The 118,222-nt window shown below is 44.5% G+C and overlaps 2 protein-coding genes across 7 annotated transcripts; one reads left to right on the top strand and one right to left on the bottom strand.

The window, feature by feature from the left end:
* Positions 1 to 26,560: 26,560 nt before the first annotated feature.
* On the bottom strand, positions 26,561 to 45,245 carry DDIAS (DNA damage induced apoptosis suppressor). Of its 4 annotated transcripts, none has more exons than XM_074943116.1 (5): positions 45,219 to 45,245; positions 36,942 to 37,070; positions 35,409 to 35,570; positions 31,967 to 32,084; positions 26,561 to 29,373 (listed from the first exon to the last, which is right to left on the bottom strand). In XM_074943116.1, exons 2-5 carry the CDS (start codon positions 37,052 to 37,054, stop codon positions 26,806 to 26,808), a joined length of 2,961 nt encoding a protein of 986 aa, XP_074799217.1. In that variant the 5' UTR covers positions 37,055 to 37,070; positions 45,219 to 45,245; the 3' UTR covers positions 26,561 to 26,805. The 4 variants fall into 4 exon arrangements, with proteins under 4 accessions (XP_074799217.1, XP_074799201.1, XP_074799206.1 ...); XM_074943100.1 differs by having other exon boundaries at positions 45,092 to 45,226; XM_074943105.1 differs by lacking the exon at positions 45,219 to 45,245 and adding an exon at positions 44,695 to 44,753.
* A 500-nt stretch (positions 45,246 to 45,745) lies between these two features.
* PRCP (prolylcarboxypeptidase) lies at positions 45,746 to 105,245 on the top strand. Of its 3 annotated transcripts, XM_074955694.1 has the most exons (9): positions 45,746 to 45,984; positions 82,975 to 83,115; positions 85,882 to 85,983; positions 86,410 to 86,591; positions 89,038 to 89,195; positions 90,726 to 90,898; positions 94,584 to 94,748; positions 95,779 to 95,966; positions 101,559 to 105,245. In XM_074955694.1, the coding sequence occupies exons 1-9, from the start codon at positions 45,823 to 45,825 to the stop codon at positions 101,761 to 101,763; spliced, it is 1,476 nt and encodes a 491-aa protein (XP_074811795.1). In that variant the 5' UTR covers positions 45,746 to 45,822; the 3' UTR covers positions 101,764 to 105,245. The 3 variants fall into 3 exon arrangements, with proteins under 3 accessions (XP_074811795.1, XP_074811812.1, XP_074811804.1); XM_074955711.1 differs by lacking the exon at positions 45,746 to 45,984 and having other exon boundaries at positions 82,978 to 83,117; XM_074955703.1 differs by lacking the exons at positions 45,746 to 45,984; positions 82,975 to 83,115 and adding an exon at positions 83,142 to 83,420.
* The last annotated feature ends 12,977 nt before the right edge of the window (positions 105,246 to 118,222 follow it).

Here is a 118,222-nt window from a genome sequence, read left to right as displayed (position 1 = left end):
GATTACCTGTTCTGTTCATTCCCTCTGGGGCACCTGGCATTGACCACAGTCAGAAGACAGGATACTGGGCTAGATGGACCTTTGGTGTGACCCAGTATCGCCGTTCTTATAAGTTTCTACTATTTAGGAAACACATGTTTTAAAAGTGAGTTAAGAACTTCTGTTTTCTAAGCCATCTGCATGTTCTGGAGGCTTCAGGCTCTAGAGAATAGCCAGCTTATGGTACAGTCCTGGCTTATAGATCCAGCAGGTTTTGAAATCCTTAGTGGGGAAGATGTTCATCTTCCTGGCTACAAAATAGTGTTGCATAATAGGAAATGCTGCAATTAATAGAAACAGGTCACCAAAAATGAGGTAATATTCAAAGAATGTTGTTTCTTCTTAGCCCATCAGTCCTGGAAACGATTGCATGTCTTTGGCACTGTAGCTCTCCAGAGAAAGAGATGTGCCATCCTTGGGGGAAAAGGAGGAACTCTCTTTTCCTCCTCTATGCCACACAGTGTAACTGTCCAAAGTAGGAGCTGGTTAGAAAACCAGTTACTTTTTTTCCAGTATTGAGAAATGCTGCCCAGCTGTAAGTCATTTTAGAGACATTAGGCCTCTATTCAATCTTTACAACCACTTACTTTTATCCTCCAATGTGTGAGCCACATTTGTCAATTTATGGACTAAAGGCCAAACCTCAGTGCTTTCTCAACTGTGACCCTTGCATTGATGTTGGTCCTGGATACACTGGTGCTGGAAGGCCATTTAATTGGCTCTCCTTGAATCATCCAGCTGGGTGCTTGTAAGTACAGCCTGAACAATTGTGTGAGCTACACCAAAATAAGACTGGACAATAATCACATCACTAAAAATAATACAAGAGAGACTCTCTCAAAATAAGACTGGACAATAATCACATCACTAAAAATAATACAAGAGAGACTCTCTTAAAAACAAGACAGAATTAAATGGAAAAAAAGAACCACAGCAGGTAATGATGAGACTTCTTTTGAATCCTGGTGCAAATGGCTGCTGCCCTTTACTGAGAGAAGGGGAGCTGATGGATACAGGAAGGTACATAATAGAAATCTTCTAGCACTGTCCACAAAACCACACATCAAGTACCTAATGACTTAGCTTGGAAGGTGCTTCACTGAGCTATAAATCACTTGCAATGTGGCACAGGATCAGGGATCCCTATAGAATACTTTACACGCTGCTTAATTCATAGAGAGCTGCTGGGTCTCAAGTAGACGATGCTGCATGGAGGACGCCATTTTGCAGTGTGCGCTGCTCTGCCCCGGCAGCATGGCCGCATGTGCTCAATGCGTGGAGGACACTGTGACGTTGCACCCCATAAGGCTTTATGGAAATATACTTATGAATGTATATATAACATAACTGGAATATGTTTATGCTACATATGCCATGTAACATATCTCTGTTAAGGTTATGATCTACTGAATCTATTCCTCCTATTTGTATGCATGTATCATGTTTGTATTCAAAGTTATGAATATTGGCTGTGTACTGGTTTGATTTTAAGTAGCCTTAGTAAGGCAATTGGGCAGCCTTTAGAAAGGAATTTGCAAGTTAAGTGCCCAGTCAAGAAACACGTAATGGACAATGGATCTTGGAAGGCTCCAATCCACATAAGAAGTATACATGAGGACGTTCAAGGTAGCATGTGAACCATGGCTGCTACCTGTAAGTTCTGAGTCATGCATGGACATGTGACTTGCCCATGTGACTCCAAAACTCCATCTTGTATCTGGGATTCTACACGGGGAGGGAGGGGTGTCTACCCACAAGAGACAGTCTACTTAAACCTCTGGGGACCCCTCCATTTGGTCTTCAGCTGTCTCAAGCCTCTCCACCCCCAAAGGATACCTGAAAGAAACTGGAACAAAGGACAGTAACCACAGGGGGTGTGAGTGATTGCTGGACCCAGACTAGAAGGAGACTAGTCTGTAAAAGGAAGCTTACTGGAACTCCTCTGAGGGTGAGGTTTTATCTGTATTCAGTTTTCTTACTGTATTAGGCATAGACTTGTGTGTTCTGTTTTTATTTTGTTTGGTAATTCACTTTGTTCTGTCTGGTTACTACTTGGAACCACTTAAGTCCTACTTTCTGTATTTAATAAAATCACTTTTTACTTATTTAACCCGGAGTATGTATTAATACCCGGGGGGGGGGGCAAACAGCTGTGCATATCTCTCTCTGTGTTACAGAGGGCAAACAATTTATGAGTTTACCCTTTATAAGCTTTATACAGGGTAAAACAGATTTATTTGGGGTTTGGGCCCCCTTGGGAGTTGGGCATCTGAGTGTTAGGAACATTTCTTAAGCTGTTTTCAGGTAAGCCTGCAGTTTGTGGGACATGGTTCAGACCGGGTCTGTGTTTGTAGCCGGGGAGCATATCTGGCACAACCAGGCAGGGTTCTGGAGTCCCAAGCTGTAAGGGAAGGCAGGGGCAGGAACAGACTTGGCACATCAGTTGGCAGCGCCAAAGGAGTTTCTGTGGTCCAACCAGTCAGACACCATCGCAGAAGAGGTGCTAGTGCTATGCCCCAGCATGAAAAGAGGTTCTGGGACCGAGCCCTGGCAAGCTCTGGCACAAATTCTGACTTTACAGAAAGAAATGTGCCACCCTGAGCAGTAGGAGTGAAGAGATGAGCACTATTCACCACTGCTGAGTGGCATGCCACAGGAATTTTAAAATGCTTCTAATGTCACTCCGAGAGGTTGAACAAGTATAGGTCCTCTTTCTTCATCATGCTGACTCAGTCAAATAGCAGGTGATGTTAATTCTGTTTTCTTGAATATTCAATGTGAAGTTTCTCAAGACTGAACCTCTTCTTTTCCAGTGATTTATTTTTCTTGATTTACAATTTTGCCTTCCAGTTGCATCTCTCCTGTCAAGTATCAGGGTTGTTTTTTTTTAACATTAGGAAAGCTCTATATAAGTGCTCAATATTTAGACCTTGATGATGTCTGTTTCAGTGTAACAGAATGTACTAATGGAGCTAATGTTGCAATAAGGTATCTTCAGCAGTTTGGGGTATCAAACCCCACATACTTCCTCCCATAATCCATTCTGGCCCTGAACCCTTTTGAAGTCTAGCTTGAGTGAAGGATATATTTGCAGTCTGTTAGAAGTTGAACATAAACAACGTTGCTTTGTTAAACATTTATGCAAAGTGATAAACCAAGAAGGTGGCTTGCTAGCAAAGTGCTAGATAAGTGTCTGATCCCTTATAGTTTACTAAACAGCTATTTTATTGTAATAGCTTATTGCAGATTTATTCCCTTTTAATACTCTGTGGCTGTGAAGGCGGATGAGGGCTGCAGGGCCCTGGTTGTCTTGGATCCCCTTGCCACTGGGTCAGGGTTTTCCTCCTGCCGAGTCTTGTGTGGTCACTGCCTGCGCACTGGTTTCCCCACGTTAAAAGATTTCACGTGCAGGCCTCTGCCAAAGGGTTCACACCCACACAAAGCCCTGCGGCGATGGACAAGTGGCGTGGAAGACAGGAGCACAGTGATCTCTGGGAGTCTTTAGTCACAAATCTGCATGCAGGCGGAGCTGTGTGATGGTCGTCTTGGGCTGGGATGAGAGAAGTGCATTTTGACAGCAGCAGCTATGACTGAGCAGGCCTTTTTGGGATCCCCTCTGCTCACCCCAAATGGGGAGGGGGCTAGAAAAAGTGCCCCAAACATAGGCTCTCTCTCACTCTTCCTACTGGATGGCTGTATCCTGTGGGTTCACTCAACTCTGCAGCCAAAGTAAGAGCTATAAGACAATGAATTTCACCACCTGGAGTGTCCGCACCCTTATGGACTCTCAACACAGTGAATGCCCAGAAAGAAGAACTGCCATAATTGCCAGAGAACTGGCAAGACTCAATATTGACATTGCAGCTCTTAGTGAGACCCACTGGGCCGATGAGGGCCAATTAAAAGAGGATGGAGGTGGCTACACCTTTCGGAAAGGAAAGCCAGCTGGAGAGAGACGCATTCACAGGATTGGCTTTGCCATCAAAAAGAAGATCACCAGTCAGCTTTTGGAGGGTCCCGTGGGGATCAACGAGCATCTCCTGACTCTTCGGCTCAAGCTCAGCAACAACCAATATGCCACGATCATCAGCGCATCCGCCCCAACACTTGATGATGAGGAAGGCAATAAGGAGCAGTTTTATAGTGGTCTCGATGCAGTCTTCACCTAAGGCAGACAAAGTCGTCATCCTGGAAGATTTCAATTCCAGAGTCGGATGGGACTCCCAACTCTGGAGTGGCACAATAGGCAAAGAAGGGGTGGGAAATTATGTTCTCCTCCTCAGCCAATGCGTGGAGCATGACCTGCTCATCACAAATACCATCGTTAGGCAGAGTAACAAATTTAAAACCAACTGGAAATATCCTCGGTCCAAACACTGGCACCTCCTTGACTGTTATAGTCAGAGCTGGAGATTATGCAAATGTCCGTATAACACAAGCCATGAGAGGTACAGATCACTGTTGGACAGACCATCGATTAGTAAGGTCAGTCATGTACCTGCAGCTTGCTCCACCACACTGCAAACACCCAGAGACTAAGCAAAAGCAGTACAATGTCAAAGCACTTCAGGACCAAGCCAGCTGCGAGATGTTCCAGCAACCCCTGTCTGAGAAACTCTCTAACTTAGCTGATAACATCATGGATGTTCAAGAGCACTGGGATCAACTTAAAAATACCATTCATAATGCATGTGCTGAAACTATAGGATACTCCACTCATCGGCACCAAGACTGGTTTGATGAAAATAAGGAGGAAATCCTAGCGTTAATTCAACAGAAAAGAACTGCATTCTGGAACTGGCAAAATGATTCCTCTAACCAATGAAAACATGAGGCTTATCACCTGCTCAAAGCCAAAGTCCAAAGAAGGCTACGTGACATCAAAAATAAATGGTGGCAAGAGCAGGCCTCTGAGATCCAGGGTTTCATAGACCAGGATGACATGAAAAGCTTCTTTCAAGCAACAAAAGCTATATATGGGCCATGCTCCGAAGGCCCCACCCCTTTACGTTTCCAGGATGGCTCCGCTCTCAAGGGCAATGTGGCCATTAAAAAACTCTGGAAGGAGTCCTTTGAGAGCTTACTAAACTGTGAATCCATGGTCTCTGAAGACACCATTGAGACTATGCTATAGAATACCTGACTCTCTAAATCCCTTGGGCTGCCTGTGCTATTCATTGCTGTGAAAACAGCTCTTGCTGTACCCATTGCAATTGGCTCCTGCAAGTCTGGGTTTAGTGGCTAATGGCTATTGAATTTCTTAAGCATTGGTAAAAATGGTTGCAGGCTGAAGTCCTGGCTGCAGACAGCGCTTTGCAAAGATAGAAAGCGGTGATTAGGGACCGAATGGCTAGGCAGCAGTTCTGCAGAAAAGGACCTAGGGGTCACAGTGGACGAGAAGCTGGATATGAGTCAACAGTGTGCCCTTGTTGCCAAGAAGGCAAATGGCATTTTGGGATGTATAAGTAGGGGCATTGCCAGCAGATGGAGGGACGTGATCGTTCCTCTCTAGTCGACATTGGTGAGGCCTCATCTGGAGTACTGTGTCCAGTTTTGGGCCCCACACCACAAAAAGGATGTGGAAAAATTGGAAAGCGTCCAGCGGAGGGCAACAAAAATGATTAGGGGACTGGAACACATGACTTATGAGGAGAGGCTGAGGGAACTGAGATTGTTTAGTCTGCGGAAGAGAAGAATGAGGGGGGATTTGATAGCTGCTTTCAACTACCTGAAAGGGGATTCCAAAGAGGATGGCTCTAAACTGTTCTCAGTGGTAGTAGATGACAGAACAAGGACTAATGGTCTGAAGTTGCAGTGGCGGAGGTTTAGGTTGGATATTAGGAAAAACTTTTTCACTAGGAGGGTGGTGAAACACTGGAATGCGATACCTAGGGAGGTGGTGGATTCTCCTTCCTTAGAAGTTTTTAAGGTCAGGCTTGACAAAGCCCTGGCTGGGATGATTTAGTTGGGGATTGGTCCTGCTTTGAGCAGGAGGTTGGACTAGATGACCTCCTGAGGTCCCTTCCAACCCTGCTATTCTATGATTCTATGATTAGTAATGTAGAAATGGGGGTTGGGTGTGGGGGGTGTCTGTGTCCCCAAGTGGGACAATGGGCCTTCCAGACGTTCTGTTGATGAGACTCACAATTATAGTCAAAATTATTGACTTATGTATTGTTCACAGAAGTCACTTTATCCCTAAGGACTGGTGCTTGTTCGGCTTCTTCTCATGCTGAATGAAGAGGGCAAGTGGAAATGCTGGGCATGGCATGGCACGTTGAGTATTCTGGATCTTTTTTGTGACTGGGAAAGAAGACTGCAATAGAGTGGAGCTGAAAATGCAAAGTGTCAGCTTGGCTCTCTTCCTTTAGAACAGTGGTTCTCAATTTATTACATGTGCGGCCCACAATGTGTTACCTGGGCCGCCGCGGCAGCCCCCACCCTTGCCGCTGTGGACCGGCCTGGTGACCCCAGGCCCCTGACCCCGCTTTGCTGGGCAGCAGGACAGCCCAGACCCCTCACACCGGGCTGCTGGGAACCTGGTGGACCCCAGCACGCGGGCCGGCCTTTAGCACGCAGCTGAGCTGGGCCGCAGCTGTGTGCTAACTGGGCCGCGGGCTGAGAACCGCTGCTTTAGAAGGACCCTATTCCTCCGTGCACAGTCCAGTTTTCTTAAAAAATGTATCCTGTCTCTGACTTCTGATTTGCTCTGGGCTTCTAACACTGTGATGGCTTGAATTTGATTCTTTAATCTTTTGTGTGTGTTGGCTTTACTGGCTTGTTCACCCACTATCCATCACAGATGGATGTATGACCTAGTAGACCAGGGGTCGGCAACCTGCAGCTCTGGAGCTGCATGCGGCTCTTTGGCTGCCCCCTTGCAGGCAGCCGTTTTTTGAGGTGGTGCGAGGTGCAGGCTTGGGCCGGGAGGCGCTTACCACAGGTGGGTCCCGGCCGGCGGCGCAGGAGGGCTCTGGCCCCACACCACTCCTGGAAGCGGCTGGCTGCTGGCATGTGCTCCTTGCAGGGACGGGGGCAGCAGGTCTCTGTGCGCTGCCCGCGCCCACAGGCACTGCCCCCGCAGCTCCCATTGGCCGGCTCACAGCCAATGGGAGCTGTGAGGATGGTGGTGGGGGCGGAGGCAGTGCGTAGAGCTACCTCCCCCCACCAGGGGTGTGCAGAGACATGCCAGCAGCCAGCCACTTCCAGGAGCGGTGTGGGGCCAGGGCGGGCAGGCAGCCTGCCTGAGCCCTGCTGTGCTGCCAGCCCGGAGCCGGCTGTGGCAAGCACCTCCTGGCCAGAGCCTGCACCTCACACCCCCTCCCGCACCCCAAACCCCTGTCCCAGGTCAGAACCTGCTCCTGCACCCAAACTCACTCTCAGACCCCGCACCCTCTCCTGCACCCAGTCCCTAGCCCGGAGCCTCTTCCTGTTTATATTCAAATTCAAACTGCAGAAGTCCAATTAAAAGTATTGGTGAGCAGTAATAACTTTTAATATGTTCAAATATTATGAGTTGATAAATTCTAACTCTACGAGTAGCTTTGTGTGTGATGCAGCTCTCGAAATATTTTGGTCAAAGACAAAAACAAAAAAATGGCTGCCCTCCTTGGAAAGGTTGCCGACCCCTGTAGGAGACCATCTCGTGCAGGGGTCGGCAACCTTTCAGAAGTGGTGCGCCGAGTGTTCATTTATTTACTCTAATTTAAGGTTTTGCGTGCCAGTCATACATTTTAACATTTTTAGAAGGTCTCTTTCTATAAGTCTATAATATATAACTAAACTGTTGTATGTAAAGTAAATAAGGTTTTAAAAATGTTTAAGAAGCTTCATTTAAAATTAAATTAAAATGCAGATCTTATCAGTTTAGTGTGATCCATGCCCTTGCTTTTCCTTGCTGAGTTTTCCAATGTCTGGCATGTATTTGGATACTTTAAGCTGCACACAGGCTTCTGAGTGATCAGTTGTTAACCAGCTCTGAGAGGGACAGAGGACAGATTTCATGTGTGAAAATACCTGTTCACACAGGTATGTGGATCCAAATGCTGAAAGCATTGCAAACGCAATTTCCTTCAAACAGTTAAATTTCACTGGCAGGGACATCCAGAAGGTCAGAATAGAGGCCCCATGATCTCTCTCGATAGCTTCAAGTGCACTCCGCAGATCTCCAAACTTTGATGCCCGCTATTCTGAGCTTTTTAACTGAATGAGCTGCATTTCGAAATCTTCAACACCCATCCACTGAAATTCAGACAAATCCAAGTCGCTTTCGTTGAACTTTTCCGGTTTAATTAGAAAAGAAAGCATTGGGCCAAATCGCTGGAAATCTTGAAATCTGTCAAAATTCTGATTCCAGTCCTTGCATGTACATTCTAATCTCAACGTCAAACACAGTGTGCTGTTCCACGTGGTACGATGTTGATGTAAGCAGCAAATTAGGACTTAAAAATATCCCAGTATAGTGGTGCTGGAACAATTTTTAAGGTGGGGGTTCTGAGCTGTGCCCCCTCTTGCTGCTGTCGGCACCCCTCACTGCCCCAGGTGGGGGCCAGTGGGCCACAGCTGGGGCTGGCTGCAGAGCCCCGGGCTGGCGGCCGGGACCCCAGGCCGGCAGCAGAGCCCCCCGGACTCGTGGCCGGGGCTGGCAGTGGGCTGAGCGAGGCTGGTGGACGGAACCCCAGCTGGCAGGGGGCCGGCGGCCAGTACCCCAGGCCAGCAGCGGAGCCCCCGGAACCAGGGGCCAGGACCCGGGCAGTGTGAGTGCCACTGAAAGTCAGCTCGCCTGCTGCCTTTGGCATGCGTGCCCTAGGTTGCCTACCCCTGGTCTAGTGTCTCCACATAGCAGCACAGGGTTGTTCCCTAAAATATAAAAGAGAATCCACAGTTGTGGCGCCCTCTGGTGGCAGGTGGGCCAACTACAGGAGGGTCACACCTCCGTTCCCTGAGTCTCTGTGCTACTTCAGAGACAACTCTGTGACCTGTTTAGTCGAACAATTCCCCTTCTTGAGGTGATTCCTTATGTAACATCAACAAATCCACCCCTCTTCCAAATTCTAATCCAGCCTATGAACCTTGGCTCTTCTAGGGATTAGTCTTTACAAATTCCTCATCAACTCTCTCCTGGCCTGGCTAAAACACCCTTGTGTCTGGCTCTCTCACCACTTTATTTAAGCTCCTCTGGTCTTAGACTTCCAAGGCTTCTCTTGCTTTTTAGGCTTAGCCTGCACCTCTGCCAAAGGCTGCAATGTCCACCCAGATATTTGAGCCCACTAGTGCAAGTCTGTCTACCCTGGTTAGGAGGCTGGCTCACCCGGAATATTTTTCACTTTTAGGTTAGTTAAATGTCCCAAGGGATGGGAGCTGCAGACCAAAAACCCACCCCTCTCGTGGCATTTGGAAGTACAAACTTCCTTTTGCAAACACTGCCTTTTCTTAGTTTTTCTCTGCACTTGCTTTAATGACAAGCTATTGAAATAAAAAAATCTGTCTGTACCACAGGTGTGACTGAAAATTAATCAATTAGTTCCAAAGAGTCCCTTTTCTAGCGAGGTTAGGAAATAAACTTGTGCTCTGTTTGCAGTAGTTAATGAAATGAGGCTCTGAATCTCGGGCTTCACATTATTTGATGCCTTCTTTATGTCCGATGAAGTAAATGCAATAACATTGATCAACAATGGGTTCTTTCCCCTCCACTTCTGCATGTCTTGTGACAAAAATAACATGGATTTGACAGAGTCTTTGCAGTAAGGTCATGTCTACACTGAGCATCTTCCAAAATTCTAGCACTGGTGTAGGGTTACACGATATGGTACCAAAAACTCCTGCATCTCGTCTGCATCAACAATTGCTGGCCTTGTTACCAGTGCGAGGCCAATGGTGGGAGAACTTCTGAAAGTATCTGCACTGCTCAAGGTCTGATGTTAGAGGCACCAATCAAGGACTTAGGCCAGCATTGTGCTAGGTGTTGCATGGACACACAGTAAAGAACTCCTAATCTTATATAGCACCTTTCACTAGGGAATTTGAGCTTCTCAGAACACTAATTATTCCTTGCAACACCAGCTGCTCCTCCCTGCAGTGGCCTAAGCAATGTGAAGTAGGCTTTATTCGATCTTCTACAGATGGAGAAATTGAAGCCCCGTGGACAGCAAAAAAGCAAACTGGTGTTTGAGATGGGAATAAGCAGAACCTCCTGAGTAGGTGTGTTCCAGCAGATGTAGACAGTAAGGAATGATGCCTTTTATTTGTATTGGGCAAACATAATCTACTCAAACTTTCGAGGGTTTATTTTGCACAGTGAGATGAATCATTAATATGCAGATGTAATAGTTTCCATAAATCTCTCAATTCAGATTGGCATCCGATGAAGTGAGCTGTAGCTCACGAAAGCTCATGCTCAAATAAACTGGTTAGTCTCTAAGGTGCCACAAGTACTCCTTTTCTTTTTTCTTTTTACCTGTAGAGTTGGCATTTGTGCCATAACTTCTGCAGTGTTAAGAATATGTTTAAAGTCCAATGAGATACTGTTGGCAATAGATTTAATAAATAAATAAATAAAATTTAGCTTCCACACCAGGAGAGCCTTTGAGGGGGAAATGTATTTTTTTTTTTTGCATTTCAATAGAGTGACAGCTAAACTTATTGTTTATTAAAGTGTGTGTGTGTGGGGGGCCCTTAGTGAACTCATGCATCACCCATTGCTCTACACTTGCAGAATATTTCAGAGATTCCTTATAACTGACCTTCTTAGCAAACAGTCAGAGTTTACTAAGATTTCATTTTTCTTCAACATTTTGGGGCAGAAAGCTGTCAGCTGATAAGGTCAGCCAGAAGGCATGGATCTTGTTAATATTCATTTTGAACCACAGGCATCCCTCTGATCATGAAACCAGAAATATTTTAATACCTGCCATGGATTTTTAGCACAGTAAGTTGCATTACAGATGTTGCGTTTCCATTTCATTTTTCACAGCTATTGACAAAGAAAAGCTTCAACTGGAGCAGCTCCAGTCATTCCTGTCAATTTGCAGAAACATCCTTTCTGCTCCTCTTATTTATGCTCCCGTCTTATTTTGCTTCACAGATCACCTGTGAAATTGTAGCTTGAGGTTTTCCTACTTAATTTAATTTGTGAGGAAACCCTTTTGCTGCTAATATTTGAATTCATTAATATTTTGTGTCTGAGTGTTTCCCTTTGTAATATTACCTAACCAGCATGTTGTTGTTTGTACTTCACATGTTGCAAGTTCAGATTTGAGGGGTCTAGTTTTTGCATAAGCTTGTTTTCTTCTAAAGCGTCTATAGTCTACTATCGAGTTTTCTTTAAAGATTATAGTTTTTTTTTAAATAAAAGAACCAAACTATCATCAGTTCTGATCAGTATTAAATCAAAACTAAAGTAGATAATTTTTAAGCATGAACCAAGTACCATCAGCTACACTTCAACTTGTGCTTAAAAAGCCTCTTAAAAGCAAATAGCAACATTTTGCTGAAGGCGTCCCTGCCAATAATGTTGAAGGAATTTCCCAAGTGGAAATTTTTTTTTTTTCTAATCTAAATGGCTCTGTAAATACCTGCTGCGTGGCATCTTGGTTTTTCCACTGATTGTGGACTTAGCACAACATACAGAATTTTAGGCGAGACCCTCTTGTTTAAATGTTTGAATCTCACAGCCACAAGGATGACAGGATGATGCATTGCTTGGTGATCAGGTACAAATAGTGAAATACTTATTTAGCCATTTCGTCATAGAAAATGCATCGTTTTCTAAGACTCTCTTCCTTTGAGTTTTATGGGGTAATGTCCTATTTTGAAAGGAAAGATATTATCAAATTGCCAAACTGCAAATCATAAATGACCACAAGTATTTGGCTTTTCTATGGTGTTCAAGTTTCTGTTGCCAAGACGGCTAAAATGTGTTAAGAACAGTGTAAGGAATGTCTTTTGTGTGACGATGATGAACGAATGTATAAGGCTCCACAGTGTGTTTATAACTTAATGTTTGTACTCCGTGGAAAAACTGCTTACACACGTATCTGTATGTAAATAAATGGTTTTTAATGGTTGCTTAGTTTGTTTAATCAAAATGGATAAAATGAAGCTGCACAGATGCCAAAGGTGGGCTGTCCTTAAGAGTGAGATTTACAGCCCCAAAGAGTGAGATTTTCCATGTGGTGTGTTAGGTTATTGCTTAAGTCATGGATACCCATCTTTGGTCCTAGTCCAGGTTTTTAATCCAACAAGCACTTAACAGTTTGTTTTAAAATGTACACTGCGTAATATTGCATATGAAATGCTATGTCCTAATTCAAACCAGTGGATTTTAATTTTAAAACAATCAATTGCTGGTTGGAACAACCACCTGGATGGTTGGAGAGCCCTTGAAGACCAGAGTTGTTAACCCTTGGTTTAGTGGACAGAACAAGAGAAATATTCAAAAATGAACTGTTTTTACATAACCTAACAGAACTTTTTATCAATACAATGTTTGTTTTCCATATCACCTTGTCATAATGATCATCCATTTGAAAACCACTTTACAGTATAAATTTTTGTTTTGTATATTATTGCTCATATTACAAAATTACAGCAAAGTAAAATAATCAGATTTCAAAATAAAGAAATGCAAAATAAGGTAATTAAAATAAATAATTAAAATAAACCACAACCAAACAATACATTAAATGAAAGATTCAAATTAAATTAAATTAAATTAGCTTATTTTTACAAACCATATGTAAAGGATTAGATTCCACATTGCTTTTTAATATCTAATTTGGTTTCACATTTTATTCATGTGCTTTGTTATATTGCCAGGTGGCCCCCTTTGCTATTTTTTTAACTTGAAACATGGCTAAGGATTTGCAAGGTCACTTGGATGATAGGATGACTGTGTCCTATCTAGTTCAAGGTTTGGTCTAAATGGTGTCTTAGTCTTGTTCGAAAAAATAAGCACTCTCTCTGAGGGTTGGCTACACTGTGAAATTAGGTTGAATTTATTATAGTTGACCTGTAGCCTCCGATTTTACAAAATCGATGGTGTATGTCTCCACTACCCTGGGTAGCATTGACTCACGGATCAATTTACTGTGGGCAGCTATCCCACAGTTCCTGCTGCCAACTGGAATTCTGGGTTAGGCTCCCAATCCCTGATGGGACAAAAACATTTTCGTGAGGTGTTTGGGGTACATAGTCAGCCTCCCATGATACACTTGGCTCCTCCCTCCCTCCTTCCCACCCAGAAAGCAACGGCAAACAGTCATTTTCATGCCTAAGTCTGGATTACGTGTGCAGACGCCATAGCATAGCAAGCATGGACCCAGCTCAGATGTATGCTGTTGTGAGTGTCAAACACCTCGCGCATCGTCCTGTGGTATTTGCAGAGCCTAGCCAGGAGCAGCCGCACGGAAGAATGTGATGCCATGCAAATAGCTGTGTGAGAAGCCATGGAAGGGAGCAATTTGCACATACCTGCAGTAGCAGCCGGGCTTGTTGACACAGTGGAACGCCGCTTCTTGGCCAGGGAAACAAGCACAGACTGGTGGGACCACATCGTGATGCAGCTATGGGATGACGAGCAGTGGCTGCATAACTTTCGAATGCATAAGGTCACTTTCATGGAACTTTGCAAATTGCTTTCTCCAGCCCTGAAGCGCAGAAATACCAAAATGAGACCACCTCTCACGGTTGAGAAGTGAGTGGCGACAGCCCTGTGGAAGTTTGCAACGCCAGATTGCTACCGGTCAGTTGGGAATCAGTTTGGAGTGGGTAAATCTACCATGGGGACTGCTGTGATCCAAGTAGCCAGGGCAATCTATTCACTTCTGCTAAGAAGGGTAGTGACTCTGGGAAACATGCAGGACATAGTGGATGGCTTTGCCGCAACGGGATTCCCTAACAGTGGTGGGACGATAGCCAGAACGCATATCCCTATTTTGGCACCAGACCACCTTGCCAAAGAGTACATAAATCAGAAGGGCTACTTCTCAATGGTGTTGCAAGCACTAGTGGATCACAGGGGCCGTTTCACCGACATCAACGTGGGATGGTCAGGAAAGGTACATGACGCGCGCATCTTTAGGAACTCCGGTCTCTTCAGAAAGCTGCAGGAAGGAACTTTCTTCCCAGACCAGAAAATTACAGTTGGTGATATTGAAATGCCAGTTGTTATCCTTGGAGACCCAGCCTACCCCTTGCTCCCGTGGCTCATGAAGCCATACACAGGCAGCCTGGACAGCAGTAAGGAGCAGTTCAACCATAGGCTGAGCAAGTGCTGAATGGTGGTAGAATGTGCCTTTGGATGTCTAAAGGGGCCGTGGCGCAGTTTACTCACGAGGTCAGACCTCAGCAAAACCAATATTCCTATTGTTGCTGCTGCTTGTTGTGTTCTACATAATATCTGTGAAAGTAAGGGGGAAAAGTTTCTGGCGGGGTGGGGGATTGAGGCAGATCGCCTGGCTGCCAATTATGAGCAGCCAGACATCAGGGCAATAAGAAGAGCACATCGAGGCGCACTGCGTCTCCGAGAGGCTTTGAAAACCAGTTTCATGAATGATCCAACACTGATGTGACATTTCTCTGTGTTGTTCCTCACCAACCTGCCCCCTTTTTTGCATGTACTGCCCTGTAACCTTAACCCCCACCAACTAGAGCGTGCACAGTGAATAAAGAGCTCTTTTACTCAATCTGTGCATTTTTATTATGCTAACAAACACTGAACAGAGACAGCAATGAATAGCAATGATAACCAGGTAAGGGCCTGATAACACAGGGAGGGAGGGGCAAGGACACATAGCTTATTACAATTGCACTGTCTAGCAATCAAAGCTGTTGGAATGAGGGCTTTCTGCTCCATGAGCCATCCCCTGGAGCTGAGTTCAAGGGATAATGGAGCTTCCCTGCCCTTGCATTCTAGGACGTCTGGGAGAGGAGGACAGGGAACTTGGTGAGGCGGGCAGCTGGCTCATCATTTGGGTGCAGCGGGACTCTAACGGGGCTAGCTGCCTTTCCTGCATCTCAACCAGATGCCTTAACATGTCTGTTTGCTCCCCCATAAGCTACATCATCTCCTCTTGCTGTTACACTCTTGTTCCCTGCTTGCTTTCCTGTCCTCTTGGTCGATGTGCATGCTCTCTGAGAGTGTGAGCCTCCATGCATGCAGCTGGGCCCTGTCAGCCTTGGAGGAACGCATCAAATCACAGAACATGTTTTCCCTTTTTTTTGCCTTCTAATCTGGGACAGCCTTTATGCTGGAGTGGAGGAAGCACCCACAGAAAATGTTACAGCTGCAAGGAAAAGCACAGATTGTTGAAAACAAAATGTTAATTGTTGCAATGAATGAAACAATTCACAGCAGTAAGTACATTCCCTGAGGTACGCGGCCAAATTTTGTGTTTTCAAAGAAAAGTCTGCCAGTGAGGTACAACACGTGGCAGAGCGCTGGGCATCAGATTTCGGTTTGCAGGCAGGCATGGTAAGCACCCACAAAATGGTATACGGTGTGAGGGCACACCCAGGGACGTTTTTTAGTGTGGAAACTCTTGGCACATAAACAGGATTTTCTGGGAAGCACCCTTTGCAAGGCTGCACTGGCCGCCACTGTATCCTGATTGTTTACCTCAGATTAAACATTAACCACAATTGCATTTAACCCCTGTAGTGTTATTACAAGTGTGCACTGACTAGAGGTGCCTTCCCGCCATCACAGTCCCGCACCAGTGGGTCCTGGGAGGCGATTGGCTCCGGAGTTAGGAAAAGGTCCTGGCTGTCGGGGAAAATGGATCCTCCATTTGCCTGCATTCTTCTCCTCCTCATCAACAATGTCCTCCTTGTCGTTGCCCTTGGTCGCTGGGTCCCCTGGGAGGTATCCATGGAAAGTGTTGGGGTCCTGGTGGGGTCCCCACCTAGAACTGCATGCAGCTGCTCATAAAAGCGGAATGTCTGTGGCTTAGCACCAGAGTGACTCTTTGCCTCCCTTGACTTCTGGTACACTTGCCTGAGTGCCTTTATTTTCATGCGGCACTGCTGTGTGTCCCTGGTGTAACCTTTTTCTCCCATGCCCTGTGAGATTTTGGCATAGATGTCAGCATTTCTTCTGCTGGTTTGGAGCTCTGCCAGCACAGCTTCTTCTTCCCACACAGCAATCTGATCCAGTGTCTCCTGTATGCTCCACGCTGGAGCACATTTGCATACCTGGGCAGCCATGGTCAGCTGTGGTGGTGAGCTCTCCACGCTGATCAAACAGGAACTGAAATTCAGAAGTGCCTGGGGCTTTTCCTGTTTACGTGGCTGAAATGCAGTGGAGTTGAAAGCGCTATCCAGAGCGGACACATTGGAGCACTGTGGTACACCTTCCGGAGGCCAAACAAGTCGAAATACACTGTGCTGTGTCTATGCTACCCCTAATTTGACCCGGGAAGGTTGAATGTAACGCTACTCCTCTCGTTGAGGTGGAGTACAGGCATCGATTTTAAAAGCCCTTTAGGTCAGCGGGAAGGACTCCGTAGTGTAGACAATCACATTATAAATTTGACCTAATGCAGGGAATGTCGATCTAACAACGTAGTGTAGACCAGCCCTTAGAATCATAGTAAATTAGGATTGGAAGAGACCTCAGGAGGTCATCTAGTCCAACCCCCGTCCCCAGCCAGGACCAACCCCAACTAAATAATCCCAGCCATGGCTTTGTCAAGCCGGTTCTTAAAAACCTCTAAGGATGGAGATTCCACCACCTCTGTAGGGAACCCATTCCAGTGCTTTACCACCCTCCGAGTGAAATAGTGTTTCCTAATATCCAACCTAGACCTCCCCCACTGCAACTTGAAACCATTGCTCCTAGTTTTGTCATCTGCCACCTCTGAGAACAGCCTAGCTCCATCCTCTTTGGAACCCCCCTTCAGGTAGTTGAAGGCTGCTATCAAATCCCCCCCTCACTTTTCTCTTCTGCAGACTAAATAAGCCCAGTTCCCTCAGCCTCTCCTCATAAGTCATGTGCCTCAGCCCCCTAATAATTTTCGTTGCCCTCCGCTGGACTCTCTCTAATTTGTCCATATCCTTTCTGTAATGGGGGCCCCAAAACTGGATGCAATACTCCAGATGCAGCCTCCGCAATGCCGAATAGAAGGGAATAATCACTTCCCTTGATCTGCTGGCAATGCTCCTACTAATGCAGCCCAATAGGCCGTTAGCCTTCTTGGCAACAAGGGCACACTGTTGACTCATATCCAGCTTCTCGTCTACTGTAATCCCCAGGTCCTCTTCTGCATTTGAGTGGGGTAAAACTAAGACAAACCTGGCACCCCTGGCCGGTAATGGGAACTTGAGAAGACCACTAGGGCTTTTGACAGTGCTAAAACGTGCCTACACAGTGTCCATCCTGTTCTGCACAGTGGTGTTATCCGTGTCAGTTTGTAGCGCTGCCTCATCCCATACACCCTGAGGGGGAGCTGATTTCTGCATCAACTGGCAATCAACAACCTCCTCTTGCAGCTTCTCTGTCTCAGGTGGAGAAAGATTGAACATGCTTAACCTGTTCAAAAGTGCAATTTTCCTTAATATCAAAGTTCATAAATGCTGCCATCTTTAACCTTTCATCATTCAAAGGTAGCTTCTCACATGCAGACTTGGCTACGCTCGTATAGAATGCTCTGGCTGCACAAAAGAGCTTCTGTTTTGCAAGAGGACTAATGTCCCCTTGCTCTGCCAACTACTGTACAACCTGTTTTGTGACCAAACCTACACACGCTGTTTGTCTCTTTCAGATTCAAACTTCTTTTCAAATAGAGCATGACTAAGGCTAAGCTTTTGTCATGGTTATTTTTAGTAAAATATTACTTATTGCCCAGGACCTGTCCCTGACTTTTACTAAAAATAACTGAGAAAAATGGGAAGGGAGGAGGCTCCAGCACTCCCAGCTGCTGGGGTTCCAGGGTTCCCCCTGTGCCCACAGTGGCTGACAGCATAGGGTCCCCACTATTGCCACCACCAGCTGGGAGCTGCAGGGTCCCCCCGGCTGCTTGCAGCAGCTCAGAGCTGCGGAGGAGCCCCCGTCCCGCCACCACCCATGGCGGCTTGGAGCTCTGGGGGCACCCCCACCGCTGATGGTGGCTGGGAGCTGCGGGGAGCTGTGACAAAATCTTAGCCTTAAGGATGACGACACAAATCACAAATAATTAATCATCTTATAAATAGAAAAATGTGAATGATTCGTTTCTTAACATAAAAATTGAGATCTGAATAAATAAGGTAAGCTATATAATTGCTCAAATGTGTATAGCTATAGTATATCCTCCTGGCTAGCAAAAAGAAGCATGAAATTTAGTGTAAAGGCTATATTTAGTTGCAAATCTACGTGTTTTAATAGTTACCAACCAACGAGAATCAACCTTTCTTTAGGAAAATAAGTACAATTGCAAAACATGTTTAAAATTGAATATTTAAATCAGGGGTTCCTGCCTGCTGCTTTAAATCATGATTAAAATTGGTGATTTAATCACTTTGATTTAAATAATTCCACCCTGGTGAAGATAGGCCCAAGTTTGGATCAGAGCTGAAATCGGTATGGGGGTTTGATTTTTTTTCATCCAGTGCTTTTGGCTTGGGACCAGCTCTAGGATCTTGGTATTTTCATGTTATAACTAGGAGGACTGTAGGTCTCTAAAACATAACTTTTCTAATACTTGTGTGCACTTTAAAAAGAGACTTCTACTTGTCTAGCTGATTTAAGGCTTCAAATTCAGGCTCTAGATTACATAAAATTTAAGCCTTTGAATAACTTCCAACCTTAATGTGTAGAGCCCTGCCCGGATACAAATGTATAGCTGCAGATATAAATCGGTATCCATGGAGCCGCAGGGCTCTCCCAGGAACCGCAGCGGTGAAAAGAGCAGAACGTGATGCCGCTGCTCCCAGGAGCCCATGCTGGCAGCTCCTCCGGCGTGGCTATACCGCCCCTAGCCCCATCCACTGGGGTGGGCACCAGGCTCATCAGCAGCTGTCCGTGGTCATGTTAGTGTGCACACCAGCACTCATGCCCCCAGACAGGAGATGCAGACAGCTGTGTGGAAGGGCCTCCATGTGCCTTAACAAGCTGCTGTTTGAATCAGTGGCATTATTAAAGGATGAGTGTTGGAGAAGGAAGCAGCTGGCTCCAACTCTGGGATAGGGAGAGTGTGATGTTCTCTTCTGGTGTTATCTGGACCGGTGATCTACTAGGTCACTCCAATCCTTGACTCTGGGAGCCAGCATTACCCTGCTCTGCTGTGAGAACCCCCAATCCTGGCCTGTTCACGCACAGCCTCTGGCATGTAAGCTGCTCCTTGGATTGTGCAACCGAATGACACTAGCCAATATCTCCGGTCCCAGACACAACCCTAGGAACCTCCGTCTTGCAGGGCCCAGTTATGCCCGCTGGATCTGCAAGCTTATATGAGTTCATCAGTTTAACAAAGAAATTGATGCTTGTTATCCCAAGGGGAATCTGACGCTTCAAACCAAACACACTGCTTCAGGTAGAATAAACAAACAGATTTGTTAACTACAAAGATATATTTCAAGTGATTATAAATCAAAGCATAACAAGTCGGATTTGCTAATTCTAAGCTGATCTTAACACTTTGTGCCCTTACAAACTTAGGTGCTTCTCACCACAGGCTGGTGGGTTGTTTTTCAGCCAGGCTCTTCCCCTTTGATCAGCACTTCAGTCGCTTGGTGTGGTGTCTGTAGATGTAGGTGGAAGAGAGAGGAAGGGCGTGGCAAACATCACTTTCTTTTATCATGTCCTTTCCTCCCTCTTGGCTTTGCCCCTCCTCCCCTTCAGAATCAAGTGAGCATTACCTCATCGCAGTTCCAAACTGACCAAAGGAAGGGGGGTTGACTCCCTCGAGATTCTTTTGAATCTCAACAGATTCTTTTGTTGCTGCCTAGGCCAGCGCCCTTTGTTCCTGTGAGGCTGGGCTGGGTTTGTCCCATCGACGCCCTGATGAGGTGTGAATTGCTCCTCTGCTTCTGGAGAGATTTTGTCTGGGCTTGCTTTAAGCCATGAGGATATATTTTCAGCCTCATAACTATGTACATGAAATTATACCCTATACCATTACTGTAACAAGATCTCTATCAAGTGTTCTTACAACTACAGTACCCACCTGCTGAAGTGAAGAAACAGATTGACAGAGCCAGAAGAGTACCCAGAAGTCACCTACTACAGGGCAGGCCCAACAAAGAAAATAACAGAACGCCACTAGCCATCACCTTCAGCACCCAACTAAAACCTCTCCAGCGCATCATCAAGGATTTACAACCTATCCTGAAGGACGATCCTTCACTCTCAGATTTTGGGAGACAGGCCAGTCCTTGCTTACAGACAGCCCCCCAACCTGAAGCAAATACTCACCAGCAACCACACACCACACAACAAAAACACTAACCTAGGAACCTATCCTTGCAACAAAGCCCATTGCCAACTCTGCCCACATATCTATTCAGGGGACACCATCATAGGACCTAATCACATCAGCCACACTATCAGAGGCTCGTTCACCTGCACATCTACCAATGTGATATATGCCATCATGTGCCAGTAATGCCTCTCTGCCATGTACATTGGCCAAACCAGACAGTCTCTACATAAAAGAATAAATGGACACAAATCAGACGTTAAGAATTATAACATTCAAAAACCAGTCGGAGAACACTTCAGTCACCCTGGTCACTCGATTACATGTCAATTACATGTAAATGTCGCAACACATTAAATGTCGCAATACTACAACAAAAAACTATCAAAACCAGACTCCAACGAGAAACTGCTGAATTGGAATTTATTTGCAAACTGGACACCATTAAATTAGGCTTGAATAAAGACTGGGAGTCATTACACAAAGTAAAACTATTTCCCCATGCTTATTTCCCCCCCTACTGTTACTCACACCTTCTTGTCAACTGTTGGAAATGGGCCATCCTGATTATCACTACAAAAGGTTTTTTTTCGCTCCTGCTGATAATAGCTCACCTTAACTGATCACTCTTGTTATAGTGGGTATGGCAACACCCATTTTTTCATGTTCTCTGTGTGTGTGTGTTTGTATATATATCTTCCTACTGTATTTTCCACTGAATGCATCCGATGAAGTGGGTTTTAGCCCACAAAAGCTTCTGCTCAAATAACTTTGTCTCTAAGGTGCCACAAGTACTCCTCATTCTTTTTGCTGTAACAATTACTATAATATCTCTAGAACAACCATGCTCAGTGCATCATGAGCCTTCCGAAGACACCCGACATGACAAACTTTGCATTGGATACCGCACAATCATTTTACAAGGATGAACATGGGGGTTCTGGGTGCTCCCCCAAGGTACAGAGCATCACAGAAAGGAGTGGGAGGGAAACATCCTACTCCCAAGGAAAACATCTGGCACTGGAGTGAGGCACACAGAAAATGCCCCCTGCAAGAGCACTGGCATTAGTGACTCCTGCTTGGTATGGGGGGAGGAGGAAGAGGAAGGAGGTTAGAACCAGTCTTGGTCCCCCTCTCTGTATTTGCATGGATGATAAAAGGGCTGTGTGAAGGGCACCAGACCTGGACTGTGTAACAGCAGGGGGTGCTGAGCACTCCAGGTTGGTTCAGCAGCATGCAGAATGGGGGTTCTTTATCCCCATCATAAAATTGCCTTTCAGCAGGGCTGTTCCTGCTGCACGAGGTAGCAAATGCTTTGAGTGGGATGTGTCTCCCTGCTGCCTGGGGGGTGACAAATTCTTGTGCAACCTTCTGCCAGCAGCTAGGTTTCGGTTGCTGCATGGGGCATAAGCATTGTGTTTTCAGGCAGTCTCTTCTGCTACAGGCCTCACATCCCAGCTGAGACAGCCAGCAACTCAGCAGTGTGCAGAGCACCCCAGGAAGAAAAGGGACCAAGTGAGGCAGGGACTAGAAACCATCATGATGGGGTCATAAGAGTAAAACCAATGAATCTCTCCCCGCCCCCTTCTCTCCCTTAAGGGCTCTCAGTTTAATTCATTAACATGAGACACTCAGATCTCTACATAAGAGGTGCCAGGGAGTTTCTTTATAAATGAATGGCTTGTCTGCAAGTGCAAAGGGGGTTTAGGGCAAGTATTTGCTTTAATTGTGCTTTGCACTGGTGTGTAATTTATTTATTTAAGCTTTTTGCTGTTGGGCTCTGCATTGTCACCCTCACCTGTTTACATTTAGCTAAACACCATGGAAGATTAGGTCTTACCTTGCATGTTCTGCCATCCAGCAGATGTGTTGCAGTTGGACATTCCTAAGACTTGGTGCCAATATGTGGCAAAATCTCACACTCCCGTGGCTTTAGATTCCACAGCTCAGATGCTGCAGAGCAAGACACCTTTCAGGACCTAAGGGCTAATTTTTCCTCTGTTAGAGAGGCAAAACCCTGCTGACATCAAGTGTACTGCAGCTGTGAAATGGGATGGCTACTGTTCTGACCTAGCACGGACACTGTATCCTTATGTAGATGTTTTCCCATAATGAACATCATGTAAGAACACTACATCAACTGGAATGGAGAGGTCTCTGAAGCTGAACTGTTTATTTCTGTGCCAGCTGGATACTTCCCTTACAGTAAGTGTGGGTCCATCTTCTACATACAAGAACCATGCTAATATGTATTTCCAGGCACCCATGCCTGATGGTCACACCCAACTGCACTGAGTGGCTGATGATGGGTAGATGCCAGCTGGCAAATAGGACTTAGTCAAATATGCCAAACAACTTGTGAGGCGGCTCAGTGTGAATAGACCACATGGGCATAAATTCAGGGAGCCAAAACTTAGTATCGCACCCTCTCATCTGCAGTTGAGAATTGCACTAGCATGACTGAACCAGTGCAAAGCATCCACACTAGCCTGCCGGCTTCTGGTACTCCAACTGCAGCATGTCCCTTCCCCCTCCATCCCCACCCCGACTGCTGCAAGGCCTCTGGGCTGGTGCATCGGTCCCACAGGGAAAGACACTGCTCGCTGCTGCAGGGGCACACCATCTATGGCTTTTACATCTATGTACCTGCTCACATTATTGGTGTGTTCCACTCACCAGCTGTTTTGAATAGTTCTGTCCTGTGCATCTCAGCATGAGGGGCAGAGATTACACTTATGCAGTGTGGAGGATCACTAGATGCTTACTCATGAAGCAGCTGGTTGGACTCTTGGGCCGGCTGCCCAGAGCCTGTGATGAGGATCACCAGTTTTTAGGTGGCACTGTTCAAGTAGGTAAAGACCTTGATTTTTTTTTCTGTTCATTTAAGTTTTTTTTTTTTTTAAATTCTATTTTGTGCTTTATGGTGTAGCTGAGCCTATGTGTTTTGTTCCTCTAATATGTCTGTCTAGGATCCACAGATGGGACAGGGCTGGCAGAACATTCCTGCAGGCGCCTCACTATGGCCCAGCCGTTTCCCTTCACCACCTAGTGGTGTAGGATCCCCAGAAGTGGGAAGAACTCTTGATGTCAGAGTGTCACAGTGAGTCGTAGAAGGTCGAGAGGAAAGATGGTCTGTCTGTGGTTAAGATTCTGCTCTGGGACTGAGGCAACCTGGGTTCTATGTCTGTCTGTCTACCACAGACTTCCGGCAAGTCTCTGAACCTCTCTGTGCCTCACTACCCATACTGTACAGATGGAGAATGACTCTGCTCTGCCTCATGGGCTGCCGAAGATCAGACTGTGAATGGGTGTGAGGTCCTGACATTGTATATCACTGAGCAAAACTGAAAAGCTTCTTTTAAAATGGATTTGTTTGGGGATATTAGGGAGCCTTGGTATGTGTCCACTAATGACTTTTCTTTTTTTGGCTTTCGGAAACACTGCAGTGCTAATATGCTCAGCTGCTAAGAGGGAGGAAGCACCTCATGTTAACTGAGTGACCCTTCTCGCCAATTACAGAGAAACAGCGAGGGGCTTCAAAGTCTTTGGTTAGCAGATGAGTGGCTACAATGTGGGGGGCCATGAGGTAGGGTAGAGAAATGGGAGAGATATTTTCAGAGCTCCATAGGGCAGATGGAAAGTCCATGCTGAAAATAAAGGAAAGCTGCTGTTCAGGCAGATTTGGAACAGGAATAGATCTGCATTTACACACTGCTTTCAAGCAGCTCTCAGTGGCTGAGTTTTCTTTTGCGGATTGAAAAACCCATTAAGGCCCAGAGACAGTGGATGCCTTGGAGCCGATTCCACTAGCCCATGAAATAATGAAAAGTCTCCTACTGACTCCTCTGACTAGGGACTGAATATGCCAAGAAGGCCAATGGCATTTTAGGATGTATATGTAGGGGCATTGCCAGCAGATCGAGGGACGTGATTGTTCCCCTCTAGTCGACATTGGTGAGGCCTCATCTGGAGTACTGTGTCCAGTTTTGGGCCCCACACTACAAGAAAGATGTGGAAAAATTGGAAAGAGTCTAGCAGAGGGCAACAAAAATGATTAGGGGACTGGAACACATGACTTATGAGGAGAGGCTGAGGGAACTGGGATTGTTTAATCTGCGGAAGAGAAGAATGAGGGTGGATTTGATAGCTGCTTTCAACTACCTGAAAGGGGGTTCCAAAGAGGATGGATCTAGACTGTTCTCAGTGGTAGCTGCTCACAGAACAAGGAGTAATGGTCTCAAGTTGCAGTGGGGAGGTTTAGGTTGGATATTAGGAAAAACTTTTTCACTAGGAGGGTGGTAAAACACTGGAATGCGTTACCTAGGGAGGTGGTGGAATCCCCTTCCTTTAGAAGTTTTTAAGGTCAGGCTTGACAAAGCCCTTGCTGGGATGAATCATAGAATATCAGGGTTGGAAGGGACCTCAGGAGGTCATCTAGTCCAACCCACTGCTCAAAGCAGGACCAATCCCCAACTAAATCATCCCAGCCAAGGCTTTGTCAAGCCTGACCTTAAAAACTTCCAAGGAAGGAGATTCTACCACCTCCCTAGGTAACGCATTCCAGTGTTTCACCACCCTCCTAGTGAAAAAGTTTTTCCTAATATCCAACCTAAACCTCCCCCACTGCAACTTGAGACCATGACTCCTTGTCCTGTCCTCTTCTACCACTGAGAATAGTCTAGAACCATCCTCTTTGGAACCACCTCTCAGGTAGTTGAAAGCAGCTATCAAATCCCCCCTCATTCTTCTCTTCCGCAGACTAAACAATCCCAGTTCCCTCAGCCTCTCCTCATAAGTCATGTGTTCCAGACCCCTAATCATTTTTGTTGCCCTTCGCTGGACTCTCTCCAATTTATCCACATCCTTCTTGTAGTGTGGGGCCCAAAACTGGACACAGTACTCCAGATGAGGCCTCACCAATGTCGAATAGAGGGGAACGATCACGTCCCTCGATCTGCTCGCTATGCCCCTACTTATACATCCCAAAATGCCATTGGCCTTCTTGGCAACAAGGGCACACTGCTGACTCATATCCAGCTTCTCGTCCACTGTAACCCCTAGGTCCTTTTCCGCAGAACTGCTGCCTAGCCATTCGGTCCCTAGTCTGTAGCTGTGCATTGGGTTCTTCCGTCCTAAGTGCAGGACCCTGCACTTATCCTTATTGAACCTCATCAGGTTTCTTTTGGCCCAATCCTCCAATTTGTCTAGGTCCCTCTGTATCCTATCTCTGCCCTCCAGCATATCTACCACTCCTCCCAGTTTAGTATCATCCGCAAATTTGCTGAGAGTGCAATCCACACCATCCTCCAGATCATTTATGAAGATATTGAACAAAACCGGCCCCAGGACCGACCCCTGGGGCACTCCACTTGACACCGGCTGCCAACTAGACATGGAGCCATTGATCACTACCCGTTGAGCCCGACAATCTAGCCAACTTTCTACCCACCTTATAGTACATTCATCCAGCCCATACTTCTTTAACTTGCTGACAAGAATACTGTGGGAGACAGTGTCAAAAGCTTTGCTAAAGTCAAGAAACAATACATTCACTGCTTTCCCTTCATCCACAGAATCAGTAATCTCATCATAGAAGGCGATTAGATTTAGTTGGGATATGATATGATATTAGATATGATTTAGTTGGGGATTGGTCCTGCTTTGAGCAGGGCGTTGGATTAGATGACCTCCTGAGGTCCCTTCCAACCCTGATATTCTGTGGTTCCTGGTGCCAAGACAGGTGCATTAGAAATATCATAATGACCTCCCTCAAAGACAAAGCTAAATGGGTAGCAGAGATGGAACTGAATGCAGCTCATCTGATGCCTAGTTCCAGTCACAGTACCCAATGTTTTAGAATAGAATTTATTCCCTCCTGTGACATATTTCCTAACAGGTCCTAAAACAGTGAAGTCAGCCTTCCACAAAAGGATTTCACTGAAAGCAGAATCCAGGGCCTGTGTTTTGAACAAAGCAGGAGAGAGAGCCCTAGGAATGCACCACTCTCTGGGGAAGATACAATTATTGGCTAAACAAGCCTCTGCTTGAATAGGCTTCAAAAGTAAGGTTGCATAGCTGGTCTATTAATGTTAAACTTTTATTTCACATTTTTTTAGCTTAGTCATTTCATCCACAAGAAAATAAAGTGACAGCAGGGTTCTGTGTTCCCCAACCTCCGTGCAGGACAAAATGCTTTGCAGGTAGGCATAATTCATCTTAAACAAGACAGATGCCAAGAGACACATGAATAATTAAATTTTTTTTAAAACAGCCCTTTTCCTTCTCTGGTAAGGCTGGCACCCTTCCAAAAATTAAACAAAATGAGGTGGAGTCATGTTTCAAGATGAGGCTTTTTTCCCCAAAAGCCACATACTTAGAAATAGTATTTTTCTGTAAACAGTTCAGGAGACCAGCTAACTGCCTCATCCAGTCCACCCACTAAATAAGTTGCACGTGAATGGCTCTTCTGGGTTTCTGAGCAGGTACAAGTTCCAGAGACCGCATCTTCTAGAAGCGAGGCCTTAGCAGCATTTGCAGGTTTAGGAGTTGCTGGAATTCCACCTCTATTCATAGGATTTAATTTTCTGCTTCTTAAACATGTATCAGTTCTTGACTTTCCACTGTTGGCTTTGTCTTCAGAAATAGTTTTTTTGTCAATGGGTTTGCAGATAGCTGGGCTCCTAGCTTGCAATCCAACTGTTTTTAAATTAGAAAATGCAACTGGCTGTAACAATTTTGTTGGTGATGGAGGGATCCATTCTTTAGAGTCATTCTCTGCCACCTCGCTGTTGATAAACGACTGCTGTGAAACAGACTTATTGATGGCTGTGTTACTTGAACTTTTGTGTTTCAGGAAGTTGCTGGTAAATTGTCTTAATAAAGTATTTTTAAAAGAAGGCCTAGACAGTTTACATTTGCAGTGGATTTTAGTAGGACTTTTAGATGTCAATTTAGGGAGAACTGATTCTCTCCCCCTCTGGGATCTGAATTTTTGAAGAGGTCTTGCAACAGGAGTTGACTGTGAATAAGGAACAAAGTTCTGGGTATCTACCAGATCAAGTTCTGAATCATAAAGTGAGTAAGTTATGGGTGTACTATGTATACCAAAAGGAGGTGGTAAACTAAGTGAGGATCTGCCCTTCGAATAGCTACAGTCAACATCTAATGGACTACACACTAATTCAGATGCTGTGTACTTTTCAGTCAAAACATCTTCCTGTGCTGAAGAGTTGTGAGACTTATCTGAAAATTCTACCATGGTTTCTATCTCTCTGGCACTAGCATCGAAGAGGTCAGCAGAAGCATTGTAGCTGCTTTTGGGGTGATTGGAGTTGTTCTGTAGCAAGTCACTCTGGTTTATAGCTCTAACGGTATTTTCTTGCAATTCAGTTAATGGTTCTAATTCGCTCTTACGCATATTTTTAGCTTTGTAGGGAGCCGCTGGATCACAGCCCAGTTCTTGAGAACTTGTAAAATCTGTTCTTGGGTCTGGTGGATAACTACAATTTTCTTTATTTTCCCAATCAGCTACACAGCCATCATATAGAGAATGTAAGTGGGCAGGTTTCTCTCTCCTTTGTAAATACGGGCTTTCTGCATCTTTCATAGTACACTGAAGGTTGGTGAAAGAATGGGCATTGTTTGAAATATTAACATTTGCTTCCTCAGATTGTAGAAAACTGCCTGCTGAAAGAGCAAAAGTTGCTCTAACTGCTGAGGACTGTGACAGCACTAGCAGAGGTGGGTTAGGTATAAAGTCAGACTCTCTGCCTCCCTTAGTACTTGTAGATAAAACGCTGGTCAAAGGCTCACTCTGTGACACTTGGCCATTTACAGGAGTGAGGTTTGATTGATGGCAGGAGGTAATATGCTCTTTGCAAGTATTCACATCCTCTGCTAGTTGTGGGAACCTCCCTGTTGTGGTGGTTGATTTGCAGGCAGTATGTACAATGCCTTGCCTACATGATGTTTTGCTATGATTTTCATCCAACTCACTTCTTTCACGCATGGAACATTTATGAGCATTGAGACCTACTGGGGATATGGTGCTCTTGTTGTTTTCAATTCTGGCTATGAATTCATTTAGACTTTCAGAGAACGGCAACTCGTCCCAAATCAGAGAGTCATCCTGAGAAGTTCCAGCTGCAATTCCATGATTAGGAGACACTGCTGAGGTGCAAAATGAATAATCTTTTCTCTGGTAAAGCAAGGAGTTAAAAGAGTTTTCTTGAAAGTAATCATGTCTGCTGATAATCTCTGGGCAAGAGTATTTTAAATCCAATGGGCTTTGTAACAACCTGGACCTGTTCCTGTCAGGTGACCATTCTCTCTTTAAAGAAGAGAAGCTCTCTAGTTTTTCAGTTGCAGTGATCGTGTTTGAGTGACTAGATAGTGAACTGAATTCATTATCTTCCTGTTCATTTCTCTCATTCATAGGGTTACAGAGCTGTAAATCTTGAATGGCTTGGTTGCTGGGGCTTAGGCTGCATAGTTCTGCAGAGAAACGCCTCTCCTGTAGTTTACACTGTTCACCAGCAGCCTTGCCCAGTTCTAAAGATGAAAAGTCTTCTGTTGTTACCCAATCAACAGATGAAGAAGTCAGGCCAAAGGACTGCTGCCAGGGTCCTGAAAAACTCTCTCGGCCACTTGACTGAACAAAACATGAGTTGCTGCCAGAGCTACACAAGCTGCTGAGCTCACTGCTAGGCTGATCTATTGCAATGAAAGGACAACCAGGTCGCTGTGAGCTACTGTGACTGCTCCTGAAATTAGCTGATTGCAGGAGCTGACGGAAGTAGCTGATAACAGTAAAGCCGGCAACAGCCGTGTTTGGCAGGAAAATCTGGCAGGCTGTAAGATCTCTTGTAAGTCTGTTATTTCTGTAGCAGTTTTGCAAAATGTTGTCAGAAACAGAGTGCCCTCCATCATGGTTTTCAGAGCTCTGCAAAAGAATTAATTATGTTTATTAGTGTAATGATTTGTCTGTATACAGAGCAAAATTTTATGGGGACTGAGAGCAAGAAAGGTCTAAACAAGTCAAGTCCACAGTTCATTTTAAAGACCTTCTCTTTTCATCAGGGTCTTTGGGGAAAGAGAGGAAAACCTGCTGTTTCACAGCAGCACACCCTAGCAAATGAGTGCTACTGAAAGCTATAAAGGACATCCCAGTCAGAAGGCCTTTGTGGCAATGATACAAAGAATTTTCAGAGCGCTTGGTGAAAACTCAGTAGGAATTCTGAGGAGAAAAGACAAAACCTGGGCAGAAGAAAAACTACATCACTAGAGAAGGCCACCTTGTGAAGAGGGACGTACTGCATAATTAACTAGGTGGCCACTAGACAGCAGATACCTTCCTTTGAACAATGACGTACTGAGCAATGTTCGAAGCAGGGCACCCTGATACCGGGGAGCAGGGATTGGAGAGGAATATTATCTGGACCCCCTTGGTTAGGTCTAGATAGGCTGGAGCTGTATGGCCAGATTTTCAGAGGGGCCTCATCTGGAACTCTATTTGCACTCCCGTTTATCACTCACTGAATTGAAACTGCAAGTGCAAATTTAGAGGCATTCTTGGAAAAAGAAAGGCCTAAAGCATGTAGCTCATGGAGTGATTAAAACACCTGTAGTGTCTGGAGGAAATGCAATGCCAGAGCTGAGCAATTGGTGGAAGGTACAGACTGCAGAACGATTCACAGATTCCAAGGCCAGAAGGGACCACTGTGATCATCTAGTCTGACCTCCTGAATAGCACAGGCCTGAGGACTTCTGCAAAATAATTCCTAGAGCAGGTGTTTTAGAAAAACATCTAATCTTGGATGGTCAGTAATGGAGAATCAACCATGACCCTTGGTAAGTTGTTCCAATGGTTAATTACTCTCATTGTTAAAAATACATGCCTATTTCCTGTCCAAATTTGTGCTGCTTGGTAGATTGAAGAGTCCATTATTAAATATTTGTTCCCCATGTAGATACTTATAGGCTAGGGTAATCCCTTTGTGTTTGAGTCTTAGTTGTAACACTGCAGAGTTTAATGCTGGTGTTTTGAGCTGGGAGCGTGTACAGATGGTGAACACAACTATACCCAGTCAGACCCTCCTTAAACATCTGAGTAATTCTTATAATGTGAGTAGCCTCATTCTCATCAAAAGGATGATTGTTCAGGTGCATAAAGAGTACTCACATTGGAGAATTGGAACCTTAGTGAATAGCTGCTCTCACATAAAGCTGATCTCCCAACTTCCAGTATTCAGATACTGTGTATTTCTAGTGCACCTGTCACATAGAATTCCCATCATATCTGTGGGAGTGGGAGCTAGCCAGTATCTCTCAGGATTTAGTCCAGACCTTTCAGTCTAGATTAACAATACCTGAGATTACATAGATATAAAATGTTTAAAATGAATGTTTAAAATGAAAATATAACCAACACCTTGGAGTCTTCTATTGAGCTATCAGTTTCTAGTAGTGTCTTCAGATCTGTGGAGACCTCTATTAACAATCAAATGCAGAAAGGTCTGTGAATGCAGGTGCTAAACTGTAGCAATTGTAGTAATATATGTTTAGCACTTTTTATCTTGCAGTGTCCAAATGTTAAAAAAAACTAAACAAAAAACCCGCAAAGCAAACAAACTAGACATTTGGAGAGAGAGAAAGTCCAGGGGTTAGGGCACCCACTTGGGAGGTTGGAGACCTCAAGTCCAGTCTCCTGGCTCCAATGACTAAAATATTTATACAAAGTGGACTAGCTTCATCAGGAGAGAAGGAGAGGTAACAGAATATCCCATGGCCAAGTGGTTAGAGCACTCTCCTGAGAGGTGTGGGAGACCTCTGTTCAAATCCTCTCTCCCCATTAGGCGGGGGGGAATTGAACCTGGGTCTCCTACATCCTGGGCGAATTCTCTAGCCACTAGACTAAAAGTTACAAAGGTGGGCACCTCCTGGCAAGTTTTGAATGGGGCCCGATTCAGTAGGCTTGCTCCGAGCATGCCTATTGGATCAGATCCCACAGGTGAGATAGGTGGCCTCCCACCTAACTTCTCCCAGTTCGTGGATTGTACTGGGGCTAGGCAAGAGAGAAACGTCTGAATGCCTAGAGGGAGGCAACAATGCATGTGCCCAGAGGCAGAAATGTAGGTGTCAAGGGGAACCTTTACCCTGAAAATGTAGGTGCCAAATGGCCTTAGGTCCTACACATAACAGCTGTGTGGGGGTTTTGCGGATGGCAGTGGTGCCTAAGATTGTGACGGAGAAGCCTAAATCTGAGGTTTAGGCTGCTAAGTACCTTTGCAGATCTGGGCCTTATTCAGTTACATAGGAAGTTAACAGCAGAATTGAGAGTGGAACACAGGTCTGATTCCTCATCTTATGGCCTAGCCCCACTGCCTTCTTTGCTGGATATTTCAGTCCCCAGAAGAAATCATACACACTGCTCTGCTACTGTCAGTGTGGGAACACGGTACATTAGACTCTCAAGCCTGCCTAGTAAAATTTGCATGATTCAACTGGAAACTAATGGATCAAAGGTGGAAAGTTACCTTCACTCCAAATATAAATCTTCTCCCAATGAAACAAGTTTTGACTGCTTGAATTAACACACTTGGAGATGCATCTCTGTCCAGCTCTCCTGATACTTGGTTAAAATCTTGAATATACCTTGAATGAAGAAAGTTAAATGTTAAGTATTGACATGGGCAGAGAAATCTTTACATGGTATTTAAATTGTAATGATTACGGCACCCACACTAAAGATGGGGTATTGGGTTAGGTTGTTGAGCTACACATGGAATGAAAAGATGAAATCAGAGTAGGAAGTTAGGAGTGACAAAGCAGTGATCTGCAGAGAATCAACTTAACTATTATGTAGAAGAGAAGTAAGGACACATACAGATGGGAAAAAAAATCAAATAGAGAAATAATGGAGTAAGCAGACAACTACATAATTTGCTTTAGGACTGGTCTGTATGCAATTTTTATAGCAGTATCAGTATTTCTGTTAAGGGTGTGTTTTTATTGATAGTTAGACCGGTACCACCAACAGTGTGGACACAGTTATACTGGTATAAAGGTGACATACCAGAGTAACTTGTTCCCCTTCTGGTATGGGAATAGCTATACTGGTACTAAGCACGCTTATAACAATATAACTTTGTCCACACTAAGAGGAGGTGAGAGGTCTGCCATTTCATGTATAAAGATATAGTAAAAGCAGTACAATGTTTTATTATAGACAAGGCTAAAAATTAAAGCTAGCACCAAGCTTGAAGTATAGCAGTAAATTCACACTACACTGGGTGGGTTTTTTAAAACAAAGTATTCATGATACATTCTTCTGCTATAAAGTAAAAAAAATTTACAGAAGCATGTGTGCACACAGACTGAGCCCTGGTCTACACTACAAACTTGTCAGCATAACTATGTTGCTCAGGGTGTGGAAAATCCACACCACTAAGTGATATAGTTATACAGACTTAACCCCCGGTATAGACAGTGCGATGGTGATGGGAGGGCTTTCTCCTGTCAAAATAACCATCGCCTCTCGGGGAGGTGGAGTACCTACGCCAATGGGAGAAGTTCTCCCGTTGGTGCAGGAAGTGTCATTGCAGCACTGTGAGCATAGACAAGCCCTGAGACACTATACACTCCTTATTCCTATCATCTACAGCTGCTAAAGGAACTGGAAAACATGGAATTGAAGCATGAGAATGTCAGTTGGTAAGAAGGTGGTACTACATATTACTCTAATGATGGGGCCTACCTGATGGAAAGCTTACTCCTGGTGGAATTCTGCACCAAAAAATTAAAAATTCTGTGCACAATATTTTAAAATTCTGCATATTTTATTTGTCAAAAACAACACAATTATTTTTGGTCATTTATTTCAAAATACCTGTCAGCAAGTATGTCTGTAACAATACAGACAACAAAAAAGATTCAGGAAATGTTTTTTGACAAATAGAGTTCTGTATTAATATGCCTAGTAAGGAATCTGAGTAATAATTCACTTAAACTACACCACAGAACCATTTTCCCCACACCCCTCAGAAGCAGTGCAAAGGTTTGGGGGAGTCAGAGGTAACGGAGGAGCTGAGGGAGAGGGAAATATATTGCTGTGAAGGAGCCTGGGTGTGAATTTGGAGGGTTGTTGGGTATGAGTGGGAAAAGTATGGAACAGGTTTTTGCGGGGCGGGGAGGGATTGTTAGAGACCTTCCCCCACGCAGACCCTGGCTGACCCCTATCCTCTCCTATTCAGTCAGACACATCTGCCCCTGTCCACATGTGTCTCTGTTCCCCTACCCAGCTACTCCCCTGTCCCCGTGTGCCTGTTCCCCCACCCAGCCACTCCCCTGTCCCTACATGTCTCTGCACCTCCCTCCCCCGTGGCCCTGTGCCTCCACTCCCATTCAGCCCCTGCCCCAGTCTGTCCTCCCCCACTAGCCCTTAGGAGCCCCTGTCTGACCCCGCCAACCCCAGCACCCCATGCTGTTTGTGTCCCCATAACCCCTGTCTCCTGACCTGGCCTGACAAGCTCTGTGAAGAAGGCAGCTCTCTCTCTTCCCTCGCTGGCCATGAGCTGTAGCTTTGTTTTATTGCCATAGTGCCCTCTGGTGGGCAAAAGACAAAACTGCATAAGTTATTTTCTGCTGGGAGCTGCTGCTGTTCTTGTGCCACAGTGCCCTCTCGTGGGCAAAAGGTGGAACAGCAGCAACATTTTTTTCTGTGCAAAAAATTAGAAATCTCCGGGGCTCATTAATTATGTGCACATGCAATAGTGCACAATTCTCCCAGGAGTAGCAGGTGCTAGACTGGGATAAAAAGCAAGAATATTATGTTAACTATTCAGAATGTAAGACAAAGCAAGCTTCTTTGTCTATCCACCACAGCTTGTGTGTGAAATTTGAGAGAGGGAGAGGTCATGGTGATGGTCTTGAAGCAGAGGAACAAGCTGTAACTATGTGTTGTAGAGAGTTAGCAAAGGATAATACAAATCAGGTGGGTGAGAAAGGATTCCCTACCTAGGGAAGCTATTAAGGTGGTGTTTTCAGAAATGCTTGGCTTAGGTTCAATTCTGCTCCTACTGATCACATGCATAAAATTCTCACTGAAGTCAAATCCCACTCTAAGATTTTTATAGTCAGGATTTTTTATGGCCAAAGGGTGAAGCTTGTAGGGCTGGTGGTTGAGTTCTCAGTAGCATGCCTGGGAATTCACTCCTTGCTAACTGCAACCTGACCACTTCAGTGACGAGCTATAAGACACATTTTCTACCTCAATTTCCAAAACACAAGGTAGTGCAAGAGAGAGATGTCCCCAATGAGGCATCTAAATGACACGGAAAAGTGTGTCTAAACCTGAGGGAAGCTACGCTATTTAGCAACTTGCCATCAGACCAGGAATGATCACTGATGAAAAAGGGACATAAGGGACCAAGCTCCCAATGCAGCGTGAAACTCACAAAGGGCAGATAATATCTACCTTTGATAGAGATCCTTCAGGTCTCTCTCCTGCACTTTGGCAACACTTGTACAGCTGTCATACCAATACATTGTTAGTGAAATGAAATTGTGAGGTGCACCTCTTTGACAAGATCTTCTCAAATGTTAACCCCTGGTTTCCTAGTAGATGGATTAAGCTGCAGGCAGTAGGGCTCATAGGGTTTTGTCTCTTACGAACATCTTTAATGTCTCAACTTAAGTTTTTTAAAGTGTCCAGATAACATGGTGATAGGTGCCAAATAAATGCTTGTAACAAGTAGGTATTTTCCTGATTTCACCCTTACAAATAAATCACCATCTACTCAGATCTAATTTTTACCAGTTTATGGAGGAATACTGCTCAGATACCAAGTTGGCAAACAGTTCTAAGAAAATATTTAGAGCCATGAATGTAGCCACACACTCATTCCCCCTCCTCCCCCGATTCTGCTCAGTTGAGTGAGGGGAGGCAGCTATATAATTTTTAAAAAAGTAATCCTTTACCTCTGCAGACTTCCTGCTGTGACCCCAAAGAATGGATCTAAAGAGCTTCCAAACACGGTAATGGCAAATAAATCACTAGTGCCAGCAACTTTTAGGGACAGCTTATACCTGTAGTTTGCATCCTTAGCTTCACCCGTGCAGCCACATTTTAGACAGTTAAACCTGGTAAGACAGTAAGAAAAATGAGCACACATTTTTGTTAATTGATGGTGTAGTAAGAATTTCTATCCATCAATAAATACTACCAGCATAATGCACCTTGTACCAAATCAGAAATGTAGTTTTTTTTTTTTCTTATTCTTTGCTCTTTATGGCCCCAATCATGCAATACGCTCAACAAAGGCAGATTCCTGTGATCATGCAAAGCCACATGAACTTCAGTGAAGCTCTTTTACATAGTTAGTAAACATAAGCCTAATATAGGCTATGGGGAAGTTGGGGTTACTTTAATGTTTTTTTTTGGGGGGGGGGGGGGGTTGAAGGATGTCTGACTTCACTTTGAAACTCCTAGCACGGTAGTTTTTGTATTTCGGATTTCTTTTATTTTATTTGCCTAGAGCTTTGGATAAATCAAAAAGATAACAAAACCCCCTCAGACATTAGAAACCTCCACCATCTATCTTCTCTTCAATATCTGACACTATGGAGATACCAAGCTTTGTAAAGCTGGATGTCTTGATTTCGTATTTATGGAATTCATTGTTTTCGTGTGCTTCAGAGTCAGTGCCCAGGGTTTGACAGGGCATCAATCTGGATGTTCCACACATTTGTGGGAGTTTCTTGATTTTACAGAACAATGGCACTATGTGATTGCCAAATGCTGTGGAGTAGGAAACGGCAAAATTTGGGCACTGTCTAGATGTGAGATGGGGAGGAGAAATCACACAGGTGGACCCTATGTTATGAGAGGAAGGATGAGGTTGTCTACAGTCAAAGAATGAGGAAAGTCAAAAGGGTTCATGAAGTTCAAGAAACCAGCTCAGTTTTAGTCATGTTAAACTGAAGTTAAGACATCCAGGAGAAAGTGTCTATAGATGCAAGAATGAGCCCATAGTTCCTACTGGCATAAGAAAGCAGGAGCTAGTGAATCTAGATTTCAAGGAACCTATGGGAAAGTAAACGTATTCTGTGCTCAGTGCCCCGTATTCTGCCACCATATTGTCCTCTTTCAAATCCCCCCTTAAAACTCTCCATTGCCATAATGCCTACAAGAAACTTTACAACTTTAGTTAGGTTGCTAGTGTGCTGAGACCACTGTCATTGACGATCATGAGGATTTTCTCATTGTGCTCCCCTTCTGTCTTTTGTCTCTCCTGCTGTGTCATCTTATAATTACATCTGTAAACTCTTTGGGATAAGGACTGTTTTTGTATGGGGCCAAGATCAATCAGATCCTGGTCCATGACTAGGGTTCTCAGGCACTAACATAATAGTTCTAATACAACTTTCTACAGGCCACTTATATATATAGCACCCAAAGTGTGGTAGGTGCTTTCCAAATTAACAATTAGCAATGCCCCAACATGGACCTACCTATTAGAATCTAGTATCAGCTTAGAAAAGCAGTTTTGACAAGAAGGGTACACAAAGCTGGAGTTTTGGACAGAAATTACAGAGGCAGCTAACAGTCTTCTCCTGCCATTCATGTGTTCACAGTGTCACCTGAAAAGACAGAAACACAGAATGATCTGATGAGATTATCATGTATGAAATTTTAACACAAACTTCTTTTTTTCTTAAAAATAAAACTTTAGCTTTTTTAAAAATAGTAGTCTGTATCCCGGTTAACCTCAGCATATTATTTACTGCTCCTTGTGAAACAGAAGACAACGGCTACTTGAAGTTGTGTTAAAGAGAAACATTTAATAGTTTTTCAAATAAGTACTGCAAAATACTGTACTGTTTAAGGTGGTATTATAACTATGCTTCATCCCAGCTTTAAAGCATAATTGTTCTGGACTCTTTTTATTTAAGCTGGAGTCACAATATGGGGTTAAAAACCTGAGAGACCTACATGATGGTGTTCGCATTATTGTGTTGAACTTCAATGAGTTCATGAATGAGGGAGACAACCTAGTGACAGAGGATATGGAAAAAGCAAATGTACTCAATGCTTTTTTTGCCTCTGTCTTCACGAACAAGGTCTGCTCCCAGACTGCTTCACTGGGCAGCACAGCATGGGGAGGAGGTGACCAGCCCTCTGTGGAGAAAGAAGTGGTTCAGGACTATTTAGAAAAGCTGGACGAGCACAAGTCCATGGGGCCGGATGCGCTGCATCTGAGAGTGCTAAAAGGAGTTGGCCGATGTAATTGCAGAGCCATTGGCCATTATCTTTGAAAACTCATGGCGATCGGGGGAGGTCCCGGAAGACTGGAAAAAGGCTAATGTAGTGCCCATCTTTAAAAGAAGGGAAGGAGGAGGATCCTGGGAACTACAGGCCAGTCAGCCTCACCTCAGTCCCCGGAAAAATCATGGAGCAGGTCCTCAAGGAATCAATTCTGAAGCACTTAGAGGAGAGGAAAGTGATCAGGAACAGTCAGCATGGATTCACCAAGGGCAAGTCATGCCTGACTAATCTAATTGCCTTCTATAACAAGATAACTGGCTCTGTGGATGAGGGGAAAGCAGTGGACGTGTTGTTCCTTGACTTTAGCAAAGCTTTTGACACGGTCTCCCACAGTATTCTTGTCAGCAAGTTAAAGAAGTATGGGCTGGATGAATGGACTATAAGGTGGATAGAAAACTGGCTAGATTGTCGGGCTCAACGGGCAGTGATCAATGGCTTCATGTCTAGTTGGCAGCCGCTATCAAGTGGAGTGCCCCAAGGGTCGGTCCTCGGGCCGGTTTTGTCAATATTTTCATTAATGATCTGGAGGATGGTGTGGATTGCACCCTCAGCAAGTTTGCAGATGACACTAAACTGGGAGGAGCGGTAGATACGCTGGAGGGTAGGGATAGGATACAGAGGGCCCTAGACAAATTAGAGGATTGGGCCAAAACAAATCCGATGAGGTTCAACAAGGACAAGTGCAGAGTCCTGCACTTAGGACGGAAGAATCCCATGCACCGCTACAGACTAGGGACCGAATGGCTAGGCAGCAGTTCTGCAGAAAAGAACCTAGGGGTTACAGTGGACGGGAAGCTGGATATGAGTCAACAGTGTGCCATTGTTGCCAAGAAGGCCAATGGCATTTTGGGATGTATAAGTAGGGGCATTGCCAGCAGATCGAGGGACATGATTGTTCCCCTCTAGTCGACATTGGTGAGGCCTCATCTGGAGTACTGTGTCCAGTTTTGGGCCCCACACTACAAGAAAGATGTGGAAAAATTGGAAAACGTCCAGCAGAGGGCAACAAAAATGATTAGGGGACTGGAACACATGACTTATGAGGAGAGGCTGAGGGAGCTGGGATTGTTTAGTCTGCAGAAGAGAAGAATGAGGGGGGATTTGATAGCTGCTTTCAACTACCTGAAAGGGGGTTCCAAAGAGGATGGCTCTAGACTGTTCTCAGTGGTAGCTGACAGAACAAGGAGTAATGGTCTCAAGTTGCAGTGGGGGAGGTTTAGGTTGGATATTAGGAAAAACTTTTTCACTGGGAGGGTGGTGAAACACTGGAATGTGTTACCTAGGGAGGTGGTGGATTCTCCTTCCTTGGAAGTTTTTATGGTCAGGCTTGACAAAGCCCTGGCTGGGATGATTTAGTTGGGGATTGGTCCTGCTTTGAGCAGAGGGTTGGACTAGATGACCTCCTGAGGTCCCTTCCAACCCTGATATCCTATGATTCAATGATGAGGGGACAAGCAGATGCTGGGCACTTGAGCCACTCAGAAAATCATTCCGTTGTCCTTTCAATTGAGAATGAAGACCATAATTCTGCCTTTTGATCCAACAGCGCAGACTAGCAAAGTGCGCAACTAACTTCAATGAGGCACAGGTCTGCCCATGTGTATCGGATAGCAGTATGAGGAGCTAAATAGTTTCCAAACTAGTCTTAATTTTCTCTGCAGAATTACCAATGTACTCTATAGTTAAGGGGTGGGCAAACTTTTTGGCCCGAGGGCAACATTGGGGAATAGAAATTGTATGGCCGGCCATGAATGCTCACAAAATTGGGGTTGGGGTGCAGGCTCTGGGGTGGGGCTGAGGATGAGGAGTTTGGGGCATAGGAGGGTGCTCTGAGCTGGGACTGAGGGGTTTGGAGGGCAGGAGGGGAATAAGGGCTGGGGCAGGGGTGCAGGAAAGGGTGCAGGTTCTGGCTGGGGCCAGGGATGAGAGGTTTGGGATGCAGGAGGGTGCTCCGGGCTGGGATCAAGGGGTTTGGAGACTGGGAGGGGGATCAGGGCTGGGGCAGGGGTACGGGGAGAGGCCCAGGTGGTGCAGGCTTCCAAGCAGCGCTTACTGCATGCAGTTCCTGGAAGCAGTGGCATATCCCTTCTCCGGCTCCTACCCGGAGGCACGGCTAGGTGGCTCTGTACTCTGTCCCATCCGTGGGCACCGCCCCTGCAGCTCCCATTGGAGCGTGTAGAAGCCAGAGCGGGGCCATGCCATGGCTTCTGGGAGTTGCATGGTGCAGCCCCCGACCCAGCGCCCCAGCCCGAGCAGGGCCAAGCCGCATGGTGCGGCCCCGAACTCAGTGCCCTGGCCGGAACGGGGCCATGCCGCATGGTGCGGCTCACGGGCCGTAGTTTGCCCACTCCTGCTATAGTTAAATCATTCTTTGGAGGAGACATTTGGCTCATGTGGTTTTAGACTTATGTGTCACCAAAATTAAAAAATGCAAGTCATCTGGTTTGAATTAATACATTTTTGCTCAGGCACACTTTACTCCAGGGGTCGGCAACCTTTCAGAAGTGGTGTGCCAAATCTTCATTTATTCACTCTAATTTAAGGTTTCATGTGCCGGTAATTCATTTTAATGTTTTTAGAAGGTCTCTCTCTCTAAGTCTGTATTATATAACTAAACTATTGTTGTATGTAAAGTAAACAAGTTTTTTAAAATGTTTAAGCAGCTTCATTTAAAAGTAAATTAAAATGAAGATCTTATCAGTTTAGTGCAGTGGTTCTTAACCTGGGGTGCACGCACCCCCTGCAGGTGCGAGATGCCCTTTCTGGGGGTGTGAGACATGCGAGTTTTTTTAGAAAGTAAATCATCAAAAACACAAATTAAGCACAGGCACATAAGTACAACTACTTTGTTTCATCAAACCTATGTATTTATTAACATTATACATTTAACGATTACTGTAATATACAAAGTTTAAGTTTTCAAGTTTTTAAGCTAACTGTAGTGTAATTTTTTATAAGGGCTGTACAGCGCTGGGTCCAGGCCAAGAGTAGCACCCTGGGCTGGCTGCTGGTACCCCGGGCTGGCTGCTGGTACCCCAAGCTGGCAGGAGGGCTGAGCAGGGCCGGAGACCTGGACCCCGGCTGGCCGGGGGCCGGGCGGCTGGAACCCCAGACCAGCAGCGAGGTGAACAGGGCCAGCAGCTGCTATCCCAGGCCAGCAGCAGGCTGAGTGGGGCAGATGGCTGGGACTCCGGCTGGCAAGGGGCCAGCGGCTGGAACCCCAGACTGTCAGCAGTCTGGCTGACTCGCTGCCGGTCTGGGGATCTGCCAGTTCCTGCCAGCCGTGGTCCTGGCTGCTGGCCCTGCTCAGCCCGCTGTTGGCTGGGGGTTCCATTCACTCAGGCTTGCAGCGGGTTGAGCGAGGCTGGCGGCCGAGACCCTGGTTGGCAAGGGGCCGACGGCCGGAATTCCAGACCGTCAGCAGGCTGAGCAGGGCCGGCGGACAGAACCCCAGACCAGCAGCGGGCCGAGTGGCTCAGCCTGCCGCCGGTCTGGGGTTTCGTCCGCCGGCTCCTGCCAGCCGGGGTCCCGGCTGCCGACCCTGCTCAGCCTGCTGCCGGCCTGGAGTTCCGTTCACCCAGGCAGGCAGTGACCTGAGCGGGGCTGGTGGCTGGGACTCTGGCTGGCAGCAGCGTGCCAGTAAAAATCGGCTTGCCTGCTGCCTTTGGCACGCATGCCGCAGGTTACCGACCCCTGCTTTACTCTGAAAGCTGCTGTTTTCTCAAGGAGTCATTTAGCCATTCATATATGCTTCTTGCTCTGCAGGCTTTTTTAAAATATAAGACTAACACAAGACTTCAATTCTGAAACTGCAGAACACTCTATTTTAGTGAGACAGTCAATTTACCAAAATATTTATGTATTTGACAGCAACAACTCTGTTTCTTCATTTGTGTGGGTCTTTCAAACAGCAATGGAGGAGAGAAAAACATGTTTAAGAATAGGAAAAAGTGATTGTAAAACTAAAAGAGTTATCAGAAGGATTCATATAGATGAAGTCCCTCAAGGTACTTTTAACATGAAATCAAATCAAGTTAAAAAAAAACAAGTTGAAGCATCTCTTTAAAATGTTTCATGATAAACATTTTTAATCCAACAGGGCAACACTTGGAATTTTAATGTTGCTTTTGTAAATCAACCTCCTCACTATACTGGCACAGAGAGAAAAAGAGCCCTTTTAATCATATGGTGTCATGAACACCTGCTTTTTACCCAGACAACGTTAAAATTCCAAATTAAAACTTTGTACCCTCAACTATATTCAAATGTTATCTACCCTAAAATATATTTGAGGATTTTTTTTAAGAGCTAGCACCTTATACTGTTTACAGTTTTAATTAAAAATACCCAGCTCTTCCAGTTTTCTTCACTGAATTATCCATTTGTCTCAGCTGTGGGTTACTACACAGTAGAAATATCTTCTACTAATCAATATGAAAGATGTGGTTCCAAAGCTGTCAAATAGAAGTGGAGGACTTTGTTTAAGGGCCTTATTTAAGGTGATGTGTAGTTCTTCAGATTGTTAAAGTTCGTAGAATGGAGAACAGACTGTGGATTTCTGAAACTGACAAACTGAAGTGTTCGTATAACTGACATATGCATTTGTGCATTCAACCATTTAAGTATCCCCCATAAGCTCCAAAGGTGCCATTTTTAAGCAAACAGTTGATAATGGCAATGTTTAGGCACAATTGCTCACAATGAGCAATATCCTTCACCTTAAATAGTCTAATTAAAATCAAAAGGAATATCCAAGGGTATTCTCCTCCACAGAAGGGTAAGACAATTTGGTCTTGCGCCTTCAAATCAAGTCACAGACAAGCTACTTTTGAGCAGTGCAATATGTAGAAATCAAGCTTTTTTAGAGGACTACACAGAGCTTTACAACTGCATCAGGAGAGGCCCTAAAACTTCTTTATGGAAGATTCACTGTCATTGTACTATCCAAACCTATATATCCCTTTTCAAGATACACTAGCCACACCCCTCCCTCCAAAAAACTTACAAGTTAGAGAAAACATGTTTTAATAATTTCAGTGGAAACTGAATTCCCAGGTCCTACATTATCCACAGCATCAGCCTACAGCTCCTTCTGGTATGCATGTGTGTATGACTTCAAGGGCAGCATTTGTAGTTTGTAGATATCCTTTTGAAGTATTTTATTATAGCTATATCTAGTTTGTAAATATTTAAGGCAAAGTATCTAAATAATTGAGGACATCTCCTCTGGCCTTGGCCAGAGCAGGCAGGGCTATCTATCATTTTGGAAAAGTAAAACAAGATTTGGAACAAGCACAGTGGTCATATTCAGGTTACAAGACTTGTTGTCTGTGCATAACAAAAACAAAGTTAACATGTGCAGATATCAAGATGGACCCAGCCCTAGAAAGTTTAAAGTCTAGAAAACAGACTCAGAAAGACAAAATACATTGGGACATCAAGTAAGAGGACAGATATTATCCATAGCATTAATGAACTAGAGAAAGATTTGACTGTATACACATTGTATGCTGTAAGTGCTACCAAAACTGCATAACAATCTTGATTTCAAGAACACACACACAAGCGAGCTACAGAATCACACAACAGGACCAAGAAAATAAATTTGGACAGGGAATAAATTTGAGAGTTGATAAAGAATGAGTCTGATCTTGTAACTGCTCCAAATATGAAATTCAGATAGAAATCAATAGGAGTTTCATGCAGAGAAATTGGAAGAATTGGCACCGTGCTGTCAAAACACCCTGTTACCTATGCATTTTCAGTCAGCTAGGAAATAAACACAAATGCACGTTCTGAAACAGAGACAGGGTGAGAGATGTAATGTTTGTATTTTACAGGTTTTGTTGTTAACCCCTCAGGTGCAGTTTATATAGAAAAACATGTAATCAATAGTTCAGTTCCTGCATGGTGGAAATATTAAGGCCACTCAGTAATAAACATGTGAGAGACAGAGTCAGCTTTAGTTACCTGAATATAATTTTTGTCTCAGAGTGCTGTGTATTGAAAGGCGCAGCCCTGGAGACAGGGCTGTGTCACACAACTCTTTGATTGGTTACCACAGACAGGCTTCAATAAGCATCCCCGTTCTCCAGGTTTGTTGTCCCCCTCAAACCCTATAAATCAGTGTTTGGTGCCCTCTAGTGGATCAGTTATTTTTTTCCCCTTCAGCCATGAGCTTACACTGCTCATGAAGAGAGCAATACACCTGAATTGTAACTTGCAGTGCTCCTGCCATTCTAATCCTGAGATGCCTAAATGAAGTTCACTAGCTGTGCAGTTAGCATTTCTGACCAATCTGTTCCCCTGTTTTTAAAGTGAATGCTGATGAGGAAGGTACATCCACAAAGAAGTGGATGCTGATTAGATCACGACCGTCTCAACACTGGTCATCTCAATTAAGACTTGGGTGAGCAAGCCACACAGCTAGGATTTGGCATCTCCATAGCAACATGCAGTACGTCATTCTGACACACCATCTTACAGACTGCCCAATGTTGTGGCCATGCTGACGGTCTCTTTCTCTGCAGGAGATCTCTGGAGAGAAACCAGGTGCGCGCCAGCGCTCTTCCCAGGGCCGGAGCAGCGAAGGGGTGGAAGAAACAGCCACTTAATCCATGTCTGAGGGGACTGTCAGTGAATGGATGCGGGAGGCGGGGCGGGAGGGAATTTGGACACAAATGATCAGCGCCTGGTAGCAGGTTTAAAACAAACACAAGCAAGTATTTTTTCAAGCAACACACTGTCAACCTCTGGAACTCCTTGCCAGAGGGTGTTGCGAATGCCAATACTATAATGGGGTTCAAAAGGAAGCTAGACAGATTCATGGAGGATACTCCAATCAATGGCTATAGCCAGGGTGGGCAGGGATGGTGTCCCTAGCCTCTGTTTGTCGGAAGCTGGGAATGGGCAACAGGGGATGGATCGCTTGATGATTACCTGTTAGGTTCACTCCCGCCGGGGCACCTGGCGTTGGCCACTGTCGGCGGACAGGATACTGGGGGGGAGGGACCTTTGGTCTGACCCAGCAGGGCCGTTCCTATGCTCTGCCCGCCTGCGCTGCGGAGGGTGTGTGTGGGGGGGTGGGGTGGAGGGGGACGCGGGGTTGGGGAGAATCCGCGGCGGTGGCCGGGAGCCCCAGGCCGGAGCTAAGCACAGGCCGAGGCCGCCTGTCCAGAACGCGGTGTGGGCGGCAAGGCCATTGCTGGGCCCAGCCCGGCGGAGGCGGGGCGCTCCGGGGGGGGGGGGGGGGGACGGCGGGCAGGAGGCGCGATGCCAGCGACGGACGCGGCCGTTACTGGGACCAGGCAGACAGCTGGGGGATTACTGGACTCACCCAATCGCAGCCCGGCTCAGGGAGCGGGAAGTCCCTCCCCAGACACCGCTCCCGCCGCCCGCGCGCACCGGGCTCGCTTAGCCTGAAGGGGAAGTGGCGTGACACACACCGCCTCGTTCTCACACACCAATCATCGTGCACAAAAGCGGCCCCTTTCTCCTCGACCCCCTAGGATAACAGCACGGAAACGGATCACGTGAGTGAAGCATCCTCAAGGGGCCAATCGCCGCCTCCCAATATCAGACCAGGTAGCCAACCCCTGCTCTTCACAGAGAATAGTCAAAGAATCCGCTGAGCGCAATCAGGCAGCCAGTAACCACTTCCAAACACAACAGCCAATCAGTGTTAGCCATCCCCAGCTTTGCAGCCAATCACTGCAGTCAAGCTAAAGAGAGACTCATTGCCCATCCCCGGAAATTCAACCACATCCTGGCATGCCCGGCCCGCCGACCAATCAGAGCACCATGCTGGGTAGGCCCCGCCCCCTGGATTGGTGACGGGTCTGAAGGCCCTCGGCAGATAGCTCCGAACCTCCATACCCTCGCTCGGCCTGGGGGCGGGGCGCTGAGGCCCTCAGCAGCCCCTCCCCATCGGGCTCGCGCTTTCCACGGCTCCTGCCCCCGCCCCCGGGGTTGCCCCTCGGCCTCTCCCGCCCCCCACGCGGGGCAGGGGCCGCGCCCCGGGGCCGGTATAAAGCGGGCGGAGCGCAGGCGGTGCCGCTTATAGGCGCTATGCTGCGGCTGCCGGGGCTGCTCCTGCTGCTCAGCCTGGGCAGCGTCTGCTGCCCTCCGGGGGTCCTCTCCGGCCTGCCCCTGGGCTCCCGGCGGGGCCCCCCGGGGAGAGCTCGGGCCCCCCGCGCCGCCCTCTACCAGACCCGCTACTTCCCCCAGAAGGTAAGCGCCTCCGCTCGCCCCGCCGGAGACACCCCCGGCCTCTGCCGGGGGCTCCCCTCCGCTGGGCCTAGGGCCACCCCAGCGTGAGTGTCTGGGGGGAGGGTCCCATCTGCTGGCCCCCCCCCCAGCCCCCTCCCCAGCGTGAGTGTCTGGGGGGGAGTCCCATCTGCTGCCCCCCCCCAGCCCCCTCCCCAGCGTGAGTGTCTGGGGGGGGGTCCCATCTGCTGGGGCTCCCCCCAGGCCCCTCCCCAGCGTGAGTGTCTGGGGGGGGCGGGGGGGCTTCCTACTGAGCAACCCCATTCCCAGCATGAGGGGTGTCTGTGGGGCCAACTCGGACTCGCTTCCCCAACATCTTCTCTGGGGTGCAGCATAGCTCTGGGGGCTTACCTGCATCCCATAGATGCTTCTCTGGTGTGTCTGTGGGGCCCCCAACTGCTGCCTGGGTAGGGCCCCTCTTTCTGTTGATCAGCACCCACTCCCTGGCACGAGGGTCTGATGTTGTCTGCCCCTTCCTCATGGTGTGTCTGTTAAGGGTCTTCTCTCTTATGCTTCTGAGGCTGTCTAAAACTTGGGCCAAGGGAGACCTCAGGCAGTTGTGAAAGAGCCTTTGAGAGTATCTCTACACTACAGTTAGACACCTGTAGCTGGCCCATGCCAACTGACTCAGGCTCATAGGGCTCGGGCTCAGGGGCAGTTTGATTGCCCTGTAGCTGTGCCTGAACATCTGCACTGCAATTAAACAGCCCTTTAGCCCAAGCTCTGTGAGCTCCAGTCAGCTAGCATAGACCTGCCACAGATTTTTAATTGCAGTGTAGACATACCCTAAATGTCTTGTTGAAATACAGCCTGTCAGGGTTCCTTCCACACTCTGAACTCTAGGGTACAGATGTGGGGACCCGCATGAAAGACCCCCTAAGCTTATTTCTACCAGCTTAGGTTAAAACTTCCCCAAGGCACAAAGTCTTTGCCCTTGGATTAGGTAAACGCTACCACTACCAAGTGATTTAACAAACGATCAGGGAAAGGACCACTTGGAGTTCCTATTTCCCCAACATATCCCCCCAAGCCCTTACACCCCCTTTCCTGGGGTGGCTTGAGAATAAACAAGATGAGCACAGACCAGCCTTGGATTTTTAAGACCCCCAAGAACCCAATCAGATTCTTAAAAAACAGAACTTTATTAGAAGAACAAAAAAAATAAGAGAACAACTCTGTAAGATCAGAATGGAAGATAATCTTACAGGCAGTCAGATTCAAAACATAGAGAATCCCTCTAGGCAAAAACTTAAATTACAAAAAGACACAAACAGGAATACACATTTCCTCCAGCATAGTGAATTTCACAAGCCAAAACAAAGAAAACCTAATGCATTTTCTTGCTAGATTACTTACTAACTTTACAGGAGTTCGAGGGCTTGCATCCTTGATCTGTTCCCGGCAAAGGTATCACAAAGACAGACAAAAGCCTTTCCCCCCACTTCAGATTTGAAAGTATCTTGTCATCTTCTCATTGGTCATTTTGGGTCAGGTGCCAGCCAGGTTACTTGAGCTTCTTAACCCTTTACAGGTAAAAGGACTTTGCCTCTGGCCATGAGAGATTTTATAGCACTGTATACAGAAAGGTGGTTATCCTTCCCTTTTTATTTGACACAGCCTGAATAGCTGTACTTAAAGTGGAAGCTCCTTGAGGCAGGGACCATCTTTTTGTTCTGTATTTGTGAAGTTCCTTGTGTGGTGGGACGCTGGTCTCTGACTAGTGCTGCTAGATGCTGAGGTAATACAAACAATAAAATAATAATAGTGGTGCATAAACCAGTGTGAGATCTTACCAGAGCTTTAAAAGAAGTCCCATGTGGAGGCATCTGCTTAGAATTTAGGGGCACGACTGTATCTGGCTGTATTAGGGGTTTTTTTTCCCTTTAAACTTCAGAACAGGAAATCATCAGTCCCAAACTACTGGCCTGTGGGATCCTGCAGTCTTGTTGCAAATGGAAAGAATTGCTTATAAAATGCTGGATAATGTTATTCTCAGTGGAACTTGTTCTAATTTCCTAGCATTGCGCAAATGGACATAAAGTATCTGAATGATAATCCTATTTGAGCACAGGCTCTTTCCCTTTCCATGTATAAAGCATTATCTCTGAATGCTTAATATCTAAAACTAATAAAAATTTGGAAAAACATTTCATTTCTGATGAATAGTTTAATATTACCTTTCTGTTAAGGGTAATGTTGCCCAGCAAGTCTACTGGCTGGGCAACACAAGGTTGCTATAAATGGCCCTGTTTTTTCCTCTTGATCATTCAGAGGATGGGTGATTGGCAATGAATTAGTCATGTCCCCTGTAAAGTCTCCTGGGTTGCTGCATAATTTTATTGTCACCCTTCTATGTGACTGTGAGACTGCTGTACAAGAGTGAAACAGTGCAGTGATGCTAATATGGTGTTTAGGGATTGGAAAACTTTACACACCTATTAGCAAGAGGAGGCCAATATGCAAAATAAGGCCACTAATGAAGTCCAGGGGCAATGCTCTGTGGAGGTGTCTAGTCCACTTCCTCTCTCAGCTATTGAGATTCTTGCCAAACTCTTGTGCTTGAACTATGCCCAATCATATTGACCTCTGGGTAGTAGGTATTGTGATACAGTTGAAATCACTTGACTCACATGGACTGCTGGAAGGGAAAGGATCTCTCCCTTCCTCCCTTTCCACACCAGTGTCCTAATCCCATAGGAGGTAGGAAGTTAAATTGGGGAGGAAGTCCACAGGATGGTCAGACAGCATGCCGTCCCCACCCCATGTATAAGCACATGACCTTACTGGGATGCTAGCACTGGACTGGAGTCCTCTCTCTCGTGTTAGAGACAAAGGAGGGGAACGGGTTTAGTAAGGATTCCATGAAGTAGTACTGCTTTCCTATGGATCATAATCCAATAGTCCCTGGGGACTCTCCTTTTCCAACTATCTGCCCACATAAGGGGGCACTTCCCACCCTTCAAAAAGACTCTCCTTATAGCCTCTTCCAATCACATACGTGCAATTTTTTTTTTAATCTGGAAGTGGAATTCCAACTTTCTGCCTGGTAACTAAAAGTCCCACAGCCCTAACCCCTAACAACACAGAAGCTTTGCTAACCCTCCAATAGGCTTAATCATATGGAGGAACAGACTGATTCTTTTGCTAGTGTAGCAATGAGGGCAAACAGGGATGTGGTGCATCATTCATTACCATGATACTAGTGTTGAGTGCTGGTGCCCAACTAACTGAGATGAATACGCAGGAATCTCATGATACTGGTGCTGAGCATGAGTATCGTTGTGTTGCAATGAATATAATTACAGTTCTACTTTTTCTTCTTTGCACCTTCATGCATCAGCTACAAATTTCATTTCCTTCTAGGTCTTGATACTTAGTTATGATGAAAAACATTAGAAACTTCATTGTACCCAGTGGTGTTGTGGCTGTGTCGGTCCCAGGATATTAGAGAGACAGGTGAGGTAATATCTTTTACTGGACCAACTTCTACTGGTGAGAGAGAAAAGCTTTCATGCTTACACAGACCTCTTTTTTTTTAAGCCTCTCATACTACACCAGTGTCCTGATCCTGTAGGAAGATAAACTGGGGAGGAAATCCAGGCAGCATGCCTTTCCTAGCCAATGCTAAAGAGCAAAAGTTGGTCTGATAAAAGATATTACCTCACCCACCTTCACATTAGAAACTTCAGGCAATTAAAGCTTTAGGTGGTATATGCTCTGATGGTTGGAATAGGAAGTACTAGGAGCCAGGAATCCTGGATTCTATTCCCTGTTCTGCTACTGACCCTGGCTATGTCTACACTAGCGCTTATGTTGGAGTAACTTATGTCGCTTGGGGAGAGAAGGTGGGTTATTTGCACTCCTGAGCAACATAAGCTGTAGTATAGATAAAGCCTAAGTTTGTCTACACTATCACGTTGGTCGGTAAAACTCTTGTTGGTCAGGGGTGTGAAAAAAAGGGAAACTCTTTCCTGCCAACACAGCTACTGCCACTCATTGGGGTGGGTTAATTATGCAGGCAGGAGAGCAGCTATGTGGGAGACCTTACAGCAGTACAGATGCAGTGGTACAGCTTTGCTGCTGTAAGGTCTGTAGTGTAGACATAACCATGGTTCCGTGGGTGAACCACAGGTTTGGGGAGACTAGTCCCTGCCGCGGCCCACCCCTTCTGCTTGAGGCCCCAGCCCCCAAGCCCAAATTCCACCCCCTGCAGCCACCAGCTCCCCTGCAGCCCCAGAGCACCAGGTGGGGTGTGCCCCCCCCACCCGAGAGCACCAGGTGTGTGGCTCCCCCCAGGTGTGTGTGTGGCCCGCCCTCCCCCCCGCACCCCGGAGCATTGGGCTGTGCAGCCCCGGTGCCAGGGACCCCTCAGCACTGGGCAGCCCCAGCTACTCTATCCCCAGGCCCAGCAGGCTTCCCTTCCTGGAAGAGTTGCAGCCTCCCTGGGCTGGGGCCAACTAGCTGCGGGGGAGGGACCTCTGGACTGAGTGTGGGTGGGGCCACCTTAGTCTCCTTTCCCCACACACAAGCCCCCCCTCAGCTGTTCCCTCCCCCCTTCCTTTCCTCCCTAAGACTGGAGGGGTGTTAATGGGCCACTTCGCCTTGAATGGTCCTTTAAATATGTGTTAAGTACATATCTAAACAATCTGTTCATCTTGTATTTATCAGTGACACTCTGAGACCTTGTCTACCTAGAACTTACTTCAGTATACCTTATGTGGCTCAGGGGTGTAAATAATCCACATTCCTGAACAACATAAATTACTCCGACCTAAGTGCCAGTGTAGACAACCCTGTATTGGTTGGAGAGCTTCTCTTGCTGACATATCTACCGTCTCTTGTGGGAGGTGGAGTAATTAAGCCGACAGGAGAGCTCTCTCCTGTCGGCTTAGAGCGTCCTCACCCGAAGCGCTACAGCAGTGCAGCTGTAGTTTCCAAGACCTGAAGAAGAGCGATGTGTAAGCTCAAAAGCTTGTCTCTTTCATGGACAGAAGTTGGTCCAGTAAAAGATATTACCTCACCCACCTTGTCTCTAAAATCCTGGGACCAACCCGACTGTAACAATACTACATACAAATGGGGATAACAATGTTTCACAACTTTATAGGACATCAGAGTATTATGTTTCTGTTCTCTATTTCTTATTTTAGCTTCTCAGCAACAAAGATCCTATTTTGATTCAAATGGTCTCTAACACAGGATTGAGAGAAGAAAAACATGTTCGGCATAATGACTTCTGGAATGTTATATAAAAATAGAGAACTGAATTTGTCCATACCGCAACAAACATTATAGTGTAAATCACAAAGCAGGCTTTCATTTTTAACCCATTTCTGTATATTCACCACTTCCAAAAATTCTCTTTCGGGCTGAAACTTTCTATACTAGATCTCTGTCCAAAGAGGTACTTTAAAAAGTTTGAGCAGAATCCTTTCAACAGGGGGTAAATTCCACTGCCAGAGAACAAACTTGATACTTTAAGCTTTAAAGAATATTTAATGGCATGTTGCAAATGGATAACTTCAGAAGAATTACCTCGAAAAGTCTCAACTTTTCATATTGTAAGTTCTAACTAATCTGTTAGGTAAATTTTTTTTTTTGCTGGGTGTGGGGTGTGCAGGGGAGAAGACTACAGTATTAAATAAAAAGTTGCAAATGACTGTAGGGGAAAATCACTTTTGCACAGAACAGTATTTCTGTGTTTAAATTGAGTTTGACTGTGAAGCGCATAAACAGTTTATAGCACTGTTTGAAACAGGATTTGTATCAAAGCTTTACTGCTGAGATTCAACTATTGCTGAATATGCTTTTTGTGCAACTGGGGAAGTACATAGTAGAATTATAAAGTTTAACATTAACTTCCTCTTTACCCGTTTTTTCTTACTTAAAGTGAGATTAAATGCAAAACGCTTATGTTGATGGAGGCTGAAGTCCAGAATGTTGAAAAACAAATCAAGTAATGCAGAAGTTAATGTTGCTATGAGACCTTTAACTTGCATACCTTGCTTGTACAGTATGGTGCATATCCGTGGCTGTCAATCTTATTTGTTGAAAACCAATTTTGGAATGGACTGGTGCAATGATGGCCATGTCCTGACACAGGTCTCTTTTTTTGCTACCTATTATTTCTCCCTACTGACCTTTTCCCCATCTTTTCTTTTATTTATTTTCTTATTCACTTTTGCTCTCATACATATTTCTTTCTGGCTTCTGAGTCTGATTCACACAGAATTTTGTATCAGTTTAACTATTTGGTATGTGACTTTTCTAGTGTAATAGTTAGAGGTGTGGGGGTGGTGTACCACTTTGTGTGCACACATTTATACCAATATGAAGGTGCTTGATAGCTTAATTCCCTTCCATTACAAGAATAAGCTATATCAGCATAAGCACTCTTATACTGGTATACTTGCATCCACTAGGGGAGATGTACTGCTTTAACTATATGGGTATAATTAATGCAGTATAATTTGTGTGTAGACAAGAACTTATCCTCTTTTCTTTGGTAGTTTTGATCCCATTCTCCTACTCACTAGAAGGCTACATATTGGGAGTGTTCACTGATGCTGTCTGAAGCCGAGCTGAGTGTAATGGAGAAGGGAAGATGGGGATGACAATCTGCAGCTTGCACCCACATTTGCTTGAGCTATTTTTATACAGCTAGCTATGTCAGAGGTCGCAATGAGAGGCAGGTGTGGGTAGCTCTCAAGGAGTCACTTACCAGTTTTATTTGCAGATTGGCAGCAGTTTTGCCATGTGTCGGGGGTCTGAGGGGTGGAGAATCTGGAATCATGCAGCTTTCCAGACCCACAGTGATCCTCTTCTGCCCCCTAAAACTAGTCTGGCACCTTTCTCCCTCCAGGAATCCCACATCCTAGATTGGAAACAGCGGAATGTGTATTAAAGTACTGTAGCCCTTGCAGGAGACTGTAGCCCACACAATTATTATAAGGTAAAGGACTAGGAACATGACGCAGAAATGCAAGGGGCCCATAGGCCTAGACCTATAAGAATGGCCCTACACTCATGCTAACTGCTTAAGTTAAACAGCCTGTGTAGGAGTAGTTGCTTAAAAGGGTTTGTGATCATGGTGCCTGGATGGGTCATGCTGAGAATGCCAGCTTAGGGCAGACTGCAAGAGATGGGGCATACAATCACCAAGACTGGTGATTTATTCTATAATCAGATTCCCCAGTCCAGTAACAAAACAGCTTCTGTAATACCCCACTGGTTAACCAGAAACCAAATACAGTCCCCTTTTAGGCAATCCAGCCTTTGGCTCCCATCTAGACAGCCAACTCTAAGGGCTTGTCTACACTACCCGCCGGATTGGTGGGCAGCGATTGATCCAGCGGGGGTTGATTTATCGCGTCTAGTATAGCGCTCTCCCGTCGACTCCAGTACCTCACCAGAACGAGAAGCGCAAGCGGAGTCGACGGGAGAGCGTCAGCTGTCGACTTACCGCAGTGAAGACACCACAGTAAGTAGCTTTAAGTACGTCAACTTCAGCTATGCTATTCACATAGCTGAAGTTGCGTATCTTAGATCGACGCCACGCAGTAGTGTAGACAAGCCCTAATATAGTGAGGGGTTACTAAAAACCTTATTCACCATAAAAGTTTTAGTTGTCCCAAAGGACCGGACGCATTGCCCACCAGGCCAGTGAATATTCCAGATTTCACCCAAATACAGCCAATCCTTATTAACTAAATCTTTTAAGAGATCAATATATGTACAAATGTGTGTAAAATCCTTAGGTCAATTTCATAGCAGAGATGGTGAGGCTGCTGGTTTGTAAAAGACTTTCTGGAATAAGTTTCGAAGGTTATAGTCCAATAGGCAGTCCAGGTGTAGAATCTGTTCAAGTTCTTCCATGAGAATTCCAGGATAATCCAAGGTAAACCCGGAGACTTCAGTTTTATGGTTTAGACCTTCCCTGTTCAGAGTTTAAGCAGACCTGAGGTGGCTGGATTAGGCCCGGGGCTTTCCTTTATAGCTTCCTAGCAAGCTGGCAAGCCTCTTGTCACAGCAGGACCTCTCCGGAGGAAGCAGAGGCCGTGCAGATAGTTGCTTTGAAGCTAATCTTCTGTTTCCTAGGCATACACAGATCATGAATGCATCCGATGAAGTGAGCTGTAGCTCACGAAAGCTTGTGCTCAAATAAATTTGTTAGTCTCTAAGGTGCCACAAGTACTCCTTTTCTTTTTACAGATAAACTAGTTGCATTCATTCACATAAGGCAGTTAGCCACTACTTCATTGTGGCATAGATAATTAAGTTGAAGATAATATAGATAATATTATTAGTTTCCTGCGGTATCTTACATCTTCGATCTTAAGGTTAACTGAACGATCTGCATGCATAATATAAAGCACTTAAGACATGAAAGGGAATTAGCGTCTACAAGCTGATTTCTATTACTACAAATAAATGGGTTAATGATTGCTGGTCTAGTACATTTCTTTGAAATTCACATACAAGTAGATTGTCCTGATCACATTTCAGTGCCTCCTGTTAAGTTATGGGTCATACCCAAGTTGGCTGATCTGTCAGTGTCACAGGGTTAGCATAAGTAAACTATTAGTGACCTTAAACCACAGGATGGCATAAGACTTCGTTTTGCTTGTTTTGTAGTAATCACAAGTGCTGAAATTAAGGAAAACTGCAGACAGGTAACATCAAGAAGGCAGTTTGTACCAGTTTAGGGTGTTTTTGGAGAACATCCGCAGATGTCTACTGCATGTAGTCCTAGTAACCCAATCAATGTATATGCCAATACATTTAAACTAATTAATATACTAACCTATAAGATAAGGACACTCCAACATTATGAGGGTGAGGAATTTAAGATAGGGCATAGGAGGAGCTTCTTATACATATGCATGAAGAACATCAGACCCTATAAAACATCTGGTTTTAGTACAAATTTAACAACTGAACTGATGATCCAGAATGCTATGTATGGCCCGTATGGCTGAGGTGATGTTACTCTGAGAACTTTAACTTTTGCATTTCCTGATGGGTCTGATTGTATAGTACTTAATAACTTTTACAGTTTTTTCAGAAAAAGAGCTAATAAGATGTATGTCAGAGTTGTCTTTGATACATAGTGCTTCTGGGGGATTTGATGCATATGTCTGATAGGCCCTGTTTCCCCCATCACTCATTCTGATTCCATGTTTCACAGAATTAAGCCTCTATTCAACAGCTTGTAGTGATATAATGCATTATTTAAAACTTAAACTGTTTTCCAGCATTGGTTTAAAAGATCAGGTCCTATAAATTCTATCAAGATCGTGAGACTATTATCTTTAGCAAGGGGTTTATATTTTCAAACTAGTGCATGTAAATTGTGTGACAGTTTTCAAAATGTACTCTTTTTGCATGCAAGCAGCTTCAAGTGCTAATTCGTACAGGCTATAAAATAGACACACACAGCCACCCAGTGCGTGTGTAATTGGTAATGCTCTAAAAAACAAATGTATGTGTGCATAAAAGGGAAGAGTGCATTGAGACACGAAAATTTGGCTTTTTTTCAATGGGAGCAATACAGCTAACTCAGTGCCCAGCTGGATCAGATGTCTTCAGTACCATGGCTTACATTACAGTCAGAAATGCTGCTAAACCTAGAAGAGCTGGAGAAAGAAAGACCTTAAGGTCAGAATTGCAAAAGTAGGGAGGAAAGAAAGAAAAAGAGAAGACAAAATATTCCTTTGGAATTAGTTCTTTCTGTCAGTCACAGAAGTTGCCCTGCCTCCAAGAGATGCATCAGGAACTCCCACCCATTCGTGCTTAATGTGTTCCTTTCCCAGCAACGCACAAGACCTAGCTACAATCTGGATTATTATTCATTATCAAGCCTTCACATTCACCTGGGGAAGTCCATGCATTCTTGTACCACCACCATGGGTGCTGGGATATGATGGTGCTGAGCATGGTCAAATGATTAGATAAAGAAAGCAGTGTCAAAGAGTGACTGGCTGTTTAAGGCTCCGAAGCCTGGTCCGCGCTAGGAAATTTTGTTTTTGCTGTGGTTTTATTGGGGAAGAAAGGGGGAGCGGGTTAAGCATGTTGTTTGTTTTCTTTACAATGGTGCCTAGAGGTCCAATGTTAGATCAGGGCCCCGTTGAGCCTAGTATTGTATACCTAGTAAGAAACTGTCCCTGACCCAAAGAATACAGCATGAGTTGATTTTATTATTAAATTAGAAATTTCTATCTTTGCATGTGCCTGCACTAGGAAATTTCTACTAAAATTTCCCACTGGTGGAGCTGAAGTGGAGGGAAAATTGTTGTGGGGAGAGAAGCAGGAAAACAGCCATTAAAAGGGTGTGATGCTTAATAGGTGTTGCCTATAAATTCCACAGTTGAATTGGATATGGCATGGAGAGTAGTGTATGTAGTAATCCTTCAAACTATTTGTTTGAAAGGTAGCTAAAAACATCTTTCACTTCATTTTTGTCATCAAATTCTCACAGTCAGAGATAGAACGCTTCTGTCAGATCCGGACCTTACTACAGTCACTCCTGCCTTTGTGTTGTCCAGACTGGATTATTGCAGTGCTGTTGTCAGTGTGGCTGCATTTGAAGCTCACTTGGAAGTTACAGCTGGTTCAGAATGTGATACTGTATTGGCCACAAAGACAGTATTACACCAATTCCTCGAGAACAGCATTGTTTAATAATTTCTGGGTACAAGGTATGGACTCCATCTATCAAGCCCAATATGGCATGAGTCATGTCTACTTGAGAGACGGTCCCCCTTCCTGTGGAGCGCTAAGTCTAACAGTTTCTTGACCTGCCTGTGTACTGTGTTCACAAGAAGGAAGTTTATAATTATGAACAAAAATGCCTTTAGCCCCAAATCTGGAATTCTCAATGCAGTATGATATTTTTGTGTGGATTAGTGTCTGACTTGTTTTTAAACAGAGCTGTATAATGTAACTTGGCACAAATGTAGCACTTTTTATCCATAGGTTTCAAATCACTTTACAATACCTCCTTTTTTGAACTGATAAAACTGAAGCACAGAGGCTAAGCCTGGGTAAAACAATGAATTGATGTAGGGTGTCCTTAAATCACATGCTCTTGAGATTAATACTTTTAATTCCAGTAATTATGGTGCAATATTTAATTGGTACTAGTGATGGCATCTCAGAATAGTAACATGTTGAGAACAAAGAAGTTGGATCTCTTCTTCATCACTGACAACATAATACAATAGCTTTTTAATTTTTTTGATGAAAGGAAAAAAAACAGTGGTTTTTGAAACCCACTTAGTGCTAATTAAAAGTAGTGTCATTGGTTAAAAAGAAGTGATAATTCATGTCTGTGACAAACACTGTGTTGATTGTATGTTTTATTCATCAAATAGTATCGGAGTATTTGGCAACAGCTATGCTGTGATTTCATAATGGGATTTAAACCAGGAGCTATAAGTGAACACAAGCTATAAGCAAAAACAATAGATCTTGTTCAGCAGATAGGCAAGTGCGGAAGTACTTGTTACAGCTTGTCAGTGAATTTTTATTTTTATACACTGTTTATCTACGGGTCACAATGCAGACATCAACTTTTCAAAGTAAGCAGGAAACACTTAATTTCCTCACAACTTGCAGCCGCTTTCTTCAAGGGAGCAGTTAATACAGTAACTACAAAAGACAGCAATAATCACCACTACTTCTTTGAAAATAAACACTTCCTCTTTCGTGCACCAGCCGTTTTAATCATTAACAAACGATAATAAGCAGAGGGTGAGAATTGTGGATGACAGTGTCTTGGTTAAAGAAAGTTTAAAAGGCGAAATAAATGAAACTTCGAAGTAGAAAGAGGCCTTTCATGAACTCCACACACACATTAGATTCTCAGCTGATATAAATCAGAATAATTCTATTGAAGTCATTCTGATTTACACCACTTGAGGATCTGGCCCTCTTTTTAATGGGTCAAACCAAAACTGTAAATTCCTCTGATGGTAGGGGTTCAGAGCCTGCTAGCAGTTCAAAGTGGTATTTAATGTCAACATGTTCTGCATTGAATTCATTCTCCAGCTGAGAAAGATCAAGACCATATAACTGCCTAAGAGCATGTCTGTGATGAGACATCATTGTTGTAAATGTAGATGATGTGTAGCACATCCCAAATTGGCAAGAGGTTAGGGACCACATGACTGTCTTTGGGTCTGTTTCAAAACCTGAAGGAATACAAAATGAAAAGAGAGATGGAATATAATTGAAACAGTGTTTGTTCTGCTTGATAACTTTTCTTCCCCACTAGCGTCCCTTGGTCTCCCTGTTTAGCTGATCCCCTCTCAACAAAACCCCACCCAAAAAATTAAATCAAACAAAGGGTGAAAACATGGTGGCACTAACAGGATGTTTGCAAAACCTTCTTTGTTATATCCCTTTCTCCTTAATCTTTTGTCTATTTTATCTGTTTAAATTGTAAACTCTCCGGGGCAGAGATTGTCTCATTCTGTTTGTGTAATGCCTAGTGGAGTTAGGCCCCTGATCCCAGCTGGCCCTTCAGTTATACCATGATATAAATAATAAAAATTGACTCTAAGCCTGTTAGTAGCCCAGACAAAAATTATCTTAGCTATGCAGGAATTCAGTTTTAGTCACTTGGAATACCTATGTTAGTCTGCTCTTCTCTGCAGTTTTACAGAAATTAACTCTTGCTTCTGAAACTTTGACCTGTACATTTTACATAATCAGCTGCCCTTAACTAGGCACTAAATTACTGGATTCTGCAAACACTGCTCTACCTGTTGATTAACGCCACTCCCAGACTACAGGTGTGCAATAATTTTTGTCTCATCACAACATGAATTTAATCCCAAAATTAAAATGGGACCACTTTGGAATTTATTGCTGATTTTCAGATAAAAGAGTAGGCTAGCTTTTTAGGACATTGTGATGGGTTCCTTCCAGGGTGCTGGCTGAAACTGTGGTACCATTGAGCCCCCCGATCCACCAGCCTGGGCTCCCACTCACCCTGTAATGCTTTGACAAGCTGCAGACACGCTCCAGGTCTCTCACTTTCACCAGCACACAGGTAGGGACACACCCAGCTGTAGTAACATGCAGACAGGCTTTCTGACCAGCCCCTGCATGGGAAGGCTATACAGCTAGGGCACTTATCAGCTTCTCAGGTGCACACCCCTTCTGGAGGGTTAACCCAAAATTATACCGTCTTGAGCTGCACCGGGAACTGTACAGCATAAGCTCTCATAAAATTCTTGCCCTCCCTCAATGTGGAGAGGAATATACACAGCTTTGTGCCCCAAGTTACACACTGGTTTTAGACAAAACAAAAACACACTGGTTTTAGACAAAATAAAAACAAGTTTATTAACTACAAAAGATAGATTTTAAGTGATTATAAGGATAGCAAACAGATCAAAGCAGATTACCTTGCAAATAAACAAAAATGTAATCTAAGCTTAATATACTCGAGATTGGATATGAGTAGCAAATTCTCACCCTAAATGATGATTTAGGCAGGTTGCAGAGATTCTTAAGCTGCAAGCAAGTGCAGTTTGCCCTTTAAAACCCCAGGTATTCCTTTCATAGGCTAGAAATCCCTCTAGCTTGGGTTCAGCCCTTCTTTCCCAGTCCAGTCCTTGTTCCTCAGGTGTCTCCAGGAGCCTCTTTGGGCGGGGAGTCAGTGAAGAACCACGATGATGTCAGCCCCTTCCTTAAATAGCTTTTGCACATGGTGGGAACCCTTTGTCTCTAAACTTGTTTCCCACAGCTGGTCAGTGGAAGAACTTTGGTATTCCAAGATGGAGTCCAGTATCAGGTGACTTGGTCACATGCCCCTGTAGGGTAACAGCAGCCATGACTCAGGGACTGTTTGTTGCATCCTCAGGAAGGCTCCCCTGTGGGAGATTAGCTTCTTCTAAGACCTATTGTTCTCCCTAATGGCCCTTCCCAACCAGCCATCTAGACTGATTGCATCGTGCCTAGTGGGCATTCCCCAGGTGTAAACACATTTGTAATAGATGCATAGACAATATTCCTAACTTCAGATACCAAAATGATACATGAATACAAAAAGGATAATCCTATTCAGTGAATCATAACCTTTTCAATGATATCTTACATGACCTATCCTGCCTAAAATACATCATAGTTATGCCATAATCATATGATAATATTACTATGAAGAATATGGGGCGTAATGCCACAGACATAACTTTTTTTTTAATACCAAGACCAAAGAGGATCCTAAGGAGTTTAAAAGTACAAGTTCTATTAAGGTTTTGTCATATTTCAGAATGTTAATTTTGCAAAACAACAACAACAAAGAGTTGGCATTTATGGGAAAAATACGGTTAACATGAAAAAATATTTTTTTTCTTTTAAATTACTCCATGGAGGCAGCCATGTTCCCAGAAGTTAGGACAGTTCATTCTGTATAGAAATCATTGGGGAAAGCAGACTGCCTGAATACCTGCTGCTTACATGTGAATACCAGTGCAGATCTTGTGGGGCCTTGGTTTTTCATTTTAAAATGAAAGCCTCCAGCTGTCTTGTCTTGATCTCTGGGAAAAAGTATTTACACTCTGCATTTTGCTTCTGGCATTTCCAACTACAGGGGACCAAGTCTACTACTGCCCCAAATGTTCCAGCTCTCTCTACCATGTTGAGCAGCTGTTGTCTCCTTTACGACATTCACGTAGCAATGTAGAGCCATGCTGCAGCACTGCCAGAGTGGCAGCTGGTGATTTTTAATATTGTGTGGCTGTATGACTAATTGCTGTTTGCTTGTTGAATTTTAGCTGACTTGCCCAGTGGTTCATAGTCAAGCTGGAAGGGCATATTGAGAGGGGTCCCGCAGGTATCTTTCATTGGTCCGGTTCTGTTCAATGTCTTCATCAATGATTTAGATTATGCCATAGAGAGTACAGTTATAAAGTTTGTGGACGATATCGAGCTGAGAGGGGTTGCAAGTGCTTTGGAGGATAGGATTAGAATTCAAAATGATCTTGACAAACTGGAGAAATGGTCTGAAGTAAGTAGGTTGAAATTGACCTCTTGAGGTCCCGCCTACTCCTACACGTCTACGATTCTGAAAGTTTACGTTTCTAGACAGAACCAGCAACTGTTTTATAACTGATGTACCTGTTACTTGTAAAATCCTCCCTAAAGAAACTGGGATTCTGGACCTAAAAGTTGTGTTGTGGAAAACCCAGTGCTGGAGGTCTTTAAGAACATATTAGTCAAACACCTATCAGGGATGGTCTATACTTAATCTTGCCTCAGCACAAAGGGGTGGGCTTGATGACCTTCAGAGTTCCCTTCCAGGTTTATATTTTTATGATTACACAGTACCTGTTCTGGGATTATACAATAAAAGCTTCCTCATGATGCAAAGTGGTTAACTTAATGGATATATGGGAGTCTGCCATTTAAAATTCTGGCTATTCAGGTTTTGTAGGATTGACAGCATTGCATTGTGTGTGGCCCAGTCACTTACGAAACAATCCAGCTGAAAGGAAGTGTTTTGCTACCCTAAACCTATGTTTATGTTTTTGGACCTATGTGTGTTATTCCTAACTTGTAAAATTCTAGCAAAGCCTGGGAGTAATAATGTATTATACAACATATTTTCACCATGTCCTATTCAAAAAGATGCATTTAGGGAGACTATTTCTCTTTCCTGGTTTGTTTTGAAATAGAGACTACGTAGCGTGTATTACTATCTAATGCTGTTATTTAACAATGCCTCCAAACTGCCTCCCAAAACAAACAACGCATCCCTGTACCAAGATTACAGCTTTTATCAAATGTCACATCAAGGGTGAGGGGAGGGGTACCAGTTCTCTTTCCTCATTCAGATCCATCCTTAAGACTCTCATCTTCTGTGACTCCCACAACAGGAGTTTATCATCCCTAATATTAGCTACTTAGAAAAATACTTGTGATTGGTTGTGTCTCCATCTTGATTGTTCAATCTTCACATCAGTTATCCTGGCTGTTTTGTCTTGTCTAATATCAGATTAACTGTTTGGGGTAGGGATTGGATTTTTTCCCCACCTGTTGCCAAGTGCCTAGCACATCTCTAAGGCCATGTCTACGCTACCCGCTGGATCGGCGGGTAGTGATCGACCTATTGGGAATTGATTTATCGTGTCTAGTGTAGACGCGATAAATCGATCCCCGATCGCTCTGCAGTCGACTGCGGAATTCCACCACGGCGAGAGGCAGAAGCGGAGTTGACGGGGGAGCGGCGGCCATCGATCCCATGCCACGAGGACACGAAGTAAGTGATTCTAAGTCGATCTAAGATACGTCGACTTCAGCTACGCTATTCTCGTAGCTGAAGTTGCGTATCTTAGATCGATATTCCCCCCACCCCCAGTGTAGACCAGGCCTTTGTGGTGCAAAATAATGTACCTTGATTAATCCAGCATGGACGCGGATAGGTTTTTTTCTCCTCATAAAAATACTTCTCTCTGGGGCCATATTATTTATTGTATTTCAGACAGAATGTTCTAATTTAAAGTGTCACTGATGTGAATAGAAAGGAACATAAAGGCCATGCTGGGTCAGACCAAAGGTCCACCTAGTCCAGTATCCTGTCTTCTGACAGTAGCCAATGCCAGGTGCCCCAGAGGGAGTGAACAGAGCAGGTAATCAAGTGATCCATCCCCTGTTGCCCATTCCCAGTTTCTGACAAACAGAGGCGAGGGACACCATCCCTGCCCATCCTGGCAAATAGCTATTGATGGACTTATCCTCCATGAGTTTATCTGGTTCTTTTTTGAACCCTGTTATAGTCTTGGTGTGACATTCCCCTGATGTTATCTGGACCGGTGATCTGCTCGGTCACTCCAATCCTCGAGTCTGGGAGCCAGCCTTACCCTGCTCTGCTGTGAGAACCCCCACTCCTGGGCTGTTCACGCACAGCCTCTGGCATGTAAACTGCTTGGATTCTGCAACTGAATGACACTAGCCAATATCTCCGGTCCCAGCCACAACCCAAGGAACCTCCATCTTGCAGTGTCCAGTTATGCCCGCTGGACATTGCAAGCTTATGTGAGTTCGTCAGTTTAACAAAGAAATTGATATGTAGGCTTGTTATCCCAAGGGGAGTCTCTGACACACTTCAAACCAAATGCACTGCTTAAGGTAGAATAAACAAACCAATGTATTAACTACCAAGATAGATTTTAAGTGATTATAAGTCAAAGTACAAGTCAGATTTGGTCAAATGAAATAAAAGCAAAACACTTTCTAAGATCTTTCAGTGCCCTTACAAACTTAGATGCTTCTCGCCACAGGCTGGCTGGTTGCTCTTCATGCAGGCTCTCCCCTTTGATCAGCGCTTCAGTTGCTTGTTGGTGATGTCTGTAGATGGAGGTGGAAGAGAGAGGAAGAGTATGGCAAACGCCTCTCCCTTTTATCGTGTTCTTTCTTCCCTCTTGTCCTTTCCCCTTCCCCTTCAGAGTGAGGTGAGCATTACCTCATTGCAGTCCCAAACTGGGTAAGGGGGGTGACTCACTGGAAAATCCAACAGATCTTTTGTTGCTGCCTAGGCCAGTGTCCTTTGTTCCTGTGAGGCTGGGCTGGGTTTGTCCCATACATCCCCTGATGAAGTGTGAACTGCCCCTGTGCTCTTGGACAGTTTTTGCCTGGGCCTGTTTTAAGCCATGAGGACACATTTTCAGCCTCATAACTATATACATGAAATTACAACCTATAATGGGGAGGGCAAACTGCAGCCTGTGGGCCAGATCTGGCCCGTCAGGGCTTTCAGTCTGGCCCATGGGATTGCCAGCCCCATGGTGCAGTGAGGCTAAGGCAGGCTCCCTGCCTGCCCTGGCCCCACACCACTCCTGGAAGCCACCGGCACCACGTCCCTGCGGCCCCTGTGGGAGGGGGGACAGAGGGCTCTATGCGCTGCCCTCACCTGCAGGCACCACCCCCTGCAGCTCCCATTGGCCAGGAACGGGGAACCATGGCCAATGGGAGCTTTGGGGGTGGTATCCACAGGTGAGGGCAGCGCGTGGGAGAGCTGCCTGCGCCACCCCACCCCCAAGAGCCACTGCTGGACACGCTGGCCACTTCTGGGAGTGGCGCGGGGCTAAGGCAGGCAGGGAGCCTGCCATAGTCCCGGTGCGCACTGCTGCCACCCCAGAGCTGCTCGAGGTAAGCGGGGCCAGGCTGGAACCCAAACCCTGAACCCCTCCTGCACCTCAACCCCCTTCCCTGAGCCCATTCCTGCACTCCACATCCCTCCTGTACCCCCAACCCCCTTCCCTGAGTCCCCTGCTGCACCCATTCTGCACCACAACCCCCTGCCCCAGCCCTAAATTCATAGCCCTGCATACAATTTCCCACCCAGATGTGGCCCTTGGGCCAAAAAGTCTGCCCACTCCTGACCTACAACATTACTATAACAACTCTCAGTGCATCATAAGTCTTCCAAAGACACCTGACATGACAAACTTTGCATTGGATACCACACATTCATTTTATAAGGCTGAACATGGGGGTATAGGGTGTTCCACCGAGGTACAGAACGTCACACTTGGCTTTCATAACATTTTCTGGCAAGGAGTTCCAGAGGTTGACTGTGCATTGTGTGAAGAAATACTTTTTTGTTTGTTTTAAACCTGCTGCCTATTAATTTCATTTGGTGACTCCTATTCCTGTGTTATGAGAAGGAGTAAATAACACTTCCTTATTTACTTTCTCCACACCAGTCATGATTTTATAGACCTCTATCATATCCCCCCTTAGTCATCTATTTTCCAAGCTGAAAAGTCCTAGTTTTATTAATCTCTCCTCATATGGCAGCCGTCCCATACCCCTAATAATTTTTGTTGCCGTTTTCTGAACCTTTTCCAAGTCGGGAATATATCTTTTTTGAGATGGGGCGACGAGATCTGCACGCAATATTCAAGATGTGGACGTACCATGGATTTATATAGAGGCAATATATTTTCTGTCTTATCTATCCCTTTCTTAATGATGCCCAACATTCTGTTTGCTTTTTTGACTGCCGCTACACAGAGTGGATGTTTTCAGAGAACTGTCCACAATGACTCCAAGATCCCTTTCTTGAGTGGTAACAGCTAATTTAGACCCCATCATTTTATATGTATAGTTGGGATTATGTTTTCCAATGTGCATTACTTAGTATTTATCAACATTGGATTTCATCTGCCATTTTGTTACCCAGTCACCCAGTTTTGAGAGATCCTTTTGTAGGTCTTCGCAGTCTGCCTGGGACTTAACTATCTTGAGTAGTTTTGTATCATCTGCAAATTTTGCCACCTCACTGTTGACCCCTTTTCCCAGATCATTTAGGAATATGTTGAATAGGACTGGACCCAGTACAGACCCCTGGGGGACACAACTATTTGCCTGTCTCCATTCTGAAAACCATTTATTCCCACCCTTTGTTTCCTATCTTTTAACCAGTTAGCAATCCATGAGAGGACCTTCCCTCTTATCCTGTGACAGCTTACTTTGCTTAAGAGCTTTTAGTAAGGGACCTTGTCAAAGGCTTTCTGAAAATCTAAGTACACTATATCCACTGGATCCCCCTTGTCCACGTGCTTGTTGACCCCCTCAGAGAATTCTAGTAGATTGGTGAGGCATGATTTCTATTTTCAAAAGCCATGTTGACTCTTCCCCAACAAATTGTGTTCATCTATGTGTCTGACAGGCTTGTTCTTTACTATACTTTCAACCAGTTTGCCCGGTTCTTAAGTCAGGTTTACCGGCCTATAATTGCTGGGATCACCTCTGGAGCCCTTTGTAAAAATTGGTGTCACATTAGCTGTCCTCCAGTCATCTGGTACAGAAGCTGATTTAAATGATAGGTTATAGACCACAGTTAGTAGTTCTGCAACTTCACATTTGAGTTCCTTCAGAACTCTTGGGTGAATGCCATCTGGTCCTGGTGACTTATTTTATCAATTTGTTCCAAAACCTCCTCTATTGACAACTCAATCTGGGACAGTTCCTCAGATTTGTCCCCTAAAAAGAATGGCTCAGGTTTGGGAATCTCCTTCACATCCTCAGCCATGAAGACTGATGCGGAGAAACTAAATGAATTCTTTGCAATGACCTTATCCTTGAGAGCTTCTTTAGCATCTCGATCATCCATTGATCCCACAGGTTGTTTAGCAGGCTTCCTGCTTCTGATATACTTAATTTTTTGCTATTACTTTTTGAGTCTTTGGCTAGCTGTTCTTCAAATTCTTTTTTGGCCTTCCTAATTATACTTTTACACTTCACTTGCCAGAGTTTATGCTCCTTTCTATTTTTCTTGCTAGGATTTAACTTCCACTTTTTAAAGGATGCCTTTTTTTGCCTCTCATAAATATAAAGGGAAGGGTAAACACCTTTAAAATCCCTCCTGGCCAGAGGAAAAACCTTTTCACCTGTAAAGGGTTAAGAAGCTAGGATAACCTCGCTGGCACCTGACCAAAATGACCAGTGAGGAGACAAGATACTTTCAAAAGCTGGGGGGGGAGGGAGAAACAAAGCCTCTCTGTCTGTGTGATGCTTTTGCTGGGGACAGAACAGGAATGGAGTCTTAGAATTTAGTAAATAATCTAGTTAGATATGCATTAGATTCTGTTTTGTTTAAATGGCTGATAAAATAAGTTGTGCTGAATGGAATGTATATTCCTGTTTTTGTGTCTTTTTGTAACTTAAGGTTTTGCCTAGAGGGATTCTCTCTGTTTTGAATCTCATTACCCTGTAAGGTATTTACCACCCTGATTTTACAGAGGTGATTCTTTTTCTTCAATTAAAATTCTTCTTTTAAGAACCTGATTGCTTTTTCATTGTTCTTAAGATCCAAGGGTTTGGGTCTGTGTTCACCGATGCAAATTGGTGAGGATTTTTATCAAGCCTTCCCCAGGAAAGGGGGTGTAGGGTTTGGGAGGATTTTTGGGGGAAAGATGTTTCCAAGCGGGCTCTTTCCCTGTTATATATTTGTTAGACGCTTAGTGCTGGCAGCAATAAAGTCCAAGGGCAAAAGGTAAAATAGTTTGTACCTTGGGGAAGTTTTAACATAAGCTGGTAAAAATAAGCTTAGGGGGTTTTTCATGCAGGTCCCCACATCTGTACCCTAGAGTTCAAAGTGGGGAAGGAACCTTGACAGCCTCTCACTGCTTCTTTTACTTGGTTGTTTAGCCCCAGTGGCACTTCTTTTGTTCTCTTACTGTGTTTTTTAATTTGGGGTATACATTTAAGTTGAGCCTCTATTATGGTGTTTTTAAAAAGTTTCTGTGCAGCTTGCAGGGATTTCACTTTTTGTGCTGTACCTTTTAATTTCTGTTTAACTGACTTCCTCATTTTTGTGTAGTTCCCCTTTCTGAAATTAAACGTCACAGTGCTGGGCTGCTGTGGTGTTTTCCCCACCACAGGGATGTTAAATTTAATTATATTATGGTCACTATTACCAAGTGGTCCAGCTATAGTCACCTCTTGGACCAGATCCTATGTTCCACTTAAGACTAAACCAAGAATTGCCTTTCCTCTTGTGGATGGGGTGGAGGTTCGGGGGGTGGGGGGGTCAGGGGATAGGGAACAGTGGGGGTTGGATAGGCGTGGGCATCCCGGAGGACCTGTCAGGGGGCGGGGGTGTGGATAGGGGTTGAGGCAGTCAGGAGACGGGGTTGGGTAAGGGGTAGGGTCCCGGGGGCAGTTAGAGGGTGGGGAGATCCTGGCAGGGTGTGGTCAGGGGACAAGGAGCAGGGGGTTTGGATGGGTTGGGGGTTCTGGGGGGGGGCGGTCAGGGAACAGGGAATGGGGGGGTTGGATAGGCGTGGGAGTCCCCGGGGGACCTGTCGGGGGGGGGGGGTGGATAGGGGTTGTGGCAGTCAGGGGACAGGGAGTGGGGGGGTTGATTAGGGAGTGGGGTCCCGGGGGGGGGAGGGTGGTTAGTGGCGGGGGGTCCCGAGAGGGGGCAGTCAGAGGACAAGGAATGGGAGGGTTGGATGGGGTTGGGGTCCCGATCGGGCCGCAGGAAGTGGGAGGGGGCCAGGCTGTTTGAGGAGGCACAGCCTTCCCTACCTGGCCCTCCATACCGTTTTGCAACCCCGATGTGGTCCTCGGGCCAAAAAGTTTGCCCACCCCTGCGCATGGAACTGGAAGCATTTCAGAGAATGCTACCATAGAGGTCTTGGACTTCAATCTCTTACCTACCAGCCTAAATTTGGCCGCCAGGACCTCTCTCCTATCCTTCCCTATGTCGTTGGTACCTACATGTACCACGACCAACGGCTCCTCCCCAGCGCTAGACATAAGTCTATCTAGATGTCTCGAGAGATCGGCAACCTTCGCACGAGGCAGGCAAGTCACCATGCGGTTCTCCTGGTCATCGCAAACCCAGCTATCTATGTTTCTAATGATCAGCTCGCCCATTACTAATACCTGTCTCTTCCTGATAACTGGAGTTTCCTCCCCTGGAGAGGTATCCGCAGTGTGAGAGGATCCACAACATCATCTGAAAGGAGGGTTCCAACTATGGGATAGTTTCCCTCTGCTCCAGTTGGATGTTCTTTCCCTGAGACTCTCATCCTCCTCAGCAGCACAGAGGCTGTCAGACTGGGCGTGGGACCGTTCTACTGTGTCCCAGAAAGTCTCATCTGTGTACCTCTCTGTCTCCCTTAGCTCCTCCAGTTCAGCCACTCTGGTCTCCAAAGGCTGTTCACGGTCTCTGAGGACAAGGAACTCCTTGCACCGAATGCACACATACACCACCTGCCCATAGGGCAGGTAATCAGACATGCTGCATTGGGTGCAATAAACAGGATAGCCCCCCTCTGTTGCTGGACTTCTGCCTGCATTCTCTTTTGACTCCTGAAGCTCGTTACTTTGTTGTTGTTTTGTTTTTATCAGGGGGTGTTTTTGGCTTTAAGTTTAAAGAATGTTAAGTGTATCTAGCCCCCCTCACACTGCCATTAGCTGCTCCTGTTAAAAAACATGCGAAAAATTTAAGTCAAGCAGCAACCACAACACAAACAACACACTACAGGCAACAAACTTACCCCAAGGGTCACGTAATCTCTCGTCCTTCACCTGAAGAACTCCCTTGCAAAACTCCCCTGTTAGCCGCTCCTGTTCGCTAGCTCATGAAAACTGCTCATGTATTGGGACAGTGCTTTACACTCTTATTTGGTTCTCTGCAGGACAAACATGTCCATTGCTTACAGATCGATGTGGAGGGGAGTACTGTGGAGGGAGTGAGAGGGTATGTCTGTGCTGTGGCTTGTGTCAGCTGACTTGGGCTTGTGGGGATTGGGCTGCTGGGCTGTAAAATTGCAGTGGAGGTGTTTGGGCTCAGGCTGGCACCTGCGCTCTCAAACCCCATGAGGCTATTTTATTGCAGTGTAGACACACTCAGTGTGATCTTACTGTGATTTCCACAGGTTTTTTTTCTTAAATAATTAAAACCCAATTTTATTCTGACGCTGCCTTACATGGCACAGATATCTATGCTTTTAATCAGACAGCCAATGCTGTTTCAAAGGAGTGGGGAGTTTGTCAAAGCATGTAACCAAGATTGTCTTTCACTTCCCTAAGACCTTCACTGTGTTGCCATTTAAATTTTATCTCTTTATTTTGATTTTATATAAAAATAGCCCTGTATTATGTTCTGCTTACTGGGTGACCTGTTTTTAACAGAGGCTAACGTGAATAGCATTGGCTACTTTCCTACAGTTTCCTCTGGGTATCTGAGTATTTTTCAGCCTGTTGTTTTCCAGGCAGTTTGTCTAAGCTGTGACACAGGACAATAGCAGAGTTCCTCTCCAAGATTTCCCTTTTGAGTGTTTCTAATCACAAATGAGACAAATGGGTGCTAGAAGCAGGGTGATTTATTTAAGCTATGACCGCCTATTCAGAACAAGTATCAAGGCTATCACAAAATAAAACAAGCCCCAGTGAAACAAGTGAAAGTATAATAACTTGCTCTTATCCCCGAAGAAGACACACTAGCAATGGTACAGTCACAGTTGAAGAGGTGCTTCCTCGCTGACTCCTTGTTCTCAGGGTTTTCTGAAAAAATTAGGTTGTAAATTCCCATGCCTCTCCTGTGTTAGAGTAACCACTGGGGTAAGTGAATACTGGCCCCTGCCATATGACAAGGCATTAACCCTGTCTTGGGTCAAGGAGCTGGGCCAGGAAGTACAGTCATATCTTAACAGCTCTCCTGTATGTCATGCTATTATAGACTGATTTCCTTTTGGCACTTCATAAAATGATTTAATTTCCTAATCTAACCTTTGAAAATTAATTTAAGGTCTAAAATAAGACTCTAGCTTATCCTTATTGCCTAATTGCAGGCAGAACTAGGCACAGACACAATAGGAGTCCAGCCTTTTAAACTGTTTTTTAAAAAAATTGAAGCCGAGAGGAGGAAATTAAACACTAAAACCACTGAGATTTTATGAAATTTTTTAAACCAAAAAATAAAAGGCAAATTCAGTTATTTATCATAACTACTTTTCACTTATTTAGCACTTTAACATTATGTAATTGTCCTTGAGTATTTCAAGGTTATTAGAAAAGTGCATGATCCAGTGCAGTAAGAGGTGGAAATATATCGCAGATCACGCCTGCTGATAAATGGCACCCGACGTTTCTCATTGAAACCGATCATACTTGGGATTTAGCTATGTTATTTAATCAATAGCATCTTCTACAAGTATCAGCGTTCTGAAAAGAATACAACAAACACCCATTAAAAAAAAATGGTGCGCAAGTTGAAGCCCACTAACTTAAAATGGAAAATGAACTCATAAAGCAGCGTTTCAGTATTGCCAGCTCTTGTGATTTTTATCGTGACTCTAGCAATTTTGGGGTGTCTCGTTACCTGTCTCATGAAGATGTGTTTACATGTGGCCAACTCATGAATTTTCCCTTATTTGATGTGGCCACCATCTCATATTACCAATGGGTCTCGTCACCACTTCCCTCAAGTCTATCTGCATCTGGAAGTGAGGCCGTCCCTAATAAAGTCCCATAGTTGGCAGCCACTTTGCCCATGGACTTGGCTTCAGTCTGCTTTAGGAGGCTGAGCGGGACACAGGGACTGTGAGGAGCAGCCAGCAGAGACTCTGTGCAAGGTAGACGGGGGAAGAATGAGTGGAGCAGGAGGTCTGTTTAGGGGTTCGGGGAATGTGGAGGCAGGAGGGAGGTTGAGGAGTATGCAGAGGACAATGTAAGAGTGGGAGATGGTGGGGATAGAATGGCAACTCCATCAGCCAGGGGGTAGGTGGGTGAGTAAGTGGGAGACCCCTCTGATCAGCCCAGGGGAGGGCAGTGTTGCTAACTCTCATGAATTGATCTCCAGTCCCCTGTCTCAGGATTTTGGAGCCCACCTTGGGAGCTGTCATGACAAGACACTCCCATGATTCAATCCCATGATTTTCAGGGCTCGGCACATGGGCAGAACGCTGTGGAAGAGCCTTGGGGCTGAGGACGCAGACCTGCCCTGGCTTCCTGTGGCCCTGTAGCAGAGAGCGAGTTCTGGGAGAGCAGGAGGAAGGGGAGTGGGGAGCCGGGACCGCAGTGCCGCTGCATAGAGAAGTCCCAGGGCGGCAGGAGGTAGAGAAGTGTCACTGCTGCATCAGGACTGTGCTTGAGGGAATGGATGGCAGTTCCCCTCTTTGGGGTGAGGAGAGGGTAAAGGGGCTCCAACTGAGCAGCCAGTTAGAGGTGCATGTTTGTGTGCATTAAAGGTTGATATTTCAACCTGAAATTCTCTCACATGCACACCATTGGCAGGGGAGTAGAGGGGAGTCAAAAAACAGATTAAAACCATAATTTGATTATTTTTTTAAATGATGGTTTTTGATCTCGAGGTTGGCAGTACTGAAGTTTTAGGGTTAGATTTAAACAAAACCAAATTGGCACTGAGAAGGGAGAGAATTTCACCCAGCAATAGGTGACACCAGGTGGCGCTTGATCCTTTATGTGAACAAGAATGAAAGTACAAGCAATCTCAAAATGGAAGTACAGTGTGAAATCCTAGCTATTGTAATATAAAAGCTTGATTTCTACCTAGCTTTTATTCCCTTTCCCTCCTCTTCCCCCCCCCCCCATAAAAGGTAAATTGCATTTTATTTTGTAAAATACTAGTGTCTCTTGTGGGCATAGACTTGGGGATGGTATTTATTATTTGTATTATGGTAGTACCCAGAAGCCCTAAACAAGAGTGAGGCCGAGTTGGGCTTTATACTGTACGTATGCATAGTAAGGGACAGTCTCTACCCTGAAGAGTTTATGGCAGTGGTCCTCAAACTGGAACCCACCCCCTGGAGGGGTGCAGAGGAACATCAGGGGAGGGGCACAGCGGGGCCTAGGCCAGCTCCCACAAGGGGACAGGGAGGGATCATCCCCCAGCCCTGCTTTGTCTCCAGCCCCACTCCTGCCCCAGCTCCCACTCCACTACTGGTAAGGGGGTGGGGCAAGAGGAAAAGTTTAGGGACTACTACTGGCTTATGATCTACAGAGACAGGACAAGCAAAAACTGGGTAGGGAAAACAGGCACAGAAAAGCAAAGTAACTTGCCTGAGGTCACGCCGCAGGTCAGTGGCAGAGCTAGGAATAGAACCCAGGTCCCGCAAGTCACAGGCAGGTCAACGACCATGCTGCTTCTCAAGGCAGGAGGATATCCTCTACCCTTCCTGTGTCTTTCCACAGTGAGGAAATAATTCAGACAGGATGAGCTCTTGGAGGGTGTCTTTCTTTTACTTAAGTTCTTTTTTGGCTGTTCACCAATGGAATCACTAAAGTAAACTCAGTTGCAAATGAAATATCCAACTATGTAAAACAAAGCTGTTATTGCATAAAGAAATTCTGAAATATAAGCCATCACAGCAATGCTTTAGAGTCTCATGATCCTGCCAGAATCTCCAGGGGGTAAATAACATTGCAGTTATTTACAGTAAAAAATGGGTATAATCTCCTCTGGAGGAGACTTAGAACTGAAGTCCTGACTTTGGTCATTAAAGATCAAATGGGACTTCTGAATAGAGAAGTGTTCTTAGTCTTGATGCTCTGTTCTGTTCCATATAGGTAGTTATACTATGTTTATCACAGTAGTATGTGATTGCCTTCCTGTAGTGCATTAAGGAATATGACTAACATCTGCCACTTGTTTTTTCTCTCAGCCTCTCCCCAGGGGCCGGGGGGAAGTATGGCAAATGGAGTATTTTGGTTTGGATAGCAACATGAGTATAATAAGGCAAGGTCAAGGAACTTCTTACATCCCAGGTGTTAACACTCCGTTTCGGAAGTGTAAATTCAGTGTTGTGGGTTACAATGGCTGTGGGTTAAGTGCTGAAGTCACACATGGATTACTGCTACAACTGTAGAATAGAATGCTGTTCTGAAGGTCTGGCTTGCACCGCTACTGTTGATGGCTAGGCTTGTTTCTAGCCAAGTTCTCTAAAGCTACATACTTAAATTTTAAGCCTATATAGCCACTCAGGATGAATGTCTTCATACATGTGCCTTTAATAGTAGTATCCCTTCTGGTAGCTATACTGTAATTATGGGTTCACTATCTATATAAAATCCTTACATACACTGTGTATTTGTGTAAGATAATAGACCATCTCTTGATCAGTGTTACAGATAATACTTTAGATGATGATTAAAATCTGAATTTTAAAAATCTGCTGTGTGATTTCTGTATCATTGCTTCTGTTTTATTCCTTTGCGTTCCACACTGATTGGACAACAAAAGTGAGTTTTTGTTTCTTGTCATTTTCACTTTTAGATTTCTATGCACTAAGCGCAGTGTTGTTCTGTGGGCTGATAAAGCTACAAAGGAAAACCTGTTTTCCTTCCACTGGAAAAAATTCATACTAATTTTTTTTTTTTTTTAAATCTAACTAAAAAAAAGCTTAGTTGACAGGATCTGTAAATGTTTAAGCTGTGCCTTCCCTTTTAACCCTCTGTTGTCTGTCTATCTTGTTTAACTTTCAAGGATCTTTGTGTTGAGCTACCTGTTCTCATCCCAAAAGTGGATTTAAAAAAGAAGTGTGCAAAATCTGAGTTGTTTTAAATCCTTTGAGTAAATCTTGACGTTCGCTTTTGACAGTTCCTTGTCTTCAGTAAGCCTGCTCAAAATGGATTATGTAATAGCTCCCTCTGGTGTTCTCAGATTTTTTTTACCAAGCAATCCACGTTGTTCTGTATCCCATTAATTACCACGCGCCCATTTTTTTTGTCACTGCGAACTTTATCAGTGATGATTTTGTTTTCTTCCAAGTCATTGATAAAAATATTAAATAGCATCGGGTCCAGAACAGTTCCCTACAGGACCCACTAGCAACACACCTACTTGCTGCTGATTCGCTGTTTGCAATTACATTTTGAGACCTATCAGTTAGCCAGCTTTTAATTCATTTAATCTGTGCCATGTTCATCTTACCTTGTTCTAGTTTCTTAATCAAAGTGTTGTGCAGTATCAGTTCAAAAGCCTTACAGAAATCTAAGTATGTTACATCACCACTATTACCTTTATCAATGCAATTTGTACTATAATAAAAAAAAATCAAGTTAGTTTGACAGGATCTATTTTCCATAAACTTATGTTGATTCGCATTAATTATATTACCCTCCTTCAATTCATCATTAATCAAGTCCCATATCAGCTGTTCTGTTATCTTGCTTGGGATCTATGCCAGACTGACAGGCCTATAATTACCCTGATAGTCTTGTTTATTCTTTTTAAATATTGGCACAACATTAGCTCTCTTCCAGACTTCTGGAACTTCCCCAATGTTCCAAGACTTATTGAAAATCCGTGTTAATAGTCCAGCAAGGTCCTCAGTCAGCTCTTTTAAAATTATTGGGTGCAAGTTATCTAGACCTGCTGATTTAAAAATGTCTAACTTTAATAACTGCTGTTTAACATTCTCCTGCCGTACTAGAGATTCTTGTCTCTCTGGACATATGTAAACTTTCAAACAGTTGCAGCTTTCAAATCAGTGGAAACTGCATCAGTAAATCTCCCTTGCAGCACTTAAAAATCAAAACATCAGATACATTGTCTAAGTTGTTTTGATTTCTTGACATTAATATTTAGCACTTGCATGTTCAAAGTACTTTACAAACATTGGATTCTCTCCTGCAGTCCTTCTGTGATAAACTGGCTTAGCCGCTAGTAACTGGTCCTATCAAGGATGAGCCTGCTACTTATTTAGTGCTTAAGGAGATACTGTTTTGTCACAAGTAGAGGTACTTGTGCTTTTGGTGCTGAAGGTCTGGAGTTTGATCTCTGGGGCCAGATATGTGATGTCTCTGTGTTTATATGGCCACTGTTTGTTTACCGTGTTCAGGCCAAATCAAAGGGAATTTGTTTGAATAAGGACTGCAGAATTGGGCTTATTAACTAACCCTCAGCAGTGCTCTGAGGAAGGTAAGTGGGGTTAATACAACTTTAGAGATGGGGGAGGAGAGAAGAAACAGACATAGAGCCTCTAAGGGCATGTCTGTGCAGCATTTTTGGAGTGAGCGTCCCAGCCCAGGTCAACAGACTTGGGTTAGCAGGGCTCATGCTAGTACCAAGGGAAGAGTGTGGGCTTCAGAGTCCGAGCTACAGCCCGAGCCACAACTTAAAAGCTCTGTCTGTTCAGCTATTCTTAAAGCTCTAGCATGAGCCCAGCTAACCTGACTCTGTCGACCTGGGCATTGCTCCAAAATGCTGTGCAGACCTATCCTAGGTGATGACCACGACCAAGGAATGAGTCTGCAGCAGTACAGACTAGGAGCCCTGATGCAGAACTTTCATAATGTCGCTTGACTCATTAAAATCTTGGTCAATAGCAGTGATGAAAGAGGAAGGAAAAATAGAATTTCTTTCTCTATCAATACTAAAAATCGAAGATATGCCATCAATAGTGCACTGGCAGTTTGGCCTTCTGCCTTACGTTTAGAAGGGACAGCAGAATAAAACCATATAAAAAAGAAAATCCCACTTAACCAAAACTCTAAAAAGAAAGTTAGCCAAAAGCGGGGGGAACGACCGAACAATCCCCGCACCTCAAACCAAAGAACTGATTTCAATTTAAAACTCAGGATACTAAAAATTGTTAGAAAAATCAGATGCTTGATTTTATGTAGAAAGATTCTCTTCTGTGTTAGAATGTTGGGAATCTGCCAACTTCTGTACTAGCCTAATGTTAATCCAGATCTTCCACTTTAAATCACCATTTAGCAAGGAAAAATAGAACTCCCAGTACAGAACTATTTAAAAAATGATGGTGCATATGTATAAATAAAAAACAAATGAATGTTTATACTAGAACTGGCTGGAGGTTGACAATTCTGTTTCACAGCAACTTTCAGGGTTTTGGAATTTGTTTTTGTTCCTCATTAGACCAACAACAAAACTTTTCAGGCATCTTTTGCAAAAGATGGAGTTGTCAGGGGAGGGATGTGTATGTATTTGTATCAGTATCACACCCCATAGGGTGGGGGTTAGGGTACTGACCAGGTTTAAGGCCTTGCCCTACCTGATAGCAGAATTTTCAATCCCACATCACTCCAAATCAGGCAGAGCAGCGACTTGAATCTTGGTCTCCCACATCCCAGGCCAGTGTCCTAATCATCCACCTATAGAATCTTACTCTGTCAGGAAGAAGAGAAGGAAGTTTTGTGGAAACAGATTTCTCATTCCTCCTAAAACCAGGCATAGACTACAAAATGGATTTTCCATTACTACCAACAGAGTATTCAGGTTAGTAGACTATATTATTCTAATAGTTCTTGGAAACTACTTATCAAATATGTACCCTCTAAACCTGCTTAAATTCCCTCCCCAAAACCTGTACACTTCTAAACTTGAGTATTTTCTGCTGCTGAGTCTATTCTTGATTCATGGGAATCACTTTCCAACTACAGCACTAAGTTTATTACATGTTAAATAATGGCACTGCAAAAAGTAGCAAGCCAAATATCAGCATACAATGACATAATCTGTTGTCATCATTCATTAGGGCTGCGACCCAGCAAAGCCATTAAATGCATGCTTAACTTCAAGCATTCATGTAGTCTCATTGACTGCAATGGGACAACTCGTGCTTAAAGTTAAGCACATGCATAAATAGTTTACTAGATTAGGGACTGAATTAGTTGTCTGATTTATGTGGGGGCTCCTAGCCGTGGATCAGGGCCCTGTTGTGCAAGGTATTGAACAAACACAGAACAAAGAAGATGGTCCCTGACCCAGAGTTCACAATCTAAGTATAAGACAAGAGACAACAGGTAGTTTCAACAGACAAGGACAGCACTGGTTTGGATGATAGGCGGTGGTCACAGCACAGCAGCTGCCCAACTGCTGTTAAGTTTTTGGTAGGTGTGACAGCAGAGGAGGTGAGAGGTTGGTTCAGCTGCTACATCTGTTTAGTCCTTGGCCTTTCCACTCAGCCTCAACAATTAAAGACTAATCGGATGGAGATTTCTGTGATGTAGACAGGTGGCCAATAGGAACTGGATTGATTAATTTAATAGACAACTCATTTTGCCAGGGCCAAACAGCATCAGTTGGCAATAACTCACAAATAGGTCTGCTCTGACTATGCTCAGATCTGGTGGCTGGTGTCTTGGGGACTTTTGCCAAATGGGCCAAGAAGAGTGTAACTAGCTTCCTGGTGTCTTTCCATCCCCATCTTCACAGAGTGAGAACTTGGAACAACACAGAACCTTGTCCTTCAATCTCATTTTGTTTTTTTATGTTAACATTTTGTGGAACTATGCAAATGTTACACAACTGATAATGAACAGCAACAATGCCAAGAAAAACTGATATCCCTCTTACAGTTGAAGCATGAAACATTTTAACTATGGTATCATTCATTTATGACTTGGCAAAGCTAGACAACTTTCAACCAATGCAAGTTCTTTTTGGACCAGTACAAATTTTCATAGCACTGGTTCTGGACCAGGAATCCCTGTGGTCCCTCGCAACCTGGGATACATTTCATCTGGTCACATTTGACTCCCATTGGCAGTTTGCTAAACCATCTGACATTCACACTTATCGTCTCAAGAAGCTTAAAGATAAGCTTCCTTGGTGTAGCTTTCTGATATTTACATTGATGAACACTAAATGGCTCAGACTTATCCTAAAGTTATGTCTGATCTTCTTTGTTAGACTCCAAGACTAATCGTATGAGATAATGAGCCCAAACTGAAACTATGGCTTTGGCAGCTGCTTGTCTTCTAAACAAACAAATTGAGATTAAATACCAGAATTAAAACCATTCACAAATGGTGCAGGGAGAAAAAAAATAAAGGAAAGCAAAAGGATCAAATACTTGAGCACTTCTGATTTTATTTGACCAATGGTTGACCAGTCAATTGACCAATTATTTTTGGACTAGTAAAAACCCTAAATCTAGTTAATAAACTCTCAGGCAAGGACCGTGTCTCTCTGTTTTCCATGTCTGTAAGGTAAAATGCACACACATAGCATTATTATGAATAGTAGAATGGGCCTGAGGCACAGAGGATCTGAACTTCCTCTACGTTCAGTGCTGCTAAGGCCCATCTCTAATAACAGCACCCCCAAAAGTGAGTGCGGCAAAATACTTTTTGCGAACTTGTTAGGTTTTGAAAATAAACCATTTTAAAATGTCTATTTTTTTTTTTTTTTAAAGTTCAAATCCTGTTCTTTGGCCCAAGCAAAGCCTGGAGTCTTATCCCATTCCCTGTTTGTACGTACCAACCTCTTAAAAAGTGTACGCACAAGGCCATGCAGTTTTGCTATCTTGATTGGAATATCTGGGTTCTGGTAGTCAGGAATTAGGCTCAGCGTTTGAGCTGCATGGGGAAGTTTGCACAGCAGCTGCTCATGCTACACACGGCTTGATCTAGTACTGAGATGCCTCTTTTCCGTGAGCACTAAATCCACTTGCAGATGTTTGCAGAACAAAGGCCGTGTTAAAAGAGCCCAGGTTTTATGGGGCACATGAGGGACTGTAGAGGCTGTATGTTAACGACAGAAGGCAGCAGGCACAGATGTTCATTCCAGCAGATGTCAGGCTTCTACCAGCAGCACGCCATGAGCTACTGCCAATGTCTTTGTTCTACTGGTCTGGCAGGGAGACTGACAGAGAGAGATGAAGCAAAGATGCTGCTCTCTCCTAGAATAATTCAGTGATATCCAGCAACAGGCTACCCTCACTCCCAGGGTGGAAGCACCAAACACTGGTTTCTAAAGCAAAAGTGATGATGTTTTAAGACTTGGCTGTGATTTGGAAACTTACTGAAACAGCTACTTCAGAATAGTTACCTTGAGATAAGCCCCCCTGTGGACACTCTTATACCAAAATAAGAATGTCCACATAAGGAGATATTCCAGGATAGCTATTTTGGTAAACTTCCCAGCAGGGGTGGCGCCAGCCTCTTCCGGGTGGGGGCGCTGAGGTGGACTAGACAGAAAATTGGGGAAGGGGCTGCGCTATACATTTTGTGTGCACACATGGGAGCACTGAGGCTCCCCTGTGCCCAAGCTGGGCCTTGGGAGAGCATGAGGGCTCTGGCCCCTTGCTGCCTCTTCACAGGAAGGGTCCCTGAGCCACCCTGGGCTCCGGACCTGGGGCTCAAGGTCAGCCCCGCACACCTCACGTTGCCCGCCGCCCTGAGGCACAGCTCTGCTCAGTTTCTGGCAGCCCTCGGACAGCCATGGCAGTGGGACCGGACCCCTCACAACATCTGATGGCTCCTGCCTGCCCTGCTCACAACAGCAGCAGCATCCCCTGTGCTCCCAACCATGCGCTGCTTCATCGTGTGCCATCTCCTCTTTGCAGGATGCCTGCCCATCTGGGACTCATTCCCCCACCCACGCTCCCTCTGTTCGGGGCTCTCCACCCCTAGTCCGTGCCCCCTATTCCCTTAACCATGCCTTAATCATGTGCTCGATATGTCACCCTTACTTCTCCACTTCTGCTGCTGGCTGTGGCTCCGCCTTCAGAGCTCGGTGCCCAGCCAGCAGCCATCGCACTCCCTGCTCTGCCTTCAGAGCCAGGCCCTGCCATGCCACCTTTACCTCTGTGTGACGTTTGACCTTTGCACTGGGAAGGGTGGCTACGGGGGGGGGGGGCGGGGGGCTAAGGGCCCTGCAAACCCTCCCCCCAGCATTGCCCTGCTTCCTAGTGTAGACAGGCTCGCCAAGGGGTGGGGGGAAGGACGTGTGTAAACATTTGTGTGTGTAAAGTAGCATAAATGAAGGCTGAAAATTTCACCTTTGTAATCCAGGGTAAATTTGCAACAAGGTTCCAAATAGGGCCCTACCAAATTCAGGGTCCATTTTGGTCAATTTCATGGTCATAGGTTTTTAAAAATTGTAAATTTCATGATTTCAGCTATTTAAATCTGAAATTTCATGGTGGTGTCATTGTAGGGATCATGACTCAAAAAGGAATTGGCGCGGGGGGGGTCGCAAGGTTATTGTAGAGGGGGTTGCAGTACTGTTAGACTTACTTCTGCACTGTTGTTGGTAGCGCTGCCTTCAGAGCTGGGCAGGTGGAGAGCGGTGGCTACTGGCGGGTGCCCAGCTCTGAAGGCAGAGCCGCCGCCAGCAGCAGCGCAGAAGGAAGGATGGCATGGTATAGTATTGCCTCCCTTACTTCTGTGCTGCTGTCTGCAGAGCTGGGCCTTCAGTCATCAGCTGCCACTCTCCGTCCACCTGGCTCTGAAGGCAGCAGCGCAGAAATACGGTGGCATGGTATGGTATTGCCACGCTTCCTTCTTTGCTGCTGCTGGTGGGGTGCTGCTCTGAAGGCAGCACAGAAGTAAGGGTGGCAATACTATTGACCTAACTTTGCGGTCCCTCTCTTTTGGGTCAGGACCCCCAATTTGAGAAATGCTGGTCTCCCCCGTGAAATCTGGTCTGTACAGGGTAAAAGCACACACAAGACCAGATTTCACAATCTGAGATGTGTTTTTCATGGATTTGAAGTTGGTAGGGCCCCAGTTATAAAGCTAATATTACTGCTGTTTTATGTAGAAAAACACCTCCCCCCCCCCCCCCATGGAAAATTTAGATAAAAATGGGAGGAAAGTTTTAGTGAAAACATTCAGTGGAAAATTTCAACTCTTAAACAGAAATGAAAACTTTACCATTTTTCAGCTGTATACTGTTGAAAACCAAAAATATTTTAGCTAGGAAAACTTCAGTTTTGGGTTTTCGGTATTTCATCAAATATGTTCTAGGAAACATAATTCCTTGAAAATGTTTCCATTTAGTTGAAAAAACTACTTTGTATTTTCCCCACCACACCTCTCCATAAAAACAAAAAACTGACAGAAAACTTTTGACCAGCACTACCATTTGTCCCCTCACTCTTCTACCTTCCATCTTGCCCCATTTGTTTATTTCATACAGCTATCCTGTCTTAGTCATTACCCTAACAGCATCCCAAGATGTGACCCTAACAGCATCCCAGTGCAAGAGGGCAAGGGGTTTACTGGTATCTGGTAGTGAGTTTCAGCTGGCCTGACCAGTGTACCCCAATTCATTAATGTCATAAATTGTATCTGATAGGCGTCACGTAAGGTATCATTGAAAAACTAATAACGTGCTGATCATTAATAGTCTTGCTTGGGGTAGGTACGGTAAATGCCCAAGGGACCATACAAATAATGAAGGAAATGCAAAACTAAAATATGTTTACCGGACAAGTCTGGGGACTGGGTAAACAGGTTTCTCCCAGACAAAGGACAAGCCAGCACTTCCAGCCAGGTGTCATCAGCCAATTAGTATCACATCAGGTGGCCATTAATTTGCACCGGAGGGGGCAGGAACAGATCAATATACATTTTAGCAAATACCATCAGGAAAGAAACTAGCATGGAACTTCCTTTATCACCAGACCCCATGTCTCCTTCCTCACGGTTTGAATGAACTTTATTTTGGGGAGTAACCTTCAGAAGAATCCATTTCAAAGATTCACTGGTCTATACAAGAACTTGGGGTATTTTGTCTTTGGGGAGAGATTTTGACTGGGTGGGAGGAGTCAGCCATCACGCTCTTTGAGCGTGCAGTAAGAATCTTACCTTGAATCAAGACTGTAGTTTTGTTAAGTCTTAGTCTCTAGAAATCATTTTTCACCTTTATTTGCTTGTGACTATTTCTAACGGTATTCTTAATACTTGAACTCACTTGAAATCCTACCTCCTTTTGTTAATAAACTTGTTTTACTTTTAATCTACACCAACCCAGTGTTTGAATTAAAGTGATACAACTGTGAATTTTGTCTCTTTAGAGGAACGAGCGAACCTTGTTATTCCTCTGAATGGTCCAGGAGAGGGCTGGACATTAAAGAGCACGTGGTTTTGGGAAATCTTGGGACTGGGAGCGTTGGAGTCACTGGGCTAATAGTAACAATCTTGGGAGATACCAGTGTGTGGCTGGGCTGTAACAAGCAGATGGCTGGCATCAGAGTGCTGAGTCGGAGTTGCTTAATACACAGATGCTCAGTGTGTGCTTGTCTGCTGGGTGTTGCTGTCCAGGCTGTGAGCCACAGCAGCAGAGCATTTAAGGCCCCCTGGGTGACAGGGCAGGCTGTGACGCAATCCAAACTAGTGAGTGGTTGTACCCCAGAACGTGACACAAGACTGTAAGCAATATGGGACAAAGACTGTGTTTTTACTGCATTTGGAGAGCATACTCCTGGAGAGCATCGCCTTTAAATATGATGCTATTAAAACTGCATGTGTCTTTTGTAACTGAGATTAAATTTCACTTCCGTCTTGAGTGTACAGCCTTTATCCAGCCCTGGTTAACTGTCTCTTGGAGAGGAAAAACTTTAAATCAGTTTCAGTGTGTTAGAGTCAAAGAATCCTGGGTTACATTATGTTTTTCAACCTTGGTGAATCTCATCTTGAATATCAACACTTTCACTCCTTGACCCTATTAGACCTTTCTGAAGCTATTTGTTTTTTTTTTGTTCATTCCCACAGATTGATCATTTTGGATTTGATCAAGATCTTACATTCCAGCAGCGGTACCTCGTAGCAGATCAGCATTGGAGAAAAGACAATGGATCGATTCTCTTCTACACTGGCAATGAAGGCGATATCACCTGGTTTTGCAATAATACGGTGTATATAAAATAGATTTTTGTTCTCTAATATTGCTCTTACTTTACAATGTGGCATATTAGTGGGAGACCACATCGGAATACGTATTTTAAAATCCAAGTCTGCAGTAATTTTGATTAAAATAATAGTGTTCCTTGAGGAACAGTGAGCTAAAAGAATAAACAAAATAAGAGTTTAGGGCCTGATTCAAAGCCCATTGAAGTAAATGGAAATACTTCCATTGATTTCAAAGAGTTGTCAATCAGATCCTGAGAGGAAGGATGATATTGTGGTTGAGACACTGGACTGGTTGTCAGGAGATTTTGGTAAGTCACCTCACATCATGTTGCTTTAGATTCCTCATCTGCCCTCTAGGGGAGTAGAGTCTAGATTCATGGACGTGGTCTGATAGTAAGTTGATGATCACCATAGGAAAGTCTATTATACATAATAATAGTAACTGAACATCCGTGCTGTCACACAGACATGGTAGTTGGGCCAAGTAATCCTCTTTCAGTGCACTCCATACAAGCAATGAAATTGTTGCATGTAAATTAACTTTAGAATTAGGCTGTGATTGTGATATATCAGAGGTAACTCAACCAATATCTAGGTCTGTCACGATGGCATAGATACATGCCTTGCTGCTGCTTGGGTATAATTCCTCAAGTCAAAATGTCTGAGAACTTAAAAATGGGATGGTAACGGATTTCAAATCCCAGTGGTGATAGAACCTGGAGATGTTTTGAATAAAAAGAGCTTTCAGCCATGCTTGTAACTATTTCCATCACTTCACACTGACTCAACAGATAATCTAGACTTCAGTCTGTCACACCTCAGAGTAACGTTCTTGGAATCTTATATAGATTATAGACAGGGCTTATTTTTAGTAATTTTTTAGTTTTATGTAGATATCCAAAAACCGGGTGTGGGGGAGGGGGAAGGGTTGGGGACCTTCTCTTTGTGTATGCTGCAATATATACATTACTCATTACAGTAGTAAGAACAACAGGAGTACTTGTGGCACCTTAGAGACTAACAAATTTGAGCATAAGCTTTCGTGGGCTATGGTCTCTAAGATGCCACAAGTCCTCCTGTTCTTTTTGCGGATACAGACGAGCACAGCTGCTACTCTGAAACCTGGCTTAACAGTAGTATATGCCGTAGCATCTTTAGCACGCAGAAGCAGGGACTACATGGACCACTTAATGCACAACATGTGGCTGTGCTTGATAAATCACACCCCTGTTGTATGCGTTACTGCTCCATGTGGACAAGCTCCTAGATACAAGTAACCAGTTCCAGTGTTGTTCTGGTGTTCCCTGGATGAACGCTGATTTCAGGGGGTTATTTATGTCAGGGATGTCTTACTGGTTTTTGAGTAGCAGCTGTTAGTCTGTATCCGCAAAAAGAAAAGGAGGACTTGTGGCACCTTAGAGACTAACAAGTTTATTTGAGCATAAGCTTTCGTGAGCTACAGCTCACTTCATCGGATGCGAATTGCGACTTTTAGGTCTGTAATCGAGTGACCAGAGAGATTGAAGTGTTCTCCGACCAGTTTTTGAATGTGATAATTCTTGACGTCCGATTTGTGTCCATTTATTCTTTTACATAGAGACTGTCTGGTTTGGCCAGTGTACATGGCAGAGGGGCATTGCAGGCACATGATGGCATATATCACATTGGTAGATATATCCTTGCAACAAAGCCACACTGTCAGAGGCTCGTTCACCTGCACACCTACCAATGTGATATATGCCATCATGTGCCAGCAATGCCCCTCTGCCATGTACACTGGCCAAACCAGACAGTCTCTACGTAAAAAAATTACGATTACAGACCTAAAAGTTGCAATTCTTCAACAAAAAAAACTTCAAAAACAGACTCCAACGAGAGACTGCTGAATTGGAATTAATTTACAAAATGGACACCATTACACTAGGCTTGAATAAAGACTGGGAGTGGATGTGTCATTACACAAAGTAAAACTATTTTCCCATGTTTATTTCTCTCCACCCCTCCCCACCCCCGGCTACTGTTCCTCACACGTTCTTGTCAACTGCTGGAAATGGCCCACCTTGATTATCACTACAAAAGGTTTTTTTCCCTCTCCTGCTGGTAATAGCTCACCTTACCTGATCACTCTTGTTAGTGTATATGGTAACACCCATTGTTTCATGTTCTCTGTGTATATAAATCTCCCCACTGTATTTTCCACCGAATGCATCTGATGAAGTGAGCTGTAGCTCACGAAAGCTTATGCTCAAATAAATTTTAGTCTCTAAGGTGCCACAAGTACTCCTTTTCTTTTTATTGGTTTTTATCAGTTAAAACCGTAACTAGAAGCCCTATTTATATAGTGTTTGCCGCAAAATGACGTTGATGTCACCTGTAGCTTAATCAGAATCCTGAGATGTGTATAAGCTTTATTCATAGATTTCCCATGAGCCACATCCTTTTTGCAGTTATGGCAGCATTTCCTGAACTGGCTCTGGCACAATAATGCCACTTCCCCTCACCTGAGATGTTTCTCTTTTTGTGTACCCACTTGCCCCTTGCAGAAATTTGGCCCTGTGAATATTTTCAGTGATTTACTAAGCCTCCATTACATTCTGTAACTGTCTAGTTCTCTTTACTTTTACTATCCTTAGACAACAGTTGAGTGACTAGTAACTGAGTCAGTGGCATCTTCCCTATTGAAGAGTATGAGTTTAATGGGTATATTTAAATGAAAGTGCATAATAATTCAGTGTCTGCTCATTGTTTTAAATGCTCCTCCCCCCACAGGGTTTTATGTGGGATGTGGCGGAAGAGCTTAATGCCATGTTAATATTTGCTGAACACCGATACTATGGAGAATCCTTGCCCTTCGGAAACAAGTCTTACAGCGTAAGTGCCTTTTTCCACTCTGATCACCCACTGGTTTCAAAGCTGTTGAGAAGAACTGGCTGTTTCCTTTCTCCTTAAAATTCTTCTTTGCTAGTGTAAATTCTGCTGGCTTGACTCATGTGAGTAACCCTGTTGACTACATAGTAACTACTTGCATGAGTAAGGGGACGTGGATTTGGCTCCATGTTTACTAGTATTTGCGGCAGGAGAGTCACATTTTCTATAACTATTGATTCTGTACAGTTGCTTTCAAAAGCCTCTAGGGATTTCCAGAATTACAAGCTACACTTGCAGAGATCAATTCACCTGTTGCCCAAATGTAGTCACCTCTGGTGTGATCCTCAGCAGCTCACAAATTGCAAATGGAAAAACAAAGATTGGTGTTTGAAAATCTGTCCCATACTATATAACATGTTCTTGTTTCAGGATTCCAAACATCTGAATTACCTGACGTCGGAACAAGCTCTGGCAGACTTTGCGATACTAATTCAGAACCTAAAGGAGACAATCCCAGGAGCCCTAAGTGCCCCTGTGATTGCCATAGGGGGATCCTATGGAGGGATGCTTGCAGCCTGGTTTAGAATGAAATACCCTCATGTGGTGATTGGGTAAGTGCAGTTGCTGTGCTTAAACACAGATCAGTAATGACACACAAAAAATGACCTGGAAATAGAGGGATTGGTTAGGAAGATCTAATCCTTCTTTGCATTTATAATTTGCATTTAGAGCTATGAATATTGTGGAGGCACTCTTGAAGGCTTAGTTAAGATTGGGTTAAATTTTTCATCTAAAACAGGGATTCAACTTCTTTGTTATTGACTGAAGAATAAAGTATCTCTTCCGAAATTTAAAGAACAGAATCTAGCAGTTGGTAGTAGTAGGCACCCTTCAGCCTTGAGAGGCCATGGGTATGCACCCCTGAGTGGTAAAGAATTCACTCAGTTGGTTTTATGGCAGCTGTAGCTGAAGACACCCACTTGAGAGAGACAATCTCTGCTGCATCTGTCACATTTGAAGGTGATGTTTCAACCCTTTGGGCTCTGCCTTCTGCGAGCTCTTTTCTCCTCTGCTAGGCTGGACGGCTTCCTCTCGTAACTCCGGAGGCCTTTAAGCTCTTGTTTCCAAAGGCTGCGGTCCTGAGTATGATCTTCCCAGTTGTCCACATCCAGGTCCGTTTCTTTGAGGTCTCGCTTGCACACACCCTTGAAAGCAATTTTGGACGCCCTTTGGGTCTTTTTCCAGATGCCACTTCACCATAGAGGATGCCCTTTGGGATGTGCCCATCATTCATTCGGCACACGTGTCCAAGCCAGCGGAGGCATCTCTGTTTGAGGAGTATTTGCATGCTGGGTATGCTGGCCTGTTTGAGCACCTCAGTGTTGGTGACTCTGTCCCTCCAAGAGATTCCAAAGATTCGACGGAGGCAACGTATATGAAAGCTGGCAGCTAGTGTTGACTTTTTTCTGAGGATTTTCAAGTAAACCTGTTAATTAAGTTATAATTACTTTTAAATGATCCCATTTAAGAAAATTGACTTTTTGAGTCTCCTGATCTTTTCAGGCTCCGTTGTCCTTAAAAGTTGCAGGTGGCGGAAAGTCAACCATTTATCTGTGATAACATTTTGTCTCTCTCTGGGGTGAGGTAACTTTTAAAATTTATTAACAAAACTTAAAAAGTGATTGGGATTTTTGGCATAACCAAAAAGTCTTATTCAATGAATATCTGACCAATAGCAATGTGTTTTACAATGGCTGTTTTCGTTCCTTCACGCAGCAAATGTAGTTGAGCGTGGGAATCTCCTCGCCCCTGAAGGCTTAAAGTGCAGGCAAGCTTTCCTAGGCTGGTTAGGACTTCATATGGGACAGGCCAAGTTTGGGACACTTCACTTGGCGGCCCCCTTTTTTCCGAAGGTCAGGTAGAGAGAAGTACAAAGAGTCGCACTAGGATGAAAACTCAACACCTCTGTTTATATTCCTCTTCTCATCATGAGGAAAGAGAGCAGCTCCAGGATAAACTATGGTGTTGGAGGGTAAGGGTTTCCCACAATGTCACTGTGAACATAAGCTCTCTTCTTGGTGTCTAGAAGAAAGAGAAGCTCCTCTATATGCCCTCCAAATGCCTGAGCCAGCCTTATCACCCTCCAGCAAACGTGCAAGGGAATTAGTAGAGTTGTTTGTAACTTATGTGGTCTTTGCCTTGGCAAGCAGACTGCCCAGCTGTCCCAAGAATTGACTACTGGATGCTCTTTCCTTGGGCAACTTCACAGTTCATCATGGGAAAGTTATTTTGGTGACTTTGCTTTGTAGCATCTGAGGCTCTCCTGCCACAAAGCCAGCATCCATAGCCTTCTGTGGCTTTTATGACCGAGGCAGCCACTGCTATTTTGTATTGTATCAGACCCTGTATAGGATTACTGTATAGCTGTTGGCAAAGGATTGTCTTGTGGTTACGGCACTGGCTATGACTTGGGAGCTCTGGGTTCAGTCCCAGTTCCACAAGTGACTTTCCATGTGACCTTGGGCAGGTCACTTAGCCTCTCTGTGCCCCAGAGTCCCATCTGTAATATAGGAATAATAATTCTACCACCCTTTGTCTGCCTTGTTTGTTTAGACAGTAAGGTCTCTGGGGCACAGACTGTCTCTTTAGTGTGTGTGTGTGTGTGTGTGTGTGTGTGTGTGTGTATGGTGCCTAGTACACAGTAGTGTCTAGAGACCTCAGTTGGGGTCTCTAGACACTACTGTACAAATAAATATAAACATGGACTAAGAGCTGCAAAATTTTTAAAAATGTTTGAACTAGCATCTGACATGGCTAAAACTTCTACTTGTTTTGCACTCCATCTTGTGGAATATTTTTGCAAATGTATGTATTGTTCATGTAATTCTCAGTCAAGAATGTCACAGCTAAATTATAAACACCTATTTTTAGAAGTTTTTAATTAGAAGACAGCAGCTGTGAGGAAAGTGTTGCCATGAGGACAAAGATTCATTTTTTTAGAGGTGCTAGATGCACATGTTTCACCAAACGATCTTGTCTTTCTGTTTCCATCCACAGAGCTCTTGCAGCCTCTGCCCCAATCTGGCAGTTTGAGGATTTGGTACCCTGTGGCATTTTCTACACTATTGTGACAAATGATTTCAAAAAGAGCGGGCAGTGCTGCTCAGAGAGCATCTTGAATTCCTGGGGGGCCATTAACCGTGTCTCCTCCACAGGTAGGCAGTTGGCAAGACCTTTCAGGAATCATGCTTTTCGAAGGATCGCAAAGTTCAAGCAATTTGCTTAAAGAGAATCATTGTAAATTTTGAAATTGCACAAAGTGTGAGTGATTGTCTCGTGTATAACTAATTTTTTTTAAACATAGCCTTCATCAGCTATTATGGATTAGCTTTTACATTTAAAAAATGAACTTTTTAAATGAGACCATTTGGAGTTGACTTTGAAGGTGGAATCGGACACAGGTTGAAGATGCTATCTTACCACATGAAAACAGGAGACCTTTATTAAAATAAACGACTACAGACCAAAAAAACCCCCCAAAACCAACAACAGATTTCCACGCTGCTTGAGTTCTAGCTTTATCTACCTTTTTTTCCAGGGCCACACCTTGCAATGGCCTAACATAGTCCATGATACGTCTGCATGCTCAGTACTGTAGCTAGTTTTTCAAAGTAAATAACTAGGTTGTTTAAAAATGACTACAAAATAGCAGACCTTAGTCTAGATCTAGAGAGTTCAGCCATTTCCTCTGTCTGGGAATGGGTAAAAGAAAAGAGGCTAGCTACGACTGAAATGCTATTTCTGCAGTCCCTTGGTATCAACCTTTCAAAAAGGGGAAGGTAACTTAAAAATAGACCTTGCTGATGGCATAGCATATGGTTTGTACAAGTTTTATAGAGTGGTTTAAAATCCAGGTCCAAACCTCCCTGACCACTGGGAAAACTTCAGATCTGGAGTTGGTTCCATATCATAACTTAAGGAATCTCTATCATGTTCCATCCTGGTGCAAACTAGGAAGGAATGAGAAAAGGTGAAGGGAGGAGGATGGGAAAGCAGATCTTAAAGGTAGTCTGTTTGGTTTTGTTTTTAAACTAGCTTAAAAATAAACAGGAAAGGAGGAAGGGAAAATCTTAATTGGCCGTTGCACTATTTATCATTTAGCACTAGGGGGGAGAGATCAGATGGGATTGCAGCCTACCTAGAGCACGGGGATTTTAAAATGTATTTTTGTGTTCTAGTTCAGGACCCCACTAGAGATACCAGTATTCTAAGTTAGTTTGTAGAAATGGGAAGCTGAGTCAGGGATTCTTAACCAGTCAAAACAAGGGAGAGAAGGGCAAGCAGAGTCCTGTGAGTTATCTAGTGACAGCTCTCATACGTTCAACCAGTAGGTTTGATGTTTCCTTTCAGAAAAGAAAGGCTTGCTGTGTGGTGGTCGTGATGATATATCAGACACCATGTTCTCCAAACACCAACCAGATTTACATTAACCTAATGTGCTTGATATGCACTATCCATGTACCTCTGAGTAATACAAATACTTGCTGGACCAGATTCTGCTCTCAGGAATGCTTGTGTACACGTGAAGAAACTTCAGTGGATTAATTACACTGAGGGAAGGGAAAAGGGTAAGAGAGAAGCTGTGCTAACAGGGGCATGTTTCGGGTCCTCACCATCCATAGCCTTTATGATGTATGACTGACTCCAGGGACATTAACCCCTAATTTGTATGTTTTCTTGCTTAGATGAAGGTTTGAAGTGGCTTTCCAGTGCATTTCACTTATGTAGCCCATTAAAAAGCAAGCAAGATGTTGCTGTGTTGAAAGCTTGGCTAAGTGAAACATGGGTAAATTTGGCAATGGTGAACTATCCGTATAAAGCTGACTTCTTACAGCCCCTGCCAGCTTGGCCTATTCAGGTAAATGAATGTCTACATCTTCTATAACTGGATTCAGCTTTAGGCTGGGACAAGCTAATTTACTGCAAATTGCTGCTTTTAAAAAGTTAAGAAAATCCACATGATCTAGGACAGGGGTGGGCAAACTACGGCTTGCGGGCTGCATCCGGCCTGCCAGCTGTTTTATTCTTCCCCATCGATATCCTGCTGGGGAGCGGGGTCCGGGGCTTGTCCCACTCCGGTGCTCTAGCTGGGGAGCAGGGTCAGGGGCCACTCCACAGCTCCCAGAAGCAGTGGCATGGCCCCATCTCCGGCCCCTACACGTAGGGGCAGCCAGGGGCCTCCGCTCTGCATGCTGCCCCTGCTCCAAGTGCCACCCCGTGGACGGGGCAGCATGCAGAGCCGCTTGAGGTAAACGCCGCCGGGAGTTTGCACCTGTTTCATCATCTTGTTGGAAAGTTGCTATCGGTCTTTACTTCCCCTTGGCCCTCCTCCTTATTCATACCTTCATCTGCTAGGACCTCAGCTGTTGCCTTTCCCTCTTATGATCTTACCATATCCCTCTGGTCTTTAAAAGCCCAAAGTGCTGGAACTAGACTGTTTTTGCAGCTGTGTTCTGACCTCCTGCCTGCAGCTCTCCACATCCTCTGCCTTATTTGCTAGCCCACTTATTTGGAATGCTCCTTGCCTCTGAGCCACTTCTTCTTGGTCTTGCCTGCCTCTACTCTGTTAGCCCCTCAATGAGTTCCTTTGAGATACTATGAATTACCAATGAAGTGCAGTAGGTAAAATTAAAAGAAATAGTCAATACCAGTGTTATCTTCCATTAAACATAAATTCTGAACAGACAAACTGTTGATCTCCTTTAGTCAGCAGTCTTGGTTTTATATGCCACATAAGGGATTGATCCTGTTGGAAAAATCTTGCTAATGTGAGCAATGTGGCTTATTTGAATGGGACTAGTACACACCCGAGGACTTCTGCTCATACTGAGTAGTCCCTTAGGAATGCTCCCCTGGATTTGAGCATGAGGTACTACTCTGGGTGAGCAAGGAAAGCAGAATCTGGAGGTGAGTAAAGGATTTGCTGAATTGTGCTTCAGTGTGGTTTTCTGTCATGTCCTCGCACTGTGTATTGTCATGTTGTGTGTATAGGTGGGCTTGACTTGCTCTGGCTTGTTAACAAAAGCTGAAACATGCATACAAAAATAACCATAGACTTGACTGGTGGAAGGGAAAAGAAAGGAAAGGGAGGGAGAATGGAAATTCACCTGTCCTTTGCTGCTCTCCCATCAGCATAAATACCCTCAGTTCAATTTCAGTCTCTTGTCTGTCTAAATGCCGCTTGAAGGATGCCCTTTATCATCTCACTATCATCCCTGAATTTGCTGTTCTGTTACTGATAGATGGAGCTCCAAGGTTTGAGTGAGCCACAGTGACTCAGTAAGATATGAAATAGAAAATCCTTCCTTCTGTTTGTCTTGGCACTTCTAATGTATGCGGCCTCTCTGGGTGGTTTAAGCTGTTTAGGTACCGTCTATCAAATGTGAGCTCTAATGACAAAACTAATGTGATTAGCTGAGTGAGAGTGAGAAGGGTATTGAGAGTTTAGTGGAAGAAAATCTGTTAGAATGTGAATATGTCTGCATAATCCTTTCTCTAGTGTGGGCGGATGGTGCCCTCTGAGAAGTGATTGGTCTCTCAGCCTCCACCCTGATGCTTGATCTACAGAAGTAGGGTTGTCTGCAGCTCTTTAGACTCTCATCTTTACCTTCTGCAGTGCACAAGGGCACTAGCGAGTGAATTTTCAGAGCCTTTAACTGCTCAGAGGCAGAGCTGGTTAGTGAACTAGCCAGTGCTTCCTTTGTAATGAAATTGGTCAAGCAATTAGATGCTGGGTCTCAAGAAATTTTTTTTACATTCATAACTGATGCAACAAGCCCAGAGGTGCCAGGGCTATGAACTGCCAAGTCTAGGGGTGTCAGGGCTCAGCCTGGAAAGCCCTGGCACAAATTAAGCACTGGGAACTAGCCCAGGCAGAAATGATGATGGCAGAACAGTTAGGCCTGGTCTTTACTAGTATGTTCTTGCCTCCTGTTAGCTAACACAAGGTAAAATCCTAGAGACGAAGCGGGAGTTAACTTCTACCTCGACCTGCTAACTTGTGTTAAAACTGCCAGGGGGCAGCCTGGAGTTGACTGTGACCTGCTCACTCACGTTAAAACTATGAGCTGCCTGAGTTCGCAGGTCACAGACAACTCTAGGCTCCCCCATAGCCCCTACTTCAACCTGCTAACTTGTGCTAAAACTGGTAACTGCCTCTTCTTCAGTTGGATTTGACCTTGTATTAGGCCCTCTGTTTAGCTAACAGAAAGCAAGAACACACCTTTCCTCCTAGTGAAGGCATAAAGTGAGCTATACTCTGCTGAGCACCAGCAACTCTCTTCTGCTTCAGGGGGAGTTAGAGGTACTCTCCATACCCTTCAGGGGGCTGGATTGCACACCTCCACCCCCCATAAGTCTGTGGGAGGAGGCTAAGGGGAGAAGAAAGTTACACAAATATCCCCTCTGAGTTTCTTCCTGATTATCTTTAGATGGAGACAGGGACAGGATTTGCACACTGCCCCCTCCCCCCGGCACACACCTATTCCTACCATGAGCTATGGAGCCTGCCCCCAAACCATGTAGATCCCAGAAGGTCTGCAGGTGACCAGAACTGTTTGCACCAGCATCCGTGTGACTTCACAACGGCTCTAGAGTCCTGGTGCATCTCCCCCAGTCCCTGGCAGGAGCCGCACTAACAGAGATTCCCATGGCCACCCATGGACTGGGTTGGAGACTGGGTTCTGATGGATGTACCCTGGCCCTCCCCACACTTACCATTGGGATGCTCAGTCTCTGCCCTTCCTCATGTAGGTCCAAGACTTACTGAGAGCCCTCCACAGATCAGGAGATAAGAAGGGAGCTCTGCTCAGGAATCAGCTGCCACATACCTCTTCTGTTTGGGAATGTGTGGAGGCAGATCATGGTGTGATGTGGCCCAGGATTTAACCCTGAGCTACCAACCAAACCCAGCGTTGATTTAATTCTCCCAGCAGCACAGTGCCTCCTTCCAACAGGTTTTCCAGAGCTAAAGAAATAACAAAACTGCTAGAGTGCTTAAAAACAGTATCACTTTAAAAATGAGAAACTTCCCAATTTATGTTGATTTATTATTTATATTACAGTAGCACCTAGAAGCCCCAGCCATGGATTGGAGCCCCATTGTGCTAGATGCAATGAATTTACATTTTTAGGAGACATTTTTCATCCAAAAGGAACTCCAAATTATTTATTAACTTTGCTAACTAATTATGAAGCATAAGCAATTTTTATAAAGCAAGGGAATTGGATGCAGAAACCTCTAATGCAATATTAAGCTTGTACAGCTGAAATAAAATCAGGAAATTCAAAATGTTGGGTTCTAACAGCAAAATTAACTCAGCTGTACTACACGTAATAGTTTATATTTGTGTTTTTCTGATTTAATATAATTGTCTTTGTAATATATACCATAAAATTAAATAGGATGTTCAAGAAATGCTGTAGTTCGGACTGACACAACTTTCAAAAGAAAGCAGTGCACCTTACCTGACTTGTTCTCAGGTTTGGTCAGTCTGCATCAAGGGCATCATTAGAGACATTTTTCCCCCTTTCTCTTGCTATAGGTAGTTTGCAAGTTCTTGAAGAATCCCAAACTGCCAGACAAATTATTGCTACAGAATGTTTTCCAGGCAGCAAATGTCTACTACAACTACTCAGGAGCTGCATCGTGCCTTAACATGTCTCAGAGTGCCACAAGAAATCTTGGGCTGATGGGCTGGTACTATCAGGTACACACACAAACCCTTTCCAAAATGTCCAAAGTGCCAAAGCACTTTGTGAATTCTCAATTCATGCTGTCAGAATCTTTTAACTTGTGTTAATATATGGGTGCAGATCCTTGGTTGATGTAAATTAGCATACCTTCACTGAGACATCAACACAAGCTGTGCCGTTTGCACCAGCTGAGTGTCAGGCTTCATTTTTTTTAAAATCAAGCTGGTCTAGAACTCAATAGGAATGTGTCAAGGGATTATCAGTAGCTTTTGTGAACAGTCCTGGCCTTCCCAACAAAGGAGTTTGTGTTAGATGATCTCTATGAATTAGACTGTGATCTTAAAACATTACTTCAGTCTTTATCTGTGAAATTGATTAACAGAACCTGAACATTCTCTTGAGCTTGTATGTATGGTGGTGAATAGGGTGGAACCTTTTTAATGACATGAGTAATATGTCTTGCTGACCTGCAGATGTGAAGTAGGGAAAATTGTCAAGAATTAAAATAATGAAAGTTTACAGCACTTTTCATCTTTAGGGCACAAAGCCCTTGACAATGGAAGGTCGGTACCATTATCCCCATTTTAGAGGTGGGGAGACTGAGCTATATAGAGGGGAAGTGACTTGCACGAGGTCACACTGCAAGATGGTGGCAGAGCGGGGAACGGAACCCGGGGCTCCTGGGCGTTTGACGACTGGTTTAAGATTCACACCAACATTTTTATTAGAAGCAAACCATTAAGTTCCCGTAAAAAAACCATAATTTGAGTCCATGTAAATTTACAAGGGTAAATTGATTCTGGTTAATTCAGATAGAACCACTTCTGATGTGTCCTCTGGCTAGTGGTATTGAGGTCAGTGGGATAACTGGAATGGGAAAGGCAAGCAGTTTGTGGCTCAGTGTCTGCATTTTAATATGTAGCAAATATCTATTGTTATGTGAGGCATTGAAAGGAGTCCTTTACAGTACAATTATAGCCACAACTAGCATATTTAAAGTGTCCCACAGAGGCCACTATTACATTTTCCTGCTCTGCCTTCCAGGCTTGCACAGAAATGGTGATGCCCATGTGCACAGATGGTGTCAATGACATGTTTGAACCTAGGAAATGGAACTTCCATGTGTTCTCTGAAGAATGCTTCAAACTGTGGAAAGTGAAGCCTCGCCCTTCCTGGATTCCTTCTGTGTATGGAGGGAAAAACATCAGTTCACACAGTAACATCATCTTCAGGTGAGCTTATTTCTGCTTCTGTAATGATCCCCCTCCACCAGCATGGGTTGCTGGTGGGGATAGAATCCGGGGCTTTGAGCACCAAAACCACAAGCCTCTCCCACTTTTTGTTTCATCTAATGTGTAGCCATAGCCAGGAGTTCCCAGCACTCCCCAATTCTCTCCTCGGTGCTTGTGCTGCAGTTGATGGGAGTTGCATGTGCACCTCTGAAAGGTGAATTTGGCTTATGGCTTTGTGGGGCGTGGCTTTGTTTCTGTGAGGAAATGCTCTTGTCTCTCCACCTGTAAACGTGGCCATTGCCATAGTATCCCAGGATGGTAAGGCCATCTAGTTTGCCGGCTAAACTGGACCACCAACCCTTCCCCTGTAAATGGAAGTCTAAAAAACACAAACTCCAGCACCAGGAGTCTTTTGCCCAATCTGTCACCCTGAGTCACAGCCTCTGCTGTGGGCTGGAGCAACCTTCCCTCCCTCAGCTGGATGCAGGGGAGCTGCCACCCATTCTCTTTTGAAAGCCTTAGCTTGGGGCCCTGAACATGGAAGCCAGTCATGTCTCAAGCCCTCTATTCTCTTGGCCAAGGCCTGAGTCTCTTAATTTTCCTGTGGGATGTTGGCTGTCCAGCCTCACACACCTCCTTGTTGGGGTACTCCAGGAATACTGGTTGTTGCCTGCGCCTGGCTCTGCTTGTCAGCTCTGTCACCAAGTCAACATCAACTTTCCCCTTCCCAGGGTTCCTTGCCCTTCTGTCTGTCTACTAGGTCTCCTTCTGGGCCCCTTTCACCAGTTTTGTTCTCAGGCCCTTTTAGCAGAGATTCTGGGGGCCTCCTGCTTCTTTCCCAGTCTCCTCTCAGTAGAGAAACCAGTAGCCTAATCTTTTACAGCCCATCTTCTAGTCTCTGTAACATGGGGAATGATCCTCCTTTTAATAAGAAAATGTAGGGAGTATAAATATAATTTGTAGTATAGACTCCAAATCCACAAACTGGCCCTCCTTTCCTAACACATGAGACAATTCTTTCACCGAACGACTATTAATCATTGTTTCTTAAGCAGCTTTCTAGATTTCTTCCCCCCTTTATTTTTAAAGAGAGAAAGATAGGAACTCTGATAGGGAGATCAGTCTTTCTTCTTATGCAGCACACAGTGATTGCCTACAGCTTGCAGCTCCCTGAGAGACGACTTGTGCTATCGTTCAAATTGTTCAAGTTCTTTTAGAAAAGAAACTTCTTTAAACAAAAGTCAGAATTAGTCTTTTGGACCTAGTAAATAGCTGTGTATTTTAAAAGTAAGGCATCCTTGCTTGAATCAGGGATTATTCTCAGGATTTCAGCCTGTGACTTTGGTCTCTTAGCTCCAAGGCCTATTGCTTTTCTCTCTTATTGGTCTCTTGCTGTTCCTTCCCCAGCAGGGTATCTGCTCCAAAGTGTGAAACTGTGCTTTGACGGAAACTTTATTTAAATGATAAACCCCCCCCCCCACCCCCAACCCATCTAGTTTAGTTCCTGCAAATTGTAGCTTGTTCTTAATAAGATTCCATAAAATTGTACAGTATGAATCTGCTTTATAAATTGACAGATGAGCAAACAAACATATTTAAAGCATGTTTAAGCATTTATTCCAGCTCAGGGCATTTGAAACCAGAAAAGCATGAAAGCAACCAAATGAATGAAAAAGAAATGCTTTACACACAATGCTTTGGACCACAAGCTGAGCTGTTTCCCTTCGGACAGGCATATTATCAATACCATACATATATATACCATATATACACACATATACCATATATATATATATATATATATATATATATATATATATATATATGTAATATATGGTATATCTCACCTTTTATCCTGACGGGCAACAAAGAATCCCTACACCCACCATGGAGATGCAGCCCCACATGGAGTAAAATGCAACATCTGTTTAACTGCAAAGCAACTCTCACAACAGTTTTAGGACAATGAGTGAAGCATACTATATTGGAATGGAACCGTTGGGTGGATTTTCTTCAGGCCGAATGTAATTACCCAGATTGGAATTTGGCCAGGATATTGGAACTGATGTCTCTACTCCTACAAAAAATGCCCTGAGATACATAAGAAACAAAAATTGTCATGACTTCTGTCCTGACATCCAAAAGATGACACCCTTAGCAGCAGTGTCTTAGAGCACCATGCTGATGCGTCAGCATTGACTCAGAGAAATCCACAGCACCACTTCTGTAGCTCCTTGGAGAACTTCCATCAAACTCTCTCAGCTTGTGAACACTACTGAGACCATGGCCGATGTGGTATTGCTCTCTGGGAAAGTGCACCTTTATTACAACTTGAGTTTTTGTGAGCTTGGTGTTCGCAGTGACTATTTCACTCTCAGCAATTTTCATACGAGAGAGTCTTATTGGAAGCTATTCAGTTTTTCAGTTGGCATGGCATGGAAACCTTGCATCATGGTGGAAACCATACTTTAATCCCATTAACACATGGGATTGTAGAGTTTTTGTTGCGAGTGGCAAGTTTCAGAGCTGAGTGATGATGTCAGACTGTGAAGGCTCCTCCCAGCTGCTTCTCCTGGTCCCTAGGAGGGGCTGGGGGTGAGGATGACAGATGGGCCTGTTCTGAGAAAATGGGTTGGGAGCTTTCTCATAGGGATGTTTCTTTAGGGTCAAGGCTCCTTAGGAAGTTCTGTTTGTACTGTCCCTACTGGGCAGTGATGGCAGGGATAAAGAACTAATGATGGGGCTGGGAAATAGGAACTTTACAGTGGAAACTTGATTTTTTTCAAAGCCTCACCAGGATCCTTGTCGATGATGATTTGCTTTGGAACTTGTCCCTCAAGAAGCATTTGTAACCATGTAGTGAATGGAGAGGAATGGCTGACTCCTGAATATTATTTCACTTGGATAAAAATGAGTGTTTGCTTGAATTTATTCTCTTGTATTCTCAGACTCTTTACTTGCAAGATGCTCAGCAAAGCACTTAAGCTTAACTTTGAGTCTGCATTGAAGTGAATAGGACTATTCATATGCTTAAAGTTAAGCACATGCTTAACTGCCTTGGCGGATCAGGATCCGAGCACTCAGCACCTTCCAGGATAAAGCCCCTACTGAGCATTGTTTCTCAATCTCCATCAGTGCTGCCAATGCCATCACTTGGCACGTTGGCCAGAACCTTGGATGGAGCAGCCAGACTCTCCCATGAAAGCCAGGGTTGATGGTGGTTTCCTGCTGCACGCTTTAATTTCCACATGAGTGGGACCAAGAAATCCAAGTCCATGTACGTTTCGGGTCTCTCAGCAACTCAGCCTACTGTTGCTAAGGCACTGGGCTGATTCAGGTGACCTTTTGAATCAAATGCATTTTGCTTATTGTGCAGTTCTCTCTGTGTTTTTGTTTTGCAAATACAGAATGTTTTTTTCTCCCGAGCCATATTAAGATCTATTGAAATTAGAGGTACAGAGAGAGATGCAAGATTTCCTGTATTTTCCACTGAGGAAAAACAAACACTGTAATACTATAGTTCAAACGCAGTCAGTTTTTATTTGTAGTTCTTTAAGGTCAAAAGTTGGAGACAGAGACAAATGTTTTGAGTGTAATCGACTGATATTTTTATGAAACACGATGGCTGCGTGACATCAACAGACCCCTGTCCCTCTAGGCATCCGATTCTGTAATGCATCAGATTTGGCTCAGGACAGAACGTCATGAAGGTGCACAAAGTGTTCAGTGGCCTCTATGCTGACCAAGCAACAGCCTGAGATCTAACCTAACATATTTCTAGTTGCGTGACTACAGATGTAATAGAAACGTCTTTTGTGTCCCAGGAAGAGTATCTGAAAGATTTAACTTAAAACTAGCATTCTAAATAAAATAAGATAAAAGAGCCCAGGGCTATAATCCTTTTTGTTGCAGCAGTTCCCCTGATTTAAATGGGAGTGAACAAATAAGGATTACCCCCAGAGACTGCGTTTATTTGGTGTGCTGTCCAAGGTCTCTCCTTTCATCTGGAGAGATGGCACTAGAGATAACCTTGTTGAATGGAAGGGATGGGGGACAAAGTACCATAGGTTTTAGTGGACTGAGCCCAGGATTGGGAATTAGACGTTCTTAAATGCTAATCCTGATTCTGCCACTGATTTGCTGTATGGACTTGGGTAAATCACGTTGGGCCTGATCCAAAGCCCATGGAAAGCCTCCCACGATTTCATTGGGGTTTAGATTGTTGCCTGTAAGGCTTGAATTTTCAGAAGTGTCCGCTGGATGGTGTCTCTAGCTGGGCACCCAAAATTCATGGACACTTCGAAAAACTGGACCTTTCCCAGTTGACCATCTGTAAGAACAGGGAAGTTATTCCATGATTTTTGCAGAAAAGGCATTAAAATAAAGGCATAAATAAATGAATAGCTTGGTACTGAAAGTGCAGAAGGGAAAAGAAAAGATAGAAGTATATTGACATATCACTCTGCTACAGTCACTCTTATTCTGTATGGAAAAGGCAATCTGTGTGTTTGAAAAGTTTACCCATTTGAATGTGAATTTGCAACCGAAGATGGCTCAATTCCCCCAGTAACTTTAAGTGAATGTAGGCTACTTCAGTTACTGTTCAAGCTGTCGCATGTTGTTGCTGAACTCTATGAAAAAACAGCCACATTTTATCTCATGAGGAGCCGGATTTCAGTGGGGGCAGAAATGGATCCCCAAGGAGTTCATACAAATCATACTGAGCCAGCATGTGAGACCCGTACTCCCCACAGAGTGGTATGTTATTCCACAAGGAGCCCCATTCACTTTGGTAGGACTGTTCGTGGAGTAAGGTGCTATCACAGTCTGACCCGTACACTCACAGTGCTTTAAATTCTATACTCCCTGGATGAAACACACTGCATAAGAGCATTAGCAGGACACGTTGTCTGAGGTGAATGTCCCCAAGGGGGCGAAATGTGCTTAACTCACACCAGTTGCCCTAGCAGCTGAGGATCGTCTGTGCCTTGCAGGATTGGGCTGTGCATTTCTGGCCCCTATGAATCTGAAAAAAACCCTTCAAAACGTGGAGTGGATGGGTCACGAGGATAAGACACGTGATCGTCCTCCCCCCTGGCCCTGTTAGCTGTGAAAGTTAATACAGCCTCGGATTGTGAGCCAAAGCCCCCAGGACCTGCCATTGTTTGGTGGGAGTCTGTGAAAGTACAGGCCCAAGGGAGCCCTTCCGCTGGGAGAGTGGGCAGATAGTGCCATCCTGTCATTCCCTATGGCTTCTTGTCACCTCCTGGAATCAACAAGTAAGGCCCCCCTCCTTGTGTGGCAATCTAAGGTAACCTTTGCACTGAATTTTTCACTGAGTTGTTCTCTTGAGACGTTCCCTTCCGTGGCTTTTTTGTGTGGGAGGGGACAGCCTGCGCCCCAGTTGGTGGCAGAATGCTGAAGCAGAACACCACAGAGCAGGGGGACTTTGTTGTAAAATTTGGACCTATCCTGAATACTGAGCCTCTGATGAGAACAGTGGCTGCTGAGTGACCCCGAGCTTTATCACACAGGTGCTGTCACTCAGAATATTAACTGTAATCTAACGGGCTATATGGACTTTCCTTATAGCAATGGCGGATTGGACCCGTGGTCTGGAGGTGGAGTGACTCGGAACATCACAGACTCTCTCACTGCAATTGTGATCCCAGAAGGAGCTCATCACTTGGACTTGCGTGCCAGTAATCCCAGTGACCCCAAATCTGTGCTGCAAGCCCGGGCCTTGGAAGTTCAGTACATGAAGCAATGGATTGAAAAGTACAGGCATAAGCACTAAAGTGGTACTGTAATAATGGTGGTCATTATCTCCCATTGCCTTCAATGGGAGCAGGAGCAGGCCCTTATTACAGAGTTCTATTCAAAACGTTTTTTGCCCTTGCTTCCTCTCGTCCTTTACTAGCTATATGTATGGTGGCTGTCAGCCCTGTGCCTATCACTGCGGGACAGAGGAGGTGGCTGACAGTTGCGAGTCTGCTCCAACAGCAAACCTCAATCAATAAAGTACATGGCTTGAGTCATCCATGGTGGCTTGCTTTCCTGTTCTGCTACTACCAAATGCTGCATTACATCCTCTTTGCAACATGCTTGTGTGGGGCCTGATTCCTACTAGGCCACACGTATCCTCACAAAATCAGTTTCCAAAGTTACTAACGAAGTGTGTGCTTGACCAAATGCAGGGACTGCTGAACTCCATGGCAAAGCTCTCACTGATTTCAACTGGATCTCAATGCAGGGGCTGCGTCTCAGCTGGTGTAAATTGCCATAGCTCCGACAGGAGCACCAGCTGAGATCTGCCTTAGGACTTTCCCTTATCAACACAAACTGCATGTATGCTGTCTTCTATCAGACACAGACTAATTAGTTAATACTGTAACCTGAAGAGTGAGAAAGCACATCTGTTCAGTTGATAAGTAGAGGGACACCTGCTGAGTATTGCCTCCTACAGGCAAACCCTTGTCTTTAGAGACTGCTTGCAAGTCTCTCCAGGCTTTCCAGCAAGAACTTTTATTGTTTCCAACGTCCAGTTGAAAACAAAACCATGAGAGGGAGCTGAGTTTGGGTGATCCCTTGGCTTCAGACAGTTGTCGTCTCTGTACTGGAGAGTTACATGGGGATACAAACCATTCTGATATGGTGAGGGGTGGAGGAGTTATTTTAGAGTACGAACAAAACCACACTGGGATGTGATTTCATGGGCGGAAAGACTTTTAAAGCCGAATAGTAGGAATCAGCTCAATATTTTTCTTGTTTTCAGCAGTGTCTTAAGCAAGTTGTCGTATACTGTATGGTTGTTCTGTGCAGAGGAGAATAGAAACAACCAGGACTGGCCCCTGAACACACTTTTGTTGATTAATTCTCTAATTGATTGGCTGTGCACAATTTATCACTTTTCTCCCTCCCACACTGCTTCTCTTAGGTCCAGGGCCAGGCTATCTGCTGCTGCCGCCAAAGAGAAATGTGGGTATTTTCTTCCTTGTGTCTTTCCCACAAACATTTCATTTGGTTTTTGTTTTTTTTTTTCAAATCATCACTGGGAAACTTTTCCTCTAAACTCTCCTCCTAGAGAGGGAACCTGACACAGTACTTGTGCTAGCTAGATGGTATTAAATGACAAATAATTGGGGCTGGACCTTGTTTTCTTTTCCCTTTCTGAGTATTGATGAGATTCTGCATGGTCTGGTTGCTGATGGTGGTTCAATAAAGGCCTTTTAAAAATTGTTTGCAGGGCAAACTATTCAGAATGCAGCTAAACTGTTGCGACAGCATTAACCCAAAGCGTGAGGCAGTGCTCAGCAGGGCAGGTGCATTAGATGGCTTTCTGTAGGGCTTCCAAACGAGACACACTGCCCAATTCATGCAGACAGCATATTTGACATTAATAAATGGCTGAGGGAGTCCCCTCACTTTGCAGCTTTGGCTTTGTTCACACTGAAAGCCTTCTTCCAAAAGGCCCCCTTTCTAGGCTAATGGGACTAGATAATTTCATTTCAGAAAGTCTCAACACAACAAATGGACCCAAAGGTCTCTTAAAATTCCAGTTTTGTTTGTATTTCTCAGCCTAAAATACAGCATTTCTTCTTATTCCAGACAGCTTTTTACATTCCCACACAATCCAGCATTTTCTAGGAACAAAATGGATCTTATTCTGAACCTTTAATTTTTTTGATACACTCCAGTACGTCCGGTTCTCTTGTTTGACAGAGCTCTTGGCATATCCTTGCTTTTGCTCCAGTGTTCTAGGAAAGGTTGATTTGAACAAGGCGGCCTTTATGTTCAGGTTCAGCAGTCTGGACCTTTCATGCTCTGTCTTTAGCAGGTAATCACTTTGGAGCCTATAAAGAGTGAGACCAGAGAAGCATCGAAGTGCAAGGGGAAGAGCTCTTTAGAACTGGACTAAAATCTGTCAGGTGTTAGTAATCTCCATTCAGATGGGTCAATTTTCTAGCATTATGATGTAAATGTGTCCTAATCTGGGGGGGGTGTGTGTGTGTGTACGTTACAATAAAATAGTGGCCTTATTTTTTTTTGTGTTAAAAAGTTTTAGATCAAATAAAAACTAACCAAATTTCCTGCGTCCACTGCCAAACAAAAGTTAAAACTTGAAGACACAATCAATAGTATTTTAAGATGGCATCTAGGTTTATTTTTAACATACTTTATTGGAGGGCAAGGGAGAGAACTGACCAAGTAAATCTAAAAATTGGGAATGCACGAACCACTCATAATCAAGGAGAGAGAGGATAAGGGCCTAATCCAACTACTTTCATTGACTGCAGAGGGAACACTTGTCAAATCTAAAGATGAGTGAACTAAAATGTCTTGAAAATGCTTCGGTTTTCAAAAACAACTGTCTTTAAAAAAACTTTCTTTTTTCCCCTCCCCCTCCATCTCTGCTTTTTGCCATTTTCTGTGGCATTTTTGTTTTCATTTTTTAAAGGAATATTTCAAATATTTTTTTCACAATTTTATGAAAAGGCCCTTTTTTGACTCCACTCCCCAAATCTTTATATTAAAAAAATATTTCCATTAGCTCTATCCAGTCCCTCGCTCAGACTTCTAGAAGATGGTTATTGTTTCCATCTGCTGTAGGCCGAACTCATGCTGTACCATTCTTGTAGTATCTAAGGGCTTGATTCAAAGAGCCCATCGAAGTCACTGAGTCTTTCCATACACTTCAGTGTATGGATCAGGCCCTTACCACTTTTCCTAGATTTTTAACAAGGTGACCAGTGTTCTGTTCTGCTTAACAGGGCTTTCTACAGGTCTTCATCCTTATCATTGAAACTGTAGGTCCATCTATGTACTTTTTTCCCTTAAAGGATCTTTCAGACCTGGTCCAAGAATTTGTCCATTAGGGAATGACCATCAACAAAGACAGACTACCTCATTTTGAAATGTAACTTTCCCTGCTTATGTCATGCACGTTAAACTATCAAGAGCCATGATAGGATTGTTACTTTCTATGCTCAGCTGTATCATGATAGGACCATATTTCATGCCCTTCAAGAAGATATTCCCAGATACATTAGATACACTTTTGTTCTCCATGTGTATTGTGAATTCTTTTGTTTTAAGTATATGTTGCCTTTTTGGGGAAAAATGCATAAAATAAAGCAAATTTAAATTTGTATGTGTAGCACTGATGACGTGAATAAAAAACCAGTAACAATGGATCTTACAGCTAGAAGATTTTGAAATTGAAATCTGTATGACAAAAATATGCTGTAACAAGTATTAAAGATAAATAAATGTGAATTTCTGGAAGTTGCTTGTTTCATTTTTAAAGTAAGGAGATTGCTGATATTAGACAGATGTTGGGGTCTGTTAGCATTTCTGTAAGTAAGTTTTTCTACTTTATGCTTGAGCCACAGATGGGGAATGTGAGCTAAATATGCCACTGTTAAGTTACCACTGCTTTGTAATATCCAAGGGGTCAGGTGTTCAGATGCCCCATGCTGGTTCAAATAAGAAAGCTGTTTTAACTCTTCAGTGCTTGGGGGATTTGATGGCTCAGGAGCTTGGTAATGGGCAAATAACCCTTTCTTCTCTAGCCTGCTGGTTTGAATCTAGCTCAGGTGAGTAGTATTTGAAAGTTGCTATCTGATTCCTGGTTTTTGTTAGTCTCAGTCCAGGCCCCACCAGACAAATGTCTGCTCACATTTCTACACTGATATGAGGGCCATGTAAGTATCTAGATAGACAAGCATCATGGAAACCACTGGTATCCTTGGCAGTAATTGACAGTCCCAAAAGGTGAAGGTTAGATAGGACTAAGCAGACTGAAATGCGAAAGTTTGAACAGCTGCTGTCTACAGTATACTATGCTCCTAGGAAATGTTAAATACTTAGACCAGTGGTTTTCAACCTGTGGTCTGCGGACCCCTGGGTGTCCTGCAGATTATGTCTAAGATTTCCAAAGGGGTCTGCATTTCCATTTGAATTATTTTAGGGGTCCACAAATGAAAAAAAGTTGAAAACCACTGACCTAGATCTCTAATACAGTCAAACATGCATTGTCAGAGAGGTTACCAAAAATATCTAAACTCCATCTCGTGGAGAAGCTATCCTGGCTGTGACACTTTACCTCAAAGTAGCACCCTGGAACCCCCATATTCACCACTGTCATATAACGATGTGATTTGTACAAAGTATGCCTTGTGAGGTATCATTTTAAAAGCCTTGATTGGTTGAACATTACTGTCCTGTTGGATTGTATGTGCTATCATTGTATGTGAAGTTATGAAGTATTGCTGTGTGTATCACTGAAATATGTTTTACGGTTGGAAACCCTCACGGCCAGCCTTTCAGTTGCAACAAAGAAGGGTCAGACAGGCGTTGATGGCCCACCAAGAAAAGAATCCATTATCCCAGAGACTCCTTAGAGAAGGTATGTACGCAGTGGAAACTTCTTGGCCAATGAGGGCAACCTGTCCCCCACGTCACAGAAAGGATCTTTCTAGCAGCTGGAAGAAAGTATAAAAAAGGGACAGTGACATCATCATTTGGCTTCTTTCCTCCCCATCTCAACACCTGGAAGAACGTCTGCAAGGAAAAGACTTTGACCTGGGGAAGTTTGGTCTCAGCGTGGAAAGTGGTCCAGTCTGTATGCAGAGGAACTGTAACCTGTTTGTACCATCTATTAGGGTGAGACGTTGATTGATTCAAATCTTGCTTAGTCTGTTAAAGTTAAAATTTAGGCTGCAGATTTATTTTTGTTTCTAACTGATCTCTATGCCTGCTACTTACAATCACTTAAAATCGATCTTTCTGTAGTTAATCTGTTTTATATCTTACCCAGAACAGTGTGCATTGGTTGAAGTGACTGGGGGAATCTCAGCTCAGGTTACAAAGGCTGACGCATGTCCACTTTCCTGTGAAGAACTGGTGAACTAAGTAATGAACTTACACTGGTCAGGCTTCTGTCCAGTGAAGATGGTACAGTTCTGGGGTATAAGACTGGGGGGCATTGGCTGAAGCCTCTCTATCGGGTGGCCAACCTGTGGCTCCGGAGCCATGTGCGGCTCTTCAGAAGTTAACATGCGGCTCCTTGTATAGGCACCGACTCCGGGGCTGGAGCTACGGGCGCCAACTTTCCAGTGTGCCGGGGGGTGCTCGCTGCTCAACCCCTGTATCTGCCACAGGCCCTGCTCCCACTCCACCTCTTCCCGCCTCCTCCCCTGAGCCTGCCGTGCCCTCGCTCCCACCCCCCGAGCCTCCTGCATGCCACAAACCAGCTGATTGGGAGGTGTGGGGAGGGAGAGGGAGGCGCTGATTGGTGGGTGGGAGGTGCTGGGAGCGGTGGGGGTGGGGGAGCTGATGAGGGGCTGCTGGCGTATTACTGTGGCTCGTTGGCAATGTACATTGGTAAACTCTGGCTCCTTCTCAGGTTCAGGTTGGCCACCCCTGCTCTCTATTGATGGTTCATGAGTGGCTGAGAGATCATTCGAGTAACTCAGGTGTGTCCTTGCCTGTGGATGGCTCTGTAAATGCAGAGTCTGTCAGAGGCTTGCAGGTTCACATCAGCATCACAGTGAGAGGCAGCCCAGGTTGGAGGGCTTAGTGGTCCCACAGTCCAGGTTGCACCCAAGAGAGCCCGTCACACTGACTCATCTACTTAACAGAGCGAAACTAAATGAAAATAAAGGGAAAGTTTGGAACCGATGGCTTGAATTTGTATTAGTAAAGAACTGGGTACCAGAAAGCAGCAGGACAAGGCTTATGGAAAGAGTTTTGAGGATTTAAGGTTCAAGTGGAGGAGATTTCAAAAGACGCAGAGGACAGTTAGGCCCAAATCCCACTGAGAGGTGCCCAACTCCCATGCATGCCTTTGAATATCACCCCTGCAGGGAGTAAGGTCCATATGAGGAAAGATTGAGTTCACAAGCCTGGAAGGAGGCTGGGGAACCCTAAATGAGGCCCTAATTAGAACACAACAGACTTCAAGTCCTCCAACAAGTAAGAATGCAAGGAAGAAATGGCTGGTGTGCCTTCCTGAGGCTGTGCTTGGAGATCTGAAGGTGAAACATTACAACTCGTACTGTAAATACAGCATTCTCCCCTGAAAGCTTTAGGTGAAATTTGTCATGCCCCATCAAATGGACTCATGCTTTGCCCAGGCAAAGTTGGTAGGGAATAGTGTCCCACTGCTGGCTGGTATAGTAAATTTCTTCATTAAGGTCCAGAGTATAATGCCTATATTTATCTTGACTAGTGCCCAACATGACGAGTAGGCCCATTGCAGTCTATCTGGTCACTTGTGGAGTTAGGCGCTTTCAATACGAATAAGGGTATCAGAATCTGGCTGTAAGAAAGGGGCATGTTACCACCCCAGTGTCCAGGCTCAAGAAGGGCGTAAGATCTCCTACCTTTAAGAATCTTGGCAGCTACTGCCTTGTCTCCAGCTTTTCCTTCCTAGGCAAGATAAATGAGGAGATGATAGATGCTGCTGGAGTGAGTGCACTGCTCTCTGCTAAGATCCAAGAGCCTTTCCATTCAGGCTTCAGAGTATCTTACAGCACTGCAATGACAGACCATCTCCGTGTGGCTACTGATGGGTTTGTCATCCATGTTCTTACTACTTGCGCACTCTGTGCCTTTTGATAAACCCTTCGTGTCACTCCAATCAATCATGTACAGTGTTAGGCACACCAAGCATGTTCCAGATAGACTATTTTACAAATGTCATAGAGGGTTTTAAATAAAGGGACTTTTTAACCCTTCTGCCTCCAATGCAAGGTAGTTTAGTTGCTATTAATCCAACTGTGCAGGTCTCAGGAACCATCATTGACCTAAAGTAGTTTTCTATACTTGGATGCTTTGTGAAAATCCAGCCATGTAAATTCCAAAATATAATCTGAGGAGCCTAACTTTAGGTTTTTATTCCTTTTGAGATTTTGGCCTAGGTATTTGTTAGGGGCCAACTTTCAAACTTTTTGACCAATGTACGTTTGGGCAGTGTCACCCTCCGGCAATGTTAGTAACAGTGAAGTGTAGCTCGGTCTCACGTGGCTGTTTGTCTAGACCTGCTCCGAGCAGGCTCACGGGATGCAGTGGTAGAAATGTCCATGCCCTGGCTGCACTAGAGCGCTCACCATTTGTACTTTAGTGGTGCAGCTGCTAGAGTGAGGAATTTAGAGAAAACCCGTCTAGTGAGGACAAGGACAGTGAGGTAGTGGGTGTGCTGTGGTGGCTGCGTGTTGTGCTAATGGTTGGAGCTGTCTGGAAATCGGAATTCCTGTTCCACGAGGAATTCCAAAATTAAAAAAAAAAATTAGTTCAGAAGAATCCAAATTTCCCCTGGGCTGGGCCTGCTGAAATGTCATGCAGAAAAAGCTAAAGCACCGCTTCATTTAGACATTTTTGCAACATTTCAAAGATACTCCAGCAGCTCACCGCAGAGGGGGGCGGGGAGAAGGGCAGGAACAAGCAGCTCACCAGGCAGCTCGAGGAGCCTGAGACTTTGAGAGCTGGGAATCCCAGGCCCTGGAAGTCCTGGTTCTGCAGCAATCTGCCTGGCAGGCTTCCCCAGAAGCCTGGAAATCTGGGTGTTCTGTGCTGACAATGAGCAGGGAAACTGCAGAGCTGACAATAATTTTCTGCCTCCCCTCCCACCTCACCCCCAGCCCTACTTCCCCTCAGCCCACACACAAAAAGTGAATTTTTCTGGATGAAAATAATTTAGGTGAAAATTTCCAAAAACCAGCTCTACTAATCACAATAGTGTTTATAGTGTGTCTATATGTTACAGTTGGTTTGTTGCTGCTCATCAGACACTTTGGGGCCAGGATTGACTTCTCATGATATGCATGTACCCTGCTGGATGCCATGGGGCTCCGACACTGGATTGGGCCTTAGGTGCTACGCTACTGCAAGACAAAAATTAAGGAAAAGGCTAAACCATGGTTCCCTAGTATGGTTGTAACCTATTTCTCCTCACACAGAAAAGAGTAGCAGATGTCATAAGCTGGTTAAGCTGAAGTCAGGATTCACAAGCTTGTTTGAACATGCTGGCTCAACTGGGGTAAATCAGCATAGTCCGGAGTGTAGTGTGGACAGGGCGGTAGGTTTCCATTTACTTGGCTTTAAGCCTCTTTGTGTAATACCGGGTGTCACCTCAGTGGGGAGCAAGTGCTCCTCAGACAAGGTTCTACAGCACTGTTCTGTCATGTGCAACTTCCCAGAGCCTCCTTTCTGATGTGGTTCTTCAGTATTGAGCTGGGGTAGAGGCAGGGCTGAGTGCAAAGCTGCCCAGGACTCGGCTGCTTTACCCTTTGCTGATAATTTGCAAAATCTTTTAGTTCAATCTCCTGAGTTTAGAAAATAGGTGCAGTGAAACGCTGAGACAGGGAATAGCAAATCCCTTCCGTTTGGCTTGTTGTTTTCTAATGTATGTGACCTCTCTGGGTGGTTTAAGCGGTTTAGGTACTTTCTATAAAAGGGATCTTTTAATGACAAAACTAATGTGATTATCTTAGTGAGTGTGAGAGGGGTATTCAGGGCTTAAAGAAAATCTGTTAGAATAGCTGAATGTATCTGCTTAATCCTTTCTCTAATGTGGGTGGACAATGCTCTGGGAAGCAATTGAGCTTTCTTTCTTAGAGTAAATGCCTGGTCTCCAGAGGTAGGAACTGTTTGCAGCTTTTTATACCCTTACGCTTCACCTTCAAGAGAATACAAAGGCATCGGAGGGAGGGGGAGAATTTTCAGAGGCCAAGTGTTGCTGAGGGTGCCTTGGGCTAATTCCGGCAAGCTGCTGAGTACCCTCAGCTCCCCTTCACTACATCAAGAAGAGAGGGAGCTCAGCATCTCACAGGATATGGCCCACTGTGGGTTAAGAACCCTGGGTTCTTTCCCCCATGTCAGGCAGCAGTAAATATATTAACACTTTCAAAAAAAGAAAGCTCTGAATATGATCTTTAAGGGTGTATGAAATCTGACCAGGGTTACTTGACTGGACAGATGATTTTCTGTATTACAAAGTTGCCTCCATGCATGGGAGTCTGCCTTTGTTTGTCTGGGTTCTCAGTACAGCAGCATTTCCCGTCCAGAATAATCGCGGCATTGCACGGTCTGGGAACAGGAATGCTGGGAAATGGAATTCTCCACAGCATTTTCCAAATGACCACTGATTTTTCAGTGCTTTGAGTTTTGGGTGCCTATCTTGGGAGGTGCAGAGCAGCCACAAATCCAGCTGATGTCTTTGGGAGCTGTGGGTGCTCAGCGGTTGTCACAAGATACGGAACTGCAGTCTGTCTTAACCAGGATGCATTAATTTGCAGTTGTCCGCTTTAATAATAGAAGTAAACAAATACTGTAGTTTGAGTTTCAGCTTTGCCTCCCTTGTTTATGAGTGACCACATCCTGTCTAGAACTCTGGACAACACATGGAGACACCTAGAAGCTGAATAATATAGTGCAAGTTATTATATCGTTAGAGAACCTTTGGAACTAAGGCCCCAGAGGTCTCAAGCTGGGCATCCAAAATGGATACTTTTAAATCTGCTGGTCTTGATTCTGTTGTGTTCCTTGATGGAACCTAGGCTGGGTCCCTTGGGCCCTAGGCTGCCTGAGAATGGGCTTCCTATTCCTCCAGTTTGGAGGGTCACTGAGTTGTCTCCTCTCTCTCACCCCCACAGCAGAAACACAGAGAGAGGGGAGTAACTCCCAGCCCTTGCGTCCTCTTAGAGAGACTCAGCTAGCTCTATGAACTGCTGAGGTTACATGTAGGGAATGCGCGTGGATTAATTTTTGTAAATAGGCCAATATTCAAAGACCTATAACAAAGCCCAAATGGTGTCAAAGAATGACTTTCTTTGAGGGGTGCAAAATAAATTGTTAGACAGAGTCTCAGGAGCACCAGAAATATTCAGAATCTCCCCCATAGGATACTTGCACAGTCAGTAACAAAGCTAAAAAGAGCCAAATCAGCCAAAAATTCATAATCTGGGAATTAAATGTTTTCTTTTTTAACACTATTCTAGAAACTCTGCTGGGAAAAGATTACTGGTCCTGAAAGCACTTATTCTAGTCCTCCCTTATAACATGTTTCTGGCCTCGTCAGGATGCTAGATATTGGGCATTAAAAATGTCGTCATTCTGATTACCTTCTTGTGTAAGAAACTTCAGTTCTTACACATTTTCTGCAGCTGACATCTCACCAATGGCCAGGGCTACTGATTAATGTTTTATACCAATTTTCTTTCAGATAACATTGTATATAGGATAGATGTGAGGGATGGGTAGGGGTGTGTGTATGTGGATAATAATCTTTGGGGTTCACTGATTGTAAGTGTGTGTTAGTGTTAGGTAACCACTAACCTCCTGCTGCAGGAGAAGGGTTGCCTACGTGCTTGTGCTGGAGTCCAGGCACAGCTTCCAACATTTAGAAAAGTTCTGTAACAACCAAGCTTCCACATAAGCCAGCGCTGGGAGGGCAGCAGGCGGGGTCTCCTCCTCCCACCCAGCAGTGTGTATGTTCTGACACATGTCACCACTTGTATAGAGCTTCACTCGCCTGAACAGTTAAGGGTCCCACAGACCCTTTGAGATAGATGAGTAAGTACTATTGCCTCCATTTTATTTATGGAGAAACTGAGACAGCTGAAGATCCAGGAGGGCTGGATTTTGACTTGGATTCCGTGCCCCTTCTGGCTGAGCAGGAAGGAGCAAGAAGCTTCCTTATGTCCTGGTGGGGCGGCCTGACGTTGGAGCTAGAGGTGGAGGAGTACCAGGGTGCTGCATTTCTGCCTGTTGGAGCAGGTAGGAAGAACCCTGGGTCTGTCCCTCAAGGGGCTGGCAAGCACAGCTGAGCAGATGTGGGGAATATCATGATTGGTTGCCAAGCCAACAGCAAATTACTGCACCTCTCCCCGCCCCGCCCTCCCCTCAGAGCAAGGGCACCACTCCCTGCTAAAATTGTGCCTCTGGGCACAATCTAGGCCAGAGGGAGTCGCTGTGAAATAATATTAATACTTTAACACAATGCCCCCAATGCAAAAGTGGGGCTGGGGCATTAGTTCAACAGTGATTGAAAGTGAGGAGCTCTCTACCTATTGAATGATAGACACCACTTCCTAGTACCTAGTTGTTCCCTTGACATTTCCTCTCTACACACTCAGACACAGAGAAAGAATTATCCCCATTTTACAGGCAGACGACTGGAGCATAGAGAGACCAAATGATTTGCCCGTGGTCCCAAAGGAGCACTGTAGCAGAGCTGTGACCTGAACTCAGATCTCCTAAGGCCTAGTTCAGTGCCTTATCCATTCTTCTGCTCATAGATCTGTATGTCTCTTTGGGTGTGCAGCTTTGAAAACTGATCTGCTCAAACTTGCCCTCCAAGATAGAAACACCCATCTTAGTGGAAACGTGGATTGAACGGTTCAAATCCAATGACGATCTTTCCCTACAGAGGAAAGTCTGAGGTTTTTGATTTCCACAGTCAGGGCCTTTAAAAAGCCCAGGCTCTTGTGAACCAACTTTGATGAGAGGGGTGCTCTTACCTTTTCTCCTGAGAGATGAAGTCAGCATTCTGTGTGTAAATGAGACTAATAAATGTTGGGGCAGCAGGAGGTGAGTGTAATAAAGTGAGAGAGCCTGAGTTATAGTGGTAACCTGCTGAATTCCTAGGTCACAAAGTAATTTACAGAGCAGCCCTAATGTCATTCAATAATTATTCAGACAGCCCAGGCCCCAGGGTGCCCGGCCTCCCACTGATTATATTATTAATACCATCAACAAACAGCAGGATGTTGGTGTGAAGAAAAGAAACACAACACAAGCATCTGAGCTAAGGAACAAATGGAGACCGATATTAACTGGTTGTTTGTACCAGCACCAAACGAGTAAAGAGAACACCAAAACCCTTTCATTCAGCAAGTATTGCCAACTCTCCCGTATGTCAACAGCGAAAATCACTCACCACCGTTTGCAAGGAAGGGGGGTCGGGGGCAAGAAACCGGCATGTCAGTATCTGACCATTTATATCAAATGCGCTCTGCGATAGTCCCCATGGAGATGGTGGGGAGGGGGGAGGAAGAATGGTTTCTAGGCACCCCCAGAATAATTTAAATTAATATCCAATGAACAATGTAAACCTTTTCTCTGACGTGGCGTGGGAATAGGCAGTCACAACACTATAACTGGGTCAGCTGAAATGGAAGGTAATGCCAAAAGCTTGGGATCTGACCAGCAGAGTAGGCCAAGGTCCTGACCTCTGCTATCTCAGTCACTTGTTACATTTCTCTTCTCTCTTCACGCTCCCTCCTGCCCACCCTGTCAAAAAAAAAAAAAAAAAAAAAAAAAAAAAGGTCTAGAAAATGGTGGTGGAAATCTTTCTTTAGAAACTGACACTTGTTGGGTGGCACTAATGTATGTAACCAGAGAGAGTGTGCACAGGGAGTGACCCTATGTATATGTCTATATATATGACTACGTATATGTGTATATACACACATACATGTATGCTTATATATGTGTCTGCATCTATACGTGTGTGTCTACATGTCATAGTAGTGACCCTATAGTTAACATTTTAAACCTTGTTCCATTATAAGACTGATTTTGACCTGTCTCTCCTAGCAAAGCTCCTCTCTGCCTGAAATCTGTTATGTGCCCCCTGCCCAGGGGTGTGTTTTAGACAAACTCTGCGGTTAATTGGCCAAAGTTGTCTCTGAGTTAGGAGATGAGGGATGAGTGCTGCTTTCCTACTTTTTGAAATTTGTTCTGATTTTTTTATTTTATACATTCAGAGCTAAAACTATACAAATGCACTACTCCTCCCCCCACTTTTTAATACACTATTTTGCAGTGGGAACATATGGTTTAGCATTTTGCATTCATTCAACAGCCTATTTCATTTTTTCTTACCTAAGTAATTCCCATCTGAAAACTTTAGACTGGTGATCTTGGGAGATCAGCAGGCCAGCTTTTTTAATTGACATGTCTTGAGAGGATGTTGTTTGAGGATTGACCAATGTAAGCCTACCCATCATGCACTGAGTCTTGGGGAGATAGATGGAGGATATCAAACTATAAGATGTTCTTGGAGGTCTCCTACCTAGTTACCAAGAAATATTATCACTCAGATTGCCACCAAGTGAATAGAGAACAGATATGTGGTATTGACTCAAGGGGGATGTAGCCTCAACTACAAAGCTGAACCAAGCAATAAGAAAAGGAGCTGGTAACATGGATGCAGCTTTCTGCCTTCAGAAAAACAAGCTGTTTAGGAGTTGGGGATCAGACAAAGAACTTTCTACCATCTTTGACTTTTGTGTTACTTAATCTCTATTATGTAATTTAAGTTTAATGCCAGTCTAGTGGTGCTTTCCAGAGGAACCAGCTACCCTGGGGCTTTCACTAGCAAGGCTTCCCATAGGATCCAACCAAGTGTGTTTATCCCTGTATTTATATTTTATTGGGTAATTTTTCTCTCCAATTAGATTTTGACAGACGAGAGGTGACTTGATTACAGTGTACAAGTACCTTCATGGGCAGAAAATCCAAGTGACTAGAAGGCTCTTTAGTCCTGTGGAGAAAGGCAAAACAAGAACCAATGTCTGGAAGCTGAAGGCAGACAAATTCAAATGAGAAACAAGGCACAATTTTTTTTAACATGGAGGGTGATTAACCACTGGAACATACTATCAAGGGAAGTGGTGGATTCTCCATCTCTTGCTGTCTTCAAGTCAAGATTGGATGCCTTACTGGAGGACAGGCTTTAACCAAACACAAGTTATTGGGCTCAAGAGAGGGGTAACCATGTGAAATTCTATGGCCTGTGAAACACAGAAGGTCAGACTAGATGGTGTAATTGGTCTCTTCTGGCCTTAAAGTCTATGCAGCTGGGAATCTTTCTGTCAATTTGTGGAGCAGGTGGGAGTTTTGAGCCACTGGGTGGTGGTGTGGTGTGCAGTGCTAGTGACCAACACATTTATATTTTGTTTCCCTTCTATGGGCATTTGGTATGTGCACAGTAAACAGTGAGGGTACCTAGGCTTGCTAAATCTTGTTATTTGTATGCCATGATGGCCTCGCAATATTTGCCAGCTAGCTTATCATGGCAAGCCCTTGTAGTAAGAGCCAGGATCAAGAACAAATGGACTGATGCCGGATGTCCCTGATCTGTAGGAAGTAGTTGAAACGAAATAGCCATCAACATTATGAGTACCGTCTTGGCTGGATTCTATGCCGGGTTGTTGTAGCCATGTTGGTCCCAGGATATTAGAGAGACAAGGTGGGTGAGATTGTATCCTTTATTGGACCCACTTCTATTGGTCAGAGAGACAGAGCTCTGTGTAAACTCAAAATCTTGTCTCTCTCATCCACAGAAGTTGGTCCAATAAAAGATATTTCCGCACCCATCTTGTCTCTCTTTGGCTGGATTCTCACACACCAGGAAGAATGTGCCATTGTAATGGTGATGGGAACTATGAGATAAAGTACTGCGTCATTTCAAGTGGAAATCATAAAGCGGATCCTTTTGGTGCAGAAGCATTTCTGCACAACTAGCTATGCCCCCAATCCAGCAAAGCACTTAAGTACAGTATGTGAATAGTCCTGTTGGCTTCGATGTTAAGCATGCACTTAAGTGCTTTGCTGGATAGAGCCCGACTGAGCATGGTCAGAAAGTCTCCAATCCTGCTAAAAAAGCTATACATTCTCGCTGCTCAGGAAGCAAATTACACAGGGCTGCTCTACTTTTCCAGTGTTCTTGGCTACCACAGGGCGTCCCTGCACTACTTTTCATTTGAGCCATGCCAGGAAGCCCTTTGTGGTGCACTTGAATGGCTCTGGGATATGAGAGGGCACCATCTTATGCCCCCTGCTAGGGGGTCTAGGATTGTGGTAGGGGCTTGTAGAAGGATACTTTTGTGACTGAAGCACAGGGCTGGTACCTGGGGAACTAACATTTGGGAGATGTGAGCTGGAGAATACCAAAAAGATTGCTGCCTCCCAGAGGAGACTGAAGCAGGGCGGAAGTGATACTCAGTGACAGTGATCGGAGAGCATCTCCTAAGTGCACTGCTGGACATGATTACATCAAGTGGAAGGGAGTAAAGAGAGCAGCTTGACCCTACAGAGTGTTGTGGTGGATGAAAATTCTCCACCTTCTTGTGCTGGCCTCTTTTAAATTTTTGGCCAACAGTTTCTTCAGTGCCAAGTTTCCCCAGAAACCAGCTCTTTGTTCTGCAATTCCGCCATGCCCCACCTCCATCTTGGCCTGATCATAGATATGGAGGCTATGGCAGAGCCTGGTGCCTGTGTAAATAGGGAGGAACAGAGAGAGGATTTCAATGACAGCTCTCCTCACACCACCTATCCTTCTGCTTTTATTTTCCATACATTCACCAGGAGCCTGGGGACATCGAAAGGCTCCTTCGCCTCATTAATACTTGGCCTGGGCTGTGGTGACTCACTGAGCTGCTGATGGCACAATCACAGGGATGGTGGGGTTTTTTTTTTTTGAATGCTGCCAATGGACAGTACATTTTTAACAGGCTCAGCAGGCAGCCCGTCCGACCACAGATAGCACAGCTACTTCCCCAGGCACCAGTGACTTGGAGGTGCAGAGGCCGTGGGTCCTTCCCCTGATCCACAGCTTAGAACTTAATCGCTGGTGACATCCATTCCCTGTTCCAAATGCCCTCTCTTCCCCACCCCTCCCCGGAACAACTGAAAGCAACTGTAATTTTGTCGGTTGTTTTTCTTCCCTGTGGGATCTGGAGAGAAAGGGAGAGAGCTGCATTATTCTGACATTATCACTGTAACTGCCGAAGCCCAGGATTGCTGAAATACTTTTATTCTCCCTTTTGTGTTTATGCACAGATGTTGCAGATGATATTTCCTGAATTCCCCTGAAAAATAAAGAGTGTTTTATCAGTATTCCCCAAGTGTCCAATACAAATGCAAATCAGCTGTGGGCGGTAAATGTTGTTTTGGCTTTTTATTGGCTGCCCAGCGTTAACTGGCTGATCTTTTCTCACTTCTCTCCTTTCACTCCATTTCCTTTAACCAATGTGTTTGAAGTGAGCTCCCTCCAAGGTTCTGAAATGTTCTCCCTTTCCAAACTTTTTTTTTTCTCTCTTTGGTCAATGCATTTGTTTAAGGTTGTTTGTTTATTAACCCTTTACAAGTTTTCCCCCCTGTGCAGGGTATTTTGAGCTAGCTTGGAATTCTTTAAAAGACTAACAGAATTCCAAACAAGACCCATTTGCATTTGATATTACTGGCTC

The sequence above is a fragment of the Natator depressus genome, chromosome 1 (assembly GCF_965152275.1).
Source record: "Natator depressus isolate rNatDep1 chromosome 1, rNatDep2.hap1, whole genome shotgun sequence".
In the NCBI taxonomy this organism is placed as follows: Eukaryota; Metazoa; Chordata; order Testudines; family Cheloniidae; genus Natator; species Natator depressus.
This window is presented reverse-complemented; position numbering and strand designations above follow the sequence as displayed.

What these genes read in the sequence shown, in the direction of transcription:
- DDIAS (XM_074943116.1), bottom strand. Translation starts at nt 37,054, where the DNA reads ATGAATGGCAGGAGAAGACTGTTAGCTGCCTCTGTAATTTCTGTCCAA. An exon ending in CTGATACTAGATTCTAATAG is followed by an intron (nt 35,571 to 36,941) that starts GTAGGTCCATGT and finishes CTGTCTTACCAG; the next exon opens with GTTTAACTGTCTAAAATGTG. An exon ending in ACAGCAGGAAGTCTGCAGAG is followed by an intron (nt 32,085 to 35,408) that starts GTAAAGGATTAC and finishes TCTTCATTCAAG; the next exon opens with GTATATTCAAGATTTTAACC.
- PRCP (XM_074955694.1), top strand. Translation starts at nt 45,823, where the DNA reads ATGCTGCGGCTGCCGGGGCTGCTCCTGCTGCTCAGCCTGGGCAGCGTC. An exon ending in CCTGGTTTTGCAATAATACG is followed by an intron (nt 83,116 to 85,881) that starts GTGTATATAAAA and finishes CTCCCCCCACAG; the next exon opens with GGTTTTATGTGGGATGTGGC. An exon ending in TAACCGTGTCTCCTCCACAG is followed by an intron (nt 89,196 to 90,725) that starts GTAGGCAGTTGG and finishes TTTCTTGCTTAG; the next exon opens with ATGAAGGTTTGAAGTGGCTT.